Raw genomic sequence first — 144,179 nt, 5'->3', positions numbered from 1 at the left:
CGCTGCGTCTCGGCTAAAATTAAATAAAAAGTTCCGGACTGCAGGTTTGGCAGTGCCAACCCACCACCCGAGATAGCTGCTGTCACCGGGTTTAGTCTGCAAAAGTTTGTGCCACATATCAGTGAAGGACTGCTGAAAATGAGAGTCGGCCAGCAGGCTGCAGTTCAACTTCCATAGATTTCTGCGATAGGAAGGCCTATAAAATGGAAGCGAAAGTTCACAAAAATAACTGCAGTGATCTGAAAAAATAACTGGCCTGACCTAAGATCGAACCACCGGGCCCGCTAGTGACGATGACACATAGATACGATCAAGTCGGCTGTGTCCCGTTGGATAAAAATATGTATATTGGGTTTCAACCGGGTGGAGCATTCGCCACGTGTCCTTCAGATTAAAACTTGTGAGAAGCGTGTGGAGTTCCTGACACTTGTTGGGGCGCGGCTCCTGATCGCGATCATCGGTGACAGCATTAAAATCGCCGCCTAGAATTAAATGAGCGGAATTCCGGTGCAAAATCTCACACAGCTCCTGACTATAAAAGAGCCGCCGCGCCGCGTAGTCGCTACCGGAAGGAGCATAAACATTAACAAACGCGACGCCTTCAATAGTGCACGCAATAGCGCGGCCAGTAGGGAGACACTCGATATTAGTGACAGTGAGCCCGGGGCAGACTAAAATAGCTGTACCGGTGACATTGTCTGACACCACATTATCCACAATAACGTAGTCACTCAGATCGGTTAAAAGCAGGAGAGCCTCACGTGTCACTTCTTGCAAAAAGGCGACATGGCAACGGGTTTCACATAAAAGAGTTTTTAAGGCAAAGACCTTATGAGGACTACGCATTTTGTTAACATTAACAGTAAGTATACGCCACCGACGCGTGTCAGGAACCATACACAACGCAAGGAGCAACAAATACAGTGTGCACAAGAAGCGAGGCAGTATCGCTGCGAAGATAACGCGGAATGTAGACAAGATCGGCAAAAATGGCATACCGACAGGTGGCAGGTATCATACACAAATTACCCACGAAAGAAGGGTCTACAATAACAGTCACAAGGGCGCCCCCAAAACAAAGCAACACGTGAACATGAACGGCAAAAACGATCTACCGCAGGCTACCGAACGCCAAGCACAGCTAAAACACCAACAGATAAGAAGATACAATATACACATACAATAAGATGTGCCCCGGTGCCCCGGCACAGCGAGGACGACGCAGTCGAGCGACAGAACCGGGAAAAAAAAAAAAAAAAACGCCGACGCCGCGCACAAAAGTAAATCAAAGGCATATAGCATATAGTGGCACAACGAAAGGTTGTGTGCTCTACCAAACGACGCATGCAATCGACAACAACGGTAAAAGTCATCCCCAGCAGGTGGAGACAGTAGACATAGGTAAAATATCAAAAAGATACGGACAGAGTAAAAGGACATGTGCGCCGCCAATACTATACCATGCAGCTCGTCGGGGGACACACCAGACACAGGAAAGACAATAAATAACAAGAAAAATAAAAATCAAAGAAGCGTGCACAACGGTGGAAGCATTGGCGTCACAAGGAGCACACACTGTTTCAACACAAACGACTAAAACTTTCGCCAACGTACAATAAACACCAGACACTTTCAAAGGCTAATACATAAGGCCGCAGAAAAATTGCATGCACATGTGCCGCTAAAACGTCGCAAGGAAGTGGCAAGCACAGTGAAATATGTCTGCAACGGATGTCAAACATCAGACGCGCGAAAAAAATGTATACACACTACAAAAGCGGCACATGCACCGGTAAGACAGCACATAGTATTGAGAGTAACGGGGTAAACACACAAAAAACGCGTGTCAGACCCCATACACAACAAAACTACACAACTTTGTGAAAAATAAATGCGCACATCTGGAAAAGCAACCGCGCATCCGTAATGATCCAAATGAGCGGCAAGAACGACTAAAATGTGCCTCCGACGCGTGGCGGGCACCCAACACATTTAAAAATACCAGACACATTTAAAAATACACAACAAATAAAAGTACACAACGATGGGTGCAGTGGCGCTGCCGAAATTACACTCGCGTGCGAAAAGAAAGGTTAAAACGCGCAACAGACCGGTGTCACACAAGATAGACAATGATACGCCACAAAAAACAACGTTAAACTTAGGCAACGGCCGATGCAATCACGCTGCCAAGCAAAGAGCAAAGTCACGCTACGTACCGGCTCCAGTGCCGTCGTCCACCTCCACGTCCGCCGCCCAGTCGCACTTATCACCGGAAAACACGGGGGGCTGAACCACCTCCGTGTCCATACTAACAGCGGCACCGGAAGGAGCCGCCGTGGCAGGTCCAGCGCCGACGGCAGAAACAGATCCAGAATCCTGCGAGTGCGGCCGGATGCGAGGGCAATGTGAGTCGTCCGATTTACGTTTGGCTGCCAAGTGTGCAGGCGACACGCCCTGAACAACGTCCATCGCCATACCGCTTGCCACCACAGGCTCCGTTTTAGTAAGGAGAACCTTTAGCTGTCGAACTTTCTCGTCCCGCTTGGATTCCGCGGAACTCACGGACGCCTCGGGCTGACTGCAAGCAGCAGGCCGCTGCCGACGGCGATCGGAAGCCGACGCCTGCCGCGAGTCAACAACCGCGCGCTGCGAGGCCCGTTGCAATTTCTTTTGTTTGGAGGTGAACTTGTACGGTGGAACACAAGTCACCACCGGGGACGGCGTCCGCGCCTTACGAGAGGAAACACCTGAAATACTCGCGCTGCGAAAGCGGGTAACGTTTTCAGCCCTCTCAGTAGGCCTTTCGCGACGCGGTTTGGGTTCCGCGGGGGCGTCAAGACGCTCCTCACGGTCGACAACAACGGTAGCAGCAGCGGACAAATTCCCACTCACAACAGCGGGAGCAGCCTCAGAAAAGGGTTCCGATACGGATATCGTTACAGCTGGCGGTACAGAGTCAGACACAATCGGTAGCGCATTTCTATCAACAGTCTGCGTATCAGGCACGGGGGCCGCTACATCGACAGGCAACGCCGGGGAGCTATCAGCAACAGGAACGGAAGGTGTAACGTCCATTGCCACAACGTCGGTCGCAATCGCAGGTGCAGACACACGACTCGCACGTGCGGGGGAGGCGCCAAGCGCGACCGACGCCCACGTCACCTCATCCTGACCGTCTGTCCTTGGTAATTGCACAGGGCGACTACGTTTCGGACAGTCCTGTCGAAAATGTCCGGTACCATTACAAAAAGAAACAGGTCGCCGGCTGGCCGCTATAAGTGATAAAGGCCCGATGGCCAGCAACAAAAACAAAGGACGGTATATGCTGTCGGACAATCATGCGGACACATCGAACACCATTTTCAACATCATAATAGTATGCAGACGACAATTATTCTTTAATGACCGAAAGCCCTGTCCAGTACGGAAGTAAACTACGAGAAATAGTTTCATTTCGCACTTCAAATGGCAGGTTAAATACGCGAACAGTACGTATATCATAACCCGCATTAGACAACACAACATCACTAATAGTACCGTCAAGGTGCTTAATTTTACGTACACCACCATTCACATTAACTAAAGTTTCACACTTATCGGAAGAAGACAGTTTCAGAAATAACAAATTAAGGAACGCGTCAAGTTTGACACCAAGAAAAACACTTTTCGGCAATTCAAAGTCATTTGTAACCCATTCGTGAATTTCGGAAGCAGTCAGCCTAAGCACGGATCTATCAAATGCGCACTGAATATTGTTCTGACGATTTTCAGAACAATCCAGACTCATTGTACACACTGAATGAAGAAATCAAAGAAGAAATAGCGCCGCGAAGCACACGCAGCCGACCGCGATCGGCACGTAAACACCCCCCGACACGCCGCAGCGAGCGCGCAATGTGTTCGGACCCACGGCTCCGAAGAGACTATTGCTTAAAACCAGTGCCTGTTTTCCTAGCTTCTCGAAAAACAGTGCACGACACAGCTTCCTGTTCTGCTGCGACTAGCAACTCATCCGCTGCATCTCAAACAACTGCCCTTTTCGACTACAGAATAACCTCTCAGGCAGCTTCCCGCGCTCTGGGGCGGCGGCATTACCTTTTGATAACGGAATTGTAGTGCAAACTGCGGCCAATGGAACATGAGTGAAAAATCAAGAAGGCATTGTGATTTCCAACACTTCTGTATTATCATCATTGCAGCGACTGCATGACATCAATTTTTGAAAATTGCCGCGACCAGGATTCGAACCTTGATTATTGCGGCCACAACGCAATGTCCTAACCATTAGACGATTACGGCTACCGAGGCACCGACGAACTCACCTGTCAGCAGCATAGCTCAGCCCACTGTGTCTCGCCACAGCTGTGTCACACGCGGTCTCCATCATCTGTGTACGGCCAAATGAACGTGCATGCGCTGTTAAAAACACCGACCACAGTCGTTAGCTGCATTCACCTCCTTGGTAATGTCTTGCAGTCGTCCAAGCCTGTTGACTACAGGTACTCGTATGTGCCTCGATAAGAAGTGGACAGACGTCGCATCACTCTCGCCGTCAGATGCAGCCGGGAATGGTACTTAACGTAGTTTTCTGAAGGCGTCAGCGGAGCCTCAGCCGAGCAAAGTCGCGTAAGAGGTGCAACAAAAATGCCGGATACCGGTACCGGGAATCGAACGGGGGGCCCCTGGGTGAGAGCCAGGAACTCCAGCCACCCGACCACACCGGCACTTTTTTTTAAATAATACATCCTCGTTTCCTGAGTTGCGAAATTGAAACAGAGAGAAGTGTTTTTGCATCAGTAGGACTATGCGTGATAGTCGGTCACAGTAATTAAATTAATGTATAATCTGAAATAAGGAATATATAAAAAGTAGTTCATTAAGGATTAATCGAATAAAAACTGATATGGATCTTGAAAGAGGTATCTGTAATTGAAATTATAAAGATATAAATGGTACACAACACGTAGGTCCTGGTACCTCACAGAAAGTGAAACAGTCTTCGTGACGTAAGCAAGCATTACTTGTTCAGGGTTCTGTTGGGGCCCTCACGGCTACCGTTGCAGCCCCGGGGCACACGAAGTCCCCACCGTACGTCACCCCCAGCAGCAATCCCCTACTTCAGCATGCCCGCAGTTGTAACCTAAGCCGGCCGGAGTGGCCGAGCGGTTCTAGGCGCTACAGTCTGGAACCGCGCGATCGCTGCGGTCGCAGGTTCGAATCCTGCCTCAGGCATTGATGTGCGTGATGTCCTTAGGTTAGTTAGGTTTAAGTAGTTCTAAGTCCAGGGGACTGATGATCTCAGAAGTTAAGTCCCATAGTGCTCAGAGCCATTTGAACCAGTTGTAACCTAGATCACGTTAGCCGATCCCCTGTTTTTCGAATAGCGGTTGTAGTAGGTTCCCAAAACATTTATGATAATTCTTTTTGCTACGCACATGGTAGTACTGTAGCCATAAATACTGATCGCATTCCAATAGACTGCCGGCACCCTTGTTGTGATTGACATAATTGCCAAGTATCCATACTATTGCATTATTCTTTTGTGCAGGCGATGAGACGTTTTGTGGTAACAGTGTAGTAAGTATCGTAATTTCTCCGCCATCAGTTCTTTTTATAAAGGCCTGTTGCCTTACAGCCGGCCGCTGTGGCCGAGCGCTTCTAGGAGCTTCAGTCCGGAACCGCGCTGCTACTACGGCCGCAGGTTCGATTGGTGCCTCGGGCATGGATGTGTGTGATGTCCTTAGGTTAGTTAGGTTTAAGTAGTTTTAAGTTCTGGGGGACTGATGACCTCAGATGTTAAGTCCCATAGTGTTCAGAGCCATTTGAACCATTTGTTGCCTTACAGTATCCCAGATATGCTGGTAGCCGTTGCAGACAAAACGATGACGGATAGTGTCAACCGCATGTTGGTGCTAGTTAAGCCTACTGAACAGAGTCTGTCTTTGGTAGATACAAGATTGTTTATCACCTTATACCACGCACTTTTCACGTCTGTAGACAACACTTCGATATGGATGTTTTTCCAAATTCGTTTTCAGTTTTGGTTTGGATACGATTATTTTATTGTGCTTTGCTGTAATAGAAAGACAATCCGTAATATATCGGCAAGTTCTTTTATGATTGTCCACTATTATGTCATCCAAATAATTTAGTTCTAAATAGAACTGTCGAATATGCTTTAACATAATTCATCCTACTGATATTGATAGGCGGCTTTAAACTTTCAGGTTTGAGTGATTTGAATAAATTGGATGTTATACTCGTTGGATAGTCCTCAATAATGTGAAGTGTTCGTTTGACGAAAAGTACCGTAGCTTTGGTACGTATGTCGGCCTCCCTGTTCTGGTCGTAGCGTGAGCGTACTCGCCGCCGCTCGGAAAATCCCGCCCTGCCAGAGGTACTTACGGATCGTCCTAATGATCGTTTTCGCCATTCCTTTCGGTATGGGCAATATTTGCCCCACGTATACAGCTTTGGAGAGCACGGCACATTAATTATTCTAACTTTTTGTAACAGATTTAAATCCCGAAACCGATTGAGAATTAAAGTCCCTCGAATGTTCGCGAAAACTTTTCGCCAAGTGAAGGTGGTTGTTTTGAGTGGATCTCTAAAAAAGGTCACGCCCAGTGCAGTGTGTTGCGACACAGATTTCGCCCAGTCCAAGTCGACGTTTCGAAAGCACTTGAGATTTAAGAAGGAGCTTTTAGCACCATTTATTTGAGCTCCTGCAGCAGTGCAGTAGAGCCGGACGAGTGCAGTCAGCCGTCCTATGTCCTCATGACTTCTAACAAGCACTCCGACGTCGTCGGCATAAGCGTTAGTAGCACGCCTTACGCCATATACCATTCCACCCTCCAGCTCAGTGTTCAGTCGGCGCAGTCATGGTTCTAAGGCCACAGTGTAGAAAAGCATCGAGAGTGGGCTTCCTTGCGGGATACCATTTCTCATCTCTGTAGGTCTTATGCAGTGGCCGTTAATTAAAATTTTTGTTTTGATGCCCTGCAGGAGATGTTTTAGAACAACAAGGAAACGTCCAGTAAAACCCATGTACGCCATTGTTTGAAATGAATCTATCAAATGCTTGTGAAAAATTAATAAAAACTAGGTCGGCTTTTGCTGACGTAGACGAGAATATTCCAATAATATCTCTGTCTTCGGTTATGGTTGTAAAGAGATTACGTCCGGGGAGACACGTTTGATGAGACCCTATTATTGTACCCAGTACTGGTCTGAGTAGGTCCTTTACTACTCTGGCTATTATTTTATAATCACAGTTCATTAATGTTATAGGCCTCATTTTAGTTATTTGCTTTAATTGCTGATGTCTTCCTTTAGGAATTCACACAGTAACATACTCCTTTAGTGCTTCAGGGATGTGCACTCTATTCAAAGATTCGTTAATGACCTCTGTAAACTGATTACCTATTATGGTCCAAAACTTTAGATAAAATTCTAAGGGTAAACCATCGGGACCTGGTTACTTTTTAAGCGCCACGCATTTCAGTATATCTGAAACGTCAGCGGACGGTATTTCACTATGGAGATCCCTATTTTGTTGTTCGGTGACAGTGTTGTCTACACCGATGGTTCGCAGCATTTCCTGAACAGAGAAAGGTGTATATTGTGGAGCACTGTATAAAATTTCATAACAGCTACATGCTTCCTGCAAAATGTCTTTTTGTTGTGTCAGAAAACTGTGGTCTTCAGCACGCAGTTTTTCTATGAAACTTCTCCTTCTGTTTTTTTAATGTTGAATTAAATGGTATAGTGACGTGTTTTCTTCTTCTGTTGTTGTCGCAACACATGATTTTATTTTCAAACCTTCCAGCTGTCGCCTTTTAAGGCTAATCAATTGAGCCTTAATTTTGTTAATTTCTATCCTAACGTTCTCCGACATGGGCTGATCATACAATTCCCTTAGACAAGTGTAGTGAAATTCCACGGTACGCCTTAACCGACTTGCTCTTTCCCTTCCACAAGCAATGAGACTTGAGCGTAATTTCTTCTTGGCACAGTGAGTTCACCAATCTATTGTGGCTCGGTATTTGTGGTGATGTCGTAAGGAAGCCTGCCAAGATGCTTCTACGTGTGCAAATTAGAGTATCGTCACGGAGCATATCAATATTTAATTTCCAGGAAGGGCGGCCCCAATACGTCTTCTGCTTCGGAAAGCCCATACTGCACCGCATTGCAAGATGGTCAGAGAAAATGGTGGGTACGAGTTCAACGCCATTGATATTATGTGCTAGGTGTGAAGTTACATTTACTCGGTCTATCCTGATATGCGCTGTAGTGCTGAAATGCATATATTTAATAGACACGGGATATTTGATTTCCCATACGTCTCTCCATTGCATATTGTCCACTAACTTCTCTAGTTCTATGGAGCGATTAAAATTTGGGTGTTGGTCTTTCCTGTGTATGACGCAGTTCCAGTCTCCGCAAATGATAACTTCCGCAGGGTTGTCTTTGAGTAAAAACACTATGTCATTTTGGAAAAAGTTGACCCTATCCTGGCGAGCATTGTTGCCAGAAGGGATGTAAACGTTCACAACAGTAACATTTAGAAGTTTGTACCTGATGCCCCTTCCGGACTCTAAAAAACTCACATCTGTGATCTCTATGCCATCTTTGACGAGGATCGCAGTGCCACGAGCTCGTTCTGGGGCCACATTTAAAATATCTTTGTATCACGCAATATGTAGGCTCTGAAAGCGGACCTCTTGCAATAACGCAATATCCGTCTCAGACAGATAAAGGAAGTCTTTAAGAGCGGCAGTTTTTGTCTCGCTCTGTGTCTTATTGATATTGAGGATAGTGACTTAGTATGTTTGGTGCACTTTGGGTCTATTCCAGTAATGAGAAGAACGTCAAGGGAGAATGCAAGACCGTTTAATCTTGCCGTTTCGAAGTCCTGTCGTTGACCGTCACCTTTGTACATGTCAATTTCCGTGTCATGTGTCTCTTTCATTGGGAGATTGTCGGTATCTTCGTCGTCTATCCAATCAAAACCTCTGTCTTGAGCAGTGTGTCGGCTTTGAGATTCATGTTCTTCTTTCCTGTCCGTGGCATCAAGGTCTGCCTGTCCTTTACTCCTCGTATCGTCACCAGTAGACTTGGGGACACTCATATGCAATTTTCCATCAACCCGTTCGTTCCATCACTTCTTGTTCTTCCACCTTCGCCTCTTCTTGCATATTCCTTAGCTTCTCCCTGACGGCTGGAGCCAAGATTTATGCAGCGTGATGTGCCATCCTCCTCTTTTTGTTACGTTTGCGGGATTTTCTGGGCGACCTCGACCGCTCTGGAGACGAATCCGGTGACTCCTCAGATAACTCCGGCGATGGAGTCGTCAAATCTAATGTTTATTCTTGTCTAGGAGAATGGCGATTGTCGCTTGCCAGTCCTTGCCTGGGGTTCGATCCGTGGTCGGAAATAGCTGATGTGGGAAAAGAGATTCTTTTCCCCTCCTTCCTGCCACTCCTGGCGTTGTGTCTATGTCCATGTTCCATTGTGGGCAGATACAATTTGGCGACATGATCAGCGGCACGTGTCATATGTTCGTCTTCTCCACATTCAAGAGCTCCAGCATTTGTCGGAAGTACTGGAGTGACGACACGCTGTTCACTCACAGATGATAGCTGAGTGCTCCCCACATTTGTTTTGGTAGCTTCTCCATCCACGCGTGAATGGGAAAGAGCATGAACTGTGTTGTCGTCTGCATGACGAACATTTGTCGGGATCGCATCTGCCTCCGTGAGAGTCGGACTTTGGCTAACAACAGTCTGAGTTAGTACCGAATTGCTGGGAGCAACTCCCTGGAACGAAGAAGCGTCTCCCAGCACTGCCAGATTTTGAGCAGTAGGTCGAGCAGGAGAAGCGACAGTTGCACAACTGACTTTCATTTGAACAAACGGCCCTGCGTTGGTACCTTCATCACGTGATAACTGTGGAACCCTCCTTCTGCTGCATTCAGCTCGAATGTGCTCTGTTGAACTGCACAAGGCACACGTCCTCGGCTGACCGTCATATATCACCAAGGCCCGATAGCCACAGACATTGACAAAAGATGGAATGTGTCTGTTAAGCTCTATTTTGATCCGGCGGACTCCATTAAGTACAGGGAACATGCAGGCCTCCGGCCATTCTTCCGCGCGGTTTGATAAAATCCTAGCATAAGGCCTAAGGACGCTGTTAATTTCCTCAGCCGGTATGTCAAAGGGGAGTTCAAAAGCTCTGACTGTTCTGATACCCATACCAGCAAGAGACACAATTACGTCACTAACAGTGCCATCCGAATAATTAAACTTCATGATACTCTCACACTTGTCAATAATTGAAGCACATAAATCAGCACTGTGCAGTTTAACATACACAGAATTCGTCACGAAAGACAAATCTACACCAAAATCTTAACTGTTTCCATAAACCACGATTTGATTTCTAGAGCTCTCCGTCGCACGAAGGTTCGATCAAACGTAAATTTAATCGTGTCTTTCCTCTGCACAGTTGATGGACTCATGTTTTTCCTTTAAAATGAATGCATAATCAAGAATATGCGCTTGCAGCAGCGGCTAACGTCGCTCGCAGGTAAACAGCCTAGCTGACGACGACACGTCCGGCTGGGACGCCACACGTCCGTCCCGCACCTTGGCTGCAACTCGAAGGGACTCGGCCACCCTTGGCATTCGCCATACCATGTATTTCCCCTGCTCTATGAAGGGAAGCATCTCTTTAGGCATCCACAACTAGAAAATGCTGTGTTGACCGCATGGTAGCGCCACAACATGGCTGTGACTGTGATGGTCAAAGAGATAGCATCTAGGCACGATTTCGTGAGCTAGAGGGCAAAGTGTTTGCAGCAAAACAGCAGTCTCCGGGTAGAATTTATTTTTTCTTAGGACCTCCCTTCTCTCCTCACAGCCCTTCCTTACATCATCCAATGAATGTCTTCTTCGGAGACCTTCGCTGGTTTTAGATTGTGCTGTCGGCTTCCTCCAAAAGGGAAAGTAGATTCTCATCCTATTCAGTGGCTTTCAATACCGTTGATCAAAAAATTATAATCTACTTGAAGCTTCCAGTGTGGGGAAAGAAAATGAAAACGTCCGCATGTTGAAAAACGTAGTAATACTACCATGATTGTACCTAAAGGGGTGACAAAGAACAGCAAACCACGGAAATGGGTCTTTTGGGATGTACAAAACAAAAAATTGTTTTGACAAAATCCTCTTCAGCTCATTCATAATCATACGTCAGGGATATATAGCAAAAGCGTCTTAAGAATAAGCCAACTTAATTCTGAAATTGAAAACCTAAACTGGCTTCCGGCGACTGTAAAAGAAGAACACAAATAACTCCACAGCCTAATATGACTAACGTATAGGAACTGTCATGTTAATTATTATTCTAAAAAAAGAGTCCTCCTCCTAAACCAATGTAAGCGACATCTATTTGATTGTCAGTCGTTGGGGGAGGGGGAGGAGGTGCAAACGCATCTGCAAGATATCTCCATCACAAAAATAGAACCATAAAGAATAAAAGAAAGTTAAAGTTTCGTGACAAGTGTCGTTCCCATCCAATGAAGAAATATCTCTTCCTTTAATTTCACAGTTTGCGTCTCATTCAATATTTACGTTCCGTTCAAATGTTCAAATGTGTGTGAAATGTTATGGGACTTAACTGCTAAGGTCATCAGTCCCTAAGCTTACACACTACTTAACCTAAATTATCCTAAGGACGAACACACACACCCATGCCCGAGGGAGAACTCGAACCTCCACCGGGACCAGCCGCACAGTCCGTGGCTGCAGCGCCCTAGACCGCTCGGCTAATCCCGCGCGGCTTACGTTCCGTAACACAATGTAAATTGGATGATAATAGGCAGAAATTTGAAATGAGTAGGGAGTCCTCTATTAGAGCAGCTTGTCAAATGTATATGCTAAGACGACATGGAGAAAATTGGCGAACGCTGGATGATAGTTTTTCTTCGACTTCGTGTTACGTTCTGCACACAAATAAACTAAATAAATACAAGCGTCCATGATTTGCAAATGACGTATGGCATAAATTGTATGTGCCACAAACCCGGTAGTGACAGCTGCTGTTGTTGTAGCAAATAGACTGAAGTCAGGGATGAGAGCAGTCTACGTTAGTCCTGCTTACCAGGGCGAGAATCCATAAAGCAACGTGTCAAACCGACGTAGAGCACTCACAAGTGAATCGATGCCCCAGTGTGTTTTCTTATTGACATCTGTCACACGAGCTGTATGGCTTTAAATGCATTTGATTCATCTTGGCATTGGTAGGAAGAAGACGGCTGACCACCTTGTATCAAAGGCTGCTTACTTCTCATGAAAGATACGGAGCTCGAATATTCTCTCATAGCACCTTCCACGTAAACGTCTGATAACGAGCCTCCATTTTATTTCCAGCTGGTTGCCCCCTCAAACTTTGGTACGCCATTTTTGCAGTTCGCGATCGAGCGGCCAGATCGTTAGCGTTGAGGTAACTCCTCTGAATGAAAAATTCCCGAAGATACCTCAGCCGATACGGAATCGTAGTCCGGTTAATCGGAGCTGTCTCTGATGGGGAGCGACAGATGCTGAACAAGATAGCCGTAAGACTTGTGGAATATACCTCAATCGTTCGACATGTACTAATGATGAGTAGTGCTGCAGCTTTCGTAGTAAAGTGGATCAGTCCAAGTCCTTTTTGCCGCGATAGAGTACACGCTGCGTGGGACACTTCAAAAATATTGCCCCTCCGCGGGAGTCAGTACACAGTCAGTGTAATTACTCTAACCAATTCCTTTGGTAATTTAAAAATCTAGGCGAGGTGTCAAGCTTTGCTAAGGTCGAAGGAATTTATTAGAATAACACATGTTTCAACGTTAGGCTTCCGGTTGCGTTCAAATGAGTCATTCCTCTTATTCCATATAACGTGAGACCCAACTGGAAACAACGGTTTTCAAAATGTTTGCGTGAAAACGGACGCCTAGAACCTTATGTTCCTGTTTGACAGTAAACCAAGGCCGCGTAAAACCACGAACTGCATTACAAATTAGGAAGAGAACGGTTTTGCGGATCTTTGCTACCGCCCCCGAAGCCCGCTCGTCGAACGTGAGAATTGTTGTATTCTGTCACATCGGCGGGCGAGGACACCAAGAGGCCACGGCCATCGCCATAGGCCCGACAAACCCGTTTATTTCTTCCACTGTGTAGTCCCACGGAGATTCTGTCCAATTTTCGTAAAATTGGATCCAACGAAATTGCGAAAAACGCCATGGACATTGGGCACCTTTGTTTAACTGAACATTTAATGTCATTACTGTCCGATAAAAGTCCATTAATGCAGACTCGATAAGTTGAGGCTTTAAATTAGTTACAAATCATTGTCACAAATTGCGTGCCCAAGCCAAATTTTTGTAAAATTCGCCGAAGATAAGCATGGCTGACCCGATCAAACGTCTTAGCGAGATCAATAGATAAATTTCCAAATGGGATTTTCTGCACTATGGCGTAAGCTATGATATCCATATAAGTTGCCGGCCGCGGTGGTCTCGCGGTTCTAGGCGCGCAGTGCGGAACCGTGAGACTGCTACGGTCGCAGGTTCGAATCCTGCCTCGGGCATGGATGTGTGTGATGTCCTTAGGTTAGTTAGGTTTAATTAGTTCTAAGTTCTAGGCGACTGATGACCACAGATGTTAAGTCGCATAGTGCTCAGAGCCATTTGAACCATATAAGTTGACAGGCTCATAAATTGTCCTATAAACCGCTAAATTCTGAAAGTCACTCATGATATTTGATATTACGACTTTTAACCGTGTTGCAACACATTTCGTGAAAAGTTTGTGATCTACCTTGCATATATTAATGGGGAAAAGATTTTGCATCCTACTGTTCACTCTGGTTTTCGGTGTGAGGGTAATAATCGCTTCAAGAAACGGCGTAGAAACCGGCACGCTGTTTAAAATTTCATTAAAAGTATCAGTCAGCGTTGCACCAAGTAAATGCCAAAACCGAAAATAAAATTCCGGTAGCAATCCGTCTGCCCCTGATGACTTACTTTTTGAACATGTCTTAAGGACACCAGATACTTCCTCTGCTGTAAAGGGGTCATTAAGATGGCGGCGACCAGTGACTGTTGAAACTTGTGGCACAATTTATAAAATATCTGAAAGAGCTTCACAATTTTTATCACGAATGAGGATGTGCCTGAGTAAGGATTGGCGCCTGGGTGCGGAGTCGCTCTCCAGCAGCTGATTCAAGTTCCATTAAGAAACGGCTCACGGCTTGCCTTTGTTTTTGTAACAAGTGGAACAATGAAAGTGTTTCATTTGCAAGTTGCCCGGGAGCCTGGCAATAACTAAAAAATCGCCGTGTCCGCCATATGATAGCACCACCACAGCTGCGATGGTAAAGAAGAATGTATGAAGAAATGATTCCGTATCGCGGACAGGATTCGAACCTGGGTCATGCCCTAACAACTATACCATCATCACTGTACATGGCGGCCGGAGCTAGGGTGTTCTACGTTACACTCGTATGTAAGCGTCATGGACGGTACACTTAACGATAAAGCGAAAGGTCAACATGGTCACAGCAGAACTCCACGCTCCTGGCAGCGATGGGATTCGAACGTACTCTTTCGAAAAGACGGGTGCCTTTTTTTATCAGCGTAATAATACTAAAAATTACCGCTTCTGACAGAAACTGAAATGCACACTTGTTTGTGTAACTTTCACACTCGTTGCAATTGAAGGAGGTTCTTGAGTTTTGCCAAAATCGTAGAATTAACCACAGAAAAATTGTGCTTCTTCAGATAAGCGGCAGCTGAATGTATAAAATTGTAAGGTTGTCTCTGTGACTATTAAATTTCATGATTCTGTTGTTTTTTTTTTATTTTGTAGATTTTTAAAGCAGATGGCCAGCGATTTAATCCACCACTGTTATTGTTAACCGCAGCCCCGACCAATCCATCTCTTTCGAATAAGATTTTCAATATAGTGCCATATTTTCGCTTGTGACCTGAAAGCTTTTTAACTCTATCATATTCCAGTTTCATTCATATGTGAAAATCGATCTCTTCATCGGGACATAAATTATTGAAAACGTAATTTACATACTTCCCCATAACCCAATAGTCGGCATTTTCTGCAGCTTTAGTCACACCGAAAGTTTGATTGTAATACTGTCTGGATAGATTTTAAATATGGTTATAGACCTTTTTAGAAAGAGCGAAGATCCTTTATGGCGTATAACAACAAGACCTAGACCTCCACTGTCAGAAGCCAGTGCAGCTGTTTTAAGATCCACTCGGACGGCTTCCCCTTACTCAAATAGTTTGCAGCTACCGTCATAATTTTTTTCTGTCATCTTCAGCAAGGGAAGTACTTGTGCAAGATAGAAGACCTTGGAGAGAATGCAAGTATTGATGAATTTAATTCGTTGGACCTGATCCATAAATCGTAGAGAATTCTCTATTACTGCTCCCTGAATTTCCCCTAAAGGGCTTCCCAGTTGATATTTATCATCTTCATTTGGCAGAGCTTTGTCCCAATGGTTTTGTGTCTAGTACCCAACGTTGCCCAATCTATTGCTATTCATTCGAAACCAATTAGGTATAATGTTATACATTTGTTAGCATTGAAGTGAGGTCGAAATACGCTGCAGTACTTTTGAAGGACTTGTTTCAGTTGAACTAGGTTCTCATAATTTCTTATAACCACTCCCACATCATTAGCATAAGTTCTTATCACAGCTTTGTGGCCAGATAATGTCGTTCTTGTTAAGTAAGCGTGAACAGTCATAAAACGGGCTCTAAGGAAATTAAAAACGTAGACAGCGGGCTATCTTGGGAGATGCCTCTCTATACCTGTATTTGCTTAGATATTTGACAGTTTATAGCCATTTTAACGTTTAAGCCAGTCTCAACATTTTTTGTCACATCTACAGTTCTGTGGAGAAATCTCACATTTTTCATGATTTAGAGCAAGAATGAATGTGGCATTATAGAATCGCCAGATTGCTGGAAAGTTAGGGGGTGGCTTCCAATCAGGGTTTCTATTCATTTCCAGTAGGCATTATAGTTGGCACAAGAGTAATGTTGGATAACTCTTGGATGGAGATTGGAATAGGGAGCATGGAGTGAGGTTCTGTGTATGAGGTGGTGAGGAGTACAGATAGGTGGTCACTTCGAGCTAGACTGAGGATCTCCGCACTGAGGCGTCCAAGGAGGTTGTTATATGCTAGGACAGGTATGGTGTAGGATTGGAATAATGTCGTCTTGCAGGGAGTGGATAAACTGGCGCCACCACTGGACTCTGTTGCGTAGCTACTGTGGGTGTTGAAGTCAGCAGCAATAATGTAGATAGAACATGTATGAACTATGCTGGTAAGGAAGTCATAGGGGATGGGGTGATTAGGCTGGACATAGATGATGGCACATGTAATGGTTAGGGTTTGGAAAAAGAGGATAAGTATAAGGTGCTCAGTGGGAGTGCTGTATAAGGGTTGTGGCTGAAAAGGGATGTTCTTGTGGTGGCCAGTTGTCACTCTGCCTCTAGCCAAGGGGAAGGGGATTATCTGTGCAGTGAAGGAAATAGGGACGAGTTTGGACATGTGATGGGGTTGGAGGAACGTTTCATAAAGGATAAACGTAAGGATGCTGTGTTGGGATAGGGTATGCTTTAAAAGACGTTTGGTGATAAAGAGGGAGCATATGTTATGGTGCAGGATTTTTGTAAGGGACAAGATTGGTTCGTGTGAGTGAGGTCTGAGGAGGGTTAAACAAGGGCGTTGAGGCACGTGAGGATGAAGTAAACTTGGTTGTGCGTGTAGGTGGGTTCAGTGATGAGACGGAAGATTAAGTTGGCAGTAAGGGAGACTTGTTGGAGTGTTTGTGGGCGTTGGAATGGATGAATGTTTTGGAGGGTGGTAGTAATGAATTCAATAATGTCTTTAGCAGTGGGAGTTGGATGGATTGAATCGTTGGGTGAGCAGGTTTATCAATTGGACGGATTAGGACAGGGGACTATGGTTTTCTAAATCTGTATGGTTGTTCGATTGAGATGTCATTTCCTCATCTGTGAACCCAAGGTAGACATCTGTCATAACTCTGTTGAGAGTGGGAGGGTGGTGAAGAGGCTGGGACTGTTTGGTCCCAGCTGTGGTTGTCAGAGATGTTCAGGAGGCTTTGGGACCAAAGGTAATATGAGGAATTTTCGACAGGAGGTCAGTGTGGATGATGGACTTCAGATAATTTAGTAGGACAGAGTATTTTCTTGGAATAATTTGTAGCATGTGGAAGCTTGGTAGGTATTTTTTGATTTTGAGGATGAGGGATTTGTGGTTGAGACAGAGTTGGAGAGGATTAAGGTGTGGATTATAGGGGAAGAACTTGGAGGGGGAGGAGCTGCGTCCATTGCTGCCTATCGTCATGTTCAGTTTGTGTTTCTTTAGGTGTGGGAATGGGAGAGATGTCGGTCTTCTGTTTTTTGTAGAACGCTGGCACTAGAAAAGCCATGCTATATTGATACAAAGATCAACTTTTAGCTGAGAAAGAGGTACAAGAGGCAATGAGCTCTCAATTGTATGAGAAGCAGTATCTAGCAGACACAAGTGGTAATTCATTCAGTTCCTAGATTACTAGAAGTCATCACCTATGCACTAAACTGGACACATTTTCAATGCCCATTGAAGCGAGATTTGTAATGACACATGGCAGATGTCTGTGCAGATCGTATGCATCATCTACATCTATAAAAATGAACCATTTTTTCAGTATTAATTTACAAGAATATCCTTCCATGTGCTTATCACCACAGTATCTACTTCTCTCAATTCTACTTCTTCTATTTTACCTTAATAAATGTAAAAACTACTTTTCTTATATTATTTCTACATGAGTACGATGCTTGAGTGTAATCTTTTATACGTAACATTTTCTAATGTAAATGTTACATTAATGTCTCAGACCAAGTATTAAATGAAATCACAAAATACTGTGTTTTAGAAATAGCTGGATTGGTAATTAACCTGCAACCATGAATTTTAAATATGTTATGTGCACCAGTCATTTTTGCACTGTTCTGATCGACTTCATGATTAAAAAAACAATAAGCAGGTTCTACATAATTTCTGAATCATTAGTTATCTCATTGGGATAACCGTTACAAAGGCTAAATATATTATGACTAGGCTGACTAATTCTAATCATGAAACAAACTCTTTGACATGTTAAAATACAAATATACCATTAGTGTAAGGAAGTAAATAACCACAACACAGTAAGTCTAATTGGTCATACTTATTTTTATTTTCTAAAATGATAACTTCCATAATTACACAGATCTGTAGAAATAGAGGGTAGGACGAGAGATCATGCACAAAGAGAAGAGAGAATGTGGTAAGACAAAAATGGTAAATATTCCCACATCTATAAACATTCTGAGCTTACATATTATGCAAGTCTCTTTTTTATTATTAAAGAAAATAATAATTGTACTCTTGAAATTAAATCACAGATGAAAATTGCGTCTGAAATTTCTAACCATGTGGTTATGTTGTACTCACATAGGCACAGAATGTACTAACATATATTTTCAGAGGTCTCTAAAGCTTCTATAGAGACAATAAGATCTACCTTATTACTGCAGCCTCTAATATTCAGATGAAATAAGATAGCCTATTTTTCTGTGTGGTTTAATTATTTTCTGGGACTTTTCAGATATTTTAACTTCCTTCATAACAGGGTGCCAGAATCCTGATCATAACACAAAAAATTTATCTCTCTGACACATGTAAGTACAGTGCTATTGCTTTGTGTGCTTTTGGGTGGCCACAAATTTTCTGCAAAAACTCAGTCAACCTATCTTCACTTATTGAAAAAAGGAAGGAAGATTCAGTTTAACACCACTTTGACATCACGTTCATTAGAGACAGTACATGTCTTAATATGGTTTAGGCCATATCTACTATATTCCCACCTCTGAATTATTGCAAGTGCTGCACTCATATGAGATTTCATTTCAGTCATCAACTCACAAGGGAACGTTCACAGATGTCAATAAACGATCTTGATGAAACTTCACAGGTATGTACAGGGGGTAAAATAATGATAAACATACTTTTTTGTTTGAGCCCAATATCAATTTTAAGAGGTAAAACACATCCCAAAAGGTAATTAGGCATGCTAGGTTTGAATAGAATACCTCTGAAACGTGATATATAAGAAATGTTCCATATTTACAAATTAATAAATAATTAACATTCTTGAAAACTGTGTAAATGAATTTTGTAATAATCTGAAATGTTTCAAAGTATTCCACCATCGTTAATTAATCTTGAAAAATGAAACTTTTGTTAAAATATAAATTAAAGGGTCATGTTGTGCTAGTGGATGGAGCAGGAAACAGTGTTGATAGGGATCAGGGCTAAAATATTGAGTGTGACCTGGTAAAAATAGCATCTGCATCGAACTTTACAAATGTTGGCTTGCTTCCTGCTTCCATGCAGCATGAGTGGCCCCAATTAAACAGCTCTGTCAGGAGGGTCAATATGGAACTAGATCAGCTTCTTCGGGTGGCTACTTTGTCAGGCATAGGTTTGGTTGCTGTTGATCGTATTAGCAGATGGGACTTCACAAGACATGGTCTGCATCTCAGTAGGAAAGGGAAGGGGAAATTGGCAGGGATGATAGCGAAATTTTGAAGGGGGGAGCACTGAATGTCATTGGAGCACTTTTTTAGGCTAAGATCAGTATCGAGTCATCCTACATTGATTGAAATTAAGCTTAATGATAAGTTCAGACAGGCAGGTACTATATATCTGAAAATATCACAAGATTCTCATAACAGTTCAGTGAAAAATAATGTTAGTATGTCACAAGATTCACGTATAAGCACATTGAAAAATAATGTTAATATATTGCATCAGAGTATCAGGGGATTAAAAAAACAAAGTACATGGGTTTCTTGTTTGTTTAGAAGATTTAAAAGCTTAGGGTGGACTAGATGTACTATGCCCGTCTGAACATCATATAGTCACAGGTATGGAAATGGTAAATGTGGGTGGACATAAGCTTTCAGCACATGTAAGTAGAGACACTACGGAAAGAGGAGGAGTTTCTATATATGTTAAAATCAGTCATAGTGTGAAAAATTTGGAAACTTATTACTTTTGCGTAGAGCAACATATTGAATCATGTGCACGTGAGTATAAACTAAATAGTGGCACTTTATAATTGTAGCTATGAATAGGGCTCCATTGGGAAATTTTCAACTATTTTTGAAGAACTTGGATTCTTTGCAGTGCTACCTGTGAGAAAAGGAAAGCAACTTATTGCTTGTGTAGATTTCAACTTATATTTTCAGAAAGAGTCTGATAAAAAGCTTGACCTTTAAGTATTACTTCGTTCTTTCAATTTGACATCCGTTATTGATTTTCCTACTATGGTGGTACAGGAAAGCAGCACACTGATACATAACGATTTCATAGAACAAGGTAAATTTAATCAAATAAAAACTTTTCCTGTGAAGAATGGTCAGTCTGATCATGATGCACAGCTAATTGCTACATATGAAATAGCTCCATACAGTAAAGCAGAACAGTCCTCCAAAATAGTGCGTTCCATTAACGATTTAACTATTCAAAATTTTAGGTAAAGCCTGCAACAGTTAGACTGGGATGAGGTGTACAGGAAACATGATGCTAACTTAAAATTTAACCTATTTCATGATACCTTTGTGGGTATATTTGAAAACAGTTTCCCTAAGAAAACAGTGAAATATAATTGTAAGTAACCATGTAAAAAGCCATGGCTTACAAAAGGGATAAATGTATCTTGTAAATAGAAAAGGGAAATGTATCTTATAGCTAGGAGGAGTAATGATCCCAAAACAGTGAAGCATCATAAAAACTACTGCACTGTATTAAAAAAGTTATTAAAAAGTCCAGAAGTATATGCATGATGTCTGAGATTAGCACATCTGATAATAAAATTAAAATAATTTGGAATATTGTGAAAAGGGAAACAGGGCAACCAAGAGCACAGGATGGCTGTATTTCTATCAAACACTATGGAAAGTTTCTTAAAAAGAAGTCAGAAGTAGAAAACATTTTTAATAATCATTTTAAGTGTTTTAGAGAAAATAGAATCCGGTTATTTATTAGAAAATGCAAGGTAGTACTGGAGAGGCAGTACTTATGCAATTTGATAAAACTGAAATTCAAGCCACCTCTCCTACTGAAATTAGCAATATAATAAATTCACTCAAAAGTAAAAGCTCACATGGGAATTGATGGCATTTCTAACAGAGTACTAAAAGCTTGTTCCCAACAAATAAGTAGGATTCTGAGTCACATATATAGTAGCTCACTGAAACAGGGCTTTTTTCCAGATAGACTGAAATGTGCTATTGTTAAACCATTGCATAAAAAAAGGGATGGATCTGAATCTAACAACTACTACCCAATCTCATTTCTGACAGCTTCATCCAAAATTCTTGAAAAAGTAATGTATTCAAGAGTAGCATCAGATATTTGTAAAAATGAAGTACTAACAAATTCTCAAATTGGTTTTCAAAAAGGCTTTTCAACAGAAAATGTTACATATGCTTTCACTGATCAAATATTAAATGTATAGAATAGCCAAACATCACCCACTGAGATACGTTGTGATCTCTCAAAGGCTTTTGATTGTGTGAGTCATGCAATTCTTCTAAATAAGCTTAAGTATTGTGGTATGAGTGGGACAGTGCACAAATGGTTTAATGCATACTTAACTGGAAGAATGCTGAAGGTTGAAATTAACAGTACAGATAGTCTGCAAAAACCAGACAAGTTTTCTAACTGGGGAGGTATCAAGAATGGTGTCCCATATGATTCAGTTTTGGATCCCTTGTTGTTATTAATATATATTAACGACTTGCCACTATATATTCATGAAGATGCAAAACTAGTTCGTTTTGCTGAGGATACAAGTGTAGTAATCACACCCAAAAAGCAAGAATCAGCTGAGGAAATTGCAAATAATGACTTTCAGAAAATTAATAAGTGGTTCTCTGCAAATGGACTCTCGCCAAATTTTGAGAAAACACCGTTTATACAATTTTGTACTGTAAATGACATAACACCATTGATAAATATAGATTATGAACTGAAGTCTGTTGCTAAGGCAGAATGTTCAAAATTTCTGGGTGTGTGCACTGATGAGAAATTTAATTGGAAGAAACACATCGATAATCTGCTGAAATGGTTAGGTTGAGCTACTTATGCTATTAGAGTTATTGAAAATTTTGGTGATAAACATATCAGTAAATTAGCCTACAATGTCTATTTTCATTCACTCCTTCCATATGGCATCATATTTTGGGGCAATTCGTCATTAAGAAAGAAAGTATCCACTGCACAAAAGCGTGTGATAAGAATAATAGTTTGACCCCACCCTAGATCACCTTGCAGACATTTAAGGAACTCGGGATATTCACAGTACCTTCGCAATACATATATTTTCTTACTAAATTTGTCGTTAAGAACCCATCCTAATTCAAAAATAACAGCGAAGTGCACAGCTACAACACTAGAAGAAAGGGTGATATTCACTATTCTGGATTAACTCTCACACTGGCACAGAAAGGGGTGAATTATGCTGTCAAAAAAATCTTTGGTCATTTGCCAAACAGTATTAAAACCTGACAGATAGCCAACCAACATTTAAAAGTGAATTAAAATAATTTCTGATATGACAACTCCTTCTGCTCAATAGATGAATTCTTAGATATGAAATAGCAACTGTAAAAAAATTAATTAATTAATTATTTTATGCAAAGAAAACTTATGTTGAAGTGACGCATTCCAACTCATTACGAAATATCGTATTTATGGTCTATGGAACAAGGATTAATGATTGTATGTATGTATGTATAAAGAAGATTTCAAACTACATACATCCATGTGTAATAAAGTTTATTTCTGGAAAACCATATTTGGAAAACAAGCTTTACACAATGTCTATAAGAGAATTTTTAACATACATAATTTAAATAGCTAAACATTCATTATTAGCATAGTTATTTATTTTCCTTGTGTTTGTTTTACGTTTTAAATTGTTATTTTACTTCTTACATTTTCTTTATCTTTCATAGTTTTAGGTTTAACATTTCAAATATGTGTATTTTGTTAACTGAAAATAATAAGTAACCCATTATTATGATACAAAAACTTTACAATAAATGCTTCAAACCTAACATTTTCTTACACTATGAACATACAACCAACGAAATTTCTTCATGTAATATACATGACAGAGAATACAAAATGAAACAAAATTCAGCAGAATTTCAAATTGTTCCTCTTAAATACCTTTATGTGTATAAGTCATATTTCAGACATGGTAAGGTGTAGCGAAAAGAATGATGTTCTACTAGTGATTGCACCTTAATTATATTGTTCCTCAAGTGGAAATTGACATCGAAGTCATTCATCAGAACTAGATCTGGAAATCTTCTTACTAAACTCTTCCAACATCGAAAGCCATATACCTCCCATGTCTGTACCAGTGCTGTTGAATCCTCTGGTATCACCAGATAAATAAGTTTGTTGTCATCGAGTATAAGGGTCAAAACGGTTTTCTCACACTAACCACAAGCTTTTCGTGGTTTTGAAAGCAACTAATGATAAATTTGGACCAAGAATTCGAGAATCTCTTCTTGAAGCCTCAAATGTCCCTGTGACAGCACCGAAATTTAGAAAACAAACTTATGACCAGGTCAAAAGATATTTGAAGGACTTTTTCTTTCCTAGTAAGGGAGAAAACCCGTTACTATTGTCTGATTCTTATTCCAGTGAAAGAACCATATGGAGCATAATACCTGAAGACAAGGAACTTGTTCATCTGTTGTCAGCACAGGTACAGATGTGATAGGTATATGCATTTCGATCTTGGAAGAACTTTGTGAGTAGTTTTTTTTTTTCAAATCTAGTTCGGCTGAATTATTTTGATGCCAGTCTCCACTTGGGAAACAATACAATTAAGCTGCAGTCACTAGTGGATAATCAATTCTTCTCACTGTGGATTACCAATGTACTGAAATATGGCTGATACAAATCAGGGTATTTAGAAAATCACCTGCAACAATTTGAAATCCTGCTGAATTTTGTTTTATGTTGTGTTCTCTGTTGTGTATATTAAATGAAGAAATTTCGTTCATTTTATGTTCAAGATCCAAGAAAAAGTTATGTTTGAAGCATTTATTAAAGGCTATTGTTGTATCATGATTTTGTATCATAATAATGTGTTCCTTATTATTCTGAATTAAGAAAATATGCACATGTGAGATGGTAACCTAAAAAACAAGAAAATAATGTAAGACTTAAAGTAACATTTTAAACATAAAACAAATTCAAGGAAACTAAATAACTAGACTAATAATGAATGTTTAGATATTTTAATTATGTATGTTGAAAATACTCTGACAGAGATTCTGTTTATTTTTCAAGTATGTATGTAGTTTGAAAGCTTCTTTAATTTGTATCATAACAAAAGTTTCATTTTTTCAAAATTAATTAGTGGTAGTGGAGTAGTTTGACAATTTTCAGATTATTACAGGATTCTCGTATACAGTTTTCAACAGTGTTAATTACTTATCGACTTACAAATGAGCAACATTCAAAGATATTGTCTTACATCCTAGTATGCCAAATTACCTTTAAGGATCTGTTTTAACTCTTAAAATTGAAATTGCCCACAAACAAAAACAAACATTTTACAGTATTTTCCCCTTATAAACGCCGGTCAAGTTTCATCAAGATCATTTATTGACACTTGGGAATGTTCCTTTGTCAGATTTCACACATCTTAGTGTAGTGTTAATCCGTGGACGGTCATGGCACCATAACATCCCACAGAATTAATAATTGTATATAGAGTTGCTACTCCTATTTCATCCGTTTCATCCCTAATAATACAATTTCTGTCTGTAACCAAACAGTTCCCTGTTCCATCTACTTGATAACCTAATACTCTTTGTCAAAATCTTTACACAAATTCCCTATTGCTCCACAATACTTGTGACCTTGCACCCCATTCCTACTTTGTCCTGTACCATCTTGCCTACACCCCTGCCATAGCTATTACCCAGTAGCAAGATACATTTCTTTCTTCTGTCTTTTGGTACCTACAATTAGTTTCTTTCCTAGAAGTTTGTTGCACCCTTCTGGGAGCTGCACTGGATGAGGCTCTTTCCGTCCTACTTCAGGCAACAACCCAAGTTATTAGACGCTGTGAGCTCAAATGTAGTTGAAGAGCTGCTCCCTTTTCGTCCCTCACTCGTTATCGTTACCTAGTTAGCGTGATCTTTTTCCCCATTCAACCTCTTTAGTTCAAATTTCACTTAACTTAATTCATTCTGAAGGGCATAAACCTTTGCCACCTGTTCAGCGAAACTCTTTTTATTTTTTGCAGAGCCTACAGTTCCATGGGGGAGCCTCATTGAGTTCCCCATTCAATTCCCTACCAAAGTCATCCTAGTGGAATTCCAACACACATACCACTCCCTATCTGACTACCCTACAGCAAAGTCCAGACTTATCATTGATTTGCAACACAGATTAAACACTTAAATATAGAGTTAAATCACGTAACTTTCTTTACACTATACGAGTTTTCCTTATTTATGAGCGCCAAAACTCATACCTATGGGCTAGTGTTTCAGGCGTTTGATGTAATCTATGAAGTCAATTATTTCCACTGGAAACTAGAACTCAGCAATCACTTAACTGCAGTGTCTGTTAACTAACTTATTCACAATGAAATGTAATTTTAGCCTACTAAACATGATGTGGTTTTATACGATTTTTTTAGTGAATTTCGCTGCTCCCTAATGCAATCTCTGCATTTGTTCTATCTTCATTTCGTATGTAGTTGAAATTCATATATACAATTTTCTTGTCATTAACAATTCGACATTTATGTGTTTGTCATTTGTCTTTAAGCTTTTTTCTGTTAGTGTTAGTGTTTTTTCACTCTTCTGCTGCAACTCAAAATCACCATTCCATGCCGCAAAGAATCTGATATATCTGCAAATAAAACAGTAGCTTCTGCCAGAAAATGTTGTGGTAGGTGCTAATTAAAAAACCAACAATAACAGGGGACTCATTACTGAACCCTGGGGCACCTCACAATTAACTTGTTTGTATTCAGCATGGTACACTTAACCTTCTTGACAAAATTTGCGCTTTCTGTTTCCAATCAGATGAATATGACTTGAACCATTCGTAGGTAACACGACAGACTCAATAGTAATAGAACTTCCTGGCACATAAAAACTGTGTGCCGACCGAGACTCGAACTCGGGACCTTTGCCTTTCGCGGGCAAGTGCTCTACCATCTGAGCTACTGAAGCACGACTCACGCCCGGTACTCACAGCTTTACTTCTGCCAGTATCCGTCTTCTACCTTCCAAACTCTACAGAAGCTCTTCTGCGAACCTTGCAGAACTAGCACTCCTGAAAGGAAGGATATTGCGGAGACATGGCTTAGCCACAGCCTGAGGGATGTTTCCTGAATGAGATTTTCACTCTGCAGCGGAGTGTGCGCTGATATGAAACTTCCTGGAAGATTAAAACTGTGTGCCCGATCGAGACTCGAACTCGGGACCTTCGCCTTTCGCGGGCAAGTGCTCTACCATCTGAGCTACCGAAGCACGGCTCACGCCTGGTACTCACAGCTTTACTTCTGCCAGTATCCGTCTCCTACCTTCCAAACTTTACAGAAGCTCTCCTGCGAACCTTGCAGAACTAGCACTCCTGAAAGAAAGGATATTGCGGAGACACTCGGCTGCAGAGTGAAAATCTCATTCTGGAAACATCCCCCAGGCTGTGGCTAAGCCATGTCTCTGCAATATCCTTTCTTTCAGGAGTGCTAGTTCTGCAAGGTGCGCAGGAGAGCTTCTGTAAAGTTTGGAAGGTAGGAGACGGATACTGGCAGAAGTAAAGCTGTGAGTACCGGGCGTGAGTCGTGCTTCGGTAGCTCAGATGGTAGAGCACTTGCCCGCAAAAGGCAAAGGTCCCGAGTTCGAGTCTCAGTCGGGCACACAGTTTCAATCTGCCAGGAAGTTTCATATCAGCGCACGCTCTGCTGCAGAGTGAAAATCTCATTCTGGAAATAGTTATACAGTTTTAAAAGTAGGAGATCACGATTTACAAGGTCAGTGTCTTTGCAAAATGTCAAAGACAAATCACACGTTAGTTGATTATCCTCTATAGCTTCCTACAAAATGTTTCAGGAAGCTGAATAGAGTTGTTTTCTGCCGATTTTCTCTTTTTGAAACCATTCTTTGCATTAACAATAACTTTCTTTTTGTTTCAAATCTCTAGTAATCTGTAATACATTATTCTTTCAAGTAGTTTTGAAAATATGGTTAATAGTGACAGTGGACTGTAATATCTAATGTCAAACTTATCACCACTCTTACACATGGGCATTTACATAGCTGCTTGAAAACATACCTTGAGCGTAGGAGTCACCGCCTGTATTATCAGTAATACAGTTAACAATGTTGTCTGGGATATTACAAAATCCACAGGACCTTTTGCACTTTAGTTTACTGATAGCAGTTTGCAGTTCTGTGGTTGTTACTAGTTGTAAGTACATTATTGTTTCACTTATTGAAATTTCTGTCTTTATGTTTGGATTATACCTGCTTGTGACGTCTTGTGTTACTTCTACCATTTGAAATGCATTGTGGTGTGTTTTGATGTTCCTTCCGTACTGTCAAGTCGATAGCAAGTCTATACAGTTACATTGGCATGATTTGTTTCTTGCGAAATTACGGCCAACGATATTCTAACTTTTCGATTACGATGCTTCGAGTGACGTTGGTCACACTGTTGTTGGTATCGTCTGTTGTGGCAAGTAGTGTTTTCGAATGGCGAGAAAGAAGTTGACGTGTAAGTCAAAGATAGTAGATGTGTGAAAGAGCGTGTAAAAGTTATTGAGTTGTGTATATTGTAAGGTAGATATGAATTCATTTAAGAGAGAGAAAAAAGAAGAAGAGGAAGGTATTCACAGCCTCCACAAACCTTTGCGTATACGTTAGCGCTCATAGATTATCAGCTTCTATGTTTTAGGTTAATGTTTGTGTCGTCGTGAAACAAATATTATGTTGTAGGTGGCGGAAACCCATTTCAGAATATTGAGAAAACCACAGTTCTGCAAGAAGCCCGAACGTTCAATGACACGCCGGTGAACCCAAGAAAATGTACACACATACTTACAAAGATACTTTATCTGCTCAACCAGGTGGGAAACAGTGTCAAAGTTGAGGTGTTTTACGACTCTGGATAAACGCAATAATGTTTCTTACTTTTCTTGTTGTCCAGGGGGAGCAGCTGGGCACAACAGAGGCCACCGAAACATTTTTTGCGATGACCAAATTATTCCAATCTCGTGACGTTATTTTACGTCGAATGGTATATTTAGGTATAAAGGAGCTCTCATCCATCGCAGAGGACGTCATTATTGTGACCTCAAGTCTGACTAAGGATATGACTGGAAAAGAAGATTTATACAGAGCGGCTGCTATAAGAGCACTGTGCAGCATCACGGACGTAAGTCTTATGAAGTGCATTATACTGGTTAAGAGATTTGAATTTAACTTAGATGTTTGTACCTCAGATAAATGGCTTATTTTTACACTCTGAATTTAGTGTCATTTTGTAGTTATCATTCAGCTTGCCTTAATCAAAGTACGTAGAGAATTAATTGATGCCTACTGTTTTTGTGTCTGTTTTCTGTATTCATATGGTGCCCCGAGTGATTATAGGAATTGCTGTATCCTTAAACTTCCTGATGGATTAAATCTGTGCGCCTGGCTGGTGCCTGTTTTCTTGCCATTTGGGAGCAGTGTTCTAACAGGCTAGGCTTTCCAGGCACAGAGCACAACCTGCCCTCAGATATCCAATACTGCCAACACCTTACCTACCTTGCTTTCCAATGTAACAGAAGCTGTAGGCTGTGGCTAATCCACATCTTTGCAAAATGCTCTGGTCAGGGAGTGCTTGCCAAGCAAAGTAAACTGGCAAATTTCTATGAAGTATTTAGAGTAGCAGAGAAAGAGACGTACTGGTCAAATAGAGACTTCAGGGTAGATTGTTAGTCAGGGATGAAGAGCTTATGTCGGTAAGAACACTGTGTACAAGAAGCAAGGTTTCAGTTTAATCCTGATGTGGAAACAGTATTAATCTGTCTGAAAGTTGCAACACTGTGTACACACTGCTGCATCGTGAATTAATCATTCTTTAGACATATCACAGTTTAGAGAAGTTTATGCATAGTAATTGTTATAAGTGGTCATTGGCTGCCATATGCTGTGTACTTCATTTTCTGTTATGTGGCCTGCAGAAAATGAAAATCTTCATTATGGTGGAAGTTGCATCTTTATTTGTATGACGTAATGTGTCTCAATAATGTATGTGTTTGCTCTGTAACTGTAGTGATTTAGTGTTAGTTACTGTGAGCAGAGGAATCTGTAGACATAGAGGAATGTGTTTCTGGCCACTGTTGATGTAAATAAAGAACAGTATTTTAGAGAGTAGGATCCTAATATCAATTGAAGGACAATTTGTTCGCTCTGCTGTTCCTGGTCCATAAACCAGAGGGAAGTCCGTGCGTTATATGTGCACAAATGCTTTCCTGCTGGCCTCTATATCTGAGATAGGGCTCACTTCCTTCTACCAGTAGTCCTCATTAAAAATACTAAGAAGGTATTCCTGGTCAAAAGAAGTTTACAAGTATCATAGATCATCACCAATTTGGCTAAGGAAGACATTGGGAAAACCAGATACGAAGAGAATCTAGGTGTTTGGAAAGTAGTGCTATAGAAGGGTGATGAAAACTAGCTGTGCTGAAGACTAGGTGCAGTGGTAAGATAAGAAATGAAGAGGCCCTCAGCAGAATTGACAAGGAGAATAATATGGAAAAGATTGAAAGAAGAAGGGACAGGATGCTAGGAAGTATTAAGACATCAAAAAATTACTTTGTTAGTACTTTAAGGGAGTGTAGAGGGTAACCACTTTGGGGGCAGGCAGAGATTTAGGTATTTCCAGCAAGTATTTACAGACATTAGGTGCACATGCTGCTATGAGATAAAGAGTTTGGCACAGGTGAGGAAATTGGGGGGCCTACATCAAACCAATCGGCAAACTGGCGACCCATAAATAAAAAATCTATTATGGACATTGTGCATGTCATGGCATTTATAATAGTGTTTCAGGTTATGGAAAGTGTGACTGTTTATGCTGAGTGCACCATGAATCTTGTTGTTCCCCTTAAATGTACGATCGTCCACGTGTGTTCTGCATTAATATTGAGAGATGATGTTTCGTATTTTGGAAGTGAGGTTGGGGTTTGGGTATTCAGTTAATATTGTGAGCATTAGTTCTTTCATTTTGTCTACATATTGTAGATAATCACTGTGATTCTCAGTTACCTGCTGTATTGTTCACTAGACTGCCCCCCCCCCCCCCCCCCTCTTCTCTCACCCTCGCCCTCTTCTACCTTTTTTTAAGTCCTAAGTCTCTACTCCGTAAGCCACCTTACGGTGTGTGGCAGGTGGCACTTCACATGCCCCAATCAGTTTTCCTCCTTTACTGATGGTAAGCATCTGCATGAGGTTTACTCTTATGACCTTCATGATTTTTTGTGAGACTTCTGTAGGAGGAAGCAGTACATTTGTTCACTCCTCTAGGAATTTTAACTGTAAACCACACAATAATGCATGGTGCTTCTCTTACAGCATCTGTCACTGGAGGTGGATGAGCATCACCATAATGCTTTCAAACTTAATAAACAGTGACAAAGCACACTGCTCTCCTTTGAACCCTCTCTGTTTGTTCTATCAGTTCTATATGGTATGGATACCAAGTTACTGAACAAAGAACAATAGCCAAGTATTGATCAAACTCCTTAGGTGGGTTATAGGATCCTTCCAATGATTCTGTTTAGCATCTGTCTTACCTGCATCTAGTTGTATGTGGTCATTCAACTTTAAATCAGTCTGTACACAGACCCATAGATATTCAGTGGGCATGATTGCTTCCAGGATTTGTTTACAATAATGTAATCACACAATAAGGAGTGTTTATTTATGCACAATGCATTGGATTTGTTAATTTTGGTGGTCAGTTGCATAACCCTGCACTGTGTGTTGATTCTCTGTAGATTATTCTTCAAGTTTTTTGCTGGTATTGTTTCATTGTAAATAATTGCATCATCTGTGAAAAGTCTCATGGAATGTTTGACATTATTTACTAGATTATCCATACATATTGTTAAGTGCCTGTCTTACGTCACTCTTTTGGCATACGCCCACAGTTAGTTTTATGTCCAAAGGTTTTCTCCGTTAAGAAAGAAATACTCTGTTCAAAATGCAAGTAAGTCCTTATTCCAGAATTCTAAAACACACAAATATAGGCCATAATTTTCTGCATTGGTTCAGCAAGCTTTGTTTAAAATGGGGATAATGTGCACATTTTTCTAATAGCTGGAGCACTTTACTTCACCAACGAACTGTGGTACACAGCTGATAGTGGAGACTTTGATACACAGTTCCTGATTCCACTTCCTCTGTGGCATACTTTACGACTGTAGACAATGACACACATTTCCAATGTAACTGGATAATTTGCAGCTGTTACTTACCTTAAGTGAAATCATTTTCAGTGATTGCATATCAAGGTTCATACAACTTCTCAGAGGATAATAATATTTCAATGCCTGTGTTAAGAAAATAATTCAGTGATTCTTTGGGTATGCATGACTCACAGACAGAAAACAATCTTTCAGTTGTATGCACCAATGCATCCTTCCAAACTTCTTAGTGGGGCTCCACAGTATGACTCTTAAAAAAAGTTATTAAAGAATTGGAGTTAATTAACATCATGATACCACAGTGATGTACTGGTGATATTATTAAGAAGAGGGAGATACGAGCATTAAAAAACAACTAGAGGTTTATGTTGCCAGTGGTACAAACTATAACACGAAAAACTAATGGGAACTCAATGGAAATAGGAAGTTTTGTGTTGTGAATATTCATGGTATTAACTCCTTTAAACTATTAAAAACTTGGAAATGTTAGATCACAATAGGAAAATAAGGGTTAATATCAAGGTATGGGATTATACATTGTATATTTAAAAAAATTGTCAGCTTCACCAACCATCACATTCCAACCTAACCTAGGCCTCAGGCCATTCTGCAGATTAGTTTGTCACTGCATACTTTGTTTAAGAGACATACCTCTTTTGTCATGACACATTTGTTGGCTTCAGAAGTTCTCAACCAATCTGTCGCAAAAGAAAAAATCCACAACGTATTTGGTCTAGTATATAACGCAGTACAAAACATTGTTCCCCTCGAACTTACTTGTTCCACCATTCACATGAAGTAAGTGACCTATTGTAAACAAAATGTATAATCAACAACTGCAGCTGAAATATACAAACAGAAACATCTTATATGTCGTCTACAATGGTTAGAACTTTGAGTGGCAACTATTCATTTACACATTATACAAGACAGATACATGTTACAAAGTTTCAGTGTTCTTCAAAGTAGTCACCAGCATTGTGTATGACTTGTTACAGTGAAGTAGAATTCATAGGATACCCTCAGAAGTGCCAGTCGTGTTGATCGTTCAGTAGGTGCAGTCTAGTGCCCAATGAATCTGTCACAGTTCTTAAGCGAATGCCATGAAGTGCTTCCTTCAGTTTTGGAATCAAGTTGAAGACACCACAAGAGCTAAGCTCTGGACTACTTTCTTGAAATTGGTGGCAGGCTATGCTTCAAAAATTAATACCTTAGAGAAAGAAGTGGTGACACTTTCTGTAAAACCTGCGTCATTTTGCGTGACAGTGTTTGGGTGCACCCACCACTCTCCCCGGGCCTAAGCCCTTGTGGCTTCAGCTTGCTTTCTATGATGATGAAAGCTCTTCATGTCATTTGCTTCAGAATTGTTTCAGAGATTTGTCGGGCAATAGATCACTCCACTTCCACTATCAACACAACTGGCACTGTTAAGGGTGTCCTAGGACTTTATCACTGGGAATGGGTTATACATGATTATTGTAACTAATCTGAATGATAGTAAAAATTTGAAACATGTCTATTTTGCATAAATCGTAAATAAAGTTACTGTTAAAGTTTCAAACTTCATATACTGAAATTACAGCTTACTACATAATTAGTATTTATTGGAGGTTTTTTTGGGACAATTTCAGCCAGTGGAAAAAAATTATTTTAAACTTGATGTAACTAGCACTCTAGTGTGCCTCACTGGTTGTTCCATTTGTGTGTTAGCAAACACCAGCATCCTTCCCGCTTAGTGGAAACATTCATCAGAAGAGCTATACTAATTATTTTGTGGTTTATAATAATAGTATGTTGACCTACTTTGCTGATTCCATTTATTCAAATACCTCATCACTTGTGAAAAGTGGGCAGTGGGATTTGTTTGCCAAATCTAGGGTAGAGGTATTTCATTTCTTTGAATCTTGGTTAAAATGATTTACTCATTCTTGATTGTGGCCTTCAGTTTTACTGTACCTTTACTTCACTTCCATCTCAGCTTAAATTTTTTGGATATCAATCAGTGGTATGAGAGTTGGATGGAGCTTTCTAATTCAAGCATTACATACCAGAAGGAAAGCTGCGGTAAAATTGATTTTGATTGAGTTTATGTATCTTTACTCTTTATTATTTGACTGTACACGGAATTCAACAGATTACCATTTTCAACAATGATCATGATTTTCTGTAACCATAATGAGTGAAGCTGTCCTTTAACCAAAGTTGTTTTGAACAGCACAGTGCTGTAATAGACTTGTGCCTGTTGGAGGTGGTGTGGATTTGCCTTCCTCTGACCTTCTAGTTGACTTATCTAGTTAGTTATAGGTGAACCTACAGCTTAACCTGAATTCTGAACCATGGCGCATTTTGACATTTTTCACATTAACAAACAATTAGCAGTGATGAAAGAAGTGGTAAGCAACAGAACAAAATCCTTGATTCAGACCTTATGGGGCACTTAGTCTGGCACACCTGCATATATAATCTGTAGGCCACTGTTTGGTGGCTGGTGGAGGGTACTTCATACCAGTATTATCAGTGTCCTCAGCAATTTGCGTATTGAGTGAGGCAGTACTGTCTAAATGCCTCTGTGCATACCATAATCTCTGTCCTATTCTCTTGCTCGCTAAGTGAGATATTCAGTAGTGGCAGCATAACTGTCAGTCTTCTTTGAATACAGGCTCTCTAAATATACCTAATAGGATTTCGTGTCAACTACATCATTGTCCTTCCAAAGATTCTCATTTTAAGATCACTCAGCATTTTTGTTCAGTGTTTGTTGTCGTGTCTACTTGATAAGGATACAAAATACCAAGATGGTACTTTGCAATTCACCACACTAGTGTTGTATATGTGATTTCATTTACAGATGTACTGCATTTTCCCCAGAGCCCTTCCAACAAATCTAAGTATTCCATTCACCTTCCCAAATATTTATTTTATAGTTTCATTTCATACCTATTCTTATATAGTTTCTAAAGACATATACAGTGTGATTGTGAAAACATCTTTTCTTTATTGGCTAAGTGAATGCCTTTCACAGTGTGGACAGGAGAGACATCCTACAACACTTTTATGATTCATCCAGCAATTGTAACAACATTCCAGTACTGCCACTGCCAGAAAAGGGAATGTAACAAAACATTTAGACTTACAGCAAGGATGATGTTTTTCTTTGATAGTTTTTAATATCTATATTGATGATAGGTTGAAATGGTCTTACACCCACACCTTTAGTTAACAGAACTAAATGGGGTACCACAGTAGTTTGCACACTGGACTTGCACTGTGAGGACGATGGTTCAAACACGTGTCTGGCCATTCTGATTTCTGTGACTTCCCTAAATTGCTTAAGGCAAATGCAGGGGTGGTTTCTTCAAAAGGGCATGACCACTTTCCTTCTACATCCCTTTGACGGGACATTACATGCTAATCTCCTCCTCCTCTAGCCAACAGAATTAGATAATGACAACATTCTTTGCTGATGACTGACTACTTATAGCTGAGAGCAAAGACACCCTTCAGAAAAGCCTTGTATAAATTAATTATTATTGCCAAAAGCTATAACTTAACAATTTGGACCATAGAAACAAACGCCATGGCTTCTAAAAGTCAATAGCCAGTCGAAAGCTAAATTGTAACAGATAACCAGAAAATAGTCAATGAATTCAACTTCTTGGGAAGTACCTGCCCCTTCACAAATGAAAAAGACATATTGGAAAAATTTGAAAGATGCCATTATGTTAATGGAACCACATACAGAACATTGAAGAAAATGGTGAAGAAATAAATCTTAATAAAGTTGTACAAAATAATGGTAATACCATCTGTATTTAATGGGTGTGAGACAACACTAGCTCCAATGAAATGTGGAAATGAGGTTTTTTAGAAAATGATATGGATTAAAAAATGAGTCAAGAACTAGCAGTGAAAAGCACAAATAAGAAGATCAAGAAGTATAGAAATAAATAAGAATAATGGGATTCCTAAGTAGAGCATTACATTCAATAAAAGAGTTGTAACATCTCACCTATAGGAGGTCGAATGCACGGAACACAGGAACACTTAACGGAAATCAGCATCCTTTTCAGTAATAGCTCTTTTTGTAGCATAGTACACACATTCGTGCTCACAACCATACAGTACTTGAACAAGTGCTCAGGTAGCTTTGTGCTTGTTTGTGTGAATATGTGTACTTTTGCTAGAAAAAGATCTGTTGCTCAGAAGCTAGTATGAATGCTGTTATGTTACATGTTTCTGTGTACGCCATGCATTCAGTCTGCTGTAGGTAAGTGGTTGTCTTCCCCTTAATTTAAGTATAAAAATAAATTTAGAGATCCTGTCACAAGTTGCAGTAAAAATACAATGCCTAAAATAGGAATGGATTATCAACCAGTAGGGCAAAGGTCAATAGACTGAGACCAAAAAGAGATGGACAAATCAAATAGCAATTAACCACAGACCTCAGAACAATGAACAACTGGACACAACAGGCAGGTACCTATCTCTTGAAGAAATAAGAAGGCCCACATTAATAAAGACACACACTCTTTCCATCGTTGTGCACATAATCAACCATCTCCCAGCATGAATGTAACCTAAGTGGAATGATACATATTGTGCGGGAAAAAGAATATTTTTTGTCTTCTGTTTTTTCGTAAGTATAAATCACATTAAATAATTGAATTTACTTTAAGTTTTTCTCAAGTTGTTCTAATTTCCCAATTCTTGATTATAATATTCACTGACACTTGTAGGTTCCTTCTTAATGAAATCTGTTTTCTGTATGGAAGTAATTATTTTATGCTTGATGTTTTGAATGCAGACTTACAGCATTTATAGTGTGTTTTTTCCTGTATGATTTGTGTATTGGATTTTTTTAGGTTACAATGCTGCAAGCCATAGAACGGTACATGAAGCAAGCAATAGTAGATAGAAATGCAGCTGTCAGCAGTGCTGCACTTGTGAGTAGTCTTCATCTCACAAAAATAGCTGGTGATGTCATTAAAAGATGGGTAAATGAAGCTCAAGAAGCTGTTAATTCTGACAGGTAACATTTGCAACATGAGTTGTCAATAAAAAATGAGAGAAAATGTTTTCTATGTATATATATCATCACTTAAGAAACAGCACTACCTTCGTGACATTTATATAAGTTTCGGGAGGGCGAGGGGGGGGGGGGGGGGGAAACTCCATGAAGCCTGTTAAAATTTGAATAGGTTTTAGTTTCCATATTTTTGTTTTCTGGTGTTGTTTGAAGTGCATTACAAATTTAAGATTATGAGATAAAACTATAATTGTATGGGACATGGGCAGTGTTGTTACTGTTTACTATACAATTTAGGGAGGGATAGGTAGTGTTTACAGTGAATCACTCAATTTCCAAATTAAACTAACTTTACTTGTTTACAGTAAGAACTAGACAAAAATAAGTCAGTTATGTGGTTTGCTTAATATTCATAGCTTAGTTATCAAACAGTACTCTAGCTTTGTTTATAAAAGTATATGTAGACAAAACCAGTAATGAAATATTGTCAGTAAAGTTTAATATACAGGGTGAGTCACCTAACGTTACCGCTGGATATATTTCGTAAACCACATTAAGTACTGACGAACCGATTCCACAGACCGAACGTGAGGAGAGGGGCTACTGTAATTGTTTAATACAAACCATACAAAAATGCACAGAAGTATGTTTTTTAACACAAACCTATGTTTTTTTTTAAATGGAACACGTTAGTTTTGTTAACACATCTGAACATATAAACAAATACGTTTGTTGCAATTTAAAATGTTAATTACATCCGGAGGTACTGTAACCTAAAGTTGGCGCTTGAGTACCACTCCTCCGCTTTTCGATCGTGTGTATCAGAGAGCACTGCAACAAACATCGCGTTTCTACAGGATGATCTGCCAACATTGCTCGAAAATGTCCCACTGGAAACGCGTCGATGTATGTGGTATCAGCATGATGGTGCACCTGCACGTTCCGCAATTAACACTAGGCTGACCAAGCGAGGGGGGCGCAGTGGTTAAACACTGGAATCGCATTCGGGAGGACGAAGGTTCAATCCCGCGTCCGGCAATCTTTATTTAGGTTTTCCATGATTTCCCTAAATCGCTCCAGGCAAATGCCGGGATGGTTCCTTTCAAAGGGCACAGCTGACTTCCTTCCCTGTCCTTCCCTAATCTGATGAGACCGATGACCTCGCTGTCTGGTCTCCTTCCCCAAAACAACCCAACCCAACACTAGGCTGACCCTTGACAGGATGTTCGACGGGCATTTCATAGGACGTGGTGGACACACAAATTGGCCAGCCCGTTCTCCTGATCTTACACCTCTGGACTTCTTTCTGTGGGGTATGTTAAAGGAGAATGTGTACCGTGATGTGCCTACAACCCCAGAGGATGTGAAACAACGTATTGTGGCAGCCTGCGGTGACATTACACCAGATGTACTGCGGCATGTACGACATTCATTACGCCAGAGATTGCAATTGTGTGCAGCAAATGATGGCCACCACATTGAACATCTATTGGCCTAACATGTTGGGACACACTCTATTCCACTCCGTAATTGAAAACGGAAACCACGTGTGTACGTGTATCTCACCCTTCATGGTAATGTACATGTGCGTCAGTGAAAAAGACCAATAAAAAGGTGTTAGCAGGTGGACGTAATGTGCTGTTCCAGTCTCTTCTGTACCTAAGGTCCATCACCGTTCCCTTTGGATCCCTACGTAATTTGGTGCTCTCAGATACACACGATTGAACAGCGGAGGAGTGGTACTCAAGCGTCAAATTTAGGTTACAGTATCTCCGAATGTAATTAACATTTTACAACGCAACAAACAGCACTGATTACGTATTTGTTTATATGTTCAGATGTGCTAACAAAATAATGGGGTTCCGTTTTAAAAAAAGTAGGTTTGTGTTAAAAAACACACTTCCGTGCATTTTTGTATGGTTTGTATTAAATAATTACACTAGCCCCTCTCCTCACGTTTGGTCTGTGGAATCGGTTCGTCAGTATTTGATGTGGTTTACGAAATATATCCAGCGGTAATATTAGGTGACTCACCCTGTATATTCCTGTAAAAATGTTAAATCATAGGTCAGATATGTGTTGATTGAATTTCATGAAATTTTTTTGTTTGTTCTAGTCATTTTCCACAGGAATGTCGTCATAAAATAGATGACAATCAGCTGGAATGTATTCTGTCAACTTTTGCAGATACATTCACATTGACTTTTATTTTCAACCTTACTGAGTGGAGATGTGGAAATTCTGGCATCACTTTGATAATTTTTGGTGTTGTCTTGGTAATGGCAAAAACTTGTCAAAATTGGTCTTGAATTCTACAGTCCTGTTGCAGTTGTATTTCACGGCTCTGGGATCATGGACCACACTGTCACTGGAGTTTCCCTCTACTCTAATAGAATAGTAAGCTGATGCTTTTTCAGAGAATAACTTCTGAAAATGTTGTAGTTGAGAAATTCTGCAGTGTTGTGGAATGGACCTTTACTGGTTTCTTCTGTCCACTTGGCATACTGACTTGGCTGAAAAATTCCTTAATGTCTCCTTGTTTTTTCTTCTTCTTTTTGGGTTCAGAATTATGATTGTTGAATGTACACTGCTGTGTTCCATGTGCATGTGCTCCTTGACTAGAAACTTTTGTTTTATTGTTAACAACTTTTTCCATTGACAGGTGTAGAAGAGCATTAGACAATACATGGTTTCTCTTCTGGTAGCCACAACTGTCTGACAATAGAGTAAGTGGCTTTAATTCATCTCTGAGAATTTCTGTTTGGTTGCCAGTAATACAAGATGCAAAAGATGAAGAACATAGATGTCCTTGTGTTTCATCCCACCAACAGTTCATGGCATCATGACTTGCATGGTTGTAGATAGTGAAATTATGTACATTCAAGTTAATCTTGTAGTACATTGCCACTCCATTCACACAAGGAACAAGTGTCACGGCTTGTGTGTCTTGCGAAAAAACGTAAACTTTGTTACATTTTAGTTTATCAGTGTCCAAGTTATCTCTTTCCTAGCTCTGTCTCTATATTGTATGTGGTCCTTGTACAAATCTTCAGACAGTTTTCCATTACCTACTTCAAAGCTGTGACAAATGTTAACACTGCTCTTTTAGTGACTGAAATATTGACATGTCCTTTTTTTTTTTTTTCAGTGAACACCGAATTGAATGTGTGCCTGCTTAATGGTTTCTTCTCTTCTTTTTGGCAATCTTCTTTATAAAATTCAGAGAGTCCAGTCAATGAATGGAGTCTAGGCCTGAAGCACAACTTAGCTGGCGAAAGCCTCCCGAAGTGTGAGGGAAATTTTGAAAATTTCCTGAAGGTGTCTGCAAGGAAGTTAACTTCTTCCTTGCTGTACCTCTTTGTAGATGGGTGCATGAGAAATGCTGATAGTATAATATTATTAGTTTGGCTGGAATGATTAGCTGAAGTTTTATCATCTCCATCCAACCTATATCAAATTATCCATTTGTTTGTACCTGATGTGTTGAGGAATGTGTTCCGACATACTTGCATTCTTTCCCTGGACACCTTCCACTGATCCCAACTCATGCCTTAAAGAAAATATTTTTTCTTGTTGTTTTTCTTTTATATCAGTGTATGCCCTTATCTTTGATTTACTACAAAGATCTGAGATTCATCGAGGTCCCAGTTGCTTGGGAGGCCTTTGCACTTTGTGACCTATTTTGCCTTGACCAACATGCTCATATACTAGGTAGGCTTCATGTTCTGTCTTCTTTTCATTATCAATTTTCTTCCACTCCTCTCTAGTATTATTCCTTTTTCTTAGTGTTTTCTTCTTCTCCGGGAGTGTCTGCTGTCTTTGTGCTTTTACTAACTTCTTTCGTGTGTTGGGGATCTTCATTTTCATTGTTTTCGTTCATGGTATGTCCTTGAACAAAATCATGATCCTGGATGTGTAATTTGTCATGCAGGTTTTCTGAAAGACTGTAATTAGAATTTGAATCAGGATCATCTTCATCATAATTGTCTTCAATGTCTTGATATTTGACTTTCTTTGATATAACTGTGGCATCTAAGAGATTACCTCTTATCTTCTTAGCACCTGGCTGAATTTCTCGTAAGTGATGAAATGAGTCCTCTTTCGGAACACCAATTTTTTCTTGCACAGAGCTATGTATAGTTTTCCTGCAGAATGAGTGCCACATTTTCTTGGCTACCCATTTCCATATTGATTGGATTACTGAAGAATTAATTATCTGGGAAAATAATAAAATTGTTTACTGAGTCTGAAATTAAATGAAAATGTTCTTCACTGATATGAGAATGCCTAAATTAATTTTTACCTGTAGAAATATCCTTCAGTATGCACATTTCACTTACATTCATCAGAGAACTGTCCAGATTGCCCAGGTCTGTTTTTTAATTGATAAATGATGTATCAATAGCTTGAATTTCTTTCCAGTTTCTTCGTATTGAGGGAAATTTCTGCTACTAATTGTAAGTCAAGTTATTTTACCCTTGTTTGCTGGCACAGTGAGCCTGTGCAGAACAACAATAATTTTATTATTAATATAGATTAATCTTGAGTATGATCTTTGGAAATAATTCAGTTTTGTTGACAAATGTTTGAGTAAGAAAATAATAAAATTATATTTCATATTCTGTACTTACTCTAAAAGCTGCTTTTGCATAGGCCTTGTGCAACGTGTATTACTGTAGCAAAAGAGGGCTGATATCTAGGCTACATAATATTATTTATTAACAATAAAGTATATGAATAATTCAAGACCTCCTCTTGCAGGATGGCTTTTTGTCTTTGACTACCGCTTTGTTGGCAGGAAATTTGCTGTAACATATTTGTGCCATGACTTCTTCAACTGCAAATAAGCCATCATCTTCACTTTCATCTGCAATTTTTATCTGAATGCAAAGAACCGTTCAATAAAATGTAACACTTACAACCATATTAAGCCTTCCCCTTAAATTTGCCAAGAACTTCCACTTACATCCTGTCCAGACTTAAAACAAACTGAAAAATAATACCATAGTGTAACTTGTAATATTTGTATATGGTAAATATAATTATTGTGAATCATGAAAAGCAAAGGTAAAATGACTATTGTCAGAACACCATACCTGTAAATATCATTTCACAAGTCGAAGAAATGAACGAAATACTTGCATTAAACATCTATCTGTAGGACTTCCCCAAGTATCAACACAAAATACCAGAAAGGCCAGCAACAACACCGCCTCGTAAAACAAATGACTATTTTTCACATTATAGTTTGTGTTTAGTGGAATTAGACTTAAGATACACAAAACTTATAACAACATCTAGGTAAATACAATATACATCATGCACAAAATACATAATATATTGATATAAATTGATGGAAACAGAAGTTCACCATGTGCTACCAACTCCATGGAGATAATGTTTCATACAGTCAAACTTAGGTGGTGTTTTTCAAATGGATCTTCCTTCACCATCTGTTGTATTTGATGTAAACTACTTTGCCAATGAATGAGTAGTGCCATGTAGATGGTAATGGTACTAATAACTCAGTAAAAAAAAAGGTGTACACAGGCCTGGTTTTTTTTCCAACGATATTAGGAATTATTGAACATCCATATTATGTGTAGTAAATTGAGTTAATTTAAGAATATAATAGACAACAGTCAGTTACTTCTTGTAACTTAATACATGTATGTATGCACACCCGACCCATTAGTGAGCAATCATCTTGAATTTCTGTAACCGTTGTTTTTCAGTGTTATGGTCCAGTACCACGCTCTTGGAGTGCTGTACCACATTAGAAAATCAGACAGGCTTGCAGTTACCAAGCTCGTGGCCAAGCTGACACGTATGGCTCTGAAGTCTCCTTATGCTGTTTGCATGTTGGTGAGTTCTTATACCCTCCCTTACTTAATTCAGGGTGTTCTGAAAGAAAAGAAAGGAGAAAAATTTATAGCAAAATATACACAGGGTGTCTCAGTTGCAGAGGTTTATTTCTGTGAAAGACAGATTCATATTCCAACTCTAGTTTATAATACAGTTAAAAAAGCTATAGAGAAGTTTCATTATAGTGAGTGCTCTGCCACATAGTGAAAGAACCACCGTAGCTTTCACTTACTTGTACTAAGTTTAACAATCTAGGCTACAAAAATTTGACTTCAACAAAAGCTCTTTCCGAGTTGAAAGCCATGGAAAATGGAGACCTTTAATGGTGCATTATTGGAGGAACCTAAGAGCAGCAAAAAACCTATAATAATTGCCATTGTGAAATCAACTGAAGTTAAAATGCTGATTGTTAATTGTTCATCACAGATAAAATTGTATATTAATAACTGTTCTGTATGTCAGCTTTGTACCCCCAGGGGGCTCACCGCACTTTCACGGGTTTGTGCTTGCTACCCTGGGGCCCCAGTCTTTGCAGCAACTTTTCCCTTCCATGCTGCATGCCTACACTCTTGCTGTGCTTTTTACCCTTCCAAGGGGGACATGTCTGGGTGTTTTTCGAAATGTGTTCTGAATTTTCTGTGGTTGACATCAGAACAGTCGCACCACTGTTTTTTGTTTCATTTTTCTTTCTTTGTTCACCTCCTGTCCTTCCTCCACTTCAGCATTTGAGGTTCCCCTCTTTTTCTTCCTCCCTGTGCACTTCTGAAGGCTGGCCCATACATCTGACACATAACAGGTGACTGAGTAACGCATAATTCCCAGCCAGCCCTGGGGCGAAAGGTAGGGTTTGCGTGTACCTACTGGTACAGGCCAGACTAAGGGAGGGGTGATTGCCAGAGCTGCTATATTTCCAATTGATACCTCTTTCAGGTGTTCGGGAAGTGTGAACAATCACTTAAGACGAGTGCACCCCCTTGTAAAGGGGGCCCCAGTTATAAGGAGCGTGCAGTCAGAGGGGCTCACAATCATAGGGGATTTTCTCACAATGAGCCAGTCATCATGTTCGCAGTCCATGTCTACCAAATGTAAACAGAATGAAGCTCCCATTTCAAAGACCCTCCTCCTGCACCACGGTTCCTTGTGGTTTCACGTACCTAAGGTGGTCAGTCCTTTGCTATGGAAAATCTGTTTCATATTCAGAAAGATGTTGTGAAATTCTGCTCTCGTTTATGCAATGGCACTTTGGTTTTGGAGACTACTTCTGATTCTCAAGCACAACTGCTTTCCACTTCACTTCTCCAACACCATCCTGTACATGTAGAGACCCATAGAACTCTGAATTCTTCCTGTGGTATTACTTACACTAGGCTGCTCGATGGTCTGAACGAGGCCGAAATCCAATCGTACCTCCCTGATCAGCATGTCATAGCCGTCCATCAAGTGATGAAAAAGGTAGATGTGTCCTTAGTGCCTACACACACACACACACACACTTACTTTTCCTCACCTTTGATACAGTGGTGCTCCCATTCTAGATCAAAGCAGGCTGCAATTCATCTCAGTCCAACCGTACATTCTGAACCCAATGCACTGCTACCAGTGTCATCGTTTCAACCACACTGAAGTGTGTTGTTGATAGCCGACCAAATGTGTAATCTGTGGTACGGATGTGCACGAGGGCGATTGCCCGTTGTATCAACTCCAATGGCAATCATGCTGCCTCCTTTAAAGAATGTCCATTGTATTTCGATGAGCGAGCTGTCCAGAAGATCTGGGTAAAGAAAAAACTGCCCTACCCGGTTCCTCACAAGTTATTGTCTAGTCGCAGACTGTGTGTTCTACTATCTGGCCTTACTGACATTACTGTTCTTGCTACATCTCATCTCTCTCCATGAAGGATGTGGCCACACACACACACACACACACACACACACACACACACACATGGGTCCTCAAATTCAGCAATATGATAGTTAAATCGCCCAGTGTCTTGATAGCATCACTGTCTCCTCATTCAGCAGTGCAAAAAGCCACCTGACATTCGCCTCCTGGGGTAAAGTCACCTGCTACACAACCGGCAGGCCAGAAATGACAGAAGGAATACTCGTGCAAATACTTCCTACGTCGCTCCACCCAACAAAATCTGAGTCTTCCTGTGCCAACTAGAAGGGAGCTAAGAAGTCAAACAAAGGCAAATGATCTTCTGCTTCGCTGACTTAGAGATCCTCTTAGATGGCGTCGGCACGTGATACCCTTTCCTGGCTGACCTCTATGTTGCCAGCGCACACTGCCAATCATTTTTCTGCTGTGGACTCGGCAGATCGACAGAGGGAGAATGCTGACACCTCTGTAGATTTCATGGAGCAGGATCCTTCAGACTCTGTGCCTTGTAGCAGTGAATCTTTGAAGATTGATGCTCAGCAGCTGCCTAGGTGACACCCCTTCATTTTTTCCCTCGTCCCTTGTCCTCGTTGCGACTCTCCTTCAATGGAAAGTTCAAGGCCTTCGATCAAATGAAAAGGACTTATGGTCGTTCTTAGAATCGCCATCTCCGCTTATTCTCTGCTTCCAGGAAACAAAATTGCATCCTCATGACAGCTTTGAGCTCCTACCATTTCTTCCCAGTCCGTTTTGATTTGTTTGATGACCTCAGAAGTTAAGTCCCAAAGTGCTTGCGGGCAAGCACTTTCTGCTTCATACATACAACTGCGTCTGGGCAGAGGACACATTTCCCAGACACTGGCAAGAAGCCACTTTCATACACGTACCTAAGCTTGGTAAGGATAAACACCTTCCTTCTAGCTACTGCCACATTTCTCTCACCAGCTATGTTTGCAAGATGATGGAACGTATGAGTCATGCCCAGCTGGTATGATGGCTCGAGTCTAGTAATTTACTAACCACTGCACAATGTGAATTCAAGGATGCCGCTCTGCAGTTAACAATCTCATCACTTTGTCCACCTATGTCATGAATGGTTTTCTACGGAAATCCCAGACTGTGGCCATGTTTTTCGATTTTGGGAAAGCCTACTACACCTGCTGGAGGACTGGTATCCTCTGTACTCTCTACACGGTTGGCTTCCATGGCCACACACATCCTGTTTCCTTCAGGAATTTTTAAAAGACAGAGTTGTCAAGGTATCGATAGGTTCTTCCTTGTTGGACACCTTTATTTTGGAAAATGGTGTGCCTCAGGGTTCCATCCTGAACATCATCCTCTTTGCTATCCCCATTAACCCTATAATGAACTGTCTTCCGGGCATCTCCAGCTCCCTTTTCATTGGCGGTTTTGCCATCTATTGCAGTTCTCCATGGACTTGTCTCATTAAGCGGCATCTTCAGCGATATCTCAACCATCTTCACTCATGGAGCGTCAACAATTGCTTTCGTTTTTCCACTGACAAAACCATTTGTATGAATTTCTGGTGCCACGTTTGGTGTCTTCCACTGTCTTTACATCTTGGGCCTGCTGCTCTTCAATTCATTGAAACTACGAAATTCCTGGAGCTCATGCTCAATGGGAAGCTTTCTTTTCTCACTCATTGTGCTCAACCTTTGATGGTCAGCCAATTCCTGATGGAATGTCATTTTTTTAACTACTTATATTCTCAGTTGTGTTTGCTGTACGACTTTTTGGCCATTTTAGCGAACAATGCGCAGTATGTCGACGGAATTTTACTTTTTATCCATCCTGGCATTATGGCAAAGGCCATTTAATTTTTAGTTCAGGACCTTCATTTCTCTGTGGCATATTTTATAGACCTTTCTCCCTATTCCTGTTTTTAGCTGTCTTCTCTTCCATCAATTGGGATTAACATATAGTCATTTGTAACACCTCTCTTTGTCTTCTTCTTCTTCTTCTTCTTCTTCTACAGTTCTGACATGGGTGCATGTGACTTAGTTGTTTTTGCAGTCTACAACAAAACATACGAAAACATGTTACTTTTGTGTTAGCACATATAACGTGGTTAATGTATATTATTGATCTGGGAAAGTGTATAATAATTGGTAACTCAATACAATTGAAGGAGGAAGAAGGTCCCCCTCCCCCCTTCTGTATGTTATGGTAGACTATGTGATCAAAAGTATCTGGACACCTGACTGAAAATGACTCTAAAGTTCATGGCGCCCTCCATTGGTAATGCTGGAATTCAATAAGGTGTTGGCCCACCCTTAGCCTTGATGACGGCTTCCACTTTCGCAGGCATACGTTCAGTCATGTGCTGGAAGATTTCTTGGGGAATGGCAGCCCATTAACAGTCCATTATGGGAATGTTATTGTCATGTAATCACGCCACCACAGGCCGTGCATTGTGAACAGTTGCTTGAGATCGTGTTGAAAGATGAATCGCCATCCCTGAATTGTTCTTAAACAGTGGGAAGCGATAATGTGCTTAAAACATCAATGTAGGCCTGTGCTGTGATAGTGGGACGCGATGGGGGAGGGGGGGGGGGCGTGAAGCAACGGGTGCAAGCCCCCTCCATGAAACGCAAGACCAAATCATAGTGCCGCTGGCTCATAATTTTACTGTGGGCACTACACTTACTGGCAGATTGGCAGATGACATTCACTGGGCATTCGCCACACCCACACCCTGCCATCGGATCGCCATGTTGTGTACCATGATTCATCACTCCATACAATGTTTTCCCACTGTTCAGTTGTCCACTGTTTACATTCCTTACACCAAACGAGGCATTGTTTACAGTTTACCGGTGTGATGTGTGGCCTATGAGTAGCCAATTGACCTTGAAATTCAAGTTTTCTCATCTCCTGCCTAACTTTCATAGTACTTGCACTGGATCGTGATGCAATTTGGTATTTCTGTATGATGGTCTGGATAGATGCGTGCCTATTACACATGAACCTCTTCAACTGTCGGTGGTCTCTGTCAGTCAACAGATGAGGTCAGCCTGTATGCTTTTGTGCTGTGTGTGTCCCCTCACGTTTCCACTTCACTATCACATTGGAAACAGTGGCCCTAGGGATGTTTAGCAATGTGAAAATCTTGTTACAGTCACATGACACAAGTGATACCCAATCACCTAACCATGTTCAAAGTTGATGAGTTCCGCAGAGCACCTCATTCTGCTCTCTCAGGATGTCTAATGACTACTGAGGTCGCTGTTATTGAGAACCTGGCAGTAGGTGGCAGCACAATGCGCCTAATATGAAAAAGTATGGTTTTGGTGGTGTCCAGATAAACTCTTATGAGGCACTTTTAGAAGTGTTTGGTAATTTTCCTTGGATTACCCCACAGTGTAGAACCATTAATGTTAAAAGAGCTGTGTAAAATTCTGGCGACTGACCCAACAAAGGGCACTGATCATTGATCTGTCTTTTCTTCAGCTGTCATATAGACATTTTATCTTTCATGGGTAATTTATAGGTGCTGCAGGCATGTATTACATATATTAATTTTTGACCATAAATTCACTATAAAAGTGTCAGACCTATTATCTTCATATATTTCCTTTTAATAATTTTATATGGGTAACTGTATTCGTCTTTTACTGTAACACACATGGTTTCTATAATAGTTATCAATATTTAAAAGTCTGCTACATGTCTTTTACCTAATGGGTTTTATCAGATTATGTTTCTTATGTAAGTGATGACTACATCTAAGCCCACAGTAGCAACATCTATGTAGGATGTAGGCAAACATTTGTCTGCTAGCTACTTGCTTCAGTAGCAAGCTGCAAAAATGATAGTATGGACGATGTGACCTATTCTACACCTTATTTTATATCTATGTGACAATGTTGGGTTGAGTATATTTATATGTTTTGACGATGCCATTACGGCCGTATCACTTTAAGACATGGTGTAGAAAAGGTACGTTTTACCGTATTTTATCTGTACATTTCCCTGGTTGTGTGATAGTATATTATGATACACAATGCTGTATTGTGTTCAAAGACACACCACTCACTAGGTGAATATATTTTTATGTTGTAGATCTGAGGATGGTCATTACTGACTGAAACCGGTCATTGTCAAAAGAATTGATATTGTGATCAAAGACTGGAATAAAAAACATTTAACATCCTCATCAAGAGAACATCTCCCCCCCCCTCCACCCTGCCCCCCCCCCCCACTCCCTCCCAGTGTTCTTTCAGCCTGCTGAAAAGATGGTAATCACATGGTGCAAGATCTGGATTTCCCGATCAGCTTCACCTCTCTCTGTGTTGCCTTGGCTGAATTGTTGCCATCGTCTCACTGTGGCCGGACATGAAATTGAATTTGGTCCATGTACCACCAGAATTTTTTGGTGACTGTGTGTGGAATTTAGACATTTTGGTCACAATAGTAGTACTGTTCCTCATACTTCAACTTTGGAGTAAGTTTCCAGTTGCCATGCCATTACACATAAACACTGTAATGCACCTGTTCTCAATGTCACAGCAGAACTACGTCTGTGGGAAATAGGGAACATGTACTCTCTTTTGACAATACACTACTCTTGTTCGGCAGTGGTCTTCTCATGGACAACAAATAAAACTTTCTGAAGTCCTTACATACATCAGTGGCCGCTTCTAGTGGCCCTGAAACCTTTTTATCGAACATGTTTTTTTAGCATCAAACCCGGTGAACATGATGACATGACAAGAAGACATCAACAAAAAGTGTTACTGTTGTCACAAATTATAGATATTTATACATATACCTAGTGGACTGTAAAGGACAAAGCTGTGATTTTCGTTACACTATTTACAGAATGCCCTGGTATTCTCTACAACATAATAGGATGAGGTGCTTACTTGATTTACACATTTAATGGGTTTGGCACAGACTGGACCCAAATGGCTTCCAATGTACAGAAATAATATAGCAGGCAGGTTATCAAATTCCTCTTTGTAGAAGCTGGTTTCACACATCATCATCACTTGAGAAATAATGATTGACAGTGATTTAATTATATTGGAGTGAAACTTTTAACTATGTAATTTGCTTGCTGTTCATCATCTTTCGGCACTGATGTCATTTCATTGCTATGCATTCTTGTAGGTCACAATTATTATCTGTAAGTGTATTCTCTTAGTTCGCTGGTGTAATGTGTTACACAACGTACGTTTTATTTATCTGTACATGGCACAGTGAGTGCCAAGATTCATTAAAGCAATTGTGTGTCATATGAGAATTACTATTAATATAGCACAGTAATTTCATGTTGCCACAAGGAAAAACAAAACTGGCATGCCATGAGTCAGAGCAAAGAATCTAAGATGGCCCATAATTGTGTAGATAGGTAAGAGAGTTTAAAAAGGAAATGGATAGGTTGAAATTAAATGTAGAGAGATTTAACGTAGTATGGTGCCAGAAAGACAGAACTTCGGGAAACATCAGTAAAGGGCCACAACATAAAATCAGATAAAGGTAATACAGGAATAAGTCTAATAATGAATAAGGAAATAGGAATGTGGATAAGCTACCATGAGCAGCATCGTGAACGCATTATCATAGCCAAGCAAGACATGAAGACAACACCCACCACATTAGTAAAAGTTTATATACCAACTAGCCCAACGGATGGTGAGGAGATTGATGGAAACTATTCAGGTAGTTACGGGAGATGAAAATTTGTGACGGATGAGTAGATGTCTACTGTAAGAAAACAAAGGGAATGAAAAACATTAGGAGAACATGAGCTGGGGGAAAGAAATGATAGAGGATTTTGTGTGGTAGAATTTTGCATAGAGCATAATTTAATCGTTGCTAAAACTGATTTCAGAATTGTGAAAGAAGATATGTGGGGCCACAGGAATGTTTCAGATTAATTGTATAATGGTAATACAGAGATTTGAAAACCAGATTTTAAGACATTTCCAAGGCAAGATGTGTACTCTGACCACAATTTGTTGGTTATGAATTGGAAATTAAAACTGAAATTTAAAAAAATGTTGGAAATTAAGGTGATGGTACATTGATAAATTGAAGAACCGAGAGGTTGTTAAATGTTTCAGAGGGAACATTAGGCAACATTGGACTGAAGCTGGGAGTTGGAGGGGAGGGAGGGGGGAATAATACAATAAAGACAAATAGAGATGAAATAAGAAGACAGCATGAGATAACAAAGGTCCAGAGACAATACTTAGTATAATTCTCCAAATAACATAGGAAATATTGAATTTAATTGGTAAAAGAATGAAATATAAAAATGCAGCAAATGAAGCAAGTGGAAGGAAACATGGAAAAATTGGGCAATTTCAAGTAGGACTTGCACACTGAGGGTTCTGTACAAATTTAATTATGTATATGTACAGTTCATCCAACCTAGGAATCGAAAATCTGAACAATTTTTGCCGTCTGTCAACATCAATGCTGACAAGATATTGGTCCAGAGAATTCCAAGACTATATCAAAGTCGCTACGGTAATTCCTCAAACCATCTCGGACATACAAAAAGAGGGGAGCTGGGGACCTCAGTTTATATATTTAGAGAAAGATGATTTAAAACATTTTTTATTTAATTATTAAAACATGACAACTGCTTATGTTTTCTGTTTACATGCAGTAATGTTCACATATTATGCTTTTGATGGATGTGATTTCCATATATGTTCAAATGGCAAAAAGATATTTTTTATGTAATACAATTACAGTTTGTACGTTTCAGATTTCTTACTTTACTTGTACTAAGAAACTTTGCATCTTGCCGAATTTCATGATTCTGGGTCAACGGGAAGTATCCTACAGGTTTTCATGAGTGAGTTTGCTGGTATCAAAATATGTGACATAAATGACAAAATCTTTGATTGCATTGTATTATAAGCTTAATTTTCTTACACCACCAAAAGTGGTGACTTAAATTTGAACTTGATATGCCAACCTGTTCCAGAGAAAAAGGGGTCTTAAAAGATGGACAGACATACAAAGAGATGGATAAAAAATGATAAAAGAATAGTTTTGTGTGATATAATTACATTAACAATTTTCAGATATTTTCCTTTACTTCTAGCATGAAACATTTCTTTGTACCAAATTTCATGATTCTATGTCAATGGGTAGTGCCCTGTAGGTTTGGATGAATGAGTTCACAAGTTTTAAAATATGTGACGTAAATGGTCAAATCTTTTCAACATATTAACTTAGAATTTTTACACCGCCACGGAACCGTGCGTCCGCACGTTCCTGAGAAAGAGTTCTTAACAATCGGGGACACACACACACACACACACACACACACACACACACACACACACAGGCAAAAAAGTGATCCATTAATGGTTCTGTTTTTACAAATAAGGTACAGAACCCTAAAAATACGATTAACAGAAATTGCAAAATAGCACTGCAGGGCTGGCTAGAAAACAAATGCAAGGCTGTGGAAGACTGCATATCTAGGGGGAAGATTGATGCCGCCTATAGAAAAATTAAAGAAACTTTCAAAGAAAAGATAAGCTGTGTGGTCACAGGATCCCCTGCAGTGTAATCCAGGTTGACAGATAGCAATGCTGATGCAGGCACAAGTGTTTCAAAGCACACAATTCAAAGGCCATTGTTGAACATAGAACTCCATGTCACAGACCTGTGTTGACCCAACAACTTTGTTAGTTATGATTGCAGTAGGCCCAGCACTACCAAGTTTTCACCGTGGATCGATACAAACATGTTGCCTGTTGAATGATTGGGTCCTTACACACTGCCTTCCAGGTGAATGGCTGCTTGATCCATGCACCGCACCACAGATGCAGGCTGGTGAGAGCAGAATTATGTTAGGGGGTACATTCTGTTGGGACTTCTATGGGTCCTACGGTAGTACTCAGACACCATGACTGCAGCGAATTACATTAAGATTATCGAGAAATACCTGCATTCCTTCACAGCTGAAGTCTTCTATACTGGCGATGACATCTTCCAGCAGCATGGCTCTCCATGACACGAGGGCAGAATTGTACTGCAGTGGTTTGAGGAGCCTAAGTCTCATTGATGTCTTAGCCAGAAAAATGCCCTTTATCTGTACCCACTGGAAAACATATTGGGAACCAGCTGTGTGCCCACAAATAACCATCCTGTAATTTGTGGGAATTGAGTGACCTGTGAGTAGACATCTGGTGCCACATTCTTTAGAAAGCAGTCAAGGACTTGTAGAATTCATGCCAATTAGTATCACTGCTGTACTGTGTTTGAAAAGTGGACCAACACACTATTAAACAGGTGGTCATAACGTTTTGGTTCATTGGTGGATATAGAGGGCCTACATAAGGAAACAAACTTGAGGACAATTTTATACTTTTATACAAAGGGGAAGTATGTGAATATGAGAAATGATACTGTAAGAAAAATTTGATGAAGCATATAAAGACCCCAAGTGGAAACAAGCTCTGGAGTCAGCAGTCTACAACCCCTCTTGCTTTTTCCAGAATGTAGGCAATACAATGTGGCCACACGGATGACATCATCTACAAGACTTTCCGCAGAACTTGAATTCACTTCACTACAATATAAAGTTCACGATAGAAGTAGAAGAAAACAACCAGCTTCTGTTTCTCGATGTGCTCGTCAAGTCAAGATCAGATGGCACACTCCAGCTCTCCTGCTCCTTCACAGTGAGGTTTCCTAGGCACACCTGGTACACATAGCGCGCAAAACCTCAGATCGTGAAAACTTGGCAGCTGAATTGCAGCATGTACAGGCAGTCTTCCGCACGAACAGTTAGTACAACTGCCAGATAAAATGTGCCCTTAGATTGAAGAAACTGAGATAGCAGCCTGGTGAGAACAAAGACAAAGTGACTGCATCAGTGATTGTACCACGTCAGGAACATATTGGCAGAGATTGGCAGAATACTCCAAAAACACAATGTCAGGTGCGTGTTTCGCCCTCCATGCAAGACTAAAACCATATTAGGATCAGTCAAAGATGATGTAGGTCTCTGGAAACCAGGTGTTTACCGCATCCCTTGCATGTGTGGGAAGATATATGTAGGTCAGGCCATCTGGACAGTACAGGAGAGATGCACTGAGCGTAAACACCCCACAGACAATGTAGAGCTGACAATGTCTGCCATGGCAGAGCACTGCATCTTCCATGCACATGAAATGTGCTACGATGTCATAAAGGTGTTGCAGCAGTTGAATACCCTCTGGGATTGTGTTCTCAAAGAGGCAGTGTAGATCAGACAGCATGATGAGCTAATAAATAAGGACAGTGACTTTCAGCTAAGTAAGGCCTAGGATCCAGCCTTGAGTATGATGAAATCACATCAGGAGTCTACAAGGAAATCCGCTGCCGTTAAGACATCTAAAGAAGACACATTGTCAACTCTGCAGCTGAGATCTGCATGCAGCTGCGACCGCGAAAGGACTGTGGTTCGTGATCTGGCATGGCCTGCTCCGTGCTTGCCCCACCACCGAGCACCACACTTCCCCTGCCACCAGCCACAGACCACACAGAGGCACCGAGACAGAGGTTGCAGGAGGGGGGCTGACAATATATAGTCAGCATCCATCAGAGATCAATGAGACTCCAGGTACACCTAAAGAAGGCAAGAAGTTGGCTTGTCAAAATATCGTGCCTTTTGGACGATGCCACCCAGCAGAATACCAAGAAATGTTCAGGAAGGCCTCTGTAGTAGACAACGTATGCTCCAAATTAGTGAGATCCTTGGGAGAGCCAGCCGTGACACAGTTATTTCATTTGGTGCACAAGATACATGACGCAGAATAAAAACACTCTGACTTCAGGAAGAATGTAATAATTCCATTTCCAAAGAAGGTGGGTGTAGACAGTTGTTAATACTATGAACCCTCAGTATAATAAGTCATGGTGGTAAAATATTGACATGAATTATTTACAGGAAACTGAAAAAAAACTGTTAGAAGGTGACCTATGGGAAGATAGTTACGGATTTTGAGAAAAGTAAGAGCACACGAGGCAATATTGACCCTACAAATAATTTTAGAAGGTAGGTTAACAAAAAGCAAACCTACGTTTACAGTATTTATGGACTCTGAGAAAAGTTTTGACAATATTGACTGTACTTTGAAATTCTGAAGGTAGCAGGGATGAAATAGAGAGATCAAAAGATTATTTAAAATTTGTGCAGAAACCATACATCAGTTACATGAGTCAAAGGACATGAAGGAGTGGCAGTGATTGAGAATGCAGTGAGACAGGATTGTAACCCATCCCTAATGTTATGCAGTCTGTACACTGAGCAAGCTGTGGAGGTTTGCGAGTGACATTGTAATTCTGTCATAGATGGCAAATTACTTTGAAGAGCAGTTGAACTGGAATTACAGCATGAACATTAACAAAAGAAAAACATCTGTTATGCAGTGTAATCAAATTAAATCCCAGGGTGCTGAGGAAATTAGATTAGAAAATGTGACATGTAATATAGCAGATGAGTTTTGCTATTTGAGCAGCAATATAATTGATTATGGACAAGGTAGAGAGGATGTGAAAAGTAGACTGGCAACAGCAAGAAAGCATTCCTCAAAAAGGAGAAAATTTCTGTGACTGTATTTGCCTTGTATGGAAGTGAAACATGAATGAGAGGCAGTGCAGACAAAGAAGAGAGTAGAAGTTTTTGAAATGTGGTACTACGAAAGAACACTGAGAAAGAATAACAAATAAGGATGCACTAAATGTACTTGGGAGAAAGAAATATATGACATAGCTTGACTAAAAGTAGGAATCAGGTGATAGGATGCTTCCTGAGGGAGCAAGAAATTACAGTTTTTGTCATGGAAGGAAGTGTGTGTGTGTGTGTGTGTGTGTGTGTGTGTGTGTGTGTGTGTGTGTGTGTGTGTTGGGGGGAGGGGGGGGGGGTTGTAGAGGGACACACAGACTTGAATACAATAAGCATGTTCAAATAGATGTAGATTGTGGTAGTTTTGCAGAGATGAACTGGATAAACAGCTGAGTTAAATCAGTCTTCTTACTGAAGACGACAACACAAATTGATTTTATTAAACCACCTTTTGTTTCAGATACGTATTGCATGCAAATTGTTGGAAGAAGAAGATAGTGTGGGCAGTGGTGGATCTTCAGATTCACCTTTGCTTGAATTTATTGATTCATGCCTGCGACATAAATCTGAAATGGTAATTTATGAGGCAGCCCATGCCATTGTCAACCTCCGTCGCACAACCTCCAGGGAACTTGCACCAGCTGTAGGTGTGCTGCAGCTCTTTTGTTCCAGTCCAAAGCCAACACTCAGATTTGCAGCTGTCAGGACACTCAACAAGGTAAGTTGTGCAATTCGTTGGATTAGGAAAATTGTTTTCAGTATTACAAAGGTTGTGGGACTGTCTTGTGATAAATGAATTCAGTTTATAAATTTTAATTCTTAACTCCATGTAATGTAAGATTCAACATAGCTCACTGGACACAAATAATTTAAGAGCACAGAACAGTGTTCAAACTGTATGTGATATCACTTCAATAATGTCTATAGCCTCTTTGAAGAATTAAGTTTTTTCAATAATGTTTGTCACAATATACAAACCCACAAAAGTAAGTATTGTCTCAACATATTTTATCATCTTGAAATTTTTCATCCTCATAGTTGTTCATATTGAACACTTGATTGTTGAATAAAGAGTATGTAAAAGTCTGTTATTGTAAAATACCACATTTTTACTTTCAACAGTCAGAGGCTATAATAGACGGACAGTAATCTAAATCTACTATACACATGTTAGAAGACACTCAATAAGATAATGGGAGTTGCCAAACTGAAAGAGTCTGAATGACATCATCCGCTACAGAATGCAGCGTACCTTAGCATGTAGACAACACTATATACGTTATGTTTACACCTACAAAGATGTAGATATGACACTTGAGTTAATGAAGCTAAAATGTTATATGTAACTGAGTTCAAAATTATCATACATATTGATGTGTTACATGCCTTAAACATAGTGTCACCTGTGAGCTAAAGTTGATAACAACTGCAAAGTGATCAATATCCGTCCATGTTATTTAGTTCGTATTGAGTCAGCTACTCCAATTAACCACCTTATTGCAGTCTTCTTAATGTGTGCATGTATTAGACATGTGCATATATTAGACGGAAACTGTTTCCTGTTTTACATATTTTCTGTTTCCTTCTCTTTATGCAAGCACAGGATTAAGGGCAAAACAGGAAAAATTGTGCTGGACATACCACTCAAATCAGTCATTTTTATATAGTCGGTATCAGTTAGGGTATCCTTTATTTTGGCTGAATGTATTTATTTATTTTACCGTATTTACTCGAATCTAAGCCGCATGTGAAAAATGAGACTCGAAATCAAGAAAAAAAGAAATTACCCTAATCTAAGCCGCACCTGAAATTTGAGAGTCGAAATTCAAGGGGAGAGAAAAGTTTTAGGCCACACCTCGAAATCGAAGCAAAGTTGGTCCATTGTAATATGAGACAAAATTTAGGTCGAATGAATGATGATACAGCTACAGTAGGTTTGAGTCGTAAATTTAGCAGTTTCGCTTTACTAAGTAGCCATTGCTATGCGTCCTGCACTCCGTCCGTATTTATATGGGTACCTTTCCTTTTTCACGTGCTTAGTCTGGTTTGAATTGATTGCTTATTTTGCTTTGATCTGGTAAGTGCCGTTCTCTTTGTTATAGGTGTTTGTCACTCTAAGCTGAAAATGCATTACTGTACTGTGTCATGAATTGTTTGTTGTATTCTGATAATGAATGTTTAGGGCCTGTCCCCGCTCGCAGCATGGCTTGCTTTTGTGCGCGCTACCGCAGCTTACAATTAAAAAAAAAAAAGAGGAATTGTCTCATTAGCAAAACAATGGAGAGAGACTGCTGTTTGTTGTTACTTATACTGCTGCTTTCTTTGATAATGATCAACAAGAACCAAATAATAGAGTGCTTATGATAGAAGACATTCTGAACGAGAGTTTAGCGAAAATTTTTCTCCATTTGAAAATCTTTGCAGACGCCTCTTTAGTATATTACATTCTGCATAGCAATTGGTCATCTTAGATTTAAAAATCTAGTCAATTGCCGTGCTTCATTTCTGACTGTATCACTATTAGGCATAAGAATAATACGAATATAAACATGACATGATATGTATATTCTTCCGCGTTTGCTGTTGTCTCACCCTAGTTTCGTAGTTTATTAGGCAGACAGGATTTAAATGAAATAGCAGCAAACACGAAAGAATACATGGCAAAATGTTTATATTCGTATTATTCTTATGGCGAAGAGAATACTGCATGTGATTCACAATTCATAAAAGTTCCTATTAGCTACCATCTCTTCTCACAGGTAGGAAAAAATTCGGAACATAGAGTTGGCCATGTTGACAAACATCCCAAACAGTCTTGCCAGTCAGATTTTCGTAGTACATTGAAATGCTGCTACATCGAAGATGGACAATACGGAATTTGTATTTACTTTGTTGGATAATGTATAAAATGCAGTGGTCAAAACTCAGGGCGGAGAAGAAAGCTTGTCTTCCACCTTTTTTTTATTTATTTATTGACGTGGAGGTTTTGGCGCCAGTATTTATCTTTGTGCCTGCAAAGCACGCCAGTGCAGTGCTACATATATTCAATGGCAGAAGTTAGTTGTGGCGGCACCTACCACCATTTTTCAGAACTTCCGCTTACTTTGCACTCGATTCTAAGCTGCAGGCGGTTTTCTGGATTACAAAAATACCAAAAAAAAAAACAGTGCGGCTTAGATTCGAGTAAATACAGTATATTTTTTTCAAAAAATTTTACACTCACCCCTTAAATGTTTTCTGTTTGGCTACATTTCCTCTGGATAAAAGTTTCATGTCAGTAGAATAACTTAACCCATGCCAACTAGAATGACAAATTTTAAATGTTGGGAATGTTAGCTTTTGTGTAAAATTTACTGATGAGTGCATAAAATTAAAGTTGAATACCTTTTTGCTTTTTAGGGTGTGTTTAGTATTCTTAAGAGTATTGCTTTCAGTGTTTGTTTCTTTTAATCTAGGTATAGTCTGCACTGATACACATACAATTCCTTTTGCTCCTCACCTACTGTCAATAGTCCATGAAAATGCCTCGCGTAGTGGCTGCATGGTTTGATGCGCCATGTCACGAACTGCATGGTCCCTCCAGCTGGATATTAAAGTCCTCCCTTGGGCATGGGTGTGTGTGTTGTTCTTATTGTAAATTAGTTTAAGTAGTGTGTAAGTCTAGGGACCACTGACCTAAGCAGTTTGGTCCCTTTGGAATTCATACACATTTGAACATTTTTCCATGAAAATCTTGCACTAATTTAACAAGCATTTTGGAAGAGTCGGTGACAGCTGTTAATTCCTTAAATATCAGTTTAGCTTCTTAATATGAAGTGCTGTTCGTTCATTTCAAAGGGCATAAAAGTAGTGTCCACAATCTTCAGCTGCTCTTGCTTAACGTGAAGTCGGCTAATGTTTTCTCTAGACTAAAGACAAGAGTGAATTAAGAGATGCAAATTAATGAAATAAAAGCAATAATAAATGGTAATCAGAGTAATATTAATCTTACCATATAATGGTCCATCATGTTTTCCAGTATCTATTTTCCATTTTTAGAGTCTTCTCTCAAAATTTGCTCTCATTTAGATTCTGGTTTGTGTGTCTATTTCACCTTCAAAGAGTGATAAGAGAGAAAACTGTTCTGATAAATACCACAAATAAGTACTAAATTCCCTTATAGTTGTTTCAGAAATCGTGGAATCTGCCTTTTCATTTGATTTCAGATTAGGGGGCACAGATCCAGGTGAGGAACTTTTAAAACTCCACTGAACTGAAGTAAAAGTTTGAAACAAACATTTACAATAAAATTGATCATCTCAGGGTACATTTATTTTTAATATATAGTTCAAGTTGTGATATTAGCAGAAACATTTTAATCAATTACTGGCTATTGGGGTGTTTTTCAGATTTTTCCAAAAATCTCCTCCCAGAAATATTACACAGGCGTATAACATTTTACAGTAATCACATCTCATTGTTGGACTACCTCATTAACTTGAAAATTAAACATCCGGCCTAGTTTATGACTCATTAAAAACCAAATAGACAATCTTTTTTGCACATGAAATAATTACTGACATTGATACTTTTCCAGTTATCTTTCAGATTTTTAAAAGCTGGTACTCCAGGACTGCTTGTTAACCCCATGTAGTGTACATTCAAACACATTTCTTAAAATAAGTTCATCCATGTGTTGATGGCATGGGAAATAAAATTCTCTTTCCAGTTTGTGATCAGATAAGTTGCATGCCCCATTAAGATGGCCATTATCTTGCAGAGAATTTGTATGTTGTCTTCAATACCCCAATACTTTGTTGCATTCCAGAAAAACAGTTGCTAGCTCTCTACCAAAACTATTCTGTAATCCCAGAACGCCAGTAAGCTGTTCGCTGTCCTCAAACATAACGATGACTGGGAATCTTTCTTCTTTTGGATCTGTGGCATTTGATGCTGGCAACTTTACCATCCCAATGAACACTGAGAACTGCAGAGGTAACAATTTTGAAAGCTCATTTTATTGTATTAGACAGTTCTCTTCTCCTTTGTCTGAAGAGAGAATTTAGTGATAGATACCTCTTCAGTATTGTGACCTAGTGTCTCTGTTATCACCTGTATAATACACACAGAATCTCTTACACTATGCTGGCATCTGTCCGAGGTGACTTCATGTTTTTCAGCAGTACAGACATTGGTGCCCCACCTTACAGCATTCTCTGATGAAGTACTCTTAGAAGTATGTTCCAAAGTCCCAACAATGTCAATCTCATCTGAATTTCAAAATACCCTATCTGCTTCTTCAGGTGATGAAAATAGAAGTACAGCAGTAGACGTAGAAATAGATGCTGAGAACTTTTGTTTCTCTGCCTTGCCCTTTCTTCTTTATCCACAAGTATTCGGTCTACTCCTGCCCAGGTAAGCCTTTACAACCTGGCCCTCTCTGTCAAAGTAAAAATATCTTTTATATTTCCAGTTTGATAGTTTGTAGAGCATTGGCATGTGTGATACCAAATAAATTGTCCAAATTATTTATAAACTTGTCTTCATGGCACTGAAACACTCCTTGACACTCCTTTGGAAATTTCTTCACTCGAGTGCACATTAGTAACTTTTTGTGAATAATTTTCAGTAGCTCTTGTCAGAATTCTTGCTTTCTTGTTAAATATAGTGCACTCGTGAACCACAAGGTTGTCACTTACATCAACTGTTGATTTGACTTCCTGTATGTTTCAAAATAAAATTTCCAGCACGTGTCTGTCTGGTGGTTTATTGGGTACAGGTATTTAAGAGTTTTGTATTAACATGACATATTAAATAACAACTGAAAAATGTCTGACACTGTCTGTAACAAATACACAACTAACTGCATGGCATATGCACATGCAAGTACTGAAAAACTGAAGTGACAACACCATGATATATGGGTATAATGTAAAAGATCATGTTTTTTATGTAAGTTCATGCTCAAGTCAGCACGTATTACTGTGCTTCGATCACAAAAAAATTTTGTATATATGTTATAGAGTCATTCAGGCAATATTGGAATTGGAAAATAAGGGACACTCCTCATACGAACCTGTGGCCACTGTTTGTCAACACTTGATTGAATTAAATATTATACTGTATTGATAATTTGTCTACAGAGTGTGTAAATGTAGTATCCTATGCCAATAATCTTCACCTTATATTCGAAAATATTTGAACTGTATCAGAATCAGTAAATATTTGGACACAAGATGATTTCATGGACTAAATAATTTGTATTACAAATAATGGAAGGAGTAAAGATAACAAGGTGTGGAGTGGTTGATAATCATGTAAACAAGATTGGAAATGTTGCTCAGCTTTGAGACAATACTACATCCAAAATGCGCGCACGCGCGCCCACACACACACACACACACACACACACACACACACACACACATATATATATATATATATATATATATATATATATATATATATATATATATATATATATATTTTTCTGGCCAAATACGTTGAATCAGCACTACAACCTAACTAAACGTGTTATGTCTATTTATTGCAGAACTAGAAGCTATAAGTTTGAAGCTTTCTCTGTTCAGGACAGTTGATACTATTAGAAATCATACAAGAGAAACAGTCTGGGCTCATTCTGGTCGTAGGTTTAAAAAGAAAGTTAAATTATGTAAGTACTTCACACTGGAAAAAAGACAGTATCGGCTCCCAGTTCTGTAATCATTTCAGCTAGCTGTAGGTAGAATTTATTTTTTTTCTGTGGAAATTCTTTTATCACATTTTACTGTCATGCTCATTGTTCTTAGCAAACTTTTTGAATACTGACACTTCCATTGTGAAAATGTTTGACGATTGATACATAATCATTGGGTGTGAAGTGTTTTTAGGCCATAATAAGATAATACTTCTGGAACATGAACATTTGAGTCTCTAAACATTCTTGGAAATGAAACTAAATGTTATAGAGTTTTAACCATCCATTGCCACTAATCAGCCAGAACATTATGACCACCAACCTACTATTGACATAAACTTGTCCAAGTGACAGCAGTGTCATGTGGTGAGGAATGGCTGCCAGTCACACATACACACAGTGCGTGTAGTATCAGTGAGCTTGTTGTCTGTCTTTAGAATGGGGAAGGCACATAATCTAGAAGAGTTTGACCAAGATCAGATTGTGATGGCTCGGAGGCTCAACATGAGCAATTAGGACAGTGTACGACTTGTTACAGATGTCAGATATATGCTGGGCAGGCAGGTAAAACAGGACAGGTGGGGAACTGTGGTGGAACTAACGTCAGACTTAATGCTGGATAGAGTACAAGTGTGTTTGAACACACAGTTCATCAGTCACTCTTAATGATGGGCCTTCGCAGCAGACGACCCATGCATGTGTTAACATTAATACCACAAGATCAGCAACTACGACTGTAATGGGTACATGACCATCACACTGGTTGTTGGCACAGTGGCAGAGCATTGCATGGTCTGATGGGTCCCGATACCTTCTTCATCATGCCGATGGAAGGGTGCGAAATAGTCATCTTCCAAGGGAATAGCTCCTTGATATCTGTATGGGGGGACAGAGACAAGCTAGTGGCTGCTCCATTATTGGGAGCATTCACATGGGTATCCATCGGTTCAGTGGAGCTTATGGAACGCACAGTGATGGCCGACAAGTATCGTACACTGGTTGCAGATCACATATACCCCTTCAAGATGATCATGTTTCCTGATAGCAGTGACATTTTTCAACAAGATAACGCACGATGTCACAAGACCAGGAGTGTTTGGGGAACACAGTAGTGAGTTCCAGTTGGAGTGCTGGCCCCTAGCTCACCAGATCTGAACCTGATTGAACACATTTGAGACTTGATTGAATATGGTATCAGAGCTCATATCCTTCTTCCCAGCATTTACAGAAATTAGCTGACTTGTGTGTGCAGATGTGACCTACCAATGTCTCATTGCTTCCAAACCGTTACATGTTGCCACTGTTATCCATGCCAAAGGTGGACATATCAGCTATTAGGTAGGTGGTTATAATGTTCTGGCTGATCAGTGTATGTGCAATAGTATTGCCATGTTTAGACAAGATTGTGGATGATGAAGTGTGTAAAGATATAAGAGAAAGTGTACATAGAACAAAGACCCATGTCAAAGTTAAAAATAACTAACAAATTGAAAGTGGTACTACAATTCAGTGCCAGAATCATTTCTTTTTTTCCTTTTTTAATTTATGAAATTGAAATTGAATGTGCCAAGTGGCTGCAGGTAGAAGTGCAGGTACAAGCTGAAAAGGTTCCATTAATGCTACTTCCAAAATCAGAAATCGATACATCTGATGAGAAGGAAGTGACATTTATAATGTAGTTTTCTGTTGTCGGGATCCACAGTCATCATGAATTAATTTAATGAAAACTTTGCCTTTAAAAGCTACTAATTTATTTGAAGTTACAGTTACTTCACAATTAACCAATTTGGACATTTAATGTGTGCTATACTATATGTGTGCATACAGTCCTGTGTAGTATCTTAAAAGATCATATGTAATATGTAATTTAAAATGTCCAAATCGTTTAGTATATTTAACACACAACCGAATTTCGCAGTGCTTCTGTACCCTATACTCAACATAATGCGTATAGTGGAGTGCCCTTCCTGTTCAATTCACAGTGATGTGTAAACTAGCTCAAAAAAAAAAAAAAGAAGAAGAAGAAGAAGAAAAGAGGTGACCTGAAAATAACAACAATGTCAAAATTGACCAATTGTGAAGTAACTGTTGTTTCGAATAAAGTAACAGCCTATGCAAACAAAAGTTTAATTTAAGAAAGTGATATAAGAAATGACGCAAATCAGAATTCAAAGAGGAAAGCTTTTAAAACCTGCACGCGTTATGTGAGGCAAGGGAAGGGCAGCAGAAAGAAGTATAGATGTCATAAAAGTGGTGTCCAGAATACAAAAAGAAAGGAATAAATTCTAGAGAAGCAATTACAGTAGAGGAGATTACTAACTAGAATGCAGAAGTGTTGTCGAGAGCAACTTGCAGAAAAGAATGAAACACAGTCACAGTGTGGGCTGGATGAGAAAAGACAATGGAAGCAACAAACTAGAAAGAAGTAAATAAATGTAAAACATTGGGCAGATACAGGGTAATGGTAGGACAGAGAAACTCTGAGGAGGTAGGCAGTGACAGAGGCAGTTAGCATAAATAGAGCTTTTCATTGAAAGATACTAAGACCTATTGTAGAGTAAATTTCTACAGGCTTTTTAAAGTTAGTAATTAACACTTTGTGCTGTTCATGCGAGTTCCTCCAGAACCTCCAAGAGTGCTGCCCTATTTGACTGTCATAAACAGTAACAGCCAACAATAACAACAGAAATAATTAGTTGTTGATAATATAAATGTAAATGGATAGATAAAAAATCTATTTTCCATGTGGCACCAAGGGAAAACATACAAAAGGATTTAATGTTCACAAACTTCTGGAGCCAGGGCTGTTTCTTCTGGCAGAAGAGTTGAAGGGGAAGGAAGAGTGGTGACGAAAGGACTGGAGAGGTTTAGGGAAAGGTTTACAGTTCAGAAAAGTCATCCAGAACGCGGGTTGTATGTCTGACCAGGATAATACTGGGTCACAAGTTGTATGCTTCGAAGTTGTTGATAAAGACTACCCTCCAAAAAAACAATTACTTCACCTATGAGGGTCAGATGTACAAACAGATCGGAGGTACAGTCATGGGAATCGGGATGGTTCCTTCATATGCCAACCTTTTCATGGGTCACTTGGAGGGGGCTCTCCTGGGATCTGTAAGCCTTCAGCCCCGGGTACAGTTTACATACATAGAAGACATCTTTGCCATATGGACTCAGGGTGAGGCCGACCTGTTAAAATTCCTGGAATCTCTATACTGTCTCTTAATTAAATTTCACATGGTCCTATTCTGAATCCCATGCCATTTTCTTTGATGTTGATCTCATCCTCACTGAAAATCAGCTACACATTTCTGTCCATATTAAACCTACTAACAAACAACAGTACTTACATTTTGACAGTTCCCATCCTTTCCACGTCAAACAGTTCCTCCCATACAGCCTTGGCATTTGAGACACACACATTTTGGATGCAGACTGACAGCAATACACTACAACTCTCATCTCAGCCTTCATTGGACATAATTATCCCAACAGCCTAGTTCAAAACCAGATTTCCTGGGCCATCAGATCCGATTCTGGTACTGCTGATCCATCCAAAAAACAACTTCAAAGCTTACCACATGTCACCCAGTATTATCCTGTTCTTGAATGTATTACTCAGCTACTTAAAGGCCACGACTTTCTAAAATCATGCCCTGAAATGAAATCCATTCTGTCTGATATTTTGCTCACCACGCATAGAATAGCTTTTCGTCACCCTCCTAATCTCTACAATGTGCTTGTCAGACCATATGCTCTTCTGCACCCATATCCTTAGCCTATGGCTCCTACCCCTGTGATCGTCCCCACTGCAAGACTTGCCGTACACACCACCTATAATAGCCCTGTGACTGACAAAGTATATACTTCTAGAATGAAATGCTTGGGTAACTCAGTTGCTAGAGCACTTGCCCGCAAAAGGCAAGGTCCCGAGTTAGAGTCTCGGTCTGGCACACAGTTTTGATCTGCCAGGAAGTTTCAAAGTATATACTATCAAATGAAGAGCCACCTGTGAAATGACATGTCATATGCCGGCTGTAATGTTAACACTATTTGGCCTCTTACATTGGCATGACTATCACTCAGTTACCAGTCAGGGCATAGGCAGAGGTTGTATACAGGCAACACACAATATGCTCTCGCAGAGCATGCTGTACAACATGACAGTTATGACCTCGGTGCTTGTTTCACTACACACACCATCTAGATTCTTCCCCCAGACACCAGTTTCTCAGAATTCTGCTGGTGGGAACTAGCACAACATGTCCTTGGTTCTCACCAACCACCTGGCCTTAATTTACTTTAATTCTTTCCATCTCAGTGTTGCTTCACTGTAACTACTCCTTTCTTCACTTCTTTTTCAAGGGTTGGAATTGTAATAGTGGCAACTATTTATTTACAGTTCATATAAAATAGATACGTGTTTCGAAGTTTTCCTGACCTTCAACATAGTCACCAGCATGGTTGCCAGCGATGTGGAAGTCGTAGGATACTCTTAGCAGTGCCAGTTATGTTGACAGTTAAAGCATCACAGTCTATTGTCCAATGAATTTGTACAGTTCTGAATTGAATGCCGTGGAGTTAAGAAATTGAGTTGAACTTAAGAGGGCTTAAGCCAGGGGAGTACAGTAGGTGGTATAGCACTTTGCAGCCACATTAGTGAAACAAATCAGTAACAGCTTGCACTGTGTGTGCTTGAGCATTGTCATGCAAAATGATGTTCAGGTCTTGCAAAAAGTGTCATCACTTCTGTCTCTATGCTATTCATTTTTGGAACACAACCTACAACCAGCTTACAAGTTCTTTGTAAAACCCAAAACTCTCTTCAACAAAATCCTCACTATGCTAATGATGCCTATGGTTCCTTTACTTTCCTAAATCCAAACTGGTCCTGTCCCATTATTTCTTCAATTTTGTGTTCCAGCCATCTGTTGAGTACTCTTTGCAATGATCTTCACTGTGTCTGAGAACAGACTAATTATTCTGTGATCACTACATTTCTTGGCATGTTGTTTCCTCACCTCTTCAACCTTGTACTGATGTCTGCAACCAAAAGATTGTGATGAGAGTCAATATCAGCAACCAGCATAGTCTTGGTGTCTTTCACACCACCACTTTACCTCTGTTTGATGAGTAAGTAGTCTATGTGATATCTGTTAATGTCTCCTGGGCTCTTACATGTGTAAAATTTACTCTTTGTTTCCTTTAACAAAGTGTTTATCGTGACCAATTTATTTTGCTGACAGTACTCCACTAGCATCTCCCCTTTGTCGTTCCTTCTTCCTAATCCATATTGTCCCATGTTGTTTGCTTCGCTACGTTGTCGAACCACCCTATACCAGTTTCCTATGATTAAGATGCTGACTGTCCCTCTGCCCTCAGAGTGAATAATATCTTCTATTGCAGTGTATATTTTCTCCACTTCTTTCTCATCATGGTCTGATGTCGTGCGCACCTGATCTGTTTCTGCATTTATTTTCACAAACATTAAATGATCATTGTGGCCCATCAATTTAGAATCATTTTGCACTCTTTTTGATTTCCCATCACTACTGCTGTACCATGTTCAAAGAATAAATCATTGTGGAATTACCTGACACTATTTCACCATTGTCTGCCAACCCCATTAAGACCCTTTATTTTCCTTTCAAATTTGTCCCTGTCTTTCTTCAGATTTTCCACTTTTCCTGCTCTTTGAAGTGTTCTTACTTTTTGTGTCCCGATGCTGAAATTGAAATGTTCATTTCTTTTGGTGACATCCCCTGAAGTACTCACCAGTCAGACATCTGAATGGGGGATTAGTTTACATCATGAACATGTAATACGAATAATAGCGTAATTATTCTCAGCCTTCCAACATTCAGGAAATGTAATAATGTGTTAGTCCTCCCATTTCTTTCCATATCACAGTATCATGGCCAAAAGAACTAGACTGTGGTGGGTTTCGCCCATGAGTCTTCAATCTTGATCTATCTAAAGCAGCATTTGCTCTATGCCAAGTCGATACTGGTGCTTCCTATTGCCCTGTACCAGCCTACCTAGTTCACCAGCTGCATACTCGTACTACCATTAAAATAGTTATAATATGTTGTAAAAAGTATTTGTGCATCTGGCCCATTAACTCTGCTGTTTGTTTAGCTGTATTTTAAGATGCAGCATCATTCGTGCTATGCTGCATGTTGCAAAGCAGGATAATAGTGTGAATTCGATTCTTTTAAAATCTGTTTTTTTCAGTGAATGTAAATCAATGTGTTAAATGATTTGCAGGTGGCTATGACTCATCCTACAGCAGTTACAGCTTGCAATATGGATCTCGAAAGTCTTATAACTGATTCGAATCGATCAATCGCCACACTTGCCATTACAACGTTGCTGAAGACTGGTGCAGAATCCTCTGTTGATAGATTGATGAAGCAGATTGCTAGCTTTGTCAGTGAGATCAGTGATGAATTCAAGATTGTTGTTGTTCAGGTAAGCACACATGTCAAATTGAACAGCTTTAATCAAATTTATTTTTAATGAAAACGTATATGTCTATATTTTTGTTCTGACGAGTGATGCTGAGCAGCTTTACCTAAATTGGATTGAGCACTTTGCAGCAGCCTTCACTGACTTTCCGTATCTGTTATATTTTTCAAAGTAATAATGATTATAATTATTTTTGGTTATGTGAGTATGTATTACTCATTAATGAACATATCCATCAAGACTGTGCATCAGTTAGTTTAAATTTTATGTAACTTCTTAAAAGTTTATTTGGTGTTCAGTATGATATTTAAAGAGGTTTTGGTGGGTGAATATGAAATTGTCCAACATTGTTACATGGATTTTTCAGTGAACCAAGACCTGTAACTCCCACATTTTTTTGGACTGCTGTAGAGGTTGACCATTCTCACTAAGTCAGTAAAGAAATTGATGTAGCAACCTTAATGTTTCAATAACCCTGGATGTCACAAGGTTCATCAGTGTGTGGATTTTTTTTGTTGCCTAAGTTATGAGGCCAGTAATGCTGGACAGATTGTGTTCATAAATAACAAGTGTTTTTCTGATGGAAACTACAACATTGCATAAAATTTTGCAGGCTATACGAGCACTATGTCTGAAGTTCCCTCGCAAACACAGTGTGTTGATGAATTTCCTGTCAGCCATGCTTCGTGATGAGGGAGGATTGGAATACAAAGCTTCAATTGCCGATACAATTATCACCATCATTGAAGAAAATCCTGAAGCAAAGGAAACAGGTATTTTTATGATGAAATTCTGTTATGTCGTTCTCACTGTTCATTCCATTGTCTGAGTACTGTAGTGATATGAATTTTAATGAAATGTCTTTGCCTAGATAACAGATATTTATATTGTCTGGTCAACTCTTAATAATATTGAATTCAAACTGTATGATGCCATACCATTGAGATTGAGTGCAACTAACATAACAACCAAATGCTTACAGGTCTCGCCCATCTCTGTGAATTCATAGAAGATTGTGAGCACACAAGTCTTGCTGTTCGTATTCTTCATTTGTTGGGTAAAGAAGGGCCTCGAACAAAGCAGCCGTCGAGGTATGTCTGTTTCTATTTTGTGTGAACCATAACCAACAATGTGTCCCACAGTATTGTTTAAAAAACAGAGCATAACTGACTGTATTGATTTACCTTGTAAATGCATAAGCAAGCACAGAACTTTGTTATTGCTTCTTATTTTAAATTTTTACAAAACAAATCTTTTCATAGAGGGAGAAGCTCTTGCTCCCTTGAAAGTAGTGCGAAAGTAGAGATTTGCGTTTGAGAGTGATTAACAGCTGCCAACCACTGTACCAATTGTCAAACCTTCATAGGTTTTCCTGCACTTTGCCACAGACTTCTGGCATTGCAAGCTCTCTATAGACAGCCACATAACCTCAGGAACCTTACGATGTTCCATTTATGTAGGACCTAATTCTTTTGAAGTTATGTGGAATATTAACCCAGATAGTCCTGAATTATTTGTTTTTCAAAAATTGATTTATATCTTATCTACATTCATTCACAAGGGTATAAGGAAGAAAGTAAAAACAATTTAGAGTATTTATTTTTATTTAGTATTTCCAAAAATGGGCATCCTTCCAGAAGGACGTCAGGACAATAAGGGAACATGTTTTTAAAGTATATGACATTGCACAATTAACTTGTTTTGGTTTTTATACTTTCAAATAAACGTAAATAAATTTGAATTATGGGCTAAAACAGCTAATAAATACAAAAAACAAAGAAAATAACCTATACACATATTTTATGCACTAGTATGATAAGACAAAAAGCAACAAACATGAAGTGGTTCATCAAATTTTACACACATAGTTGCAGTTTTTTGTGGCAACTTTGACATTTCAGCTGCTTCTTCTTTTTTGTTATCTCGTCCGTTGGTAATTCAGCAACATAATGTTCTATTCCATCTAGTTTAGAATCTAGTTGTGCCCTGTTACTAGGACATCCTCTGCTGGTAGTGACTCTTTTGTTACTTTCAAGAATTGCAGTGACAATTCGACGACGAAACGTCAGATGATCTATGGGTTATTCATTGTGCTTGTAAAGATCCTAGGCATTTTGCTCTGCAATGTAGATAAAATCTGCAGTGACCGGGAAATACCACTTTTCCCTCTTATAGAGCATCTATATAGGGATTCATTTTGGTCAGTTCGATCCATGCTTCCCAAGTTAGGTTGAAGCACGCTAATCCTTTTCTTTTGTTCCCTGGAAAATCTTGCTACAGAGTGTAGTGGTTGCACTCTGTCAAAGTTGGTGGCTACAGTAACAACATTGTTGTCATTCCAACATACAATGGAAATCCCGGATGCTGAATCAGAACAAATTTCATATGATCCTCTATTTTCTTTTATCATTTTATCTTCAAATGATAGAGTACAATTCTTAACTCTGTTTCCTCTTATTGTTCCTGTTGCTTCCACGCCCCTCTCTTTTAGGTCATGTAGCGCAGTAGCATTGAGCTGACTTGCTGGTAATTTATCTACACTTGGATTTTTTTCAGCACCCAAATGTTCATCTGTTACGTCACCAATTGAATTTAGAGGAGGGTGTAATGTTACATTCACACCAGTATTAGATATTTCCTCATCTTTTGATTCTAACATGTCCAAAAGCTCCATAAGTGTACATCGTTTTCTGTGAATACAAAATGACATCAAATTAACCTGACGTTTGAAAACATTATTGAATTACAACTGACAAAAACTTTCAATCGTAATATGATGCCATAAATAATATAGGTTAATTCTTTAAGATATTATATGTCAAGTTTCAGAATTGTTGGCGCAATATGAAAGAAAATTACATATCCATCGATGACAAGGTCAGTCAGTTTGTCCATGGTAAAATCGGCCCTATTTTCAAGACACAGTTTCTCACTCACTGTGAACGACAGTGTCAAACTGACTGTCGTAGCGCGCAACTGACTCTGCCTACTTCATATAACAATGTGTCACAGTGCGTTGCAACAATGCGTTATTCACAAAAATAGATAATTTCAACAGTGAGTTACGTCGTTCTTCCAGAAGGACGTCAGGGTTATTTGGGTTAACCATTTTTGCCTTGTTTGATTTACATGATGTTGCTTTTGTAATGTGTCATGTAAGCCAGTTGACCAAAATCCAGAAAATTAGAAAAGTCAGTTTTGTGGTATTGTTTTTTCAAAAATGGTATGAAACTTCAAAGATATCACAATATTGTCGAGATTTGTAAACAGTACTGCAAGATGGTTCCGAAAAGAACTTGGCATTGAACATAAATTTTGGTGCAGCATCTTGGTATTTCATCATGAGAGGTGCCCTTCACTCAGTTAGGAAAGAATAGTGGAGGAAATTGAACACAGCCTTTGTCCAGAAGTTGCCCCATTATCTGACAACTAAATGGGACTGAGAATTTGTTATTCTCTCCAGCGTATTTCATCCTACATACTTCTTATTTAATATTCCTCCACTCCTCTTCCTAGACTTGTTGGTAGATTTCTTCAGACAATTTAGTATTTTATTGTTGATTCTTATATTAGTAATTTAGAAGTAAAGATAACAACTCACCAAATAGTAGAGGTCCTGAGTCATCGACTGAAAACTTCACTAGCCTTCAGGTGAGTGGACAAGCATGTGCAACTCCTCCTCCCCCCCCCCCCCCCCCCCACACACACACACATATGCATACCAGCTACATTCTGCTGGCTAAGTACACAGTGCTCGGACTGCAGTTCCCCATGCAGACTAGGGTGAAGGTTTGTACCAGGTGGGTGGGCAAGAGCGGAAAGGAGTTGCAGGGGGTTGGATTGAGATGGTTGGGAAAGAGTGACTAATAGTTCAGAGATCTAGGACTTTCAATGACAGTGGGCAGCAGTTGATTGGGATAGGGACGCGACACAAGGGTACCAGGACCAATAAGTTTGTGCAGTACATGGTGATAATGTGCCAGAGTAGATTGGGTAGGGTTGACAGAACAAAGGAAGTGCGGGCTCTGTAGGGATTGTACAGGTGTAGGGTGAATGGATATATTGATGGGGTTAGCAGTGATTGACACCAGGAGGATTATGAGAATGAAAAATTTGTTGCAAGAAAAAATTCCATCTACTTAGTTTGGAAAAGCTTGTGCTGGGGAAAAGTATTCAGGAGGCTTGCTGCTAAGCACAACATGCTGAATTTCAATGGCTACTTCGCAACCTGTACTATGTAGATTCCCCCTCCACCAATTTTTCTGTTTCTCCCCATGCACACTGCACCTAACACAACCCCTCACATCAGTTGACCTGTGTAACTGCGGTCCCAGCTTTGTATTCTCTGTGTGGGGAGGGGGAGGCAGAGCGCTCTAGCTCAAAAAAAGCTTTATCTTAAAACTGCCGTAATTTTCAGTCTTGTTTGTATGCCTATTGATGACTTGGCACCTGTACTGTTTAATTTATTACTTTTACTCCTAAATTATTTACATTGTGACATAACTTTTCATACCATATTCATGGTTCTTATGTTCTTGTAACAATGAGTTATGTTAAAGTAACCCCATGCAAATTTAAATGCTCATGCATCTTTCCTTTCCTCAATTTCTCCCCAATGTTAAATCTTGTGCCAGTCAGTTTTAGATTATTGCTATGATTCCTTTGAAACAGAATATCAGAATGCTCTAAGATTGTGATTCACTTAAATATTGTGCGGTTGATTACTGTTGTAGTGGCAATAGAAAAGATTCCTCGAGTTCGATTTATCAACTGACAAGGAGAGGTCCCCAGTGATGGGATCAACACACTGTATGGTGATGTAGGCTAAGGTCCAAGGAATCGCACTTTGCAAGCATTCACCCTGGTGGGTGCTCATTTCTGAGTAATTAACAACAAAAGTCGGAATTTTGTGTGATGTTCTTTAGGTTTAATGGTAGTAGCTTTCCTTCAGACTGGTTCCGTAGCATAATGGTTAAGATACTGAGTTCACACGCAAAAGGTTGTCAGTTTGAATCTTATCAGATATGCTGAATTATTATTATTATTTTTTAATCTTCATTGACATAACTTGGATCACTATTTTTATTCAATTATTTGGTTTACACACAATTTTTTTTATTTGCCACACCATTTAAATCAACCTTTGAGCTTCCCCAGTTGCTCTTATTTTTTCTTCCTATCATTTTTTCCCACTTAATCTCTTTGTGCATGAACATTTTGTTATTTTTATTTATCCATCACAATGTTTAAAAATTTGAAATTGCTGATCTGTCAGTTAAAAAACAGAAGATGAAATAATCTATTTGTATTGTCAGTGCAGTGCTGTCAAGAATGTATTTTTTGTTACAAGATGTACATTTTTTTGCATGGTAATTGTCATACAAACATTTGAAACATAAATTCTTATTGCACTATGGACAAAATAATTTGAATGAGAAATAAAAATAATGACTGCAGTAACAAGGACAAAAAATCTAAGAGTAAAAAATGGAAGCAATTAAATCAAAGGTAATACAGAGCGATAATCAAAATCCTGTAAACAAGAATTCAAATGCCTGATGGGAAGAAAAATGAGAGAATATGATGTATTTCTTATTCTAACATCTTTGACGGCGATTTAAAGCGAGAAGTAGACGTACAACCTTCCCACTTCTTTTATATGAGGTGACTCACTTGAGATTCACAGCCGATCTTCTTTCCTGGATGCTGGAAAACTCTCTTGACTTAGTCTCCGTAGAATGATGCTAGGTATGGGAATATTTAAGTCTCTCTCTCTCTCTCTCTCTCTCTCTCTCTCTCTCTCTCTACTTGTGAAATAATAAGTAGATGCACGAACTTTACTTTTCGTCAACAAACGGTATATTTGAGGACCATACAGAATAAAATTCTCACTTTCCACATACATATATGACTTCCAATATGTCACTCACTCCATCCAATGTTAGAAACAAATTTAACTACATTTATAAAAAAATTGGCTTAATAACCATGACTACTTCACATGAATTGTAAAACAGGTCTTGCCTCTAACGAGACTGGATTAAGTGTTTACAGGATTACTTTTTCAACTGTTTTTCTTTCACATAACAATAGTCAAAGACACAATAGGCCCAGAGCTGCATAAAGACTCCATGGTTCTTCCTCCCACATCTATGGATTGCCCGACAAGTACCTGTCAGTGCCATTCGACCGCCACATTTACTGTCTTCTCGCAACTCACTTTAAACCTGCACACACAAACGTGGCATGCAGTAGCTAGGATTTTACCATCCCACACTCGTATCTAGAATATCGTGTGTTTGAGACTGTAGAAGGCTGAGTGGTTCTAGAATTTACACAGAAATTTTCGAATAGCCCTGTTCCCCAGGATCCCTACCTCTCAGGTACTTGAGTGAGTCACCAGAGGTGGTTTGGTATTAAATCGTCTCCTACAGAACGGACTTGTCCAACCTTCTCCGTCAAAGTCCTGACTGAAATCCTAGCCACCCTGTGGAAATGGCACTTGTTTGTGAGGGTTCTTTGAAAGGTGTGCTGTGTGTTTTATGTTAGTCATGATTTCTCTGTTCGTGTAAATCATGCTCTTATCAACAGTACCCACCCCTTTCAAAATTTATACAAACTCTCCCTTCTATATCACATCTCATAAAAGGTAAAAATACTCTATACAAAATAGAAAAGCTATACATTTCGGTATCACAGTTGTTTAAGTAGTCACATCATGTTATATTATTCATAAATATAATAATCTATTCATCTTATTTTGTGTACATATCACTTCTTTTTGGGGGATTTTCTTAAGTTGTTATCGATTTTATAGTCATATTGGGTTTTCTACGCAATATATCTCCAGGATAGTTCTAGATTTTAAAGGCTAGATGACAGAATAATTTTAAGATTTTAAAGGAATTTTGTGGAATATACAATTTTACATCTTCTATATTGTATTTCCCCGTCTCTGATCCAGTCGTGGGATATACCAAAAATAACATCTTAGGCTGGATCACCTCTTGTACCCAGTATGGTCCCTCATATTTTTTTAAAAAATGGTGGGTCACTTTCTTCAGAGTCAAGCTTTGAAGTTGTTGTTTTATAAGGACCAAGTCATTGACTAGGTACTGAGGTTTTAGAGCTTTTTCGTTATGCTTACTTAATCTTTGTTGTGCTTTCTCAGCTAAATTCTTAGAAACTATTTCCTGATTTACTTCATAATTGATATGCAGTTGTTAAAATATTTAATTAGAGGTTCTCCTATTAAAGTTTTGCCTATAACTTCTACAGGTGTCAACCCAGTCGATAAATGGGGTAACTCATTTAGAATAAGTTCAAAGTCTTTAATTTTTGTTGCCCACAAAGTATATTTTTCGTGGCAGTAAGCACGACATAATTTTACAATTTCCTTCATTATTCATTCACACTTGTTTGATGATGGGTTATAATTGGAAATTAACACTTGTCGAATACCTTCCCATGCTAGGAATTCTCTAAATTCGTTACTCACAAATTGTGGTCCATTATCTGTTAGAAACCATTTTGGTTTGCCTACTTCTAAGAAGTAATGTTGTAAACAGTGTATAACCGTTTGTGTATTTGCTTTTTCAATGGTATATAGTTTAACATGTTTTGACCAGCATTCTGTGATGACCAAAATATGATACTACTCCCTTTCCTTGTGGAATTGGTCCAAAAAGTCTGCTGCTGTGAGGTCATGTAATGACTTAGGAATAGTAGGATCCATTTTGTATTTCACACGAGTATTAGTCTCTTTTACTCTGTGGAAAATTTCACAGATTCTAATCAAAGATGCTATTCCATGAGCTAGCTTCTTGAAATAATAAAACTTATACCTATGGGATATACATTTTTAGATTCTGAAGTGTACATACCCTGTATGAAAATACCATACAAGTTCGTCTTCCATTACCTTCGGAATACATAAACGTCAATGCTGTGATGTTACACTGTCTCTCAAAAACAGGTTATGATCTATAATTTTCCATTTTCCTAACTGATTAGGAGGTAACGAGTTCTGGATACACATAGAAAATATTTCTGTGAAATAAGGATCATGATGGATGTTATCTGTTATTCTTTGAGCCATTTCCTTTACCCTGAAGTTCGGATATTCTGCTGACATAAAATTAACGGCAAAAATAATGCCAGGTCCTTCCATATGTTTCAGTTCTTCCATTCCTATGGGTAGCCTAGGTAAAACATCAGAGACAGTATTTTTGGAACCTTCTTACGTATCGTATTTTAATATTGTACTCCTGTAGGAAAAGCATCCTTCGCATCAACCTACTGTGTAGTAATCGACTACTCATCAGAAAGGATAAAACTTGATCTGCATGAATGTGTATTTCTGATCCCCATACTATCCTTGAAACTTTTGAATACTCCTCATAATCACCAATAGTTCCTTTTCGGTAGCTGTGTAATTCAGTTCATGGTTATTTAGGCTATGGCCAGCAAAAGCTATGGTTCTGTGTGCTACTTTATTCGGATCTCGTTATCCTTGGAAAAGTTCGGCAGCAATACCGTAATCAGATGTATCTGTCGAAATTTTAAACGGTTCGCCCAAACTGGATGATGTAATATGGGTGCCTTAACAAATGCTCTTTTAATGTTTTCAAATGCATCATTTGCACCTTGATCACAAGTCCACGGTACTCCTTTCTCTAACAAATGTAAAATTCTCGAGTCATTCAGCTCCTGCCCTCGTACGTACTGTTGATATTATCCAGCCATACTTATCAGTCCTCTTAATTGTCTTACATTTCTGGGGTGCAGACGTTTTTTGATAGCTTTTGTGTGTTCAGTGTTTGGCCTAATTCCCTCTGAACTTGAGTTCATGGCACGCAAATAACGATTCTGACAGCTTCATCGTAATACCTTTCGCTTTAAATTTTTTCAGTCTTGCACAAAGTTAGACAATGTTCTTCCCAAGTAGCTGATATTATTAGGATATCATCTATGTATATTATCAAATCCTTCAATAAGTCTGTTCCTAGTTCAGCATCTAAATATAAATATGGACACAGAGATATAAGTCCAAATGGCAATATGTTGAAATGCTATGATTTTCCATCAAATAAAAAGGCTGTATATTTTTTGGATTCCAGATGTCATTTTATCTGCCAATATCCCGCTGTCAAATCCATCATGCTAAAGAATCTTGCCTTTTCAAATTTGGACAACAATTCATGGATATTAATCGGTCGGTCTCTCTCCGTCTCTCTATGTTAGTTCAGTATACGAATGTCTAAGACTAACAGTACACCACCTGTAGCCTTCTTTACCATGACCAGAGGATTATTGATCACACTGGAACTTCATTCTATAATATTATTATCAATTATTTTGTTAATCTCATCCCAAACTGCTTCCTCCAAACTCATCGGTATTGGATACAGTTTTGCAAAAGAACGGAGTGTCATCTTTGATTTTGAACTTACAGGTATGGTCACTGATGCTACCTGGACAGTCGGAAAACACTACATCATACTCCATTAAAATTTTATTTAAATCTTGCCTCTGTTGATCCATTAATACCTGGGATTCATTAACTTTGTCTAGTATATCAGTTCGATGTTTTTCTTGGGCCACATTACCGATTTTTGAGGGTAATTGTGCTGTAGCTGTTAATTGCAGACACTGACACTCGTTCGTTTGTTTCTCAAAGTGACTATTTATCACAAAAGGTGTCTAGCATCTACTGTCCCTTTTACCAAAACAATGATGATGATCGTGAAAGTTAAAGATGACTTTCAACTCTTAACAACCGATCTAAACCAAACAGTACATCTCTATTAATACTCTCTATTATCAATAGCATTTGACGAGATAACATGTTTCCAATACTGCAGTTCACCTGAGTTTAATATTTTACAAGTTTACTTTTTGTTCCCGTTATCCCAATTGGAAATGGAAAAAAGAACACATTGACACCGGTGTGTCAGACCCACCATACTTGCACCGGACACTGCGAGAGGGCTGGTCACACGCACGGCACAGCGGACACACCAGGAACTGCGGTGTTGGCCGTCGAATGGCGCTAGCTGCGCAGCATTTGTGTACCGCCGCCGTCAGTGTCAGCCAGTTTGCCGTGGCATACGGAGCTCCATCGCAGTCTTTAACACTGGTAGCATGCCGCGACAGTGTGGACGTGAACCGTATGTGCAGTTGACGGACTTTGAGCGAGGGCATATAGTGGGCATGCGGGAGGCCGGGTGGACGTACCGCCGAATTGCTCAACACGTGGGGCGTGAGGTCTCCACAGTACATCGATGTTGTCGCCAGTGGTCGGCGGAAGGTGTACATGCCCGTCGACCTGGGACCAGACCGCAGCGACGCATGGATGCACGCCAAGACCGTAGATCCTACGCAGTGCCGTAGGGGACCGCACCGCCACTTCCCAGCAAATTAGGGACACTGTTGCTCCTGGGGTATCGACGAGGACCATTCGCAACCGTCTCCATGAAGCTATGCTACGGTCCCGCACACCGTTAGGCCGTCTTCCGCTCACGCCCCAACATCTTGCAGTCCGCCTCCAGTGGTGTCGCGACAGGCGTGAATGGAGGGACGAATGGAGACGTGTTGTCTTCAGCGATGAGAGTCGCTTCTGCCTTGGTGCCAATGATGGTCGGATGCGTGTTTGGCGCCGTGCAGGTGAGCGCCACAATCAGGACTGCATACGACCGAGGCACACAGGGCCAACACCCGGCATCATGGTGTGGGGAGCGATCTCCTACACTGGCCGTACACCTCTGGTGATCGTCGAGGGGACACTGAATAGTGCACGGTACATCCAAACCGTGATCAAACCCATCGTTCTACCATTCCTAGACCGGCAAGGGAACTTGCTGTTCCAACAGGACAATGCACGTCCGCATGTATCCCGTGCCACCCAATGTGCTCTAGAAGGTGTAAGTCAACTACCCTGACCAGCAAGATCTCCGGATCTGTCCCACATTGAGCATGTTTGGTGCTGGATGAAGTGTCGTCTCACGCGGTCTGCACGTCCAGCACGAACACTGGTCCAACTGAGGCGCCAGGTGGAAATGGCATGGCAAGCCGTTCCACAGGACTACATCCAGCATCTCTACGATCGTCTCCATGGGAGAATAGCAGCCTGCATTGCTGCGAAAGGTGGATATACACTGTACTAGTGCCGACATTGTGCATGCTCTGTTGCGTGTGTCTATGTGCCTGTGGTTCTGTCAGTGTGATCATGTGATGTATCTGACCCCAGGAATGTGTCAATAAAGTTTCCCCTTCCTGGGACAATGAATTCACGGTGTTCTTATTTCAATTTCCAGGAGTGTATTTATTCTGCAGTGAGTTAAAAAAAATGTGTTTGGGATGAATGATACCTCACTTTCCAAATCTGTAAATATGTTAACCTCTGAAGTTTCCACTGTCCCTGATATTATAGGCGGTGGGTTATTAGTGTCTAAGCTTGGTTCTTCAAACAGAAACCATTCCTTTGTGGGTATTTTGTATGTAAAATTAACATACTTATATGGAATAAGGCCTCCTAATGTACCTCTACAACCTGGGCCCCGGACCTGAATCCAGCTCGAACAAAGTTTTTTTCATTACTACTAAGTACGAGTTGGTTGCCGTAACAAGGTATGTCATTCCCATTTTGTATTTTTAGGTTACTTGGTAAAAATTTTTGAGAAGTTACTGGATTTAAATTTGAATGTGGATGTTTCTTTTTTATAATTATTGTTACAACTTTTCTTATTGTACCAATGTACTTTTGCTAAGTTTGCCACGAGCCTTTTAAAATTATTTCCGCTATTCTTTTTGTAGTTTGAACTTTCGCTTTAGCGTAAAATTTCATTAAGGTCCTTATTTAGTGCATCAACAAAAGACAACAACTCTGACTGAGCGAGGTGGCGCAGTGGTTGGATACTGGACTCGCATTCGGGAGTTCAATCCCGCGTCCGGCCATGCTGATTTAGGTTTTCCGTGATTTCCCTAAATCACTCCAGGCAGATGCTGGGATGGTTCCACTGAAAGGGCATGGCCGACTTCCTTCCCCTTCCTTCCCTAATCCGGTGAGACCAATGACCACGCTGTCTGGTCTCCTTCCCCAAACAAATAACCAACCAACAACAACTCTTCTGCTGTTTTCCAACCACTACATAAGATGTCTATTCTCGCATAGATAGGCAGTCGTCTAATTAAAATACGTACTAACCCTTCTTCTTCCACTGGCTTATCTAAATACTTTGCTCATGTTAAATGCCAATTAAAATATTTCCTCATAGTATCCCAAGTATTATTGTAATATTTTGGGTCCCATAGATCTGATATCAACTTTTCTTGAGCACTGGCAGACCAGTATTTCTCTTTAAATTTCTTTTGAAAGTTTTCCCAAGATGAAAACTTCTCGATATTTACTGTTCCCCATTCTGAGGCTTCCCCTAGAAGGTACCCCACAGCAAATTCAATCTTCTTAGATTCCTCCGAATTTTTTGGTAATGCTTGGTTAAATCTTTTTAAGAAATGGATCAGATGTACATCTCTGTCTGGCTTAAATTTAGGGAATTGTCTAGATAACCCTGAATTAGCTCCCCATTGTAAATGAGTCACAGCTTCATTAGTTAATACCACATTAGGTGAAGTTACCCTTTTTTCTACTTGTCTTAAGAAGCTTAAATTTCGTCATAGATCTTCTGTACCGTTCCTGGTATCATTAAGTTCGGAAGAAGGAATAGGTGACACATTCCCGGGTGTTATTCTCTCATTAACTTTTCGATCTAAAATTTCTTCAAATTGTTCCTCCAAACTACTTCCATTTATGATATCAGAGTTCGTTATTTTCTCTTTGAAATTTCTTTCTACATTATCTACTCGTGTACTGACACCTGTAATTTGCGATTTAATAATCGGTATTAATTGATTATTCTTATCTACACTCTCTTTCGAAGTATTCAGTTCTGCTTTACAGCATTAAACTTAATATTGCACACATTTTCAAAGGACCCTAACTTTTCATTAATTTCGGATTCCTCAATGTTAAATTCTAACTTTTTTGATAAATCTTGGAAATTATCGTTCTGTTTTGACTAAGCTCAGTAAACATTTGATTTACATGAATGGTCAAGGAATTAGTCAATTCGTACTTTAAATCTATTTTTAAATTCTCTACGCCACTATTTAAGGCATCAAATTCAGTCTTAAGAGCACCCATGCCTTCGCATAGATTACTATTTCTTTGCTTTGGGAGTCAACTTTGGCATTTAGCAAACCTAGATTTGTCACTTGATTATTCGGAGTATCACTCTGGGCATTCAAAACTGCACTCTGGGTATTTAATTATGAATCTAATGAATTTAATTTAAGACTCAGAGCATTTAATTGACAATGTACCGAACTTACTCACACTCTGAGCTTTGATTAAATTTACGAACTCAGCCCAGTCAGGTGTTTCTTTGCTAACTCTCATAGCCATAGCTGGTTCTTGAGTGTCCTCAATTTGTTGTATATTGTCCATGCTTTTATATGCTTTAGCCCTCAAACTAACTTTAAATACTTTAATTAAACCAAAAAGTTCAGTCAACAGTATGCACCCCTTTGTACTAAAGTAATGAAGTTTTGTTTCACGATCACCCAGCGTAGAAGTCTTGTGTAGGTGAGTGGATGTAGAGGCAGGTCAGCACTGGTGAACAGCAGCTGGTGCCGGCGGCGTCAGATGTAGGTTGGTTTCCGCGTCTGAGTCCATGCAATGTGTGTGAGAGCGATACACTCCCCACACTGGATCTTCTTGCTTGAAGTGCTTTACGCATATTTCTTCTTAGACAAATGCATCAAAATCTTCTTTGCTGTTTTATAGTTGTGAATTTTCCATGTCTTCACCATATATCATTAAAATTTTGCTTCATTGGATACTTGAATGTATTCCAATGTCTTAGAGTAAATTCCTTGTAGTGTTATGTTTGGTTGTTAGGGCAACATGTAACAACTTCTTATCTAGTTTTTTACTTAAATTACCCATTTTCTTGGGTCCTTTCACACAGGTCGCCACGTTCTAATGTTTTTGACAGCGATTTAAAGTGAGAAGTAGATGTACAACCTTCCCACTCCTTTTATATGAGGTTACTTACTTGAGATTCACAGCTGATCTTGTTCGCTGGCTAGCTGGCTACTGGAAAACACTCTTGCCTTCATCTCCGTAGAATGATGCTAGGTACGGGAATATTTAAGCCTCTCTCTCTACTTGTGAAATAAGTAGATATGTGAACTTTGCTTTTCATCAGCCAACGGTATATTTGAACTTCAAACAGAATAAAATTATCACTTTCCACATACATATATGACTTCCAATAAGTCACTTGCTCCATCCAACATTAGAAACAAATTTAAATACATTTATGAAACAGTTGGCTTAATAACCATGACTCTACTTCACATGAATCATAAAATAGGTCTTGCCTTTAACAAGGCTGGATTTAGAGTTTACAAGATTACTTTTTCAACTGTTCTTCTTTCACAAAACAATAGTCAATGACACAACAGGTGCAGCGCTGCATAAAACTCAATGGTTCTTCCTCTAAAACATCTATGGATTGCCCGACAAGTACTTGTTGGTGGCGTTCGTCTGCCGTGTCTACGTTCTTCTCGCATCTGACTTTAAACCTGCCCACACAAACATGTGACATGCAGTAGGTAGGATTTTACTATCCCACACTCGTATCTAGAATATCGTGTGTTCGAGACAGTAGAAGGCTGAGTGGTTCTAGAATTTACACAGAAATTCTCGAATTGCTATACTATGAGGAGTAATATGACTTGACAAAAGAATAGGAAAAAAGTTAGATTTAAACCAATAATGATCAGAGTTATTTCAATAAATATTAAAAAAAAATCAAAGAACCCAACTACATTTTACTCAGTCTTTTGCATGCAAAGTCAGTACCTTAACCGTTACAGCGGAACCAGTTTGTAAATTTAACTACCATTTTTAAAGCTGTATAGCATCACACGTAATTTTGAAATTTTTCTCTTTGATTACTCACAAACGAGGGCTGACAAGGGTGAGTGGCTGCAGGGTGTGACTCCTTGGACCCTAACCTACATCACTGTCTAGATTGTTTCCAAAAGTTGATCCCATCACTGGTCGCCTCTCCTTGTGAGTGGTGGCATCTTTTTTTTTTTATCGCCATCACCATCACCACCATGTAGTCCTCCCAGTTAGCTAGGTAGGATATTTTTTGAGTCCTTCCAGCAGAATGTTTACAAATGATTTGCCCCCATTGATGGATTTTCTTCTTCACAGCATCTCACATTTTTCCCTTTCTTTCAAGATGGTCTTCAAATTTGACCCAGCTGCATCTTTGTTGGTTATCAAACTGGTTTTCGTGATGGCATTTCCTTTCCAAACATTGCCAGTGAAGTTTTAGGTTGCATCCATTTCACATGGCCAAAGCGCTTCAGTTACACTGTACATCTCCATGATCACTTCCACTTGCAGGTCTCTCTTTATGTGTTCATTTTTTATGTTTCCTCTCCTTGTATTTTATAAAGAAAACTTGAGGAATTTTATTTCACAAGTCTGCAGTTGACTTAAGTGATGTTAGTTATGACACAGATCTCCAGACTATGACATGATAAGTAGAAAGCAAGTTTTGAATACACTCTGTTTAGTTCTTAGAGAAGTTCTGTTAACCCATGCAAGACTTCATATTAAATGGAATATTCTGGAACCCTTTGGTTACACCATTCAGAACATAATGATTATAACTCCCCTCATTTGCCTCAACATTACTGAGATACATGAAATATTCACATTCTTCTCCTCCTCCTCCTCCTCCTCCGCCTCCTCCAAAAACAGGTTCCGTGGAGTGGGCAACTTGAATCGTTTGAACTTGGTGTTTCACAAATCCCTTTTCTTCTGTAGCTCCATGTCGGTTGTTCCAACTGTTGTCCTTAAATATACTTCAAAGTTCATATGATGTGTGTTCTGGAGTCTAACAAAGCAAAAAACTGTTGTGCTGTATTTCTGTGGCTTTATGGCAGATACTTTGGAAGCAAAATTGTTCTCAAAATGGAATTAGTTGCTCATCAATTCTCACATGTCTTCATGTGGTACATAACATCAAATACTTACCTTGCTATGATATGATATGATCAAGCAAACTTGTCAGTCTTTTTACTCTCATCTCCAATGTCTGTGTCATCAAAATGAATACAGCAAAGTAAAAACAAGAATCTTCTATACGACATAATAACTGCAAATGTATTGGGTCCATCCATATCCCAAGACACTTTGAAATGATGATTGGAAGCATTGCAAGTCCCTGTGCATAGCAAGAGATACAGAAATGCATTCATCTTCACGTAGTCTCTATCTTGTGTATAAATATATGTCAAACTGTGCGCAATTGTTAATCATATAATTTTTAGTGCACACAACGGTGCCACCCATCAATCAATGTATCATCAAAATAGGGAGAAAAGATTTCAGTTGGATGCTGCTACTTTGCCATAGGGTGCCTGGCTTATGAGAAAAAATGACAGTGTGGCTTTTGAATCTTCTTCTGTGACTAATTTCTTTCATGTGCCATTTAGTCTGCTCATCTTTACTCATCAGTAACACTTTAATTTGGAGGTTCACCACCTGAGAATATAGCCACATATGAATCTATGTCATGCTCAGATATTTCAATGTTCTCTTCTCAATTTTCCAAACTTTCTTCAGACAGAGACTGTTTCCAACATCATTTTGTAGCAGCTTTGACACAGTTTCATCAGCTGTCAGAATTTTCAACATTTTCTGAAAAGGCATGAGAAACGACTTTGAAACTTTCTGTGTATCGCTGACTAATTCCTAAAACACACAACTTCTCAGAAAAATGATGCTGACAAATTTACATAACATTTATGCACATAAAAGACAATGGCGGTTATCACATGTAAAGACTCACATCAGGTTACTTCACTGAAATACTGAATGGTACAGGTGGTTGCATCAGATAACGTCACTGAAATGTGAAGCTACACAGGTAGCCATGATCGGTGAAACCTTCCAGTACAAGGAAACAAAAATATGACTATGGTTTTAAATAGAGCTCAAGAGACAGCCACAGAACAAAGGAATTTACACAGAATGCATTAACTTTGTTCCTCACCACATCAAAGATCAGCAACAGATGACAAAATACAGGGGCCTTATTAACATAAATATTTAACACAACTTTGAAATGGATTAACTATTTTTATTTGTTGTTAAAGCCTCTATATTCCATCGTAGTTGCTAGAATGTAATGTATACTCAACACAAGTTCCTGCCTTGTCTTCCGTGTGTTACAATAGTTTAAACCACATTTTTCTAATCGAGATGCATTGGTGTAAACAAAACTATTCGGAAAAGTCTTCAAAAGGAAGTGGGAAGAAGCACTGATATAAAAAATTATTGTGAACAATTATTATGAAGAAGTCAAACACTCGGATTGTGTAAAAAATCACATTTCATCAGTTAAGATGGCAAGTCACCCACTAACAACAGAGAGAAAACTGACAAAATGCCAGGAACCAGTTTAACTCATAGCTTGTTGACAGTGACATTCAGTCAGAACAAATGTTTGGGATTTTCAAAGAACAAATGTTTGGGCTTTTCGAAGAACCATCTTCCCGTGCTCACTTCCCGAGTTAGTACGTACTTGCAGAAACGTTGTCAGAAGGCCATTTCATGATCAGTATTGGTGAGACTTCTCCGTTCCAATACGTGATTCAACTCTGTAAGACAAGAATCCAGCAGCGACATAGGACAGTGGGATACAACATTGTTCAGATTAAATCTTGCTGTGGGTTGCTTTCAGAGTGGTAAGGTGTGCCAGTTCTTAAGTCAGAGGAAAGTAAGGACATATGTCCAATAGGCTCATTCGTTTAAGCAGCTTTCGTAATGACAACAGTTTACTCTAAGATTCAATGCAAAAGAAAAAAACAATGTTAAATTTGTCCAAAACTTTAGTGAAGCTGACCACTGGCCCTTCATACCAAAATTTCTTCTGTCTAATGTGCATAGAATGTGAGTGTGCTTCTTTAGTGAATCTGCCATGGAGTTTGTGTTAAAAAACAAGTTATCCCTTGCTTTATGCTAATAGTGATAATTCACTTGTTTTCATATTTGATTGCGCAAAGCCAATAATGATATTTTTTAACTGGACATGAGTTGTTTGGGGCAAATTGTCACTAGCTCAATTTTTGCTGTGATAGCCATATGTTTGACTTTAACATTCATCAGCACACACTAATCACTTAGTACAATTTATCAGTGATTGATCACAACAATTTTCTACATAATATTGTTTATAATCTGAAAGATATGGCAATAATTTACCCCATTTTATGGCTAGAATAATCATTTATTGGAAGTAGGAAGATGTAGATGTGCTGTGTGTGAATGTACTGAGTTAATTTCTGAAATAATATTCTCAAATCGTTAATTACATTATTATAAAATATGTCTCTTTCCCATGTTGTCCATTTGTTTTTCCAGTCTGAACCTTTATTTAATTCCAATGCAGATGTTATTTTTTGGATTCCCTTTTAGGTACATAAGATTTATTTATAATCGTGTAATATTGGAAAATGCCATGGTCCGAGCAGCAGCTGTTGCAGCAATGGCACAGTTTGGAGCTGCCTGCCCTGATCTATTGCCTAACATCCAGGTTTTACTGGCTCGATGCCAAATGGATTCCGATGATGAGGTGCGAGATCGTGCTACATACTACCACAGTATTCTTGAAAAACAAGACCGCTCACTGGCAAATCAGTACATCATTGAAGGCCTTCAGGTACAGTATGAAATAAATTTATACATCTTTTTACTACAATGTTATCTTGACTCAAAATGTCAGTGAAATTGCTCTATTTCTACATGAGAGGGAGGGGGGAGGGGCAGGGAGGGTTTCAGTTGTAGCTATTCTTTGTAAAGAATATGGAATTAATAACTTCAGTTCTATTTCTATGATAAATTGCATTTATGTTGATTTATTCATAAAGGAATGTGGAAAATTGCTGTTTGTGATTTCGGATTTTTTAATCATTTTTATTTTAATTACGTAGCTGGGGCTATGAAAGACTGCATTTTTTGCTGTACTCCTCTACTAATATTACAATGAATTGTGTTATTGAAATTTTCTTATGCTTGTAACTTTGAAGATGATACTTTTTTAATTGTGAACACATGATACATTTTGTTCTTGCTGTTACCAGAGTAGTGGCCAGAGATAGTGATCATGTGTGTAAATGGTATTAGTATTACTTTGCTCATATTATGGTCCTGATAGTTGGTAACAATCAAGAACACTGATGAAATTCACTCATTTGACCCTTCGCAATCTATTGCTTACCTTTTCTTGCCTGTGTGCTGTCTCATAAAAATTGTTTTATTGTTAGTTACTTATTACTGGTTTTGGAAATAATTGATTGATGTAGGTCATAAAACATACATGCAAAGCTGCACTTTCACATTCTCATTAGTGTGGGGAAGAACAGTGCTGTGGTGAGCAGTGACCTGTACACTGCAGCTGGTTTGGAAGGTATAAGTGAAAACATTCTCTTCTGTACTGCCTGTCCATTTATAACGAATACTGAAGTCTGAAAGATACAACTTTTTTTAAGAACATCATCAGCAGATGTTGTAATCAGTTCTTTCTTTTTATCACTTCATCATGATGATCTTGGTTTTTTAATGGTTAAGCTAAATAATCTTTTCTGTGCCTGCTGTATCTTTGATGTCATTGTGGCTGTTCTGTCAGTAGTTTTTCATCTTCAGTCACTGAGATGAAACTAGTTCAGTGAGATGTGGGTTAGGTGGTTACTCCATTGTATCCTGTATTCACTGACTTACTACTCAGAACACCTAGTTAACCCTTTAGCTGCTGCAAATGAGCTCTTCGCGTTCTGTGCTGAGGCTGCTGCTGTTACGGCAGTACTGTTCATCAGAGGTTGGAGGTGTGAGTGGAGTGTGGAGGAGTGAAGACTTGCTGAAGGACTGATTTTCTTTTTGTTATATGCCATAGTTACTGTACTGCATCAAATTAAGTAAAACACGGACAAAATGTTGAAGATCTTACAGAGGTAAAAACACATTGCGTAAACTTATCATGTGGTTGATTTTAGCTCGTAGATAACAGTCCATGAAGTGTAGATAAGATATCAAAATTGTATGTAAAACTGAGAGCAAAAGGATATCACATTTCATTCTCTAGTTATTGGTTTTTATATCTGAAGAATGGTTGGTTAATTGATTTTAACAGGGAAGCTAAAACAGCTTAGGTCTGACCCGCCACTGCCCGCACCGAAACTAGGTTTATTGTGCGGTATCACTCCCTGTATATGTAGTAAAGCCAACTGGTACCCTTAAATAGTGCAAGGAGTCCCTCTACCAGTTTTTTGTTAGACACAATTTCTTCAGGTCTAGTTGTCCCGAAGATTCTGTATCTTTTACTCTCCAGTGCCATGCCTTCGAAGGTTAGGTGTGATGCAGTTTCTTTGCCCTCATTGAAGATCCTACATTTAGGTTCCTCTTCCGTAATACCCGTTGTGTGTAGGTGTTTTTTGAAATTCCCATGGTCAGTCATCAGTCCAGTCATGAGTTTGATCTCCTTCCTGTTCAATCCCAGGATTACAGAGCTTACTTTAAAACATGGCTTGGGCATCATTACCTTACCATGTTTTTGTTTATGGACCTTGGTCCAATATCCTACATGTTGTTTCCGTAATTCTAATTTGATCATAGGCTTGGTGAGTGTCAAGACAGGTTCCGGTCCAATAAATGGAGTTGTTGTCCCCATACTAGCCAGTCTTTCAGCTTGGTCATTGCGACAGATCTCTGAGTGGCCAGGGATCCACACTAGGTTTACCTTATTGCTTCCCCCTAGCTGCATCAGAGCCCTGTGGCAATCTGCAACAATGTTAGATCTTGTTGTAGGAGTGGCCAATGATTTCAGGGCTGCTTGGCTGTCTGAATAGCTGTAGATGCTACGGTCATTGCAGCATCTACGCATATTCTCCTCCACATGCCCTGATTGCAGTAATTTCAGCTTAGAATACAGAGGCTAGTTTTCCTAGAGAGATTATGCTCTCCAGTCTTGGCTGAACCTCGTACACCCTCTTCCTCAACACCTTGGTCTGTTTTCAACCCATCGGTGAACCAAACAATGTCCCCTGTACGGTGTCAAACTGTTTTTCCCACTGCTCCCTACTTCCAATTATTATGTTGTAAGGCTTGTCGAAGCAGTTGGGAGTTACTATATAGTCGGCAGGCATTTCCCCAGCCATTACTATATTTACCTCACTCATTTTGTTAGTGTGTGATTCTGGATAAGTGAATGAGACCCAGTTTTTGCCAGTTTTAAGTCTGTGTGCCCCAGCTGCTGCCTCCATCTTGACCCAAAGGTGAAGTGGAGGCATATCCAGCATGACTTCCATTCCAGCGGTTGGTGTGCTACTAATTCCGCCCATTATGGCTAAACAGGCCCATCTCTGCACCTTAGCAAGCTCCTTAGCAGCAACCAGCTGTTTTATCTTCTTCCACCACACTAAGGCCCCATAGGAAATCCTAGGTCTAACCACTGTGGTGTATATCCAGTGCATACCCCTGGGTCTTAAGCCCCAGTTTTTGCCACAAGCCCTCCTAGTACTCACTAGACTACTTTTTGCCTTGGAGCAGATGCTCTTAATGTGAGGGGACCAAGTTAGCTTCTCATCCAAGGTTACCCCTAGATTGTTCACTATCCCCTTCACAGGTAGAGTTTCATCAAAGAGCTTTAGATTCCAAGTTGAGTGTTGAATGTGTCTCTTCGTAATTGGCACCACAACAGTCTTCTTAGGATGAACTCTCAGATCCTGTTTACTGCACAATTTTTGCACAATGTCCAATCCTCCTTGTGCCATATTCCTAACTGTGTCAGTGAATTTGCCAAATATTACTATGATAAGGTCATCTGCGTATCCTTGGCAGAAGAATTGGTTCAAATGGCTCTGAGCACTATGGGACTTAACATCTGAGGTCATCAGTCCCCTAGAACTTAGAACTACTTAAACCTAAGGACATCGCGCACACCCATGCCCGAGGCAGGATTCGAACCTGCGACCGAAGTGGTCGCACAGTTCCAGACTGAAGCGCCTAGAACCAGTTGGCCACAATGGCTGGAGCAGAAGCATTGTCTAGAATTTAGTTCCTCAGTGAGGTCATTCACCACTAGAGTCCACAGTAGAGGAGACAAAACTCCTCATTGTGTGCAGTCTCTATTGGTGTTAATTACCATCTTTTTGTTCATCATGGTAGCCTCTACCTTCCTTCCACTGAGCATTCTCCTGGTCCACCTACATATAGTGATCCCCAGGTCATGCACCTCTGCTGCCCTTACCATAGAATCAAAGGTCATGTTACTGAAGGCCCCCTCGATATCCAGGAAGATGCAGAGGGCTATGTCTTGGAAGTGAAGTGCTTTTTCCACCTTCCCAACAAGTTGGTGGAGAGCCGTCTCACATGATTTACCTGGTTGGTATGCATGTTGGTTCGATTGTAGAGGGACCCTACTTAGCCTCCTCTCCCCAACATATCCATTAACCAGTGTTTCCAATGTTTTGAGAATGGAGGAGGACAGACTGATTGGTCTCATATCATTGGCCTTGGTATGGTGAATTCTCCCTGGCTTTGGAATGAAGACAACCTTCACTGCCCTCCAAGCATTGGGGGATGATTCGTACTGCTAGGCTAACCATGAATAGCCTGCAAAGGACTCTTATGAGCTTTCCTCCAGCCAGTTGCAGGAGAGCTGGAAAAATACCATCTGGGCCAGGTGACTAGAGTTGTTGAAGTTCACACACTCCTTGGCTGATTCCCAGTGCTATCTTCAAGTGCCTGAGACCCATTCTCTCTCTGGGGCACATACTGGTCTGTGCTGCCCAGCAGAGCATATTCAGGAACGTGAGTTCTGAGGATCAATTCCAGCGTCTCATGTGCTGTCTTCATATATTCCCCATCCTCCTTCCTCGACGTACCTCCTGGTTTGGATAGTACTCTAGTGAGAATCTTGTGAAGTCTGGCTTGTGCCCGTGCCCTCCACTTCCTCACAGAATGCCTTCCAGGATGCCTCCAGTGCTAGTCTGATTGCAAGATTGTAATTAACAAGGGCCTCACGATATTTAGCCCATTGTCCTTTATGTCTCACAATATTAAACAGTCTCCGTACCTGTTTTCTTTGCATTTCCAGTTTGTTATTCCACCAAGGAACACCTCCTATTTGTGAACTTCCTGGAGATTGTGCAGTTGTCCTGATATGAGGTCACTATAGCAGAGGTAACTGTCTCTGCTACTTCCTCAAATTCTACTGGATTCCTTATCAAGGTTTGGTCTCCCCAGGCAGCAACTCAGGGCAGCGGAGGCCCCTTTACTGTGCTGCATATTAATCTGGAGCACCTCCAGGTTCCGTCTTGGTGCCATCTTTGAGATCCTTGAGAACCCTGACAGTGTCCTGCGAGAACCCCAAAAGCAGCTTCAGGTCCTGCTCCTGCTTTGCCTTCAGGGACTTCTCTGCGACCTCCACCACCAGGGTTCGTCCTTCCGGAGCAACCTTCTGGTTAATCACTCTCCAGTCTTCTGTTGAGATTTTTGGGTTCTGGGCCCCTATTTTCCCGAACAGAGTCTTATAAGAGACTTCCATAAGGATTTTAGGTACCCATAATAATATCTTTGCGGTCTTAAGAAGCTCCACTGCCATTTTAACCAGCAGTTGCGCATCTTCCCACAGGGATATGATGGGCAACTTGTCCTTGAGCCATTCCACTGTGTGCACCATCTCACAGACAAAAATGAGGTCACCATGATCTAAATAGACCCTCCAGAAGTTGGGTCCTGGGCCAGCATCCCCCCCCAATCTTTCAAAGACGGCCACCTGTACCAGTTCCTTGTGCTGCGAGGTGATGGCCACCAGTGGATAACCTTCCTGGATAACTGCCATCCTAAAAACTAAGACTACAGTACTGTAGGTCTGTTTCCCTATTTCTTGCCTCCTTTTTTTTTTACTCACTCATCCAGGGAGAACAGAATCTTTGATTCCCCCCTTATTCGCTTACTACGTGTCTTTGACATGGTGGTCTGCATATCCCATTCAAACTGAGACAGTTTCTTCCTGGAGGTCGTAGGTTCTAGTCCCTTTAATTCCTTCCACTTGTCTTTAGGAATCCATTCTTTTCCTTCCTTTTTTCCTCTGTTCCCCAAGTAGCTTCCTCCTCTGGGCCCCAGACAAGGGTTTGATCTTAATCTGCTTAATCTGGTTTAGCTTCTTGGTTACAGTTCCCACTTCTGGCTCAGGTCTAGACCCTGATTCAGTTGTGGGAATGCCTTCCATCAGTTCTGACCCCGATATTTGGGTATCTGAGATCTCAGTTTTCCCCCTCAGTTTGTTTTTCTTCATTTTCTTTAATCGTGTCCATATTGGTCCCACGAGATTTGGGGATCTAGAAGGTCCACACCACGAATACCCCTCGCGGTGTAAGGCTAATTTCTCAAGGAGATCGCCCAGTACCCCTGAAGCTCCGTTTGCAGCACATCTTCCCATGTACAACGCACCGCTCAGCACGGATCGCATCACACCTTGGGTTGGGTCAGGGAATTGGGTGGGACTAGAAGTGGATAGGAAAGATGGGACGTTGTGGGACACTCTTAGTCTTATCCATCGGCTCAGGCCTTTCCGGTAGTAGGTCCTCTACCTTCAGCATAGCCCTCAGCTTCCCACAGATACGCAAGCCTCTCCACCCGCACGGACAATGCTTCATCAAGGAAGTGTCCCCCAGAGAGGTTAAGGATGGTTGTGTACGACACACCCATTCACTTCCTTGGCTATTGCGAATTGTGTGGCCATAACAATTATCATATCTTCATATCTCATAAATGATTTAAGATGTCGAAATGGAGTTCTCTGCAAGTGCTGGCGCATAGTGAGGAACAAACGTTGTATGATAAATAAAGGAAACTTTTTTTTTATTCAATGATGTATGGAAGTAACACGTCTGTAGCAGTGAAAGATAGGTGGCTCAGGATGCATTCAGATGTCCATAGCACTGTAGGAAAATCCAATCAGCGCACATATACATGCCCAAAACACAAGGGGAACTATTTGGCAGGACGTTTGTACTCGTACTCAGCAGCGAAAGTGATAAAATGTATTGATTTGTCACGTCCAGACAATTTTCATACTGACATTGTTGTTATGTAATACATTAATTGTTTTGGTTTCTTTAATTATGTAGTTTATCCTGAAGTCTGAATACAAAATTAGAAACTTATAGTGCTAAGGAAGCTTCAAGCTCTACTAAGACAAATAACTGTGCTTAGTGAGGTAACTTAGAAATGTAATTTTTACAGTAAACATGGCTGATCATTAAGATGAAAGTTACAGAGTTGTACATTGGTACTTCCGTTGTTTCATTCTTTTACAGGTTTCAATTCCTGGCTTGGAACGTGCCTTACATCAATATAATCTCAATCCCACTGACTCACCGTTTGACATGAAGTCAGTTCCTCTAGCTCCCACTCCATCTGCTGACGATCTAGCTGCTAAAGGAGGTGCTGCACCTGATGGCATGCTTATAACACCAGGCTTACCAGGTAATAAAAGGAAATATGGTGGTAAAGTTAATTTTTCAATTGTATGAAAGTTGAGTAACATTTCTTACATATTTTATAATGGGCTATTTAGATTTTTGTCTGCTGGCCAGACTAGTAAGATTTTATGTGATATTTGCATGAAAAATAAGTCCAATTTTGATTGTTATCTGCAGATAACTATAACAATATGATGAAATGGATAGTTGCTACTCACCATACGATGGAGATGCTGAGTCGCAGAAAGGCACAACAAAAAGACTGTCACACAGTTAGCCGGCCGCGGTGGTCTCACGGTTCTAGGCGCACAGTCCAGTACCGTGCGATTGCTACGGTCGCAGGTTCGAATCCTGCCTCGGGCATGGATGTGTGTGATGTCCCTAGGTTAGTTAGGTTTAAGTAGTTCTAAGTTCTAGGGGACTAATGACCACAGCAGTTGAGTCCCACAGTGCTCAGAGCCATTTGAACCATTTTTTTTGTCACACAGTTAGCTTTTGCCCAACAAGGCCTTTGTCAAAATTAGACAGCGCACACACACACACACACACACACACACACACACACACACACACACACACACCGTCATGCAAATGCAACTCACTCACACATGACCACAATCTCTGGCAGCTGGAGGTAGGCTGCGAGCAGCAAGGCATTATGAGAGAGACAATATGGTGGGAGTAAGGAGGAAGCAGGGCCGGGTAGGGGAAGAGATAGCAGGGTAGGGGTGGGGGACTGTAAAGTGCTTCAGGGAGCATGCAGGGACAAGGTGGAGAGTGGGGCAGCTAGGTACAGTCTGGAGGTTAGACCGTCTAAGGAGAGAAGTAAACAGACTGGGTGCATCGATGGAATAGAGGGCTGTGTAGTATTGGAATTTGAATAGGAAAGAGGCTAGATGGGTAAGAACAAGGACTAACAAAGGTTGAGATCAGGAGAATTACAGAAATGCAGGATATATTGTGATATAATATATATCTTGTGTTCCCGTAACCGTCCTGGTCTCGACCTTCTTTAGTCCCTGTTTTCATTCCAGCACTACGCTCTATTCCACCAATGCACACAGTCGTTTCACTTCTATCCTGTTTTGCTAACCCACCTTTTGTCTCGCCTGCCCCTGTCTAACCTCCCAACTGCATCTAGCTGCCCCATTGTCCACCTCATCCCTGCACACTCCCATCAGCACTTTACAGTCCCCCACCCCTATCCTGCTATCTCTCACTGTACCCATCCCCACCCAAGCCTCCTCCTGGCTGCCACCCAGTTGCCTCTCCCATAATGCTGGCTCCAGCTGCCAGAGACTGTGTGTGTGTGTGTGTGTGTGTGTGTGTGTGTGTGTGTGTGTGTGTGTGTCCTTTGCGTGCTTGTGTGTATGTTGTCTAATTTTGACAAAGGCCTTGTTGGCAAAAGCTAGTTATGTGACAGTCTCTTCATTGTGCCTTTCTGCAACTCAGCATCTCTGTATAAGGTGAATAGCAACTATCCTTTTCATTATATTGTTACCTTCCATCCTGGACTTTCAGTTATTGGAATTATTGTGATCCAAACGCTGTTTGGCTCCATATAGTGATCGTACAAGAGTAAATTTAAAAATCCTGCACACTGCATGTGCGTAACCATTATGGTAGTATGGTCAAATTGAATTTCATGTCAGGTGTGAGCGAGAGTTTAGGTATGATAGTTGTATATGTGAATTTTATCCGTAGTGGATGCTGTTGAACTCCGTGACTGTTCCTTTATAGGGTGTAGAAAAATATTCGCTACCAGTCGCAGTAAAAGGTTATTTATTTGTTACATGATCAGTTTCGGGCTTGTGCCCATCCTCAGGTGTTTATACATTCATGTACATGTTTATACTGCGGAGATCAATAAAGATGAAGCACCATTATTATAGTTACACTTTATTGATCTCCAGCGGTATAAACATGTACATGAATGTATAAACACCTGAGGATGGGCGCAAGCCGAAACCTGTCGTGTGACAAATAAATAACCTTTTATTGTGACTGTAGTGGATATTTTTGTGCACCTTATAGTTTTATATGTGTTTGCTGGTTGACATGGCTGTTTCATGAGCAGTTCAGTTTTAAAATGGAAGCTGAAACAAAATCAGGTTTAATTATATGTAGTAACCAGCATTCAGATGTCAGAAATGACTCCCTTTGTGGAAAGAACCCAATGGAAATTTACAAAGCTTTGAGAGAGGTGTGTGGGAATAGTGTAATGGACTTGCAGCATATTATCATGGTGGTCTGCTCATTTCCGTGAAGATAGTTAGCATTGAGAATAACCCAAATAGTGGAAGGCCGTCAACTGCAACGGAATACACCTCTCAAGTTATTCTCAATGACATTTTCAGAAAGGATCCATGAAAAACATAAAGAAATTGCATATGAGAGAAGAGTGTCTGTCACTTCAGTGTACAGAATAATAACTGAAAAGTTAAAAATGAGAAAAAATGCTGCCAGATGTGTTCCTCATGGTCTGTGTGAAGAGCAGAAAGCAGATTGCAGAAGAATTGCTTCAACATTATTGGACAGAACAATGATTTCTGAAAAGGATTGTTGTACTTGATGAAACCTGAATATGAGATTTTGAGCCGGAACTGAAGTCTCAGTCATCACATTGCAAAATTTCCAACCCTTCAAGACCCAAAAAATTCTGCTGCCAACAATCAATTGTGAAATTGATAGCAATCTTTTCGTATCACATTAATGGAGTCATAACTACAAATAGTGTCCCAGAGGCATCTGTAACAAGTGTGTGCTACAAGCCATTTCTGCTAAATGTTTTGCACCGAAAAATGCATCAAAGGATGCCTGATAAGCTAACAGCTGGTATCCTTATTCTGCACGATAATGCAAGACTGCATGTTGCCCCACCAGTGAGAGCAATGCCCAACAAATGTGGATGGGAAATATTTCTGCACTCACCACACAAACATGATATGAGTCTGCCAGACTTTGATTTGTTCCCAAATTGAAGGAACAACTCCGTGAAAAATATTTTGATACAAATGATAAAGCATCCAGTGAGTAGTTGGACAGCTCAACAGTGAAGGTTCCCCATCCAGAATACTAAAGTTTATGTAATGTTGGGAAGCTGTCATAAGCTGGAATGGAGATAACATTGAAGCCTGTAAAGGTATTTTGCAAAATAAATTATTTTCTTCAATACTATCTTGTAGGTTGCAGAACTTTCCAAATGACCCTACCAGTGAGAGAAATGTTTGACAAATATGGGTGTTAAATGCATATTCTCTGTAATTTAGTGTTTTCAACCTGTGATGTTCATGATAGTGTAACTCTGCGTCACTTACTTTTGAGAGTGGATGATGAAGCAGATTCAGATTTTGTGTTGCATTGTCCACTGAACTCGCATTTTGTATGCTACTGTTTTGACTGAAGGTAATTTTCCATTTTCATGTAGTCCAGTATTAAGCTTGGTTTCCAGTCACATCCTAAATATACTCTGTGCAGAAAAGTAGAAAATTACATACGTTGTATGACTTGTTGGCAGGTGCAATGTAGAAGTTTTCTTGATGGGAAGAGTAAACTGTATTTTCAAGCTCTGTATGACAACTACTTTTTTTATTAATGCTATTTAAACACTAATAGTTTCTGGTTTCTTGAAACATACAATTGCACACAATTTTTTAAAATTAAACACTGGAAAATGTTGGATGGAATAACAGCAATGAAATAGGGTAGATGTGTATTTGAGTTGGACTTGCAGCTTAAATATGCCCACTGCCAATCAGTCTCTCTTCTGTGTGGTGAGTTACAATCCTTCCCATGACATTGTTGTTGACAATTTTATGTTGAAAAAACAGCAGTAGAATTTACAATAATTGATGTCAGTATTATGACATAGGAGGGCTATGGGAAATCATCACAATCATTACTGAAAAAAGTGAACCAGGCAGTTTTACTGATGTGACAATAATTTTGTGTAGGTACCATTTTATTTTTATATTAAATTTGTTATCACCACCACTTTTAAAGCTGTGATTGTACATTTATTTGCTGCTCTGTATATTTTCTGTATGTAAAGTTGTTTTGTTAAAAATGGCTGAACTTTCAATAAAAAGTATCTAGGTATTACTCATATTGCCATTTTTGCAGACAATAAATTAAAAAAGCTTCACCATTGTGCTTAAAATAGATGAAATTCCTGAATGCACACAGGTGTAAAAGCTCCAACAGCGGCAGCAACAGCAGCGGCCACAGTTGCTGTCAGTCGTGAGGAGGCATACCTCGAGAAATTACGTTCTGTTCCTGAACTGGCACCCCTATGTGCTTCGTTGTTCCGCAGTTCTGAGCCGGTGGAGCTTACAGAATCAGAAACTGAATATGTTGTAAGGTGTGTGAAGCACATATTTCCCCAACATCTTGTACTTCAGGTGAGTAGCTCCACTTTTTGTGCTTATCTCAGATGAGATGTTGCTTCACAGTTTTTTGGATTATTGAAGGACATGTTCCTCTCATGACTTTCTCACCTCTCAGTTTGACTGCCTGAATACTCTCGATGATCAACTCCTGGAAAATGTGCGTGTGCAGCTTGAACCTGCTGAAGGGTATGAAATATTGAAGGAGATACCTTGTCGTCGCTTGCCTTATAATGAAACAGGCACAGCATATGTAATCCTGAAATTCCCAAAGGACTTGTCATCATCTGTTGGTAAGTTGGCTTGATAGTGATTTTTCTGCTGTAGCATGAAAATAACTGCTGCTGTCACATGCATTAATCACAAGTGCTTCTGCTAAGTACATTAATCACAACCACTATCATTTCATATAATCATGAATTATTTAGTGATCTTAATAATAAGAGTGAAAATCTGTGTGATAGAGGTGGAAGAGGGGCAGTGAAAAATAGACAGGTCAGAAAATGAAAGATGTAGACAACTAAAAGGGAATGAAGAAAGGAATAGATACTGTGAAGAAATGCTGAAACAGAAAAAATTAATGTAAATTAAGTCACAGTAGGTGGTGAGAACCAAGGACATGTTGTAGCGCCAGTACATGTGTGAAGTTCTCAGAAACTGATGTCTGTGGGAATGTGGTGAAACGGGCATCGAAGTCACAGCTGTCATGTTCTGCAACAGGATATTGCATGTTGCCAGTGTACACACTCTGCCTATGCCCATTCATACTAACTGATAATTTGGTGGTAGTCGTGCCAAAGTAAAAGGCCAAAAAGGGTTTACATAACAGCTGGTATTTTTCACAGGTGGCTCATCTTTTGATAGTATGTATTTCCCCAGTTACAGGGCTAGTGTAGGTGGTGGTCAGTGGGTGCATATGGTTAGTCTTACAGCAGGGACTGTCACAGGGGTAGGAGCCATAGGGAAGGGAGATGGGGTTCATTTTTGATGTGATGTGACAGAAGTTATATTATTGGAGCTTTATATATTACGCATAGTGTTTCTGTTTGTCTTGATTTTCCTGGGACAGTCATAATTCTTAAAAACCTGTCTCAGTGTCTCCAACACCTCTTTGGGCTGAGTGAAATGTTCCTGATTTTCGTCTTATGTAGCCAACTTTTTCCTTTTTGTTCTAATCACTTAACCTGTACCGATAAAATGCTTTGTTTGCCTGAAGTTTTGTAATGTTGGCATGACACTTCATTCACATGAAAAAATTAAACTATTTGGTTGTCAAGTTCGATATAATATATAAATTCTGTCAGAAACATGACAGTACTGTGAGCTTGTAAACAAGTGCATGTATTGTAACATCGGTGTGTTGCACTGTTGTAGAGTAGTTCAACACTTCCAGTGTTCACGGCAGGGATTTCAATAAATATTATCTTAATATTAACTGTATTAATCATGGGATAACGTAAGTGCAAACTAAACAATAAGACACAGCAATAATTCATGTTTATGAAAGGTCACAGTGAGAATGCTGTCTGTACAATTCGTGCTGTGAAATTTTGCATTGGACATAAAGGAGGCTCTGACATAGTAACTCACAGGAAGACCAACAAAAACAAAACTGTGCCCCCAGGTTAACTACTAAAGATCAAAAATTGACAACTATTTTTTGGTAAAGGTGGTAGTTTCAGACACAGATAAACAATTTTTGGCACAAGAAGCCACACTGACATACCATACAGTGATGCACAACCAGAGTTCAAAGTGCATGGACTGCACCACTGGCATCATTAAATCATAGATAAACAAAAAGCGCTTGTGCTTGCATACAAATACCAAATCAATTATTGCAAACATGATTGTGCCATTTGCTATGGAAGAAATAATGATTGAACTGAAAGTAATAGTTTATTTCATTGATAGGTTCTTCAAGCCACACAACTTCAAGCCATTTCATTTAATGGTTTGATTTTACCACCAAGGGATCATGGTCAGAATGTTGGAGCTAGAGAACTCTCTTGCTGAAAGTGCAGACCATTTGAGTTTGTAGGTCTCAGAGGTGAATACAAATTCGGTCTTCAGAAAAAGTTTCTAGCAGTTTAAGCTGACAACAATAATACTAGTTATGGGGGAAAGATAGAAAAATATTTAAGTTGCAAGAAAAGAATGAAAATAATTAAACTGGAGTAAGATGATGTCCTCAAATTGTGCACAGTTCCTTCCAAACAAATGCACATTGCTTGCCCATTAATATACAGTTCATAATTGGTAAAATCTACTAGCATTTAGGTATCTATGTTGCATGTAGTGAAAAAGTAAAATCGGTCAGTGAATTTACTGAAGTAGAATGCAATAAAATATTAGATGGTTCTCTCTACTACCGGCTGCCTGAATAGTCACTGATGTTGTAAGTATTAAAGCCCTTCTTCTTGTCCCTTGATAAGTGACTTACAATCTTGAAGAATTTTTTCAAAAACCCACTCTCCATATGTTTCATCTGTCATAAAACAGCACTAATGAGAGTTGAAAAGTGATTCACTAGTGACACTTGATCAGTTTAATGACATCACCACAGATTCCTATGATACTTGCGTTGGATATAATTGTGATTGATGCGGACCATTTATGATGCCTCTTTAGCCAATCTAAAGAGCTGCCCTGAGGAAAACTGTCAGCTGGATTCAAGCTTTGTAATGTTTTGTGAAATATACTTCCAAAAACTTTATTGTGAGTCAAGGAGAACTGTTTGACAAGCTGTTTGACTGCTGTGTGGGTAAATATTGTAAAGGTAAACTATTGGACTGGAACATGAAACCAAATTTGGCTTTTGAGGCAGATACCCTACCAGAGGAGGTCAAGGTCATGTGTTAAAGATGTCATACGAAGCTCTGTCCCACCACCCATGAGGTGCTTTCGGTGCATGCATATTGGGAATATGTTCTCTTGATGTGTTGCGGGCCTTCTGTATGGTGACTATGGACATACAGTCCATTAAGGAAGCCCCTGTGTTCTACCATCTGTATGTGTAAATAGTTAAAACTGCCACTCTCCACACTTTCAGATTGCCCATTTTACAAGGTAGAAAAGAAGATCCTAGAGTACAAGTCCTTCGATCACCTATCTTACGCTGAAGCTTACCAGAAATATGACCGTCTCCATCTAGCGTCACTTTCTTCAACTTTCGCCTCTGTTACGTCCTTTCCCCCACTTCCCTCTTCCTCATCCCAGCTCAGTCCCCCCTCTCCCCTCCTCCTACACTGCAGTTCCCACACTCTCCCCTCCAGGGTGCTTCTACACCACCTCGACCAAAGAAGTGCCCCCCTTTTTTTCGGCAACCTCCAGTGATGAAGGCCCCCCCCCCCCCCCCCAGAGAAACCTCCCACCTGGAGACTGCCCCCCCTTACACACACACACACACACACACACACACACACACACACACACACACACACACACACACACACACACACGAGATCCATGCTCCCAGACACACTGTCTGTATGTTCCAAGGTCACTCACTCTCGTTCGGCCCTGGATCTTGCAGAAGCCTGCTCTCCCTCTTTGCCGTGCCCTCTTTGTCCTCTGAAGGAAAAGAAGAAAAAATTTAAGTCCCAGGGAAAGGCCCCTCCCGGTGCCCCCAGAGGTGGTACCATCACCCCCATCACAACCTGATTCTAACCTCTTATTTATGCATGACATGCCGTCCTCATCTGTGATGATCACTGACAGTCGTGATCTTCCCTTGGTTTATTTGTCTCACCTGGACTTTCATCACAAGCTAATCCAGTGGAATTGCAACTGATGTTGTCGTCACCCACTGGAAATAAAACACTTTTTTTCCTATCATTCTGAGTTCTCTCTTGCTTTTCATGACACACACACTTCTGTGATGATCACTCTTCAACATTTCATGTTTGTCGGCATTCTGTTGGAATCATCCTGGCCCCAGGGTAGTATCTGGAGTGGTCTGCTCTTTGGTTCGCACTGATGTCATTAATGACTGAATCCCCCTTCATACCAACCTGAAAGCAATAGCAATAAGAGTGCGAACATCCCCAGCAATCACTACTTGCAATGTCTACCTCCCTCCAGATAGGTCGCTTTCTTATGTTGAACTGTCTACCTTAATACAGCAACTCCTACCGCCTCAACAGGTAGGGCTTCTAATTGGCCAACTTACTATAGACTTTGATTTGTGTCTCGTCAGTGACAGTTCCTCTACTCACCTAAGTGCCGCTCATAGTCCCTTTTCTGCTATCGATTTCACAATCTCCTCCTGTGCTCTCGTGGCTTCTCTACATTGGTCACCCCATGATTATCTTTGTGACAGTGACCACTTTCTGCTGATTCAATCAATCCTATGCTGCCACCAGGCAAACAGCCCCACATGTTGGGCATTCCACAGAACCAATTTGCCTTTATATATATCTGTGCACTTCAACACCTCTTTTGGATTGCATTGTGTGGTCAAGCAGCACATTTCAGACACTATCCTTCATGCTGCTGGCACTACTATCCCCATATTCACAGATCTGTCATCGTGGACCAGCACCATGGTGGAAAAAGGACTGCTGACGGGCATTGCAAAGAAGTAAACGACACTCTTCCCAGACCAACATTATTGCTTTTAAGCATATCCATGCTAAGGTGTGCTACCTTATTAAACAGAGTAAAAAGGAATGCTGGAAGCAATGTGTTTCCTCCATGGAGACATATTCCTCTTCATCACAGGTTTGGTCCAAGCTTTTGTAGCCTTCTGGGCTACCAGTGACAATCAACTGTCCACTGCCGTTTCTTATAGGGTGCTCTATTTAGTGAACCATCGGCCTTGCTGAACACCTCATGACACACTTTGCAACAGCACTGGTGTCTTTTTCCTAGCCTTCTACTTTTCTCAGGCAGAAACATTCCTCTGTTTCCAACCCCCACAAAGTTGCAGCCTACAATGAACCCTTCACTGAATGGGAGTTTGTGCAGGCTCTTACCTCTTCACACGACATGGCACTAGGTCAGGATTCCATCCACAACCAGGTGATCCAACACTTGGACATTACCCAGAGACAACATCTACTCAAGGTCTTCAACCGCATTTGGCTTACAGGTGCCTTTCCCTTGCAATGCCGAATCAGCATAGTTATCTCAGGATGTATACACCCCGGGAAATTCGGGAAAAACCCGGAAATTTTTTCATCTGGGAGAAAACTGGGATAAATCCAAAAAAAATTTAGAATTTCAGGTATTTTTCATTTTTTTAGTTTTAGTTAAACTTTCGTAGTTTTGATTGGTAAGAACTGATATATTTTAACAAAGAATTTTACTCTAGCCTGCTACTGCAGAATAATAATGCAGCAATAAAACATAAACGAGAGAAAGAAAACTGAAATAAACCAAGTTGCAAAGGAAGTGCGCCATTTCCAACAACAAAACACAGTGCACACACAAGTGCCTGCTAACACCAAAATGTGTCAAAGGCTTTAGGACTAAGACTATGCAGTACTTCATAACAACAAACACTGACGTCACGACAGTTTACATTAGGTTCCTTTGAGAAGTTGCCAGTGGGCTCATGCGCATTCGCAGTTGGGTTGCGTATGAGCAGTAACTGCTCCCTCCCGCTTATGGCTACTTGAAGTACGGCTGTTAGCTGTAGCAGCAGTAGCAACAAGCAGCCAGACACTAGCCACAAAAATTCTTCTGGCGAGCTGAGGCTGCCAGATTGACGCATGCATAGAGCAGTCTAAGTTGCAGCAGAGAGGGTGATAGTCTCCACGTGACCGGTGCTTAGGTTTAGTGATTTTTGCTTTTCTTCTTTGTTTACAACTCTCCCCTCAAATGAAAACAAAACTCATTTCTGTGTCTGAGAGCTGTCAAGTGAATTAAAATACATTCATGTGTTTACGGAAGGCTAAGGTATGTTATTAGTTTTAGTCTCTTGAGTTTATTTTATTTCCTGGTTTTTGGCATTCGAGCGTTAATTGCCTTGCTGAACAGTGAAGTTACTTTTGTCGATTTGCTAAGAAATTTGGCTTTTATTAATCTTTTTCACAGAGGCATTTCATTGAATTGAAACGAAGTGCTCTATTCCACGCTATTAACTAGTGTCAAATGTTTGCTAAATTAGAAGTGCCCATTTTTATCCTCTGGTGCATATGGCATTATGCCATAATAAAGAACCAAAGATGAGATAATACAGTACTGCTACTCCAAGAAGATTTGCAGTCCGAAAACCACACTGGAAAGCTTAATATGAGAGTTGGAACTTAAATAGTGACAACTATTTATTCACAACCAATACAAAAGAGTTACATGTTTGCACCTGTTACTGTCATTCAGAGTAGTCACGAGCATTCTGTAGAACCCGTTGCCAGAGATGTGGAAGGCATGGTATACCATTAGCAGAGTCTGTTCTTTTGATGGTGCGAATGGAGCGGTCTGCTGCCTGCTGAATCTCTGGAACAGTTCTGAAGCGAATGCCACGAAATGGTTCCTTCATCTTCTGAATCAAATCAAAGTCACAAGGACTGAAGTCTGGGGAGTATGGTGGATGGTACAGTACTTCCCAGTCCCATCGACCGAACAGAGCAGCCACAGCTCGTACTGTATATGCCCGCGCATTGTCGTGCTAAATCATGGGTGGGTTGCGCAGAAAGTGTTGCCGCTTCTTTTGCAAAGCTGGTTGCAGGGGGTGATCCAAAAATGAACAGTAATACTGTTCATTGATGGTCTGCCATGGAGGAATGTAATGCGTTAGGATAACACCGTCACAGTCGTACATGAGAATCACCATAACTTTAGATAGAACAGGCTCCGCTAATGATATACTATTCCTTCCAAATCACTGGCAATGGGTTCTACACAATGCTGGTGACTACTTTGAAGGACAGTAACAGGTGTAAACATGTAACTCTTTTGTATCAGTTGTGAATAAATAGTTGCCACTATTTAAGTTCCAACGCTCGTATCATGTTGAGGCCTACTTCTTTGTGAATATGGACATACAAATGTGCACTTTCAGCTGAATTATGCATTTAAGTCTGGGTTACGAAATTCCAATGCTCTTTGAGTACCCTCTGATGTTCTATTTCGTTTACGACATAACGTTAGATCTCTTAATGTTATATAGGTACAAACATGTGAGCTTTCTATGTCATCGTAGCTGTGCATTCGCAGTAAAGCCGTTTTCTGGCGCTCACTGACAGCTGCTGAAACGAATTCCAACAGGTCGCGGGAATAAGTAATTTTCATTTTATGCAGGATGAATTGAGTTACATGTGCAAATGTGCTTTGAATTTTTTGAATCACAGATCGTTGGCTTCTCATTTAAAGCCTAACACTGTGAGGGCCAACCACTTAGCAGAATTTCGAGCCCACACGTTTACGTATTATTTAAAATGTTACTAACACATTTGTGTGATGTATATTAAAGTGTAACACTTGTAAAATAGACCACTATTACATGTGAAAGCTTAGCTTTTGTAGTAGCTGCACTATGTGCTTTAATTTAAACCATTAACGTTTCGTATGTGTTTGCACTACTGAACAGCGATGTTGGTCACTATTGATTGACTACGTCACATTCCTATGCTCTGAGTATCTGCTATCGTCGGCTGGCAAGATCATATGTGCTACATGCTGCAGCCCATCAAAGATCTTTCCAAAATATGTCTTCCTTTTTTCTGGCAGGGGACGTTCATTTTCTGAAGCGCTGGGAAGTTCTACGCCAGTGTATAAAACCTTAACCCTTCAAAGGGTTGATAAGTTTTATGGTTCCGAGAGAAAGCATTCTCTCACTTTACGCGAAAAAAGTGCTTTTTTTAACTGGGACATCCAGGAAAAATGCGGGAACTTTTCTTTTTCTTGTCCACGTATACAGCCTGTATCTCCATCCTTAAACCCGGGAGGAACTGTGACACTCGGAAGCTATGGCTGATTAGCCTGACCAGTGTACGTTGTAAACTGCTCAAGAGGATGTTTAGCTTCTGATTATGTTGGGTGCTCGAATCTCGGGGATTTTGTCTCCATATCAGTGAAGCTTCTGGGAAGGGTGATCTACAACTGACCATTAAGTCAGATTGGAAACAGTAAATCCAACAGGCTTTTACTAACCACCTACACCTCACCTACAAAGGCACACAACATGGCTTGTCGCCATCACATTTTATTTACCCTCCATGACTGAGGCTTCCACAGGCCCCATTCCGATTTTTATCTGCAAGTTTTTAGCCCACAGGCTCTTCCAGGTTTGAGTTGGCACCTCACTCGGCACCCTCAGACTGAGGAGAATGGTATCCCACAGGGTTTTGTTAAGTGTCACACTCTTCCTCATCACTATCAATGGACTTGTACCTTCTGTTAGGCCTCTGGTTACCCCGGCATTGCATGTCAATGATTTTTGCATCTGTTGCACATGCCACTCAGTAGCACCTGCGGAATGCCAGCTCCAATATGTCATCTGATGGGCCCCAGCATGGGCCTTTTCCCATGGCTTCTAGTTCTCTGAATAAAAATGTGGGTTGTGTGGTTTTGCCGTAGACCTACAGTAAACCCCAATCCAGAACTTTATTTAAGCAACCAGCACCTATATTTTGTAGAGGAGCTCTGTTTCTTGGACCTTCTTTTTGATAAAAAGCTCATATGGGTGCCCCATATTTGTCACCTGAAGACTACATGTATGCAGAAGCTTAATGCTCTCCACCTCCTGGCGCACACATCTTGGGGTGCAGACCATGCTATTCTTCTCCACCTTTACCATGCTCTGGTTTTGTCCAGACTAGATTACCGCTGTCAGGTTTATGGTTCAGCGGCCCTATCCACTTTGAAAATACTTGACCCTGTTCATCATTATGGGATGTGTCTAGCTATCGATGTCTTTCGCACTAGTTCCTCACAGAGGCAGGAATTCCCCCTCTACAAATACAGTGGAGCCTACTCCTGGTTTTTAATGCAATCGCCAATCGACAATACCCCGAACATCCCTTGTACCCCGTCCTCTTTACAAACAAGAGGTGTCTTTCACCTGCTATCTGCCCTTGGGTGGGATTGCTGGTTGGAATGTGTCTCACTTCCATCTGTTGGGATCTCCATCTCTGGTTACTGGAGAGGGCCTCATGTATCATGTATTTCCTATTTCCTTCTGCAGCTCAGCAACCCCTCCCCCCAGCCCCTTGCTTGGATTGTGACTCAACCACAGATTAGGACTGACCTATTCCAGGGTCCTAAGGTCTCTGACGCCCCTACAATATATCAGCGTCTTGTACGTTCCATCATTGAAGAGTTCCAGGATGCTGCCATCTTTTACACTGATGGATCTAAAATGACAGATAAGTCAATATACACTTTTGTGTATCCTGCTGGCATGGAACACCATTTACTGCCAGGATCATCTAGTGTGTTCATAACAGACCTGCTAGCCATTAACGCAGGCCCCTCCATTTTGTTACTTAGCCTCCCTTCACAGTGTTTTAATATGTACTGACTGAGTGAGCAGTCTGCACGCTTTAGACTGATGCTACTGTCATCACCCTTTGGTCTCTGCTATCCATGACCTTCTCTCTGCCCTTAGCCATACTGCCTGCGCAGTTGCCTTTCTCTGGGTCCCAAGTCATGAGGGCATCCCAGGGAATGAACTGGCTGACTGTTTGGCTAGAGAGCCAGATACTTACACACACCCCCCCCCCCCCCCCCCAATTCCCTTTTCATGACTCCAGTTGCAGGTATGCAGATTCACATCAAATCACTTTTTGCCCAAAAGGAAAATGACATCTGGTGTGCTTCTGCTCTCAGTAATAAACTTCACACAATGAAGGAGACTACTACAGTTTCACGCTCCGCTCTTCCTTTCGCTCCTCTCAGTAGTAGTCCACTGTCTTATGTTGTGTAAGCATCGGTCATACCAGGCTCACCCATTGTTTACTCTTGTGTAACGAGCCACCCCCACAATGTGATTACAGAGCCAGTCTGATGGTATCCCATATTTCAGTGGAATGTCCCCTTCTTTTGACCCTTCATACTAATTATGGCTTCCCAAATTCCTTGTCCTTTAGTATTAGCGGACAATTCACAGATGACTGGACTGATCCTCAGTTTCCTTTTGAAAGTGGTCTTTATTTTCATTTAAAAGGTTTTGCTTTCTTCCTGGAGCAGGGGCAGGCCAGTTGTGGTTGGGGCTTCCACTATTTTGTGGGTCTGGGACCCATGACCACTCCCTGTATGAAGACCGCTCTTTTATCCCTCTGTTTTTCCAGTTTTTGTATTTGAGTTACCATTTTACACCTTCCACTGTGTATGTTTTTAGCTTCCTCACTTTATAGTTTGACCCCTGTGACTGGATCCACCCACTTTTAGCAGATGCCTGTCTTACGCATTTAACTTTTGGATTGCGAGGCTGCCCAGCTCGCTATTTAGTCCCATAACCCTCCTCAATTAGTCCAGCAAATTGTAATGTCATTGAATTCCGACAGCAAATTTTTACTCATTTTCATAAGGATTGAGTGCACCTAGACTAGAGCTAGCCACAGCTTGATAAAACACATATGAGCTGGATGTGTAGGCCAAGGTTTCACCTGTCTCAGCTTTGCTCAGCCCTCTTCGTAAGTACATGGTACAGAGTGGCATTTCATTTAGTATTGCAGTGTGACATTTTCAATTAGCATGATTCTACTCCATTCGGCAGAATCGTGTTGTCGATATTGTTTACTTCACTATTTGTTCATGGTGAACAAGAAGTTCACAGGTTGAGTAGCTTTTGGTACAGAAAGAGCCAGTCTAGCAATTGATCATCACAGTCCTTTAAAAATGAATGGAAATCGCAGAGGAGAAGGATGAGAAAGATCTTACCTTCCCGTAATTTACTCGTATCACAAATTTGCTATGAAACAGCATTAAAGCACCATACAGAAAGAATTTAAAGATTTAGTTGACAATGAAAGAGCTAAAAATTACAATTGACAAGAGATTCATTGTTCTGTACATCAACTAGCACTTTGTGACAATATTGCAGGCGTGGAGCACGTGAATAAATTGGTATTATGAATAGTAAAATTTCTGAAGTCTCGCACATTATTCCACTGTCAGTTGCAACAGTTTTCAAGAGAGCTAGCTATTGTTGAATTTATGAATGAAAGAGGAGTGCAGGCACTAAAATAAGAACATCTGGAAAGAATCGCTGACCTAACATTTGAAATGAACTTCACTGTACACTGCCCATAGAAAGACAGTGCAAGATGAGAAACATCTTATTTCTGATTTGATGGAGATGTCCTTAAAAAGAAAATTGTATTGTAGATGAGATAATTTCTGCCAAACACAGTCCTAAGCTCAGTAGCACCAAAGGAAACATGAAGTGTGAAGAATTCATTGTGGCCTTGAAAGAATCACAAGGATAGTTTTCTAAACGTTTCGAGGACAGTTCCAGCCATACATCTGTTTTCAAGATCATTTGCCATTTTATTTGAAAGCGTCCCTTTGCATGCACAGTTGTAACTTATTGATCTGCAGTCTAATTCCTGTTTTAAAGAAAAAATCCCTTATGTTACAACTGTCCAGGATGTGTACATTGTTTTCCTCAGGGAGCATTTTGACATCTCCACAATGAGATTGCAAAAGTGCTACAATAATTCAATCTGTGTGTGTGTGTGTGTGTGTGTGTGTGTGTGTGTGTGTAAGCCAGGCCACAGCTCTCAAACTGAATTCTTGGTTGCCCCTGTCCCAGAACATATTAGTAATTTGGTTGAATTTTCCTAGCTATTCCATGTTTTAATGCATCTAAAAAAAAAGTGTGTTCTCAGTATTAAAGTATGTGTACAGATGAAAAAACACTCAACATAAAAACAATAAAAGCTCTGTCACTGACAGAAACCACATTTGTTAGCCTTCTTTGTATGGGCTCCAAAATTGTAAACAGAATAAAAATAAACTTTTGGAGGAAATACATACCAAAAAATGTACTATTCAAGTACCAGTGAGCTTGTACCATTGTATGCAATGAAAAATGTGTGAAATTTCTGTTTATATTTACAACCTAAATGTATATGCAATACTGCTATTAATGTCTCACCAGTGTTACAGCTGATTATGTGAAAATTGTATATTATTAAACCTGTATTGATGGTGATTCTAACATGTCTTGAATTTTACCATGTTGTCCTTAATTTTTGTGCATCATTTTGAAAATGTCCTGAATTTGGCTAAAAATATAGGAACACTATTTACACATCAGCACTTCTGTGAAATTGAAGAGTGCTGTCGATGTGTGGAGAGGGAAGATGGTGGTGGTGGTGTGGGTGTGTGTGTGGGGCGGGGGGGGGGGGGGGGGGGGGGGGGAGGAGGAGTGTGTCTTGTAAAACTCAAGAGGGAGTATATTATCATTAAATTATTATTGGAGCATTATTGAAATAATTGATAGAGAAAGGAGTGAACAGCTGCAGTTGCCTTCCATTTGTACTTACATTGAATTGATAGTAAATGTAATGAGAAAACTGTTAAATGTGTTTATAGCCTGTAATTACTATTCTGAATTTTCATACGGATTCCCCCTACAGATAATTTATTACACTGTTATTTTCAGTTCACACACAAATTTTCAATCACTTCTTGTAAAGTATTAGCTGAAATTTAATTTAATTTTTATTTAGTTTCTCGATTGTGCATTCTTTCTTGTCCTCACCTTTCCCATTGTAGGGTTTGACTTCCCTAACCATGAGGCACCACCTATCCCTCTGGTAGGTATCATCTTCACTAAGGCGTAATGTCTTCATATCACCGTGGATATTCCTTAACTAGCTGGTTGAGGTCTCTTATCTCCATTTCATTTTTCTACTCTGTGAAGGCCCTTTTCCAGGGCATGGACATCAGGTCTTAGTGTTCCATTAGCATACAATCTCATCATGGATTATGAGTTTTTTCATTTATGGAGACAACCTTAAACACATCACCCATTCATTCATTGTGTAATTCATCTTTCAGTGTTACTTCTTTCATCCATTGTAACATGCACATTTGTGTTGTATGGAGTTTCTTTTTAGTTTTTTTTCTTTTACACCCAGAGTTCACTACCATACACTAAGACTAGCCTTAAAGCTATTTTATAAATTTTGCCCCTTATTTTTTGAGTATTCACTATGATAAATAAAATTGGCAGAGTTCATTTAAATTTTCCAGTCACAATTTACTGTTCTACTTGAGAATTAAGATTGTCATTTAATGCATTGCCCTTTGATATTTATCAACCAAGAAACACTGAATGGTAAATTACTAGAAGCCTCAGTGTTTTTTGTAAGAAATGTTGAATAAAATATGCTCAAAGGACTCAGAACTTTTTGCCATCAATATCACATCACTATATTACTAGGTACCTTTTGGTTCTTGCTCCAGTAGGTCTACAATGTTCGTAGCACTTTCCAATTGAAGTCTGTTTTTTATGTGGTCTATGGAACAGATTTTTTATATTCATTTTTCTATTTGTTTTTCTTCTATAGGTACTTTCAGTGCTACTCTTAAGTTTGTAGTCAAAGATTGTGATCCTACAACTGGTCAACCAGATTCTGAAGAAGGTTACGATGATGAGTACATGGTAAGGAAATAAAAAGTTTTATATTGTTTTATTACCATTCATGTATCCTTTTACAGATGAGTTTCACTTCCCTTTGTCGGCATAAATGAAATTCAAGAAGTATAACATGCTACCCTCTTCATTCAACCAGGAAAATGTTTTTGTTACTCGCAAATAATAGGTAGCTTAAGGGGCATGAAGGAATCTTCACAGTAAAGGATGACAGCCAAAAACAGTTGCAGGATAAAAATTTATTAAAATTCTTGACCAAGGTTCCAGTACATATAAATATACCTTCTTCAGAAGTAAAAAATCCTGAACAGGAAGACACTTTCATTAGAAAAGCCTTAGCATCGGAAGTGCGAAACACAAAAGCTTAAGTAACAGTGAAATTACCAGAGTAATACAGGCATAAAATCTTTAGTTACTTATTAAAATTACATCATGCAATGGAGATTAAGAAAACAATTGTGCCAAAGGCGTCGTCAATAATCGAGATATCTTCTCCATTTGTACAACATGACTATGGGCACAGGGTCAAAGCGAACAGTTTAGCACCATTACTTCGCCTATTAACTATCAAGACAAGAGTGTGAAAGCACTAGGGCAGATGGCTTTGCCGAGAGAGGGCACTTGTATGTGCCAGACACGTGCATATTAAAATCCGTGAATACATACAAAAGCGCATCAAAAATTATGTAAAATAGAAAATATGGAACCAGTTTACCTGTGTCCTAGTGTCAAACAGATAAAGCTTGCACTCTGGAACATCTAACAAGAGAGGGCACTAGTGTAATGCACAAGAATCTCGCGTAACGTAGGCGGTGAAATACATACTACCAAAAACAACTAAAATATTATAATTAAACGAAACCATCTGTCGTGAATAAAAACATACTAGTCAATTAACCACACATACACACCGAAAAATAGACATCAAAAATACGTAAAATCCCAACAAGACAGGAAAAGCGCATTTCACCGCCATCAACAAGCAAGAAAACTAACTTCTAGCCAGCCAGAGTATATTACATTAAGGCAAGAAGGGGTTTGAAACTGTCTAAAAAAATTTTTGTTTCTAAGCTGCACCTATTCATTAAGAACAAAACCATCCTTTAGAGACAGATGCTTGAAAATCTCTAATTCTTCAAGCAAGTCCAGTTTGTAACCTTTATTCGTTTCATGAAGCAACTCTATGTTGTCCAGTTCACGTGGCATACGCTGTAAGAGCCATAGATGTTCGGCAAGCGTGGAATTATGTACGTTTTCCCCATTTTTACCTAACATGTGTTCTTTATACCTAACTTTAATGGGTCTCCCTGTTTGTCCAATGTAATAGTTTGGGCAGTAGTTACAAGTAATTTAATTTCTAATGAAAGTGTCTTCCTGTTCAGGGTTTTTTACTTCTGAAGAAGGTATATTTATATGTACCGAAACCTTGGTCAAGAATTTTAATAAATTTTTATCCTGCAACTGTTTTTTGGCTGTCATCCTTTATCGTGAAGAATTTCAACAGTTGCTGTTGCAGCCATGTTTAAAATCTTGAAGCATGTGGTAATTTTTTTTCATTTTTTCTGGGTGTATCACATTTCATCAACTGTGTAGGAAATTCACCAGATTGTTTAGTCATTGCTAAAGGTTGCATTTTGAAAGTGGAAACATTGGAAAAAATGCTGTTTTGAGTACAAAATTTGCCAAGAAACTGTGTAAATTCAGATAGTATACATAATTGGCAGTGCAGTTTTTGTTCCAGTACACAATGAACATTTCAACTGAATTTATATGTTATAATATATGTCTGTGCTATCCGTGCACACTTGAGAATGACTCTCAGCCAGTGTCTGAACAAAACTACAATATTATTAATGATTGTATCACAAGAATAATATACATAAGAATGGAAAAGAAAATTGAGGCTGTGTTAGGTAACGATCAGTTTGGTTTTTGGGAAGGTAACAGTATGAGACAAAGCAGTTTTGACATTGCGCTAGTTAATGGAAGCATTATTTAAGCAAAGTCAAGAACATTCACAGGATTTGTTGGCCTAAAAAAAGTGTACAACAGTGTAAAATTGTGCAAGATGTTTGAAATTCTGAGAAATTGGTATAAGCTGTAGGGAAAGAAGAGTAATACTTTGTGTGTAAGTATCAACAAAGAACAATAAGAATGGAAGACCAAGAATCAAGTGCTTGCATTAAAAAGGGTGGATGATAGGGATGTAATCTTGTCTATATTGAGGAGCAATGATGGTAATTGAAGAAAGGTTCAAGATTGAGATTAAAATTCAGTGTGAAAGGACATCAATGGTAAGATTTTCTAATGCCACTATTACCCTCAGTGAAAGTTGGAAGAATTACAGGTCATACTGAATTGAATTTACAGTCTTCCGTGCATAGAAAATGGATTGAGAGTAAGCTGAAGAACAATAAAAATAATGAAGAGTGGCAAAAATGAGATTATTGAGTGATTTACCATAAAAATTGGGGACCAGGAAGTACAATAAAGGAAGGTATTCTGGTACCTTGGAAACAGGGAAGCAACATAAAAAGCAGACTATCACTGGTGAAGGTGGTGTTCCTGGCCAAAAGAAGTATACAAGTATCAAACATAGGACTGAGAAATAAAATTATGTGAATGTGTGTATGGAGCACAGCATGTATGGTAATGAAGCATAGACTGTGGGGAAATCAGAGCAGAAGGGAATCAAAGAATATAGGATATGAGAGTATAGAAAAACGTTGAAAAGTGCGGTTACTGATAAATAATGTGGTGGTTCTCAGCAGAAGTGGCAAAGAAAAGAAAACGTTGACATTTGCCAAGGCATCAGAAAATAACTTCCACAATACTAGTGGAGCTGTGGAGGGCAAAAACTGTAAAGAAAGGAGGAGGTTGGAATAAATCCAACAAATTATAGAGGATATAGGGTGCAAATCTACTGTGATGGCCTGGTCTATTCTGGGGCGCTGTGCACGAGGATGTGCAAGAAAAATGCTGAGCACAGATTAATGCCAGAACATTCAGTTAAAGAGTCATAGTATTAACAGTTGTTCATTCAAGCAGGTTTATAAAACACTCCAGCCCACCTCAGGGCCACACTGCATGCATGCAAACAAAGCACATTATGGAATGCGCTGACATCCCGATCACGCTGGCTGCATCCATTGTCTTGGGTCACAGGCCACAGCTGCCATGGTGCTCTGTGGGTCGCCAGCAGATAAAGACAAGTGTGGCCCATCCAAGCCCTCTGAAGTAATGTCAGCTAGTTGCCGCCACACACACTTATTGTCCCCATGTCGTGCACTTGGTTGTGATAGTTTCCTGATGCCAAGCGGCAGTGTCTTGGTCGCCCCACAGCGGTAGACCAGGATGTTGGCCAATGATACCTAAATGGTTAGGAGGCCATGAAGGTCCGCCTCCCAAGCCAGATTGTAAACAGCTTGCAGTCCGTCAGCCATAGTCTCTCAGAGTGGCAGAGGCTGGCCAGGCATCTGTTCCCCACATCAGTGAGATTTCTCAAAGTTGTGCAGCTGACACACCATGGGTATGGTACTCTTCTTGCCTTAATTTGATGAGCTATCAGTGGACAGGTCTCCAGCTGACCATCATCCAATGGTAGCTGTGGGTTCTCAGAAACTCAAAACCCTGTCATTCTCTCTGGTTCAAGACACCGACAGAATGACTGCATGGCTAAATGGCTTGAGCCACGCTTACAGCTACACTTCTGACATAGTCCTGCCTGAGGAACTAGTAGGTTTGCCATAGACTTGCTGTATCAGCTTTTCCAAGCTTGCACATCCTGAGTACAGGTTGCTATGCTGGGCTAAATTTGCAATGTGAGAGTTCCTTGGAAGCATACAAGTACTCTTAGTTACAAAATGTTACTTAACTCATGGTCTCACTGTGTTGTGATGTTCACGATTCTATGCACCTCGGCTGTGACCAGTGTAGCAACCTTGTCTGGCAGAAATGTTTTGGTGTGATGTCGACAATATTGCACAGTGGCTTACTTGGTTAGCACGTTCCACAATGGGGCCTTTGCTACCTGGCCGCAACTGGAATTAAAAATTAAAAATTTATCGTTTTCACACCAAACTATTTCAGGGCACAGCACTACTCTGAGATGAAGAGGTTAGCGCAAGAGAGAAATTCTTGATAGGCCACATCGCAATGATTAGAAGACTAATGACTTAAAAAAAGAAAAAAGGCATTTGATTTCAATAAACATGTTATCAACAGCTACAGAACGTCATCTGTACTTAAAGGAGTGGCAGGGATGGATAGCTTTCCACCATCTTACCTGTCCCCTGAACAATCTGAACTGATTAGTCCAGGAAAATTAGGAAAAATGAGGGGAAAAAATTTATAAAGTTTTGAAACTTTGCGAAAACACTCTTAGGGAATGAAGTAGTAAAAAACAAAAATGTTTCCTCCCCTATTGGGGTAGCTTCCCCCTCCCTTATTTTCCTTCTTCCAAACTTCACAGAAAACAGTTCATTTAACGAAGTTATGTATATGACAGAAATTTCTGGTGAAATTCTACTTGGAGGAGGTCAGGTGCATGTTTAAGCAAGGTAATTAGTTTGAGTGCTAAAGTTTGCAGGAAAGAAAGTCAAATTTCTTTTGAAACAGACTTCTTTCTATACAGAACAATTTTGCTGTATAGTAGTTTACTTTAGAAGTATGCAACTTTAATTATTGGAATGAAAGTCATTTTTCATGAAAATTAAGAATTACTGTAAAGCTAATCAACAATTACTTTTGTTGTAATATATTTACAATCCTATTACAGCATTTAGACATTGAAAATACCACAATATCTTTCAAACAAATTCTTTTATTTATTTTTTATTTATTTATTTAAATTTTTTTGAATACATAAAACCATCATCCAACTCTTCTGTCTAATCTCTGTGAGGCACATTAGTGCAGCTTTGTCCATGACAGTTTTTGCACACTTTTGTGCAATGTAGGTCAGTCTTCACACATCCACACTTTCGTTCACAGCCTTGAGTGCAGCCGCATGAAATCAGCAGCAGTATTTTCTCTGGGGAAGGTGGTCGTTTCATGTGAATCGGGGAGAGGGATGAGTTTGATTGCCTCCAGCCCAAGTTGTTCCCCAGCCATAGCTGGACTTGTAGGTAAATTCGGTGAGACTGGAGGTGTCCTGCACCAGTAGTGGGTAGCAAATGAGAAAGTATGACAGTGTTGTTTGCCTGACCCACAAGTACAAACATTTAAATCGAATGGCATTTAAGTTACATCAGGACTGTTTTTGTGTAGAGGGAGAGTATAAATATCTCTCCTGCTTTTGCAGTAGTATCAGGAGAGGAAACAGGAGCGTTAAATATCTGTGGAATATTATGAAGTTGGGGATACCGCTCAAATGTGCTGTCACAACCACTTACTACTTAAAGAAACAGTATTGAATTCTAGCATTCATGAATGAGTGAGGAGTCAAGTATATCTTTGGAAGTGTAACACCTTGTCCTGATGCTACCTTTCTTTACCTTCCTTCATTAAAATTATGTCTCTGTGATTTGGAGCGAGATCGACAAGTAGCACAAGATGATCTACATCTTGACCCACTATAATCACTTGCTGGTAAAATTTTTAGGCATTTATTGCTTTTCCAGCACTTGCAACATCTGCATCGTCATCCACAATCCAGTTTCAATACCAAAACTCTCTATTTTTTGCACAAGCTGTGTAATAAACATTTCCTTATTGCTGAGGTTATTAAGTAAGGCAAACTGTAATTTAACGCATAATGTGTCGTCATCAAAGAAAATTTCTCCTGAGATCCATTCCATCATTCACCTTTGTCATTCAGCAGTCTTTGGGTTCAGAGAGCTTTCTGAATATCTGTCAAATACAACAGCAGCAGCATCTTTATAATGTCTCTTAATATGGGCTGTTAAGGTTTTATAAATGTCACCAAAAGTTCCATTCTCGGGCCACACAATGTGGAGGATAAGAAGCCCTCCATCTATAGCAGAGAACTTCAATTCATTATTGTCAATATTCCTTTTAGGTACTTGATCAAAAAGATTGCACAGTGACAACTTTTTGTTTTCCGCATCAGTCCAACAGAGACATTGGTACACTCGATAATTCGTATGTGAAGCAATCGTTTAAATCATCAGGTGAATGAAACATGCACAGTATTCTCTAAAATAACTTGAGTCGTGTCTCCTTCAGTTATATTTGTTTTTAATTCTAACAATTGACACACATGTTGTCCTAACCATGCTGCATCGCTTAAGCTTCAGAGAACCAAATTTTGACGGTACAGTAACTATTCTTCAAAGAGCTTCTTCACCAACACACACACCTTTGTTGCAGTTTACTTCCAGAGAAGCTACCAATTCAGATGCTAATGAATACAATTGCTCCTTATAAGCAAATGGAGTGTGTTGTTGCAACCACAGTTGAAGAAATCTTCTGTGGATTCTCCCACTCCTCAGTTCAACACACTGATCACTCGTAACCAAATGTAAATTGCAGAACTGTTCCATAGCTTCACATTAGTGATTGGCTATTGGTATACTGCAAATCTATTGGTTCAACACACTATCGCTGAAGTCTCTTCGGTGTGAAACACCTCCAACACTCTTCAGGTTTTTATAAGTGTTTGTTCTATCGTCATGTCAGTCCATACTCCACACCAGTACTTATCAGAGTGTCGAACCATGAAGAAACTGTCCTTGGAGAATTTATGGAACTTCATGGGTTTCATAGTTTCTTTCGATTTTTCCATGTCCCGGAGGTGCAAATGACACACCTTAGCATAAAGAAGGTATGGAGCTCCCAATTTCCCATATTCTCTGATTGATTGAAATGCAATGCCAAGATGACAAGCTGAATGTGTATCCACTATTGCAAAGTTTTCCATCTTTGCCATTGTGTTGACAAATTTATTTTTCAACTTTTCAATCACTTGATCTGTTTCCAAATCACTGAAAGATGCGCCATTTCCACTCTTTCAGAAATACAGTCTTCAGTATGTTGCTTCTCCTCCTCAATGACTGCCATTTCCTTCAGTATTATGGTGGAAAGAGCACACATGACTGCAGAGTAAGCTTGAATTGCCATCATGTATATGACCAGAAAGTGTATGGGGAACAGAAGCTGCAGCATATACAGTCTCCAAAAGTTGAGAGTGTCCACTGTCTCTAATTAAGAATCCTATTGCTCCCAGGAAAAACATTATCAAGTGAAAGCCTCCTAATCGAATAACTACGCTAGTGAACAGCTCATTCCCTCCATTAGCCTCCACTACAACTATATCTACCTTTCAGCTTGATCAGACGTCACAATACATGTTTGCTTTGTGGTCTTATTCTCCATGATGGCAATTGAGGAGGAGGAGGAGGAGGAGGAGGAGATAAGTGTTTAACGTCCCATCAACAATGAGGTTATTAGAGAAGGAGCACAAGCTGAGATGGGGCAAGTATTGGGAAGGAAATAGGCCATGCTCTTTCAACGGAACCATCCCAGCATTTGCGTGAAACGGTTTAGGGAAATCACGGAAAACCTAAATCAGGATGGCCGGAGACAGGTTTGAACCATCGTCCTCTCGAATGCGCGTCCAGTGTGCTAACCACTGCGCCAACCTGCAGTTAAAATAGTGCTATAATCTGTGGGCAGGTTGTTGATGAATGGAAGCACTAATACATTTGATTATGTATAAGGTTCTCCAGTTGTGATTCTCTCCATAAAACATAGCCATGCAGAAATAGAAAGCCATAAAAACTTTCCCATTGTCAAAGTAAAATCGTGCTTTGTAGGCACTGTTGCTTTAGTGAATGATTGTTCTGAGTAGACATTTTGCAGAACAATTTTTTCAATTCCAATTCTATTCTGCTTTCAGAATGTTATCAGATTAATTTTTTGGGTGCCTCGTGTTTCAGTCAAGCTCCGCATGACAGAGTGTTTAGTTACTTTCTGATGTTCTGTTGCTCTCCCTGGAGTCACATGTTTGATTCCATCCATAGCATGGAATGTACCTTTGCCTATCATTGTTGCTATATTGAAGTCAGCAGTATCAAAAACGAACTGTGTGAATGAATCATTTGGAAAATTTGGTTTCCAGAACTGAACGGAAGAAGCCTCAAGCCATAGTGCTATATGAAAAGCACAAACCCATATTCGAGATAGACCAGGTTGCAGTGGGGAGGTAAATGAAAAAGTGCTGGTAGCTGACACAATCTCATGGGATATAGCTGTACATTTTTTTAAAAAGGAACTGTTTACTACGTTTCTGTTTTGACAAAACCACACCCTTCACAAATTCATGTAAAGTTTCAGCAACCATAACTTCACTATTCTCTGTCAAGCCATTGCTATCTGGATAATCAGCGATACTGTAAGGAGTCATTCTTAAATCTTCACAGATGGTAGCTGCTGCTGCTGCTTCTACTATTCTCTTTCTCTCATCTTTTTCACTAACAGGTAGTTCATTGTGCCATTGATTCAATAGTTTGTGTCCCCTGCCACGAAAACATACAACTAGGGGATTTTTTGGCATTGTGGCAAACAAGACCCCATCACCGAAGTGTTCAGTCAGTTTATTTTTCAGAGTTTTTAGGTCATTGTCTCTCCTTCTGGGAGACATTCATTAACTTTCTGCCAAAAATGGAACAGTAAAATTTGACATTCCTCTGAACTCTCTAAATTTATATAATTCTTGAAAAGCAGCATCAAACTTGGTATCTTGAGGATGGCCTCTTTTTCAGACAGAGGATGGGTTCGACACTAATTTAGCATAGCAATCTTGATGATAATGGCCTTTTGCAGCTACTAAATACAAAACCCGATGAAGGGAAACTCCTGATCTACACCTCCAAGCGGTAGAGAGTGGGCAACATCACTTCATATGATGGCTAACGTAGACAGGGACCGAAGGATGACCGGGATAAGTCATCACCCCAGCATCTGCTGGACAGGGCACCCTCTTGCCCTGGAAATGAGAAATCATTTCCAAAGGCGGAAAAACCAGCTGATGGTCAACGGCATAGGATGTGGAAGGCAACGGGAAACCACCACATTAAAGAACTATGGTTATCCCAAGCATCAGCAGTAAACCATGTCAGTATCTTCTGTAAAATTTTCCGGAGATAAAATAGTCCCCCAATCGGATCTCTGGGTGGGGACTGCAAAAGATATAGACAACGTGAAGGAAATGAATCCCAATTTTAACATAGCCACTTGGAATGTGAGAACACTGCTTCAGTGTAGCAAGCTAGAAAATGTAAAACTTGAAATGGAGCGACTGGAAATCGATATCCTGGGCATATCGCAGATGAGATGGCCCCAACCAGGTGATTTCTGGTCTGGAGAATACAGAGTCATTCACACCGGAACTGACCAAGATAGACCGGGAATGGGAGGAGTTGGAATAATTTTGAGGAAAAACTATGGCTCACGTGTCAAGGGATATGTGCAATATAGCTCTCGAATAATACTAGTCAAACTTGAAACTAAACCAAAGGACACTGTGATAATACAAATATACATGCCAACATCCAAAGAAGAAGATGCAGTCATTGACGAAATATACGAAGAAATAAGTGATGCGATGAGAAATGTTAAGGGAGATGAAAACCTGATTGCCATGGGGGACTGGAACGCGATTGTGGGTGAAGACCCGGAGGAAGGAATTGTTGGCAAATATGGACTTGGAAGAAGAAATGAAAGAGGTGATCGACTGATCGAGTTCTGCTCAAAGCACCAATTAGTTGTTGCAAACACACTTTTCCAACACCACAAACGAAGAAGATATACATGGAAGGCCCCTGGAGACCTGAGGAGACAACAGATTGACTACATTCTAGTGAAAGCACGTTTTAGGAACCAGATAAAAGATTGCAGGAGCTATCCATCTGCAGCCATAGGCAGTGATCATAACCTGGTCATGATGAAAAGTTCACTGAGATTCAAACGTTTGAAGAAGAAGCCAGTAAAACTTAAATGGGAACTAGAAAAACTGAAAACTGAGGGACTGGCAAAGCACTATGCTCATGAAACAGACAACCTAATTAAAAATTTTCAACATGGTGGAGTAAATGAAGACTGGAATCAGATTAAATCTGGTATATACAAAGCAGCAGAAAAGATAGTTGGAAGAACTGAACCCAAAAACAAGAGGAAATGGATTACAGCAGATATTATTGAGCTTATAGAAAACAGAAGATTATACAAAAATGCAACTGAGGAACAAGGAAAAGCTGAATACAGAAGACTAAGGAATTTAGTTAATAGAGAAGCGAGGAAAGCAAAAGAAAATTTTCTTGGAGAAATGTGCAGGAAAGTAGAAGAAAATATGCAAAACGGAAGAACTGATTTAGCCTACAGAACAGCAAATCAATTTTTTTTAACAAACGTAAAACAGTACTCTCAGGCACAATAGAAAATAAAGAGGGGAAAATGCTGTTTGGTGAAGACATGCTGAAGAGATGGAAAGAATACATAGAGGAGTTGTATGCTGGAACACCTCTTTCGGAGGAAGTAATAGGAAGAGAAGAGGAAGTAGACGAAGATGACAAGGGAGATGACATTCTGCAAGAAGAATTTGACAGAGCTCTAAAAGAACTACAGGACAACAAAGCAACGGGTATTGATGACATCCCTGCAGAACTAATAAAGAATGCTGGTGACGGCATGAAAATGATGCTGCTTAAACTTATTAGGTCCATCTATAACACAGGAGAGATACCGACAGACTTCGAGAAATGTATCATTGTTCCTATACCAAAGAAGGCAGCAGCTACAAAATGTGGACAGCACCGAACTCTTAGCCTAATATCACATGCATCAAAAATTCTCATAAAAATAGTTCTGAAGAGAATTGAAGAGAAGGTGGAGGATATGCTGAGTGAAGATCAGTTTGGTTTCAGAAGGGGATTGGGAACAAGAGAGGCGATTCTGGCACTAAGACTCATTATCGAAAAGCAATTACAGAAAAATAAACCAACTTATATTGCCTTTATAGACATGGAAAAGGCATTTGATAACGTTATCTGGCAAGAGATGTTCAGAGTGCTGAGGAAAATTGGAATAAAGTACAAAGACATCTGCGTGATACTCAGTTTCTATAAGAATGAGGTGGCAGTGATTAGGAACTGTCACCAGGAACAACAAGCAAATATTAGAAAAGGGGTAAGACAAGGATGTGCTCTCTCTCCTCTTATATTCAATGCTTACATCCAGGAAGATATAGACCAAGTTCGAGAAACTACTGAGGTGGGGATCAAAATTAATGGGCAGAAGATAGACATGGTACGTTATGCAGATGATATTGCTATAGTCACGGAGACAGAAGAAGATCTAGAGGAAGTCCTCAGAACAACGGAAAAAATTCTATACAATCAGTATGGAATGAGAATAAACAAGAAAAAGACTAAAGTGATGGTATGCAGTACAGGAGCAGAATATGAACCTCCGAGAATTAGAATTGGAAGAGAGGAGCTGGAAGTGATACAGGAATTTACTTACCTGGGAAGCAAAATCACAAGGGATGGTAGAAGCCGGAAAGAAATTGCGACCAGAATACAAAAGGCCAAAATTGCATTTAATCGGAGAAGGAACTTACTCACCAGCAACAACATCAGTCTGAAAATAAGGAAACGCATCATGAAAGGTTTTGTTTGGAGTGTGGCCCTATATGGATGTGAAACTTGGACAGTTGGAAGAGCAGAGAGAAGACGGCTAGAGGCCCTGGAGATGTGGTGCTATAGAAGGATGATGAAGATCAGCTGGACAGACAAAGTAACAAATGAAGAGGTGCTTAGAAGAGTACAGGAAACCAGATCTCTGTGGAGGCACATCCAAACAAGAAGAGACAAACTTGTAGGGCACATCCTACGACACAACAATATCATTGGAACAATAGCAGAAGGAGTTATTGAGGGAAGGAATCGGCGGGGCCGACCAAGGATATCATACATGCAACAGATCATGAATGACGTTGGATGTAACACATATGTGGAAATGAAGAGGAAAGCAGACAGAAGAGAGGAATGGCGCTCTGCTGCAAACCAACCTCAGGGTTGAACACTAAAAGAAGAAATACAAAACACTCTTGATGCATTCGGCAACCTTTCTACCAAAATAATCATCATATTACTCTGCTTTCTCAAGCAACATATATTTCACAGTTAAAGAGCAAACATCAAACACTCCACAGCGTTCGTGGAATTCCCCCCCCCCCCCCCCCCCCCTTCTGTGTCACATGTTTCAGCGTGTATGAAACAGTCTTCTTAGAAACTAAATGAATAAGAGTAAGAGGATCTCGAACTTTTATCATCTGCTTGTGCAACATTCTGGTTGGTTAGTTTCCTTACACTACTAATTCAGGTCGACATACCTTAAGCACTTCAGTTAGTCCAGTGTTCTGTAGAGGATTATGAGCCCATCCTTCCATTCCTTGCTGACGTGTATCAGAGTTTCCAAGCCCTTCATCAGTATTGATGTCTCTCCTTCCGAAACAGATTTACCACAAATAAAACAGATAGTAGGATCCAGCAGTATTGCTTCCTCAGTCCAGACAAAAGAAATGAGAGTAAGGAGAAGCACTTCATAACACCACAAACTGATGAATACTAGCACAAAAACAACTCTGACACTACTTTGACAGTTCACAACATTAACTCAATTGCACTGGACAGTGGGTAGGAAGAAATGGCATTGACAGTAGTGGTAGGGGATCGCTGAGTGAGTGGGAAGGGGAACTTGATGTTTTCATTGTTGGCACATACTCCTGATTTCAACCATACTGATTGCAAAAAAAAAAAAAAATCATTAAGTAGAATATATAGGCTAGAAATATACACATATTTACACTTTTTATTTAAATACTTTGCTAAGAAACAAAAAGTGCAAACCATCACGTTAATAGAATTCTGTACCACTTCTTATACCTCAAATACCATTCGTATAAATGAAAAGACGCACAAGATATTTTTCGTGTACAATTTTGCAAGGAATATATTTACTAATCAGAGCTCTGTTTGAAAAATGAGCCTTTTTGCATGAAAATTAAAAATATGGCACAAATCTACCTCTGGAGGGGGAAAAAAGGGGAACGCACCCATCCTACAAAGGGGAACTTTTCTGTTTCTTATCATTGTAATCCATTTGCTGATGTTCTTACTAATTTGCCTGGGGTAGATGCAGTTGTTATCTAAAAGCTGTACATAATTTCCCTTAGTTTCAATCAAATTTCCTCAACAAAAATATGTGAAATAAATTTTGTATTTCCAAAATATTCTTTTTGTAAGATACCCACTATTAAAACTTTGTTTATCCTGGCCAGTAAATACAATCCTCAGCCATTTACCACTAACATTACTCAATTTGTTGTCTTCAACTACACGGTCTTCATCAGTAAACTCTGAATCATCTATTTCAAAATCTGTTTCCAGTTTCGTCACTCTTCATTAATCAAAACTGTCGTTTCTCTGTTTCCGGAGTCACGAATCTCCAGTTGCAAATACTGACTCAGCTGAATGGATGACTCATAAGTTGACTTTAAGTAACTTTACACAACACCATTGAAGTAGATTTCCAAGTTTATGCACATTTCTTTTCACTGTCCTTTTTGAAGAGGATCAACTTTTATATCAAACTTCACATTGTAATAATACACATCAGTAAACTCACAGAGACTATAGTGGGGTGTCCATACTCAGTAGCTGTTCGGTATGGGTGACTGTATATCAGGGTAGTGCAGCACAGAATGTTTTTGTGCTATTGACTGAAGGTTGAGCTGACATGGTTGTAGCTTAGTGATCACTGACTGCATGAGTACCCCCAAAAATTAATACAAGAGGGGGCAAGACTCAGAAAGTGCCATTTTTTATATAGTTGATTAGCTGAGTTTGATAATGTGTTGTGCCCCAAGAAATAAATTTGACAGGAAGTTCTCCATTCAATATTTTATAAAGCTAGATTACTGTTATACCTTAAAGGTAACCATATTTCAGCAGTATATCCTAACTACCTCATTTCATATTATTAATAGTGGTTAGTTTGAACAACTCTTAACATCCTAGGTCTGTAACAAAATAGCCCCTGTCTCCCTTTTTTGGTTTGGTATCGTGTGGCCATGGCAAGGTTTGGTATCGTGTGGCCATGGCAACTGGACTACAGAACTCATAACTCTATTACTAGATGTCACAGTGTTCAAGAACTGTTTATTTTAAGAAGGTCCAAACACCTTAATCTGGCATTCCTCAAGATAGTGTTAAAGGATCTTTGCTGTTCCTTATCTATATAAATGATTTGGGAGTAAATCTGAACAGCTGTCGTAGGTTGTTTGCAGATGACACTGTCATTTATCGACTAGTAAAGTCATAAGAAGATCAAAACAAATTGCAAAATGATTTATAAAAGAAATCTGTATGGCGCAAAATTTGGCAATTGACCCAAAATAACAAAAAGTGTGAAGTCATCCATATGAATGCATGAAGGAATCTGTTAAACTTCAGTTACACAATAAATGAGTCAAATCTAAAGACTTTACATTCAACTAAATACTTAGGAATTACAATTGCGAACAACTTAAATAGGAACGAACACACGGAAAATGTTGTGGGGAAGGTTAACCAAAGAGTGCATTTTATTGGCAGCACACTTAGAAAATGTAACAGACCTGCTAGAGAAACTGCCTACGCTATGTTTGTCCATCCTCTTTTAGAATACTGTTGCATGGTGTGGGATTCTTAGCAGATAGGATTGACAGAGTACATCAAGAAAGTTCAGAGAAGGGCAGATTGTTTCCTATTGTTGTGAAATAGAAGAGTGAGTGTCACTGAAGTGATACAGTATTAAAACAAATGTGTTTGTCATCGTGGGGAATGTCTCATGAAATGAATCATGGTGATTGATCACCAGCTTTCTCCTTCGAATGCTAACATATTTTGTTGATGTTGACGTATAAAGGGAGAAATGATTACCATAATAAAAAAGGGAAATCAGAGCTCGCACAGAAGGATAAAGGTGTTCATTTTCTCTGCGACTTTACGAGATTGGAATAATAGAGAATTATTGTGAAGGTGGTTCGATAAACACTCTGCCAGGCACTTAAATGTGATTTGCAGAGTATCCATGTAGATGTAGATATTGACCTTGATGTTTCGGCATTTGTCCCCTCTTTTACAGTGCACAAATTGCCATTTTTTCTGCACTTGGGCCCACGTACGTACAGGTGAATACACATAAGGTGTAGCATGACATTGTTCCACATACTCTACTGCATTTGCTCTAGCTAGTAAAGCATGATGCAGTCTCAACAAGCCTTAATGGATCAAATGTGAAACTTCCTGTCGAAATTAAGATATGCAGCAGGCAATGGGGCTGTTCTTGTGTATATTAGGCAGGTGTCGAGCAGGTGTACTGCAGCCGTGCTTTTTTTAATGTGGTGCGTGTTCCAGCAGTCCATTTTTTGGACAGTGGTGAACCAGCAGAGACAGGAAAAAATCATTTATTTTATGGCCAAATTCAGTATAATTTTTTGCAAATATGATGATTTTTACAAATTTGGTGTTAGTTTTTTCCAATGTTGCTACATATTCTGATAAACTCGTTAATTTTTTTTCTTAATCTGGTATACTTTTTCCCTATTTCAGTGTTACTTTTTTTCTACTTTTCCATGTTATTTTTTTCCTATTTTGGTGTTATTTTCTCAAATGTCTGTACTGTTTTTTGCCAGTTGTGTTGTTTTTATCAAATTTGATATTTTTCAATGAATTCAGTTTTTTTTTTTTTTTTGCCAGTTTCAGTGCTCTTCACCAAATTTAGTTGATTTTTTCAATAAAATTTAGTTATATTTTTTGCTGCTGTCATTATTTACTGCCAAATTTGATTTTATTTTTTATTAAATTCAAGGTTACTTTTTGCCAATTTTTGTGGTTTTTAGAAATATTGGCGGTTTTTTAGAAATATTGGCAGTTTTTTCAGCAGTATAAACTATCATGTTACTCTTGTAAAACTTCAAATTTTTTGAAGCAGAAAAACAGGGCTAGTATATTGTGGCACTACATTTCAAAAGGATTACATTCTAATGGTCAAACATTCTCTGTCTGATCAGCCTGGTTTAGGTTTTATGTGGCTTCCCCAAATCAATTCAGGCAAATATTGAAACATTTCCTTTAACAAGTTCATGGTTGATCACCTGCCCTCTCCTATTTAAACACATGTATATATATTTGTGAAATATTCTGTCATTTCTTGGAGGAATATACACGTATTAACAACTTGAATACGGATTATTAATGTACCACAATAATATCTATTTAATAGGTGGTTATGAACTGGCCTTTGGCTTCTTAGGCCATTGTAAGATAACTTAATACTAAACAGATGGTCCACACAAATTCAGTGACACACAGCTGTACACAGATATGTGACATTTATGACTATATCAATACAAATAATAAGTATATCATACCTAAACAGACTCTGAACAAATAAATCTTATACTTCATTCAAATATTAAAACCATATCAATAGATAAGCCAAATATGTTGTACAAGTGAGCGAGTAATGTCACATCGACAGATTGGTGAATGTGATGAATAAAAGAAGGTATACATGGAAGAACCCTGGATATACTAAAAGATATCAGATAGATTATATAAAGGTAAGACAGAGATTTAGGAACCCGGTTTTAAATTGTAAGACATTTCCAGGGGCAGATGCGGACTCTGACCACAATCTATTGGTTATGAACTGCAGATTAAAATTGAAGAAACTGCAAAAAGGTGGGAATTTAAGGAGATGGAACCTGGATAAACTGAAAGAACCAGAGGTTGTACAGAGTTTCAGGGAGAGTATAAGGGAACAATTGACAGGAATGGGGGAAAGAAATACAGTAGAAGAAGAATGGGTAGCTTTGAGGAATGAAATAGTGAAGGCAGCAGTGGATCAAGTAGGTAAAAAGACTAGGGTTAGTAGAAGTCCTTGGGTAACAGAAGAAATATTGAATTTAATTGATGAAAGGAGAAAATATAAAAATGCAGTAAATGAAGCAGGCAAAAAGGAATACAAACGTCTCAAAAATGAGATTGATAGGAAGCGCAAAATGGCTAAACAGGGATGGCTAGAGAACAAATGTGAGGATGTAGAAGCTTATCTCACTAGGGGTAAGATAGATATTGCCTACAGGAAAATTAGAGAGACCTTTGGAGAAAAGAGAACCACTTCTATGAATATCAAGAGGTCAGATGGAAACCCAGTTCTAAGCAAAGAAGATAAAGCAGAAAGGTGGAAGGAGTATATAGAGGGTCTATACAAGGGCGATGTACTTGAGGACAATATTATGGAAATGGAATAGGATGTAGATGAAGATGAAATGGGAGATATGATACTGCGTGAAGTGTTTGACAGAGCACTGAAAGACCTGAGCCGAAACAAGGCCCCAGGAGTAGACACCATTTCATTAGAACGACTGACGGCGTTGGGAGAACCAGTCCTGACAAAACTCTACCATCTGGTGAGGAAGATGTACGAGACAGGTGAAGTACCCTCAGATTTCAAGAACAATATAATAATTCCAGTCCCAAAGAAAGCAGGTGTTGACAGATGTGAAAATTACCGAACTATCAGTTTAATAAGTCACAGCTGCAAAATACTAACACGAATTCTTTACAGACTAATGAAAAAACTGGTAGAAGCAGACCTTGGGGAAGATCAGTTTCGATTCCGTAGAAATATTGGAACACATGAGGCAGTACTGACCTTACGACTTACGTTAGAAGAAAGGCAAACAAACGTTTCTAGCATTTGTAGACTTAGAGAAAACTTTTGACAATGTTGACTGAAATACTCTCTTCCAAATTCTAAAGGTGGCAGGAGTAAAATACAAGGAACAAAAGGCCATTTAGAATTTGTACAGAAACCAGATGGCAGTCATAAGAGTCGAGGGGCATGAAAGGGAAGCAGTGGTTGGGAAAGGAGTGAGACAGGGTTGAAGCCTCTCCCCGATGTATTCAATCTGTATATTGAGCAAGCAGTAAAGGAAACAAAAGAAAAAAATTGGAGTAGGTATTAAAATCCATGGAAAAGAAATAAGAACTTTGAGGTTCGCCGATGACATTGTAATTCTGTCAGAGACAGCAAAGGACTTGCAAGAAGAGTTGAACGGAATGGACAGGGTCTTGAAAGGAGGATATAAGATGAACATCAACAAAAGCAAAACGAGGATAATGGAATGTATTCGAATTAAGTCAGGTGATGCTGAGGGAATTAGATTAGGAAATGAGACACTTAAAGTAGTAAAGGAGTTTTGCTATTTGGGGAGCAAAATAACTGATGGTGGTCGAAGTAGAGAAGATAGAAAATGTAGACTGGCAATGGCAAGGACAGCGTTTCTGAAGAAGAGAAATTTGTTAACATCGAGTATAGATTTAAGTGTCAGGAAGTCATTTCTGAAAGTATTTGTATGGAGTGTAGTCATGTACGGAAATGAAACATGGACAATCAATAGTTCGGGCAGGAGGAGAATAGAAGCTTTCGAAATGTGGTGCTACAGAAGAATGCTGAAGATTAGATAGGTAGATCACATAACTAATGAGGAGGTATTGAATAGAATTGGGGAGAAGAGGAGTTTGTGGCACAACTTGACAAGAAGTAGGGAGCGGTTGGTAGGACATGTTCTGAGACATCGAGGGATCACAAGTTTATCATTGGAGGGCAGCATGGAGGGTAAAAATCGTAGAGGGAGACAAAGAGATGAATACACTAAGCAGATTCAGAAGGATGTAGGATGCAGTAGGTACTGGGAGATGAAGAAACTTGCACAGGATAGGGTAGCATGGAGAGCTGCATCAAACCAGTCTCAGGACTGAAGACAACAACAACAACAACAACAACAACAAGCTGAAAAAAAGGGTAGGAGGGGGGGGGGGGGGGGAGAATTCTGTGTAAAGTTGATGTGGAACAGTTAAAACAAGCTTATTATCTAGTGGCGAGGGAAATAACTGGCTGCTGTTACTTTAGTAAGGGTAGGTAATAGAACAGTATTTGGTCGTTAAGGACCAGGTCAGTGTTCTTTGATTGATGTTTATTAATGGCCGGAGTTTTGAATTATGTTAGTTTTCTGCCTTCAGTTCCTGTACGGATAACATCACATTCCACATCATATGAATGACATTCTTTCAGAGCATGTTTACAAAGGTGGAAGGAAACATACTCCAGCTTTTGGTTCCAGGAATACTGTTGTCCACCTTCTGTTCAACTGTAAAGGTAAGATTCCACCTTTGGAATTTATAGAATTTCCTGCAACCTGTGTGGCAAGTTATATCTAGGTCAGCCAGGTAGCACTATAACTACTAGACTGACTGATTGTGAAAGGTGCTGGGGACTGAAAAAGAAAGATTACACCTTTGCTGAATATGCTCTGAATGAATGTCATTCATATGATGTGAAACATGTTCGCGATAGAGGAACTAATGGCAGAAAACTAACATTTGACACCCTTGTCATTAATAAACACCAATCAAAGAATCCTGACCTGGCCCTTAATGACCGAATGCAGTTCGCATTACTCAACCTTACTAAGGCATCAGTAGACAGTTATTGTTTCTCCCACCATTGGATAATAGGCTTGTTGTAACTGTTCCGCACCCACATTACATAGACTTCTTTCTCCTCCTCCTCCTCCTTCTCTTTTGGCCTGTTCATCACATTGACAAGTTGTCCATATGGCTTTTAGCCTGTTCCATTATTCACCTGTACAACATATTTGGCTTATACATTCATAAAGCTTTAACATTTGAATTTACTGTAATATCAGATTTATTTGTTCAGAGCCTCTTTAGGTATTACATTGCGCTTGTGTTTTGTATTGATATAGTTATAAAATTTTGCACATCATTGTAAAGTTATGAATTGTCGCTTGAGTTGTGTGGGCTATCTGATTACTAAGAAGCTGAAAGCTGGTTCATAATGAATTATTAAATAAATATTATTGTGGAATATTAATACTGAGTATTCAAGTTATTAACATGTGTATATATATTTATATGTCTACGTATGTGACATATGTTCTTCTTTATATTGCCTTTATTTATATTACCTTGCCAAATTGTATTATATGTAAATTGAAGGTGGAAAGGAATTGTAGAATCCTCCTTAGACAAATAAATTACTAATACTAGTTGATCGAAGACTGAGACAAGATCCAATGAAGAGCAGCATTTTTCATTGCTTCATCTGTTAGTTGGCACGAAAACATTATGGAGATACTCGACAAACTTCAGTGGCAGATGCTACAAGAGACGTGTTTGGCAGCGTGGAGAGGTTTGGTCTTGAAATTATGAAAGAGTATGTTCTGGGAAAAGTCTAGCAAAAATTACTTCCTCCCACATACAACTCCTAAAATGACAACAATGAGAAAATTTAGAAATTACAGGTAAAGTGGAGGTTCACCACGAATCAATTTTCTCTTGCACTATTTGTGAATGGAACAGGGAATGGTGGGATTCTGTAATGGTGCCAGAAGTACATTCTGCCACACAGTCAGATGGTTTGCAGAGAATAGATGCAGATGTAGAGCTGGTGGCATAATGACTAAGTCACTAGACTGACTCATAAGAGAAACTGGGTTCAAACCCTGTCTGGACAATAAATCTAGGTTTACCAAAGTTTCTGCGAATTAAAGCAACAGCTAAGATGTCTGCTTTGAAGATGTCACAGCCATTTTCCTACTCTTTCGTCCTGTCAAACTTTGAGCCTTTAACTAATAACCTCATGGTAAGAGAGACATTAAAATCTAATCTTCCTTTCCCAGTTTTTATTATTTCTGGTGGGTTTTTTTCTTTTAGAACAAAATCCATAATATTTTGGGTATTTGAGTCTGTGATATAAGTTGAGAATTATAAAATTGTCTTATTTATGTTATTTAACTTACTGCATTGAAATACAAATACGCTCAGGTTTCAAGAAGAATAAATAATTCCAATCCCAAAGAAAGCAGGTGTCGACAGGTGTGAAAATTACCAACCTATCAGTTTAATAAGTTGTGGCTGCAAAATACTAACACGAATTCTTTACAGAAAAATGGAAAACTGGTACAAGCCAGCCTTGTGGAAGATCAGTTTGGATTCCGTAGAAATCTTGGAACATGCTAGGCAATACTCACCCTTCAACTTACCTTAGAAAATAGATTAAGGAAAGGCAAACCTTACTTTTCTAGCATTTGTACACTTGTAGAAAGCTTTTGACAACATTGAGTGGAATACTCTCTTTCAAATACTGAAAGTGACAGGGATAAAATACAGGGATTGAAAGGCTATTTACAATTCGTACGGAAACCAGATGGCAGTTACAAAGAGTCGAAGGACATGAAAGGGAAGCAGTGGCTGGGAAGGGAGTGAGACATGGTTGCAGCCTATCTCCACTGTTATTCAATCTGTATATTGAGCAAGCAGTAAAGAAAACAAAAGAAAAATTTGGAGTATGAATTAAAATTCATGGAGAAGGAATGAAAACTGAGGTTTGCCAATGACATTGTAATTCTGCCAGAGACAGCAAAGGACTTGCAAGAAGAGTTGAACGGAATGGACAGGGTCTTGAAAGGATGGTATAAGATGAACATCAACAAAAGCAAAACAAGGATAATGGAATGTAATTGAATTAAGTCTGGTGATGCTGCAGGAACTAGATTAGGAAATGAGACATTTAAAGTAGTAAAGGAGTTTTGCTGTTTGGGGAGCAAAATAACTGATGATGGTCGAAGTAGAGAGGATATAAAATGTAGACTGGCAATGGCAAGGAAAGCTTTTCTGAAGAAGAGAAATTTGTTAACACCGAGTATAGATTTAAGTGTCAGGAAGTTGTTTCTGAAAGTATTTGTATGCAGTGTAGCTATGTATGCAAGTGAAACATGGACGATAAATAGTTTAGACAAGAAGAGAATAGAAGCTTTCGAAATATGGTGCTGCAGAAGAATGCTGAAGAGTAAAGGGGTAGATCTCATAACTAGGAGGAGGTATTGAATAGAATTGGAGAGAAGAGAAATTTCTGGCACAACTTGACTAGAAGAAGGGATCGGCTGGTAGGGCATATTCTGAGGCATCAAGGTATCACCAATTTAGTATTGGAGGGAAGCATGGAGGGTAAAAATCATATAGAGGGACCAAGAGACGAATACACTAAGTAGATTCAGAAGGATGTAGGTTGCTCGGAGATGAAGAAGTTTGCACAGGATAGAGTAGCATGGAAAGATGTTTCAAACCAGTCTCTGACTGAAGACTGAAGACCACAACCTGAATATTGAAATACTCATTCACTTTTTCATAATAAGACAGGAATCTAAAACGTTGACTGCCAAGGGGCTGTGGTGGCAGCAAGTGGCTCTGCTTATGCTGCCACTGGTCTCATGGCAGTCAACTTGTTCAATAAATTTGTTGTTCATAGGTAGAATAACTGAGTTTATTTTATTTTGTTAATTCTCATTCCTGCAATTGTGTTTGCAGTTGGAGGATGTTGAAGTAACTCTCAGTGACCAAATCCAGAAGGTTAGCAAAGTAAATTTTGGTGCTTCGTGGGATGAAGCAGCAGAAGCATATTGTGAAATGGAGGATATTTATGCACTATCAAGCATGAATACACTGGAAGAGGCTGTGAAATCCATTATCAACTTCCTTGGCATGCAGCCAGCTGAGAGGTCAGACAGAGTACCTGAAGGAAAGTCGGCACACACATTGTTTCTGGCAGGTAAAGTGTGTAGAGTACAGTAGCACATACATCTCTAATTTTTATGAGTTTAGCATAATTATTTCTTGCATGTTACATATGAAAATTTATGGCATGAAGTTATCGGGAACAACAGCAAAATAAGAATGGGAGTGACTCAGGAAATCGAATAGAGAATGTATTTTCAAGTTTTTTTCCTAAACTTTGAGCTCTTGATAAAACTGGTAGAACAATATGTAATTTAATTTTAGGAATCTCATTCAACAGCCCATTTTAGATAGATGAGAAAAATCTATCCTGGCTTTGTATCAATTGTAGAAAGCTGCGGACGGAGCAACTCGCAAGCAAATCAAATCAGATTAAAATTAATAAATAAAAAAGGAAAACCAGAACCACAGTCCACTGAAGAATAAAAGGTAGAATCTACCTTGGATGGCAGAGCAACAGATCAGATTCTTCTTTCAGAAATTATGATTAAGAATAGGTGATAAAACCTAAAAGCTGCATGAAGAGTTCTTCAAAAATTTTTGGCATTTTTAAATTAGAGTCTGCAATCATGGAAATGCTATGAGTCTCAAACTACAAGAACTCAGGAAATGGGTGTTTAACATAGTATAAAGTTTCCTTTTAAATAGAGTGAGATGGCAACCAAAGATCTATGCAAGAAAATTTAAGCTGGTTTTAATTATTGCCAAAACACAGTATTTTTTAAATAAGATTCTGTTTGATATAAGATCAACTAATGGCATGAAGTCATTGGGATGAAAGGTGTTGAAAAGAAGGTGGAAGATTTAGAACTGTTTTTAGAAATATTTGGTGTCAAAAGCAGTTTTTTAAGTGCTAATGTGATTGATATAGAAAGGACAACTTTCAGTGAGAAAGAAACGTGTCAGCGACACCATTCTTGAAGAATTCCCTTTGTTGAATTAAGAAACTTGGATTCCATCTTCAGCCTTACGTAGCAGTGAATGTATACATTTGTTTTCATAGCAGTAGTATTTTTACTCATATAACCAACTTGAATCCTTTCTATTTCCTGTACAGGTGTGTTTCGCGGAGGTCATGATATGCTGGTCCGAGCGAAATTAGCACTTGCTGAAGGTGTCACAATGCAGCTGACAGTAAGATCAACTAGTGAAGATGTAGCAGAACTAGTGACTTCATTAGTAGGATAACAGTGTTGCTGTGTGTGTATGTATGTTATTTTATAGTATATTAAATATTTATACATAGTATTTACATATATTATGTGGCAATATTTCCAACACTACTGTGATTTGTGATATATTCCAATTCACTATGGCAAATAAAAGTTAACTTTTTTAGAAATTAAATTTTTCATTCATTGTGAGTGTATTATCCATTCACATTTTCCTTCTCTGTTGGTTCCGTGCTCTTCATATGACGGATTCCAGAAGGGTTTTGACATTCATCTGGATACTGAGCCATGCAGGTGTTCCAGGAAATGAACTTGCTGACAAATTAGCTAAAGAAGCCACTACAGGAGTCAAAATTGTACTCAGAGTACTGGGCACAGACTGAGAACAGCCCTAAAATTGCAACTGTGGGATCAAAATTTGAAACCTGTGATATGGAACGACAGATCAGCACAATCCTCAACAAGTAGAGGACAATTAAGGGAACCACCAAGGCATGGTATACTTCTGTCTAAGCCTCTCAAAAGACATTGTATTATGACAGCTACATATCTGCCACACTAGACTTAACCACAGGCTCAGTTTACATCAAGAAAACTGTCTCATTGCAGTTGCACTAACCATCCCATGGTAGCCCATATTCTCACAATATGTGCCTTGTTGGCTGAAGAGAGACAAGAGCCATCAACCTGCATGCCTCCCTACCCCAGATAATTGGGATAGCAGTTAACAAAGTCATGTTTCCTGAAGGAAACCAGATTTTATAACAAAATATAATGCACCTCAACATTTGGTGTCAAGGGTATATGTGGAGGGAGTACCTCTCACTGCGGCATGTGCCCCAGTTTGCCTCAAGCTACCTTCTGCCTCTGCATTGTCAGGCATTTTAAAATCTTTACATATGTATTTTATTCATCCAGCTCTTTAGCCTAATTAGCTATCTACTCTGAGCGGTCTTCATTTTCTCATGCCATTTTACACTGTAGTGACAAGTTGTGGGGGTAGTGATATGCACGATAAAGGTGGTAGTAGTATTACATACACAAGATATAAAAGGGCAGTGCATTGGCAGAGCAGTCATTTGTACTCGGGTGATCCACATAAAAAGGTTTCAGACGTGATTATGGCCACACGAAGGGAATTAACAGACTCTGAATGCCGACTGTTATTTGGCGCTAGATGCATGGGACATTCCATTTCGGAAATGGTTTGGGAATTCAATATTGCGACATCCACAGTGGTCAAGAGTGTACTGTGAACACTAAATTCAGGCATTACTTCTCACTATGGACAATGCAGTGGCCAGTAGCCATTACTAAACAACCAAGAGCAGCGGCATTTGTCAGTGTCAACGGAGAAGCAACACTGTTGAAATAACGTTGGAAATCAGCATGGGATGTACAAAAAATGTGTGTGTTAGGACTGAGTGGTGGAATTTGGTGTTAATGGGCTGTGGCAGCAGATGACACGAATGCCTTAGCTAACTGCATGACATCACCTGCAGTAACTCTACTGGGCTCATGAGCATATCGGTTTACTCCTACATGACTGGAAAACTGTGCCATGGTCAGATGAATCACAGTTTCATTTGATAAGAGCTGATGATAGGGTCAGAGTGTGGCCGCAGACCCTTTGAAGCCATATACGCAAGCTGCCACAAAGGTATTGTGCAAATTGCTGGTAACTCCTTAATGGTGTGGGCTTTGTTTACATGAACGGACTGGATCGTGGCTATGTTCGGCTATTTGCAGCCATTAATGGACTTCATATTCCCAAATGACAGTGGAATTTTATGGATGACAATGTGTCTCCAGGCCACCGTTATACATGAATGATTTGAAGCACATGCAGGACATTTAGAGTGAATGATTTGGCCACACAGATAATCTTACATGAACCCTATAGAACATTTATGGGACATAATTAAGAGGTCAGTTCATGCAAAAACTCCTTCATGTGCAACACTTTTGCATTTATGGATGGCTTTAGATGCAGCATGGCTCAGTATTTCTGTAGGGACTTCCAACAACTTCGAGTTGCTGTGCTACGCCAGGCAAAAAGTGGTCTGACGTGATATTATGAGGCATCTCATGACTTTTGTCACCTCAGTGTAATCATACTGACTATGGTGACCCTTCATGGGGTATCCTTCAACGAACAATTGTAGTTTTTAGCTGCCTCAGTTTTGTCTCATTTCTAATTATCTATTTTAAACTATTGTTATGCACATTTCCAATCTTGACAACAAAGTCACATACTCTGGACCTGACAGTTCTCTCTTTCTTATTTTGCATTATGTTAATTTCCAGTGAAATGATGGACTGATAACGGAGATATTTAGTCCCTTTAAACTGAGTATGATGACTCTCGGTGTATAATCACGAGGATTTTGGCAAAAGTGATATTCTGTGTCAGCTACAGAAGCAAGAAGCAAATGAATACTTCACTTGAATATCAGTTACAGTGCCCCTGTTGAGCCTATGTATTTGTTGTTCCTCATTTTCCTAACACTTAATATTTTGTTCTAATATTTACTGTGACATAGATCTTACTATAATCTTCAGTCTGAAAATGGGTTTGATACAGCTCTCTAAACTAGTCTTTAAGTTTGTCCCATGCAAGTCTCTTCATATCTGCATAACTACTGCAACCAACCCTCCTCTCTCCCCCCCCCCCTCCCCCCCCCCCCTGCCCCCCCCCCCCACACACACACACCTGAAAAACTCTCCATGACACCTTCCCATTACCAAATCAGCTATTACTTGACATCTAATGATTATCCTGTCAACTTATTTCACCTTTTAGTGAAGTTGCATCATGAAGCTTCCTTCTTGCCAATTCAGTGCAAAACCTCTGTTAGTTACTTGATATATCCCTCTAGTCTTTATTATCTATGAGGTGTGTGTTTTAAGCAAGGTCCGTTTTGTAGTAGACACTAGTAGTTCGTGCGCATACCACAACAAACGCCTGCGCTGTGTACCGGCATGCCTCAGGAACAACTGTGCTCAATTTCAGCTCTGAAGCTAACCTTTATGGTTCTGTTCTGTGCTTCAAAATGTTTAAGATCATCAACTCGCCTGCCACGCGTGATGTTCACTCAGTGATATGGTTTTTGTGAGCAAGAAACCTGTCTGCTGTAGAAATTCATCGACAGATTTGCAAAATGTGCAGTGATACTGTTATGAGTGAAAGCAAAGTGCATAAGTGGGTACAAGAATTCAAAGTTGGCTGTGACAACGTCCATGATGAGGACTGCTCTGGTCGCCCTTCTTTGATTACAGACGATTTGGTGGCTTCAGTTGAAACGAGGATTCATGAGAACAGGTGCTTCCCAATACCAGGTCTCTCAAAAGAATTTCATGACATGTCGATGTCGAGATCAGTGCTTTACAACATTGTTTCTGAACACCTAAAGTTTAGGAAACTGTGCTCCCATTGGATCCTGAAACTCCTAACAGAGGACCACAGAAACCAAAGATTTGAGTGTGTGATGAAGTTCTTGACTAACTATCACAAAGAAGGTGATGGCTTCTTGAGTCAGATTGTAACTGGATACGAAACATGGGTTTCACATATCGTGCCCGAATCGAAGCAACAAACATGGAATGGAGACACACACGCTCGCCTGTAAGGGTGAAGGCCAAACAGACTCTGTACCAGCACAAAATCATGGCGTCTGTGTTTTGGGATAGGCATGGTGTTTTGCTGGTCGACTTCATCCAACCAGGAACCACTAGCGATGCACAAGCATACTGCCAAACACTGAGAAAGCTATGCAGAGCGATTCAAAACAAAAGACGTGGCATGCTGACAAAGGGAATTGTCCTTCTCCATGACAATGCAAGACCTCAAACTGCAGGTCAGACCCGTGATTTATTGGACAGTTTTGGCTGGGAAGTTTTAGACCACCCACCCTACAGTCCTGATCTTGCACCGAGCGATTACCATCTGTTCCTCCATCTCAAACAACACCTCAGTGATAACCGTTACAATGATGATGACGTGGAAACAGCAGTGAACTTTCTGTTATCTGATCAGGCAGCAAGTTTTTTGAAGAGGGTATTTTAAAATTGGCTGAGAGGTATGATATGTGTTTCAACAAACTTGGCAATTGTGTCAAAAAATAGAGTGAAGTATGTACTTTCTGAAAATAAATTTACTTTTTTGAAATAACCTTTAGTTGTGTATTTATGTTCAAACAGATCATACTTAAAAAACAAGCCTCGTGTATTTCAGTTCTATACAAGGCAACACTCTAGACAGATAACTTCATAAAATGTTTTGTAACAATATTTCTATTAGAATTTCTCTTTGTCCAACACTTTTGTTTCAATTGCCAGTCTGCATTTTGTAAGCTCTTTACTGAACCATTGTCAATTTTTATGCTGAACAGCTAAATTCATTTCTCTATTTTAGTGCCTCATTTCGTAGTCTAATTCCCTCACCATCACCTGATTTGATTACACTCTATTACCCTTGTTTCATTTTCATTGATGTTCATTGCATAACCTTTTTTGCAATACATTAGCCATTCCAGTCAACTGATCTCCCAGTCACTTTGCCACACAATGGTGTTGTACAGACAGTCTATAAAAATAGATACACACAAAAGTTTCGAGTAGTTAGAGGAAATGAAAGATACATCTTGTGTGACTCAATGTCACAGATGCTCCATTTTTACAATAGGTGTCCATGAAAGTTTTGATGCTACAGATGTTGGTGAAAATTTCATCCATTCTGGACTATCCATCAATGTTTTGTACACCACACTATTATTACAAGAAAGCCATAGGTCGGGAGAATGTGGTGGCCACAGTACTTGCCTCTCTCTCTCTTATGTTTTCTCATGCACCAATGAGCCGCACCAAGAGTGATACAGTACTCATGCGAGTACTTTTATTTTCTCAATTGAAGTAATCATGGTAGGTAAAGTTGCTGTTGCTGCCATGGTAAATTATTTCTGTCATGAGACTTGTGTGGTGCGATTGATTATTGTGTTTAAGCTCCAGTGACAAAACTGCTTGCCTGCTGAGTGCTGTTTGCTGATCAGTTTGGCACACATATTTTGATGCTTGGAGCTGCTTGTTAAGTTGGTAACTTACTGAAATATTTTATTATGAATAATCCTTTTCATGATTCGCATTTGTTTGTGCTTTTTTCTTCCTGACAATCTAAGCATATGCATTTTATAATAGCAGTAGAGATGTAGCTGCCACTGTACTGCACAGAAAGGAGTACAACGGAGACAGAAAAAGACATCAGAAAGTTAATACTGTACGTAACGCATTGCTTAATAATTTGGGACCAGAGGATACTACTGAATTCAGACTTGCTGAGAACATGCATGTGGAAACTACCACACTTTTGGGCAGTACAAATTCGCTGCGTAGGGTCTACTGTTCTCAGCTATTGGCTTGCATGTTCCACGAAACTTCATTAGCTTTTTCTTTATCCTCTATCTCCTGACACACTAGAATCTACGCAACATTTTAATGACAGTTTTCTACATGTGTGCCTGTATCGTAAGCAGCACTAGCAATGTTGGAGATTGCACAAAATTACTTTATTGTAATACTTTTAGTTTTCTGTATTTTCTTCCTTATACAATATGCACTGATCATCACTGCTAAGACATTGTCTGTTCCATTTCTGTAAAATGTCTGCTTTCGAAGCTGAGAGCCAGCCAGTGTAGCCAAGCGGTTCTAGGCACTTCAGTCTAGAAGCGAGCGACCACTATGGTCACAGGTTCGAATCCTGCTTCAGGCATGGATGTGTGTGATGTCCTTAGGTTAGTTAGGTTTAAGTAGCTCTAAGTTCTAGGGGACTGATGACCTCAGATGTTACGTCCCATAGTGCTCAGAGCCATTTCGTAGCTGAGAGGTCAGCATGGCTGACTGCCATATTGGAGGACTGGGTTCAATTGCCAGCCGGGTGGGAGACTTTATTCACTCAGGGACTGGGTGTTGTGTTGTTCTCATCATTATTTTATCTTCAACACACAGTTCACTGATGTGACATTAAACAGAAAGACTTGTACCAGATGGCTGAACAATTCCAGTTGGATTTTACCAACCAGTGATGCTACATGCTCATTTCATTTCATTTTTGCAAAATACAAAACATTAAAAGTCTGTTGTAATTGTACTAATGACTGGAGAAAATTCATTAAAAAATTATCTAAGAAGCCCTACTAGGTGAACACCATAATTCAAACAGCAGCAGTGGTGGGAACTGAGCAGCCATAGCGTACGGATCTCCGTGCCGGCACGTTCACAGGAGCTCAGTCCGTCAGTTCACCTGATGATGGCGACATGTTTGATCGCCGAAATATTGTGCCCGTTGGACACTATAGACCGGCAGTACACCCGTGGATATTTTGATTATATAAGTGTTGTTCTCCTGCTGTCACTTGTTGAGTAGATGTTTGATCTGTCTAGTATTTAGTAAAATACAAGAGGCACTGCAATCCTGAGAATATCTTAACTGTAAAATGTTGAGATTTTAAATGTGTCATGTAATTGTACCACAGTATTTGCATTTGACTTTAAGGGGGGAGTGGGGGCAGGCTTTCTTAGATGCTTCACATGTTTCCATTAATAAGTCTTTTAGGCACATTTAACCAATTAAATGATATTTTATACAGAGTTACATACAGTCATGAGGGTGCCACTGCAGAGGAGACAGTTTGTTCTGAGCAGACAGAATAGTCTAGAGCAGAGGTAGTCATCCTTTTTTACAGGACTTTTGTATCCATGTTAGCAATAAAATTTTCTGTTTACTAGTTACTCAGTAATGATCAGTGACGTAGTGTGAGGGGAGACTTTGAGACTTAGTCTCCCCTATATTCCTGCTTAAAGAAGATGCAATAGTAATTCATAACAAAAATATAAATAACTTTGTGCTAAGAGCACTAAATGTGTGAAGACATCAGTTTTTGTAGCCCACGCCGCACCCTGAGTATATGTGTATCTGCCTGCTTGAGACTCGACTGCTCCCAGCCTCTGCCTCCCTTCCCTTACCTGACTGTGTGTGCCTGTGCGCTTTAGTGGCTTTCACGGCTCCCCTCCACTTTCCCTCTTCCACAAAGTCCGGTGCGCTGCACTTGCTAGCAGGTATCGAGACTGTCTCTGCCGCTTCTATGCTGGCTTTTAACACAGAAGTGAACAGTCGCACGGTTTGTGTTCATAGTCATTCTTGTGTGATTTTAGCACATATTTTTGTTGTGTCGCCAACATGAGTGAGCCAGCATCTGAACACCTTTTAGAATTTTTATTAAAAACGCCTTTTTCTACATTAACTAACGATAAAAGTACAAATTGAAGGACAAACGACCTATTCCTATACTCAAAGTAGTTTAAGTGAAGCCGAACAAAAACACACTTTTCAGACAACCTGGTATGAAAAGTATACTTGGCTGACTGCAAATGCTGTTAATAACAGATTATATTGTTATACATGTCTTATGTTCGGTGGTGAAAAGGAATGGTGCAGTGAGGGCATTTGTACAATAAAGAACTTTCACAGGAAAGCACAAAAGCATCAGATATCAAAATGTCATCTGCAGAACAAAGAATCATTTCAATTATTGGGCAAAAGTAGACTTGAGCATGCCCTTTCTGAAGCCGCTCGTCTGACGGCAACAAAACAAAATCAGCAAGTTGTATCCAACATGAGAGTATTGGCTTGTCTTATTCAGGCAATTGTATTTATTTGTAAACAAGAACTAGCCTTTTGTGGCCATCAAGAAGACAAATCCTCTAGCAACTAAAGTAACCATCTGGAATTGTTGGATTTACCAGCTCAAGGAGAGCAGTTAATCAGAGACCATCTGTCATCATCAACCTTTAAAGGAACTTCTCCAGATATACAGAATGATGTAATAGAAATGATAACTTTGGCAGTTAATGAGAAAATAAAATCTGAAATTCAGAACTGCAATTTCATTTCGATTCAGGCTGATGAAACATTAGACACGTCATGCAAGAGTCAAATGATTATAATATTCAGATACTGTATTGCAGACAAAATTGAGGAAAGATTTGTTGGATTTTACAATGTTTCTGGAGATTAAACTACTATAGGTTTGCCAAACATTATTCATGCAGTATTGAAAGAATGGAATGTGGAAGGAAAAGTGGTTAGTCAAACAGATGATGGCGCTTCAGTAATGGAGGGCAGAGAAAGAAGACTACAGCAAATTGGTGAAGCAGTTCTGTCTCCATGCGCTGTTTATACGTTATTAAGCACACCACCTGAATTTGGTACTGTTACATGCCTCCAAAATCATATGACAAGTACGCATGTTTGTAAGTGATAGTACTACATTCCATTCGTTTTCCAGCAAATCATCAAAACGAACTGTATTGCTAACTGAGAAAGGATTTAAACTGCCAGACGCGAGCAGCACTCGCTGAAACTTTCGTTCCAGAGCAGTTTCAACAATATGTAGTCACTTCTCAGAGTTATATGGTGCTTTTAATTATATAATTGATGATACAGACTCTCAATGGGACCCAGAATCTTTGAGCTGTGTTGCGGGAATGAAACGACAAATGGATGATCCTACGTTTGTCTACCTGCTTTGCATCTACCGAGGGTGCTTT

General features: G+C 39.7%; 1 protein-coding gene across 2 annotated transcripts; it reads left to right on the top strand.

Moving 5' to 3' along the window:
* The first annotated feature begins 27,810 nt into the window (after positions 1-27,810).
* Positions 27,811-135,748, top strand: LOC126354042 (coatomer subunit gamma). 2 transcript variants are annotated; one of them, XM_050003399.1, is made up of 16 exons: positions 27,811-27,951; positions 28,173-28,303; positions 28,384-28,611; positions 36,514-36,680; positions 42,413-42,542; positions 55,487-55,744; positions 67,970-68,173; positions 68,784-68,943; positions 69,153-69,261; positions 86,733-86,976; positions 93,635-93,803; positions 97,985-98,199; positions 98,303-98,477; positions 111,651-111,745; positions 134,200-134,440; positions 135,464-135,748. In XM_050003399.1, exons 1-16 carry the CDS (start codon positions 27,930-27,932, stop codon positions 135,592-135,594), a joined length of 2,679 nt encoding a protein of 892 aa, XP_049859356.1. In that variant the 5' UTR covers positions 27,811-27,929; the 3' UTR covers positions 135,595-135,748. The 2 variants fall into 2 exon arrangements, with proteins under 2 accessions (XP_049859356.1, XP_049859346.1); XM_050003389.1 differs by having other exon boundaries at positions 27,850-28,062.
* The last annotated feature ends 8,431 nt before the right edge of the window (positions 135,749-144,179 follow it).

The sequence above is a fragment of the Schistocerca gregaria genome, chromosome 1 (genome assembly GCF_023897955.1).
Source record: "Schistocerca gregaria isolate iqSchGreg1 chromosome 1, iqSchGreg1.2, whole genome shotgun sequence".
Taxonomy (NCBI): domain Eukaryota; kingdom Metazoa; phylum Arthropoda; class Insecta; order Orthoptera; family Acrididae; genus Schistocerca; species Schistocerca gregaria.
This window is presented reverse-complemented; position numbering and strand designations above follow the sequence as displayed.

Excerpts from the sequence above, each read along its gene's own strand:
- LOC126354042 (XM_050003389.1), top strand. The coding sequence starts at position 28,023 with ATGAATTCATTTAAGAGAGAGAAAAAAGAAGAAGAGGAAG. Across the intron at positions 28,063-28,172 it reads GAAAAAAGAAGAAGAGGAAG|GTGGCGGAAACCCATTTCAG; the intron begins GTATTCACAGCC and ends ATTATGTTGTAG. Across the intron at positions 98,200-98,302 it reads CCCAACATCTTGTACTTCAG|TTTGACTGCCTGAATACTCT; the intron begins GTGAGTAGCTCC and ends CTCACCTCTCAG.